General features: G+C 38.9%; 1 protein-coding gene across 1 annotated transcript; it reads right to left on the minus strand.

Moving 5' to 3' along the window:
• Nucleotides 1-35,505: 35,505 nt before the first annotated feature.
• Nucleotides 35,506-97,888, minus strand: ARMC3 (armadillo repeat containing 3). Its single transcript, XM_045857713.1, is given in 19 exon segments — nucleotides 35,506-35,643; nucleotides 35,646-35,719; nucleotides 35,722-35,767; nucleotides 39,762-39,911; nucleotides 39,913-39,925; nucleotides 41,804-42,004; nucleotides 45,108-45,177; nucleotides 45,180-45,246; nucleotides 50,554-50,803; nucleotides 65,820-65,924; nucleotides 66,022-66,140; nucleotides 66,143-66,185; nucleotides 75,685-75,772; nucleotides 75,775-75,862; nucleotides 79,277-79,471; nucleotides 81,893-81,918; nucleotides 81,921-82,058; nucleotides 82,285-82,338; nucleotides 97,786-97,888. Coding segments are annotated over 19 exon segments (1,968 nt in total).
• Nucleotides 97,889-144,179: the final 46,291 nt, after the last annotated feature.

Raw genomic sequence — 144,179 nt, forward strand, 5'->3', positions numbered from 1 at the left:
TTAAAAATTCTCCTTAATAGGAGTGTCCAAGGTTTGCTTATATGCAAACTGGAATTTTTGGAAATAAAGGAAAAATTTTCTACAGTAGTAAATTGGCATATACTAGAATTTTACTTAAGGGGGAATAAGAGAGGGATTTATGTATATGGAGCATATAAACAGCTAAATTTAGAAATCGCATGTAAGCATAGCTTGCAGAAAATTTGCTTATCTAATTATCATCCCAGTTCCATGTTTATGTTCATATAAACAATCTTATTTTTCACTGTTCAAGAGTGGTCTCAAAACCCTGTCTTTTGCTCAGATAAGGCTAAGAGACTCCAATTTGAGCTTCCTAAGTTCCCTGAGCTGTTCAGTACATTTTCTAGTCTAGAAAAGCATCTTGATCCCAAGTGAATGGCAGGATTTTTATGGTTTAGACTCTGAACTTGATCACCCTTAAAGTGAAACCCCACCTTCAAAGCTATACACACCATCACCAAGCTAGATGGTAGTCAATCCATTACAGGTTCATGAAATAATGTTTAATAAAGACCTTGAACACATAGTACAACAGGAGTTTATCCTTTCAAGACTACGCAAGTGTTGTGTTGAATATTAGAGTAGGAGGGTCCTTAGAAGTCATCAGATTCAAACTCTTCATTTTGATTTCAATCAAATGAGTGCAGAAAGGCTGATGTTTTCCCCACTGTCACATATCTAAAGAATCAGAAGCAGAGTGACAGCTTGTGTTTTCTGAGCTTTAGTGTAGATTCTTCATGCTTCACTTTGCAAATGAAAGATTAACTCATTCTTGTTCCCTTGTTTTATTAGAGGCAGATTTGTTTTTCAATAAGTTCAACCTGGTAGGAGGGCATGGTGGAATAGAAATGACTAAAATGATCATATATCTATTTTGTCTTGAATACATTGTTGCATTCCAACTTTCTTAATTCTTGGTTTATTGCCCTAAAGGCCTGTGTTTTAATTGAACATATTCATTTTTGTTATAATGACATTTACAGACATTTTATTTAAAATTATTCATTTTACTGCATATCTTAGCTGAATAAGCAGGTCATTACAGCCTGTTTTGATTACATTTTACCTCACTTCTCTATATTTACCCAGATCTGCCTGACTTTTGGATGACTGAATTCCAAACTAAAAAGCAGAACATCACACACCATTGCTCTGAAAGTCAAGCTTATGTAGATCTAGTAATTATCCACACGGGGTATCATCTATTTTTATACCTTTGTAAATAAATAATGTTCACTTGAATAAAAAACTACTTGCTTCTTGATTACTTCTCATTTATAATTTTACAGAACTCTATATGTTTAAATAATGAGTTAAAGAGGCATCAGATGAAAATTCTCAATACTATAACTGCTACCTCATTGAAGGATGTAATTGTAAGTAAACAAGTATTTAGTAAGCGCTTGTGACAGGTTATAAAATCACGGACAGGATGTTATTGTGATCTTCGTGTCTCTCACGAGTGGGCAGTCAAGATGTAAATTCTGATGAATGAAAGCCTGATTTTGGATAAGCTGGAAAGTCAGGCATAGTTTTACAGACGTGAGATTGAAAGTAGGTATGGAGAGAGTATTCGTGAAGCTAGAAGGAAGGAATCCACAGAAAAAGAAGCAGAGCAAGCAGAGAGTGCAAGCAGGTTAGGTGTGGGGACTACTCTAGGTGAGATAATTAATAAGAACCAATGACATCTAATAGTCCATGAATTCCAGGCACTGTACCCATCCCTGTACATACTTGCCCTTATTTAACTGCCCAGTGACGAGGCAGTGGTTGTTACATGACTTCAGTAGGAAATGGATAATTCCTGTCCCTCTTTCATAGGTGAATCAGTTCAAGTTCACAGAGGAAAGTGATTTGACACAGTTTCCATAGACAATAGTGATGGTGCTGATTGTGGTTACGATTTGATATTCCAGAGGCCTCAACCCATTTCACTTTTAAAAAAAATCCTCATTGTAGGATATACTATTGGTTTTAGAGAGAGAGGAAAGGAGGCAGAAAGAGAGGAAGAGAAACATTGATGTGAAAGAGAAACATCCATCACTGGCTTCTTATTCACACTCTGACTAGGAAACAAACTTGTAACCTAGACATGCGCCCTGACAGGGAGTTGAACCTGTGACCTTTCAGTTTATGAGATGACACCCCAACCACGTAAGTCACACCAGTAAGGGCCATTTCATATATTCTTAGCCACTCTGCTCTAATACTGCTTTGACAAGAATATTTTATCTATTTTTGTTAACTGTGGCGCCTATGGGACTGATTCTTATTTAAGATTTTGCAAACAGCGCTAACATGGTATACTTTCACCAGCCTTGTAAACTCAGCTGCAAAGGCTTATGCTCGTGTAATGTTACACTTCAGTTTCTATTCAGTGTGAAGTTTCTTAAATTCAGCCTCTCCCCAGGTTGTAGCTTTAAGTCTGGCCCCTGACCTATATTATTTTGAGATTATTACCTAGTTGTGAATAATTTTTTTCATTACCATGATTGTTATAGCTTCTAATTTTGAATTTCTTACTTCCATTTCCCAGGGGATGTGAGAGTTGAAACAGGTCTTGGAGAAGTAAAGTTGAAGAAGTGAATGAGCAGGAAGGAAAAGCCTCATCAAGCCCTGGGCATTGGATTTGTTGCATGAAAAATGCTTTTACTGGCATAAAATTACTGGTTCATCGTACATATTTATGTCTAGGTTAATGTGTGATGGTTGGGTGGTCAATCTCCTCACAGTCCAAGTTTAATGTGACTTTGGCAGAACCTACTGTTCTGTTTATTCCGTTCTGATAAAAAATAAAACCTGAGATGTGATCACATCTGAATTTCTACCTATCTTATGCAGGTGTATCACATTAAATATAAACAAAGAATACTGAACATTCAGATGAGATATCTGAGACTGATAAGATTCCCAAAGAAAAATGTTGCTGGGGTAACCAGTATTTAGTTAGTCTTTAAAGGCAATCAGTCGGTTAACACTTCAACTCACCAGTACTGTGGATATTTACTCATGGAACCAACATATTTCCAGCACTTATTATATGCAAAAGTAAGACATCCTTTTCTGTTGAAGTATCCATGTGGTTTGATAATCAGTCAGCAACATTTTTTGAGTGCCATGCTGTGCTGAGACAGATATTTATATTTAATAGTTGCCATAAATGCTTTCATTAGCTCTGGTTTGTTAGGCCATCCCTTCCAAGGAAAATTCTGTTATTCAGTTTCCTAACTGGATTTTAGTCATTGTCCAAACTATGTAAATTAAAGTCTTTGATACACTACATACACACGCACACACACATGCACACACGCACACCACTAATGAAAAGCTTCAGTCATGCTGCATATTAATTAGTTCCTCCCTGAGGAATGTTCCATCAATCCTAACATACTAATGCCTGACAAATCAAGCCAGCTGAGGTCCTTTAGGGGCCATGAGGTAATATTTTCCTGTGTTGTAAGGCAGGATGCATAAGCAGCTGTCTTCTGTAAGGCTAAGAGATAGTGTGGCTCACAAACAATGAGAGAGCAAACCATGGCTCACACAGTGATAAACAATGGGAATCTGGAAGGTCCCATGGACTCATGTGTTTCTTTTTCTTCTTCATAGTCAACCTTCTGGGAAGAGTGAAACAACATCCTAGTTCTTTTCCGGAGGACTTTAATTTTAGTCCAAGCACTAATGAAATCAACTGTGTTCCACAATAGGATTTAAGCAAACTGTCTTCCCTTTCTTAAACTTAATTCTCTCCTTTTCTCTAAAATAACTATTTATAGAAATGGGAATGCTTGCAAGAAGGGGAGACTGGTCTCTGATCGCTGGCTGAAGGCTTAACAAGTTGGAGTGATGACAGATTAACAAGCAATGAGTGATGAGAGAATTTTCAAGAATACTTGACTCAAATTCTCTGGAGTTTGGTGCATGCAAGCACATGGAAGCTGTTGCCAGTTTTGGTCTAGAGCATCCTGAAGGAGGAAGTCTAGTGCTGTTCTCGGCACCAGTAAGTTTTGAACCATGGTAGCCACCTGGGTGGGATATAGCTCCATCCCAACCAACTTCTCTGTGCTGCGTAAGAGAAGAAAAAAGTATCCTACTCACTTGAAGGAGTATGGAACCTAGAGAAAGGGTAAGAGCTGGGGACTTCCCAAAAGGCCACTGAGCCAAATGATGGGGTGCTCCGTCCTGAGAAATGGTCAGAACTGTGGACTTCTGGAGCAGCTAACAGGAGATAATTGTTCTGAGGAGTCTTCAGTGACCAAGAGGACTTGGATGAAGCTGAACAACATCCAATGAAAGGAATTAAACCACCCATGTGGCATCTACCACATCAGACTAGGTGACTAGTTTTAGACCAAACTACTTGCACTTGGATGAATATCCAGCTATGTTATTGCAAGATATTCAAACATCAGTTCCTGAAAACCATTTCATTATCATCACTGCTACTAATCAAATACTGTGAGCACAGTGCTGCAGTGGCAATTCCCTACCCTTCCTCAGCCTCCCCACCAACAGCAGCTAGACCCAGGAGTGGGGCCAGCAGTCCCCTCCATTCTTCCACCACATCCAACATCCTAGGATGGGAGGAAGAATGAACAAGCAAACCACACCTCAGACCCCAAGCCTTTGGCCCCCAAACCTAGCCTGTACTGGGGACAGAAAAAGCTTTGAATTTAGCTGACTATGTTCCTATGGCTGAAATTAATTGGAAATTATGGATTCTGCCTCAGATGTCATTAAGAGAAGGGAAAAATTCATTTGACACGGTACCACCGAAAATTGTGGTTGAGGGGGAAATAATACCTTTATATCCTCAAATAATTAAAATTCTCTGATAAATAATTTACATGTATAATTGATTTTAGAAAGATTGCCATCCAAGGTGGCTGATTTTTTTTCTAAGTGTGGGATTTTAAAGAGGCAGGTTCTCCTATCTAGAAAATTAATTTATGAGTTACCAACATTTTTTCAGATATGTGAAGTATTAGTATACTTCCTGTTTAATTTCTTGTCTTCAAGAACAGAGAAAACTTACTGGAATCTGAGATGAATATTGTCATAAATAGAAGAGATTTCTTACATGGAAGATATCTTGTCTCTTTATACACGAAGAAAGTGGCACATATAGTCACTTACGCTTGGTGTCTTGGGCAGCACTCTGTCCCAGATGCTGACCACAGGGATGAAATGCACTTTCGTATCTTCCAAACTTGAGCCATTGAGCCCCTCTCGCCTGGAGGCCCTGTGCCCACGTTCCACGAGAAGAGGAAGTAGAGCTGATGAAAAATGACAGAACAAGAAGTGGATGACCCATTCTTGTTTTGTCTCACCTGAGTTTGAGTGAAGAGATTTGATCATCTTAAGCAACACAGTCATCACCAGAGACCAAAGTAAAAGTAGACAACTTCCAGTAACATTTGCATGCCAGTTACAAGCCTGAGCCTCTGTGCTTGTTGGTCATTTGGTAAAACCTTGGTTTTGTAACACTTTTTTCATAATTTGCATATTTATCTTTGGTACTTGAGGATTTCAAATTAAAAACAAAGTTTCCTTATATGGAACCTTTTAAAGTAAACAATTGACTTTATCATTATGTGGCTGTAGGAACAAATGAATACCATTTTACTTTTTTAAACGAGTACAGGTAATGAAATTGTGCTCATTGTCAGTGCTCTGCTTCAAACTTTGCTGTGCGTGCAGAGCTTTGGAGATGGGTGGGTCATGCTGCGCCATAAAGGAGGGTGAGAAAGGACAGGTGCAGTGAGCTGGGCAAAAAAGTAGAAATTGTGACAAATGAACATATGAATGGGTTTTTCAGATTAATCTCTGACCTGCTGATCAAGAGATTGAACTTGAGAAAGGCTGTAATAAATTAGGAACTGCTCGCACTTACCGACTACTGAGCACAAGCCCCCCAAATGAATCAGCTGTGGGCTGGTTCTGAAGCCAGAGATGGAGAGTGCGCCCGCAGACTGCTGACACCCAGGAGGCTGTGCAAGAGGGCAGGCATGACCTTCATGGCAAGGAAGGTTAAAACCATGAAAACATAGTTTTAAATGGCTCTAACTTTGAACAGTACTTTGTAATCTTCTTTTACCTCATCTTTATTCTCATGCTGGCCGTGGAGTCTGTTTTACGACTTGTAAAAGGCAAGTGACTGACTGGAGATCATCTAACTAGAACCACGACTCCAACGCAGGTCTTTGGGCTCCAGCTCCAGCGTCTCTCCCTGATGGGTTAGTCTGGAAGGACGATGTTCACCTAACATGGCCAGGGTGTCTCCCATACACAGATATGTGCAGGAAAGTTCTTTCAACCCAAGAACTGGGAAAAGCTTTTCTTCGAATGAATTGTGGCTTTTCCCCACCCCACGAATAGCATACATTTTGCATTTCTCCTGCTCTTCTTTGCTGACAAGCACAGAGCCCAATTTCTGGCTTAATTTCCTTGGGAAATTGCATAAGATCTTCTGGTCACATCTTTCCATTCTACTAATATTAACCCTCATCTTGAGTTTTATTCACATTGTCTTATTTTAAAGTGGCATGCATGTTAAAAAGCTTCTTCAAATTATTTGTCAACAAAGTAGGATATAAATATATAAATAAAAAAAGGAAATATGTGACATTTGACAGCTTTAGGTTTCTGGAAGCAGAGTTATCATTCTGAGTCCTACGAACAACATCTAACTATCCATCTTTTTACTTGCGTTTGAATGACTAACCAGCTATAAATAGTGACGCTGCGAAACATTCAAGTGCCAGTGCCTGACAAACATCTCATTGTAACAACTGCTTTTCATCAAGTGCTGCAAGCACAGTGCTGCCATGGCTGAGGGATGGGCTCACGTTCTTCAGGTTCACACTGAGGAAATTCCCACTGGGAAGAGGTATAAGTCTGGACTTTCCAAATAATCACTCCATGTCGGGAAGGAACGCTCTTGTCTGCAGTTGTTTCATCTGTAGAGTCTCGTGCCCCTCCCGTTCTTCCGCCCAGTCTGTGCTCAGTGAGAATGCCGAGCTCCATTCGTTCCTCTCTTGGATCCTCACATTTCCTCTTTGCTCTTCCTCCCCTCAGCTCTGAAGTGCTGGGAACCCATACTTCATAATCTTATTAGACCATGGCATATACAGTCTTGAAACTCAAGGAAAATATGGCCATTATTGGTGAAAACCCAGCCTCGCCACAGCATATAAAGCACAGTACATATGTTAAGTATGTTGAACAACATGAAATTTAACTGTGAAATATCATGACAGAATTTTTAGAACACACGAGAACATATGCCCACAACTGAATTTGGATACGTTCATTCTGACGTTTAAAAACAAAACAAAACCCTGGCTGGTGTAGCTCAGTGGATTGAGCACGGGCTGGGAACCAAAGTGTCCCAGGTTCTATTCCCAGCCAGGGTACATTCCTGGGTTGCAGGCTATAAACCCCAGCAACTGCACATTGATGTTTCTCTCCCTCTCTCTCTCTCTCTCTCTCTCTCTCTCTCTCTCTCTCTCTCTCTCTCTCTCCCCCTCTCCCTCCCTCCCTTCCCTCTCTAAAAATAAATAAATAAAATCTTTAAAAAATTAAAAAACAAAACAAAACAAAACAATCCAATCATTAAGAATCCCACCCAGGCAGTCATAGAAGTGGCCCTTGGTATATTGTTGTCATCATTAACTATGACAATAGAAAGAAATCATTGAATGATCATGGATTGGGTCTAAGTTCTTTGCTGAGGGTGTCAAATCTTCAAAACCTTGGCTGCAGAGCTTATGGTTAAGGGGCTCTTCCTGATGCCAAGGACTCAGCTAAAGCTGCACCCTGCATGGATAACTGCACATTAATTACACATATAATTCCATATCATATGTAATTCCATAATGTCAGCCCACAAATCTGGTGGCCAGTGAGTGAGCAGAGAGTTGTTCTGATACAGAGATAGGTAGAAATTCTATCTCTTTTTTAATTTAAATATCCTATGCTAAAATGGACAATTTAGTATAATAAAGCTATCATATGCTTCTGAATCTTTTTACTTGCTTTTGAATTGTTGCATTTAGATCATAACTGTTTACTTTCATTCTTTGTCCCAGACATCTGAGAGACCTGCTGACTTTGAATATATTTAGTGTACAGAATAAGAGAAAAAAATAGTTGAATGTAGCTTTATTTGGCTTGAATGCCCTCATTGTGGTGAGGGCTGCCATTGTTTTAGTCTTTTCCTGGTTTCTGGTGATTATATCTCTAGGGCATGAAGAAAGCTAAAATGGAAATTCCATGGGTTATTAATGAAGAGATTTTAATTTAGAAATTGTCAAAACTGCACATTTCTTCATTTATAAGTCAAGATGGTAGTTAACTTTTCAGGAGTGATTAGTATCTGCTGTGTTTCTTGGTACATGAATATTGGGAAAGAGTCCAGCTAGACTAAGTGGGCGATTTCTTCAGGTTCTAGGTCAGTGGTTCTCGAAGGGTGGCTCCAGTCAGCAGAGTCACGACAACCTGAGAACTTATTACAAATGCAGATGCTCAGGTATTACCCCAGCTGTACCAAATCAGGAGTAGTGCCCAGCTATCACCAGAATACAGGTGCCTCTGATGCCCACTGAGGTTGGAGAACCACTGCTCTGTCAGTCTGGTGTGATGACAAGTGCCTTGCCTTAAACCGAGCTACGAATGCACTTTAGCTTCTTGTGCCAGAATATATCCAGGTTTAGCTAATGCAAGTAGTAATTAATGGGTGGAACATTAGGAATTACTTTTTTAAAAAAGTGGCTTGTGGTTTGGGGTGCATAACTGCTTTGCCTTAGTTAATGGTGTCAGTAATTACTAAACTGTTTATAATTAGACAATGGTGCCAACACATTGGGTGGCTAGTAGCCAGTCTTCTGGAGAGTTGCTTGAACATAGGCACAGCCCATAGCTGACTACTCTACCACAGCGAAGGGCACATCGCAGACAGACAACCAGACCTAGGAGGGCACATTGCTTTTTGAATAGCAATAGATTCAATACTGCAGACAGAAGTATTTTAATTCTTGAATCATCCAATCCCTCTCTCCTCTCAGTTTTCCCATGTGCTTGAAAAAGAGCCTCCATGACCCTCACTTTAAATATATGTCCATGTCTGAATTTTATACTGGTTTCTATGAAATTGTGACAAGAACTTTATGTAAAAATAAGTGCTGGCATCAACATTCTTAATGGGTCTTTCTGGGAATAGCCACGGTAGCATGTGTACCCAAACTGACCAGGAAGAGTCTTTCCCCCTTCTTGAGCTTCCTTCTGTCAATGACATGAGCAACTGCCAAGAAAAAGGTGGTGCCGGGTCATCACAGCCCCTGCCTCCTGCCCTCAGTTTCTCCCTGTGCCTGGAGTAGATGCCACTGCCATACCCCAGCAATGGCCGGTTCTTCCTCTGGGCCATGTGTGGGAATTGTTGTTCTTTTTGGGAAATGTTACCATTTCTCTTACTTTCTCTGTTGTCACTATGAGACCCAGAGACCTCAGATCAAACCAATTTGAACAAGGTAGGAGTTAGCATTTATCAAATCAGACAAAAGAATAATCACTGTCTGTGTGAACCTATTAAGGCACAGTCAGACTGGCCTCATATTTATGTCCTTCCATTTGTCAGGAATTTTTAAGCCTCTACTAATGTTACCTTAAAAATGTCTAAATGGACTGTTCCCAACCTACCCTGAACTTGAGCCTGCAGCTGAAGCAAGGCCTCCCCAGTCTGCCAGACGGTCATTAATGGAGATGCCCTCCCAGCTCGTGTGTGTACTTACATCTATTAAAACTGAGTTTGAACAGGACTGCATGTAAGATTGATGCAGGAACATATCGCTTGGGCCACATACAAGCATTTAAGATTTCATGATGATGTTTTCCAGAGTTCTAGGTTATGACGACTTGACTTTCAAAGTTACAAGTTAAAGCAATCTGCTTTCATCTCAAGCAGCTGTACAGGAGAGGTTTTCATCTGGAACAATCTGCCATTTAAAGACAACGGGGTCTTCAGCCGTGGAGGGAGCCTGATCTGCGGCTGGGACTCCTTCAGGGCCTCTGAGAGCAGCTGTGTAGCCCGACACACTAAGGCCCTTCAGAAGGAGGGTGTTATGCTCACAACAGAAATTTCCTTTCCAAGTGTAGGGTCTGTAGCTTTACTGCCTGGGGAGGGTGACTGTAGAGACACAGTGTGTACAGCAAATGCTGACCACCTGACTTGCATACCCTCCCAAAGAGCATTATTAATGCTCCAGAACTTACACTCATTGCTTTTGAACTTACATATACTTGAACTCACATTGAAGTGTAAACCAGCAAGCTCATAATGCCACAGGCAATGTGCAATGGCTCTTTGCTTAACGACTTTTTTTCCCTCTATCTACCTTCTTAGAAAAATATTTTCAGGGGTGAGGGAGCAAAACAGGTTTCTATGTTTTTTTTTTTGTTTTTGTTTTGTTTTGTTGGGGTTTTTTTTTGTATTATTAGAACACAACCATGATTTTTTCAACCTTTTTCCTCTTAACTAAAGACATTTATCTTGCCCTGTGGTTAAGATGATTGTGTTTGTGGGACTTGGCCCACTAGGGGGCGCCAGCACCTCAGACTCGCTGGCCTCTGAGCCAGGAGCAAGCTGCGGGCTCCGCGGCTGGAGGCTCTGGGGGTTGGGGAGGAGGAGGCCCTGGAACTGGTCCTGGTGGGGGCCTTCGTCTGTTGATTAATGGCCCTGACGGAGAGAAGCCTGTCCGCCCCCAGAACGGAAGGTGAGAATAAGGTTCAACAAAGAGGTAAGGGATTGAGAAAACTGGTGACAGGTGGGAGGATGAGAGGGAGGGAGGATGGGGAGGACTAGAGAAGGGAACAGGTGAAGGGGAGGGAAGGGACTGGCTTTTGTGGGGGCAGGGGCTCCGGACACACGAGAATATAGTGCTTTTGTGGACCATATGCTGTGGCATGGCAGGGGGACAGGGACGGAGACAGGTGTGCGCTTAGCTAGGAGACTGGGATGTCTCCTGGGTCTAGAAAGTCTCAGCCATCCTGTGGGCCGGGGTCTCCCCCAGTCCTCCCAGGTCCTGGTCACCCCGCACCTCTGTGAGTTCTCTCTGCCCCTGGAGGGGACAGTGGGTGACTCCTGACCACACACTCCTATGGGCTGGAATCAAGGCCCTGTAGCCGATTATCCTGGTAACCCTGGGCTTGGCAAGTTATCCAACTTTCCAGCCACAGGTTCCATCTCTAAAGGGGAGGTAATTGTTGCACCCTCACAGGATTATAGAGACAATTAAGTGAATGATGCACGTCAATGCTTAGAACAGTCCCTGGAATGTGAGTATTCAAAATGTTAGTATTTTGACCATTTACAGTGATTCTAGGCACCCTTTACACTCTCTGTAAGTTATAAGCACCTTTCTAAAAAAAGGTTTTTTCTTATTTTTAGAGGGAGGAGAAAGGAGGGAGGGAGGGAGGGGGGAATCGTGAGAGAAAGAGAGGGAGTGAAACATCGATGTGAATCAGAAACATTGATCATCCATCGGTTGTCTCTGGTATGTGCCCTGACCACGGGTTGAACCCACAGCATAGGCATGTGTGCAGACCAAGAATCAAACCTGTGATTCTTCACTTTGTGGGATGACACCCAACCAACTGAGCCACACCAGTCAAGGCCATGTGCCCCCCTTTGGCTTTAATATCTATAGGATGTTGGTATGTTTAATCTTAAATAATCAGACAATTCTGGAGACAAAGATAAAACCCATCTTGGTACAGTGTTCAATCCCAGAAGATCATGATGTCCATTCTGAACAGTATCATTGTTGGTTTCCTTTCTGTACCAAGGGTTTCTGATACAAGGGTCAGTGGACCTACTACCTGGGGTTAGAACAGAAATCCAGAGAACACATGGATCTGTGCCCAGAGATAAACGGCTGGGCCACGGTGCCAGCATAGTACGGCCTCACTGGGTACAAAAAAGGCCAGATGCCCACAGTTCTCTGTCACAGGCCCCCTCATGGGGCCCAGGGTCTCTGCAGATCAGTGACTTCCCAGATGCCATCTTGGGGAGATGTGGGATGGGGGGCAGTGTGTGTACAGGGAAGGGATCTGCCCCACCAAGCATTACCTGAAAGAAGATGGGTCATCCCAAAAGAAATATTAAACGACAAGTGGTACATCTGAGTTTTGTCCTTGTTACTCTGGTTATCATGGCACATGCCCTTAAGAAGTTTAAACCAATTCCTGGGCCTGGTTTATTCTTTCTTAGAACCTCATTTTGTGTAATATTCTTTCTCTGTTTCCTCCAAGTGATAACAAATATCCAGTTTTAGTTTGCAAAGAGAACCTTAGGTGCCATAACCCATCTAGCACTTCAGCACACATCTGCTCCCCACTGGCAGTGAGAATGTCTTTCTTCAGCTGTAGGCTGTCAGCAGCTCTTTGCAGGCTCATTCCAGTTGGCCAGGGACGACGGTAAGGAGGGCCATGTGCTATTATCCACATGCTATGTAACCAAAATTGTATTTTCACGGCAGAGAGAACAGAAGCAGGACTCCAAGTGGATTTCAGATCAGTCTCTGATTCTCAGGCCGATGTCCCATATCCAGTTTCCCCACCCTCGTTTTACATTTCAGCAAAAGGCAGCGCCTTGCAATCCCAGAGTTTGTTTGGCCAATGTCATTGGAGAATGCAACAGGGTGATTTGTGGTGGGAGAGATGTGTTAACTGGGCCAAACTGCTATCTAATATCCCCCACATAAACCACTTCCTGCAGGGTTGGAAAAGGAACTGAGCCCTTTGGCAAGTTTACCTTTCATTTTCTGAGGCCTTCCAATTTCTTGGTTGCAGCTGGACGTGCTCTCAGAGAAGAGGAGATATCCTGGGAAAGCAAAGAGGTGCCCCATCATTCAGCCCAGCTGGGGGCAGTGGGGCCTGGCTCCCAGATCTGGAGGCAGCACTCAAAGCCCAAAGATGGAAGAACCCTGGGCTGATTGGATTCTCTAAGAAGAACCTTGTACAACAAAATTACCTTTCAGCCTCTGTGTATTTTATCTTTCCAGCCAAACATCCTTTACCAAGTATTTATTAAGCACCTCCCACATGGCAGACACCATGCTCAGCACTAAGGATCCATCTGCCATTATTTCCTTGGAATTTGTTTTCCAGGCAAAATGAGATGTGGATGATTAGCAATCCTTACTTCTCTGTGCAGTGCTTCTTGTTGAACATGCCTGTAACTTTCCCACACATGCCCAGGGTTTTATCTGTGATGGGTAGAGTTCTTGTGATATATTCCAAATAAAGTTGAGGACTGAAGGGACTTGTGAGAAATATAGTTTCTACTTTTGAGGCTTTCCCTCAGTCATTGGGAAGGAGTTCTAATTGGCAAGCAAGAGTCCCAAAATGGGGAAAAATTAATGGGGGTGGCTGGGCCTAAGTCCTGGTGCCTTAGCATCCTGGGAGGCATTTAGTTGACTTACAGAAGGGAGACTGAGCAGCCATGGCATACTTGCAAATTTATCTCCCTGAACTATGGACTCCCATCTATTCTTACCTCTAATTATAAATGCAAAAAATAGCTAATTTGCAATGGCATCATAAAAAGAAATATAAGTGATTTAAGAGCTGCTATGTGCTGTATTGTTCACATTGTACACAATCCATCCCAGCAGAGAGAAGTTGCTCTCTCCCTATGTTAAGAGAGTTCCCTCACATTAGCCAGTTTCTGATTTGGCAGGACCGTGGGCGAGTTTCTATGAGGTTGCAAAGGCAGAGGGGGACAGGACCCTGCCCATGTGATTTTCTCCAGGAGAGGGGGCCAGCCACTGCCATCACTGTTCAAAGCAAGTAGTCTGCCATGATTTCTTAATTATTCAAACTTCTCTGGCATATATATATATATAATGTGCACACAGTACTGTGAGTCTAACTATGATCACTGTAAGTTATTTTCTTTTTAACTGCCAGTGATGAAATAAGGAGGATTTATCATGAATCATCCTAGTAAGAAGAGGTAGAAAGATATGTACATACACAAAGCCATAGGTTTGAATTCCTCTTCTTTACCTTCTCCTCCTTCCCTTGTCCCTCATCCTACTCTGTCTTCTGTCTTTCTGTGTGGAAGACCTTAGAAATCACCTGGAGTGGCAGCAGCCTGAAAGTGAAAAAAGAGCAAATTGTTTGCAGTCAGGGGCTCCCTCTAGATTCCTGTCATGCCCCTGGCACCCAGTAGTTATGTACAAACAGGGAAGGTGACAAGCTCTCCAAGCCTTATTTCTCTTAGGTGTGGGTGGAGATGAGAGACACCTGCTGTGTTTCCCAGGTCTTTGTAACCATCATGTGGATCCTGACTGGACAGTGCTTAGTAAACTAGAAAGCATTTGTGGGAGTGTGTGCTCTCTGATCCAGTCCTTTCATTTCCTAGGTGTGGAAACAAGGCCCCTACAGTGCTCAGATGAGAGCCTCACCCTTGCACTTGGTCCCAGAACTTACCTCCTCACTCGGGATGTATTAGACAGTTTTATGGCACCTAGGACTATGCTGGTTCCTGAGGAAAGGATCAAGTGATGGCAGAAGCTCTAGTGGAGGACACACAACAAAAAAGAAGACACATTCTTTGTTGTAGAGGACGTAGTTGGTCAGGTTTCACACCTACCTAAGAAGTGGAAAGACAACTTCTGTGAAAGTTCAGAGACCTGTACTCACAATCAGCATTGCCAGGAACTTCTTAAAAACTTTGGGCAAATCACTCTGCTTCCCTGGGCCTCGGCCTTTTCCTGCTGTAAAATAAGAAGTTTACACAAGACATTTCTAGAAATTCTTTAACCTCTAAAACTCCATTATTGACTTTTGGACAAGATGGAGGCACAGGTAAACATGGCTCACCTCCTCACAAAACCACATCAAAATTACAACTAAGCTATAGAACAACCATTATTCAGAACTGTCAGAAATCAAGCTGAATGGAAGTCCTACAATTACAGAATTAAAGAAGAAATCATACTGAGACTGGTGGACACAAAACAGGCTAGTCCCACACCCACATGTGGCAGATAAAATTCAGAAGGGATATCTGAGGAGCAAGGGTCCCAGCCCCACATAAGACCCCTCAGCCCAAGGCTCTAGCTCCAGGAAAAGATGTCATCATAAGTTCTGGCTGTAAAAACTATCGGGGATTGAGGCTGTGGAAGACAGAAATTGCTGGAATCTCAGGCAGTTCCTTTTAAAAGGTCCACACACAAACTTACTTGGACTCACTCTGACCTCCAGCATAGGGGCAGCAGACTGAAAGGCATCAGAGACATATAGGGAGGAACCAAATTGTCCAGCATCAGGACAAGAGTAGCATCGGGACAAGAATTGGGGGGCAGCTTTCTCCCAGACAGAAGTGCTGGTTGAGGTCATTGTTTCTTTCTGAGCCCTCTCCTCACAGAGCTACAGAGCCACAGAGCTGGCAGGAGGGCACCATATCTGAGACTCCATTAAACTGGCTAACACTGTTTGCCCCACCCTGGTGATTCCCTCAGGCCCTGTCCCACCCAACTTTTAATCCCACGGAAGCTATTTCCAGTGACTTTTCCATACAAATGGCTTCTCTTGGCTCATGCTTCAGATTTTCCTAAATTCTCTCCAACAGGCAGCATCTGGCTTCAGCAAGCCCCATACTTCTTATTAAGTTTCCCTAGTCCTGGCACCAGCAGCAGTCAGGCTTGGTTCACAGCTTGGACTCGCCTGGGTACCTCCAAGCCCAGCACAAGTAGCAGCAATCTGCAGATTGCTTTGTAGCTTATGCTGAATGACCTTAGATGGAACAGAGTTGGTGGCTGACCTTGGACATGAGAATAGTAATCAAGGCTCAACTACAACAGGAGGGTATGTACAGCCCACATGGTGGGTGTTCCTTGAGTACCCAGCTTGGGTAATAAAGGAAGTTGTGCCACTGGACCCTATAAGGACACCTACTACATTAGGTCACCCTACCAAGCCTGGGAGATGTAACAACTCTACCTAATATTTAGAAACAAACACAGGAAGGCTGCCAAAATGAGGAGAAAAAGAAACATGGCCCAAATGAAAGAGCAGAACAGAACTCCAGCAAAACAACTAAACAAAATAGACAAGCAACCTACTAGATGCAGAGTTCAAAACACTGGTTATAAGGATGCTCAAGGAACTTAGTGAGGACCTCAGTAGCATAAAAAATGTCCAGACAGAAACAACAGATACAATAATTGAAACAAAAAACAATTTTCAGGGAATCAGCAGTGGAGTAGATGAATTGGAGAATCAAATCAGCGATTTAGAATACAAAGAAATAAAAAACAACTGATTAAAACAGCAAGAAAAGACACAAAGAAAGAAAACTACATGCCAATATCTCTGATGAACATAGATGCTAAAATCCTCGATAAAATATTGGCAATCCAGATCCAGCAGTACATTAAAAAGATCATACACCATAATTAAATGGGATTTATCCCAAGGATGCAAGGATGGTACAATATTTGCAAATCAATAAATGTAATATACCACACAAAGAAAATGAAGGACAAAAATCACCTGATCATATCAACAGAAAGCGTTTGATAAAATCCAGCATCCATTAATGATAAAAACACTCAACAAAGTGGGAATAGAGGGAGCATACCTCAACATAATAAAGGCTGTATATGAGAAATCTCAATCAACATCATATTCAATAGGTAAAAACTAAAAGTTTCCCCCTTAAGATCAAGAACAAGACAAGGGTGTCCACTTTCAACAGTCTTATTCAACACAGTACTAGAAGTTCTAGCCACAGCAATCAGGCAAGAAAAAGAAATAAAAGGCATCTAAATCGGAAAGGAAGAAGTAAAACTATTATTATTTGCAGATAACATGATAGAGTGCATATCAAACCCTATAGTTTCTACCAAAAAAACTACTTGACCTAATAAGTGAATTTGGCAAAATAGCAGGATACAAAGTCAGTATTCAGAAATTGATGGAATTTTTGTACACCGACAATGAACTATCATAAAGAGAAACTAGGAAAAAAAATCGCATTTTATACAGCAACAAGAAAAATAAAGTACCTAGGAATAAATTTAACCAAGGAGGTAAAAGACCTGTACTCAGAAAACCATAGATCAGTGAAGAAAGAAATTGAGGAAGATACAAATAAATGGAAGTACTTGCCCTGTTCTTGGGTTGGAAGAATTTTTAACATCATTAAAATGTCTATACTACCCAAAGATTTGATGCCATCCCTATATGCATGACCCATGGACATGTACAATGGTATGGAGATTGCTTGAGGGAGTGAGGGGGAACTGGGCAGAGGGGAGCAAAGAGGAAAAAACTAGAACAACTGTGATAGCATAAACAATAAAATGTAATTAAAAACTTTACTATTATAACATTTTTCAATGTAATGAAGCATCAGCTTTTGTTTTATTAACTATAGATTTGAAACACTCATTTTCTCTGGGATCCTTTGGTTGCTTTAAACATATTATGACTCGTTATTTCCATCTTTAATGATTTTATATGTGTAATAAGGACAATAATACATAAAGTTCTTTCTGAAAAAGTAAAAACAAAATAATGGATAATTCATATAGGTAGGTTCTAAATAAGTTTTAAGTAGTAGTTACTTGGGAGATGCTAGAGAAAATTATTCTGAATTTGTTAAAAGGTAAGGAAGACTTTATTCAGGACTATTGCAATAGAGAAGAGAGATTGGACTTAACACCATATACAAAAAAGGCAGCTGGGGATTTGGAGCAGAGGAGCAAAATGAGGGGGTCACTGGGCAGAAAATCATTAGAGGAAACATCAAGGGTATGGGGTATTCTTATTAAACCCATTTAGTAGGATTCTTGGGGGAGGGAGGCCAGAGTAATCAGAAAGCAATGATAGAGGGTAAGGAATTTGATCTGATATTGAGAGTGATCAGATATCATTGAGGGAGTGGGGTCTCACTAAACTGACCTAGTAAGATTTTTGCTACAACTGGATGAGGCAGACCAAGGACAAAGCCCAAGACAAATCCCAAGGACAAGACCTAGTTGAAAAGAAGGCTGTCTAAAGCTAGGTCAAGGAAAGAATTCTTCTCAGTGAGAAGAAATAATCTACTTTCTGGGATAATATAATCCTTTTGAGGTGAATTTTTAGTAATCACTCAATAATTAGTTCTTCATAGTTGTTTTACAAATAAAGGACGGAGGACAAGAGGGGGTGAAGTGGAAGGCCAAGTTCCACTTAGGGTGATGAGACACAATCCTCAGCTCACCCACTTGGGGGTGGGGAGCTTGGAATCTTGGATTTCATGATACGGGGTAAAACATACCTGGGTCAGCTACCTAGACTAGGCTGGACTCTATGCTTCTATGAAAAATAGCTGCCACAACATAATGTTTACCAGGAAAAGGTAACTGCTAGAATGTTTCTTGTATTGCTCACAGATCCACCATTTTGTAACATGAAAAAAGTTTTAAGAATGCTTCCTACTACTAACTTGTGTTCAGAATGTACGAAGTAACTGTCACAGTGTAGACACATATCACAGCGTCTGCACAGCATGCTTCTATACCTTGCCCTCTTCCTTACCTCTCCCTCCTCACACACACTGAGGATCCTGGGTTCTGGAACTTCAACAATACTGTCTACAGAGCAGTTCAAAAAGGGGAACACATTTTCTTGGACCCTAATACACTATTTTAATTCAAGATTTGAAAGTACAAACAATTTTGAAAGAGAGACTTTGAACTAAGAGGACAACAAAGTAGGTACCTGTTAGTACCATCCAGGCCTTTGGCCGAAGGGACTCAGGAAGGGCTAGTTTAGATTCAGTAAAGATGAGAAAGCAGGTCCACTGGCCCGGCCTTCTAGGAGCTTCTGGTTAATATGGGGACACTGCCCTGAGCACACAGGTGTGGGAGAACATTCAGGACAGAAGGAAGGTTGGCACGCAGGGAAAAAGAAGTCAGAGCACAAGGGACCACCAGTCTGAAACAACAGAAGGAAAAAGTCCATTTCCACTTGGCTTCCTCAGACTTCCAAAACCTTCCAGAGGCAAAACAGAAAAATGGCAAAATAAAAGAAACAGTACCTATCTAAAAAGGGAAAAGGGAAAAATGTTGCCCACTCACCCTCAAATATAAAGAATACAGAAAATTAAGAAAACTAAAATGCTCTTACTGTCCATTTACATGCGTAAGCAAAAGTAGGTCCTTTTTCTTGTTGAGATTAGTGGAGGAAAGCAATTTTCAAATTATATTCATACATTGACTTTGCTGAATAGATGTAGCTTCATTTCATTCAATCAGAAAATAATTATTTTCAATTATTTGAACAGAACTTTTGGAGCTGTGATCAGGAGGTTCTTTGAGGCAGTTTATGGAATTTGAAGTTTGTCTTTTCTTTTGTTTAGGTGCATGTACTGCAGAACCTGAGTGAAAAGGCCTCCCTATTCATAAATGACAGGGGAAAAACAAAACAAACAAACAAACAATCAAAAACCCTCTTTGCTCTGCTCCACAATCAGAGCAACTCCAGGACAGCATTGTTTGGTTAATCTGGACCTGACTAACTCAGGTAGAGAGTGGCTTTAGATATGACTAAAAATAAGTTGTGTCCCAATTGCTTCCCTTAAACCAGCCTTAGTTCCCATTCATCTACTTGGGCAGCAAAGCACTGGGCTCCTAGAGTTCAGACCTGGCAGTTCTGTCACACCTTCTTCAACTGGAAGAACTTTCTGGGTAATTAGCATGTAAATGAGCATTTTGGCGCAAGAGCATAGACAAGCTCCACTCCCCTGCTGAGGGATTGATTTTGTTAGGGACTCGAGAAGCTATGTTTGTCATTTAGACGTGCTTCTGTGACTGAGCACAGAGGGTAAATTCCATCCAGGCGGTAATTGATAAGGAGCCTTATGAGAAATGAGACCTATCCCCACAGCCAGGAAACATATCTGTGCCCTGTGTTGGCGGAAAGATGAGTGTCTCAAGGAATGTTCATTTTGATCAATTCCTGCTTTTTATGTGTTTAAAATGTTGTTGTGAAGGAATTGTTTAAAGAGCTTCAGTGATTATTTGCAAAATAACTATTAGAGGACTGCAGTAAGTCACACCATCTCAGTTCATTTATCATTTCTAAGTGTGACTCCCATAGGAATGAGGAACTAGGCCCTTGTTGGGTCTTTTTCCCCTTCTGAGAAGGAGGCTCACTAGAAATGAGGTCTGTCAAGGTTTTCTCTGGTGATATTAGTAAGGAAGGCTTCCTTCTCTCTAGTTCTGTTTGGACCAGCTAAAATGCATATCTTTGAGACTAGATTTCCTGGGAGTTGGTTGTCTTTTTCTTTGGTGGGGGGATATTTTCGGTGCTTTGGTGCTAATAAATTTTTCCTGCCTGGGTTGATGTTTTGTGGCTGGGATGACACATCTTAACAGTATTTGAATAAACTAAGCAGGGAGAATTTAGCATTTTAGGCATCAAAGCAGCTAGAAGCTTCTAGGACCATTTTTAGCCAGGTACTGGTTGCTTGAAATTTGAGCTGCCTACCTTTTCAGCCAGGGAAAGCTGAACTGGCCCCACGGTGAGGGGAAGAGACATGAGCTTTGTCTTTGAATAGAGAGGGCATTGGGGGCAGAAGGTGAAGCGCACCACTTCATGGGATCCAGGGTTATGGCTACCATGTCTTTTTAAAAGTCTATAAGGGGACAGATGTTAACAGTGGTTAGTCATCTCTGTCATGGGACTATTTTAAAAACTCTCTACAATAAGGCTGCATTACTTGTAGAATCCTAGTGGACGAGGTCAGGAAGCATCATGGGACTGGTAATCACCAGAAGGCACTGAAGCAGGGGCACAGCCCCATTTAGGCTGGAACCCCACCCAAGGCTCCTCAAACCCCAGCATCAGTGGGAGACCTGCCTGTTGTTAGGGGGTGAGGGCACCAGTTGCATTACGACCAGGGTGAGGTTTCTGTACCCCACAAGGGGAATCTACCATTCTCTGCAAAGTGCTCGGAAGGCCACCTCTAATCCCCATCCTTACCTCACAGGACTGTGGGGCCTGCATTCCCTTAGCGCTGCCCTTGACTGGAGTACCAGCTCCTAGCATGTTGATTTATGGAGCTATTTGGTGTCAAGTAATTGCCCATCAATATCCTATTTATCACCCAGCTTGTCACGGGTTGTGGCTGCTATTCCACAAAGCCAAGGCTTTGGAGAAAGAGCCAGTGACTCAAAACACAGAAAAAGAACATAAGAGATGTAATGTCTCCAAGTTCTTTTCTCCTTATTTTCTTCTTACTGCTGGGTCTTTCCATGAACAAGGGGGAGGACAAGCCCTGTGTCCAAGGCAGGGAGCTGCAGCAGGGCCTCTGGACACCAGGAAGGCTCCCTCCGCCCCAGCATTTCTTTCCCCAACACCCTTCCTAAGTACTGTATTTTGCCGTGTATGATGTGCACCCACATTTTTGGCCCAAACTTTCAGGAAAATAAACCTTTCATTTTAATTTTTAATTCCATTATTTATTTATTTATATTTAGGTAGTTGGTTTTTGTATTATAACAGAATTTATCTAAGAGCATTTGTTTTTGAACATATTATGGTACAAGAAATTTTATGTAACAAATAATTACAAAACACAAGAACAAATACAAAGTATTTCAGGTGCTGCCCACATATAGGGTGCATCCTTATTTTTCCCTCAAAAATTTGGGCAAAAAAAGTGTGCATTATGCACAGCAAAATATGGTAAATTTGTTGGCAGTAGGAACAAAAAATTTGCATATTCAGTGAGTCATTAAGGTTTTTTTAATGTCTAAATTAATAGACTGGAAAGAAATCTATCAAAACATAAATACTCTATGGCAGATAGAAATCTTCTTTCTTCTTTGCTATATTTTTCAAATTGTCTCTAATGAGCACATATCTTTTAAAAGAAAATAATACATTTTTTGTTTACTGATACTTAAAATTCCACAATTAGAGTTATTTATTCAGCTTCCAGTTTTTCACACTTTTAAAATGCAGAACCTTTTGGAAAGTGTCTTTTACAGCCTCCAGCCAAAAGATCATCTTCTAGAAAGGTGGCTTTGGAAGATGGGACCCCAGAGATGGGGCTCTGGTGAGCCTGAGGGTGTGTGAGCCTGGTGGGGACTGGGCGCAGGGACTGAAAGGGCGGCAACAGGCCTGGGAAACCAGCTTCGCCCATCATGAGGTTTGCCAGGGGTGTCCCTGGCGACTCCGCACCCTGGGAGTCGCAGTGGAGGCAGAGGACCCTCCTCACCTTGCAGTGCTGGTGCCTCAGGAACCACAGACCTTTCTAGCCCCTGCCCCCCCCCCACCCCCCCGTGCTTGTCCTTCCGTTTCAAGGGCTCTGTCCAGAGGCCCGCGCTCTGTGGGGGGAGAAGAGGAGGCCTGAGTATCGGGGTTTCACCACAGAAGGTCTCCGCTGCTGACTCTGAGCGATTCAAAGTGGTTTTTCTTTTAAGAAAAAAGAAGACTTTTATCGTGCTCCTAGGGCTGTCAGAAACCAACTCGGCAGGTCTTCCTATCTTGTTTTTACCGGCAGAAGTGGAGGACACACCTGTCCTCGCCTGGTCTCACCACCCCGGTCTGGGTCTCGGTGAGAAGAGAGAGGAGGTGTCCGGTGCGGTCCGGTGAGGCCCCACAGCGGCCCGAGGACTGTTCCGTTCGGCCCAGCGGGCCCTCACGGCAGGGCAGGGGCTGTGCGTGGTTTCTGCCCGCAGATTCCGCTTTATGCGGATTACGTCTGAAAATCTGGGACCCAGGGCGGGAGCACGGCAGGAATGAGGTGAGGGGAGCCCGCATTCATTGGGTGCTTTCTCTGTGCCAGGCGGTATTTTAACTGCTTTATGTTAATTCATCCATTTAAGTCTCACAGCCCTGTGAGAGGGGAGCTGTCCTCATTTTCTGGGCGAAGAAACGGAGGACCAGAGAGTCACTTGCCTAAGACCCCTGCCTCAGTGAGGAGCAGAGCCAGGATACTGAAGCCACCTTCGTCTGAAAACTCAACACAGGTTGTCTGTTTGCAGGTGGTTATTTTAAGTTTTGGTTACATCTATGCATAGAAGTTCTACAAAGTAATGATAATGAAATACCTTTTCAGGCATTATGCTAATTATAGTGTGCTACACAATTCCTGGCTGTAATTAGAAAACTGGGATGAGTGTTTCTGTTGCTTGAAAAGTGAGAGCACCAATATTTGTCTTTGAGGAAACCACACACTCATGTTCCAAGAGTAAAAGTAGCATTCCAACGGGCACTGGTGCCCAGTGGAAGCCCACCATCTACATATTTTCAAGACCCCAGGATTTTAGTGATCACATGTTCCCATGGCATGAATTATAAAGACAAGACGGTGGGCCGAACAACTCAAGTCTGCCCCTGAACCTTCTGTGAAGAAGAGGAAGAAGTCTTTCCTCCTACCCTCCTAGGTTTTCTGGCTGGGCCCCTGAAAATTGAACTGGCAACATTCAGGTTAACAAGAGAAAATCATAAAATTTATTTACTATGAGTGTTATGTGACATGGGACCCACCATAAGGAAATGCAGACCCCAAGAAAGGAGAAACCTGAGGGTTTCTATACTAGGTCTGAGGAAGAGTGGGAAGTTGTAGGAGAAGATGACGGGACAAAGGGGTGCACGCTGACTGCGGTGAGCTGGGGAGACCTAGCAAGGCCCGTTCGCTCAGATCCCTCTGCACGGTCCCTCAGTCTTGAGAGACAAGATGCTCCTTTTCTCTGGGTGTAAGGAGGCCACCTCTCACGTGAGGACCCCATGATCTGCTTCAGGGGAGATGGAGGAGGTGAGGGAGACCTTTCTGTGTAAGCCATTCCTCAAGTGCCTCCAGCTAAAGTAGCCAGTATGCCAAGTGGCCGTATTTTGGAGGTCATGTTTTCAACCCTGTCATCAGCAAACAACAAAAGTGTGGAGCTGTTGGCACCTTACAACCAAGATGTTCAGTGCAACACAGGTCTCAACTTCCCTAGACAATTTATCTCGTGTGATTTTTGTCTTTTTATAGAAATGAATGCACTCATTTTAAAAAGTGAAAATTTGGTTCCAATTTTTTTAAACTTCAAAGAACAATGACTTACAAACCCTTACATTGACCAATGCCTTAATATCAGCCCTTAACTGCGGACATGGAAACCTGAGCTGAGGGAATACTTTGGAGCACTTGTCAAAGATCCACTCTGACCTCTCTGAAAATTTCTAATTCATAGCTGAACTCTGTGGGTTTTTCATTTTTTCTCCATAGCACCTTTGACAGAGATGACAGCTGTGCATGAAAAATGACAACAGAATGTGTCCTGAGGGGAGCCGCTCTCCCAGCATCCTCCCTGGGATCGCTGTGTGGACAAGCTCTGGAGCTTGTCTACGGACAGGCTGAACTCGAGGCCAGGCTTCTCTCCTGGAGTGATTCACATTAAGCCTCTGGGCCAGGTTCCCAGGCAGATGCCATCCTTTCCCCCTGCCTAGCCCAGGCCTTCAGGACTGTGCCAATAATGTGATAGTGACCCTAAAATTAAGCCTGAAAGGAATAAGATGGTTGCTATTAAGAGATTTACCAAGGCCTTCCTCATTTCTTCATTCCTTTCTGCAGGATTTTGTATTTGTGGACATAGTCTCTGATTGCAATGGTATAGCCATGTCAGACACAGCAGTTCTGGTTCTCATGGAGCTCGTTTTGTAAAGAACAAAGTGAGGGAGAGCTTTGGAGTTATTCTGTTCATGTTTTTAACTCACGATAATGTTTATGTCACTGGCAACCTGTCTCTGGGCATGGAGAGGGCTTTCCTGTTGCTAAATTTTGTGTGACTCCTTAAAGCCAGCTGGGATGGGTTCCATGTCATGGCCTCTGAGTGGAGGTCTGAAGTTCATTTCTGACCATCCTTAGCTGCCTTTTTATTTTTATCATATTATTATTGTCTTATTAGCAAGGGAAAATAACAACTGCATAAGTAAAATCTCCTCATCTCATTCAACAGTTAATTTTTTCCTATCATCTTAATTCTCAAAGGAGTAAATTATTGCATACAAAAGATACAAATCAAGCTTTCTATTCTGTAAGAGTCTAAGGAGCCAGCATATTTATCTGTCTGTCTGTCCTTCTCTCTATATTTATTTGTATTAATAAAATGAGGTTAAAAATGTTTTTCTGGGAAGCTAAATAAATGAAATCACATGGCTAGAAAATTGTATATACAGGACAATGACTATCAATGATTTTGCAGATAAATGACTTGATAATAGAGACATGAATGCATTCATCTGGGCTTTTCAAAGTTTTTCTAACAGTAAAGACTATGGAATGAAAAGATAGACACTCACAGATTTTTCAGAGAAAGGAAACTATAAATAAACTAATTGGACTATCACTTGATTTGTATGTCAGATATGTAAGTACTTAGAGAGAACACTGTTTGTTTCAGCTGTTCTCATCAGTATGATTAATGACTACTTAAAAGTGCTTGATTCCATTTGTATGCCAGCTGTTTTGGGTAAAACAAATGGGGACTTTCTCAAGATAATCAGTTGGACTGTGTGTAGGATTTGGGGGCTGATACCTATGAGCTGGGAAAAGATATTGATTGATGGCTCTGAGCTCATTGGTGTAAGATCAAACCACACTTGTGACTGAAATACAGTAGACCTTGAACAACACGGGTTTGAACTGCATGGGTTCATTTTTACGCAAATGTTTTTCAATAAATATTGTAAATGTATTTTCTCTTCCTTATGATTTTCTTAACATTTTCTTTTCTCTAGCTAACTTACTTTGAGAACACATTATATAATACATATACCACACAAAATGTGTGTTGACTGTTTATGCTTATGTTTATGTAAGGTTCCTAGTCAACAGTAGGCTATTAATATTAAGTTTTTAAGGAGTCAAAAGTTGTATGAAGATTTTCAACTGCACAAGAGGTCAGTGTCCTGAATCTGTGTTGTTCAAGAGTCAACTATGCTGACATCCATCCAGAAGGTATCCAGCCATGTAATATGAAAAATAGAGACGTTTATTAAAGAAGATACAATATACAAGAAACATTGTACACAGGACAATGATGCCTCAGTCCCCTTCCAGCTAGGCACCTTGGGACCTCACACAGTTCTCCCAGTTGCCCTCAGCTGCCCCATTGTATTTTCCTGAATCTCATCAATGGTCTGAAATCTTTTCCTTTTCAAAGGTGATTTTAGTTTTGGGAAATGCCAGAAGTCACAGGGCACTAATTCTGGGCTGTAGAAGGGAGTGAATCACCTGGGTGATTTGATGTTTTGCCAAAAAACTCTGCACTAGGTGTGATGCATGAGAGGGCATACTGTCGTAATGAAGCTGCCAATCACCAGTTGCTCATAGCTGCAGCCTTCTGAATCATCTGAATACTTTCCATGGAGGAATGTTCAAGCCTAATGCAAAACTTGATGCAGATTTGTTGCCCTACTTGCTCAGTCATTTTGAATGCCACAGCCACACAGTACACATGTTCACTCAACAGCATCTACTGCTCCCACTGACTAGTATAGTGAAGTCATCATTGTTTACACTTGCACATTCCAGTCCACTCTCCTTGGCTGCCAGGTTACACTGATCCTGTAGAAACCATTCTCGTTATAGTAACAATGGCAGGACTTTTTATGGACAGACCTTGTATATCTAAAGTAGATGCTGGTTACTGGGACTTGTGAAAACAAGAGCCTGCTCCTTTGCAGGTTTTGGTTGATGGGGAGATCTTAGCCAATGTAGAGCCTGATACATTGTTAGCAAGTTAACAAGAACCTAAGTAGTCTTAACCATACACACTAATGGTACTTTATAAGGTAAAAATGCAAGATGAGTCATTCAGATCACAGACAAGTTGGGCCAAGCAATAATACAAAATCACCAAACCATGGGAGTAATGCTATGTCCTCTCATAATGAAGCAGCCACCACAGGGTGTCCACCTGCACCCTGTGGGTAGACAAGGTGTTGGTGTCAGGGAAATGAACACATGCGTATGGGGGATGATTTCAGACATAAGCTCCAAAGATAGTGCTCATTTCTGCCTTTTCACTTCCTGTTGCACAAGTTCAAAAGTAGCTGTGCAATGGATGAAAGTGATTTTCTTTACCGCAAAACTACTTTCAAAAGTATCCAAACAAAAATGAAAACTAAGAAAAATTTCATTGTCATCTTTAAGGTCACTAATTTAAGGCATAAAGACAGTCGGCAAATGCTGCTCAAGACACCCTGTACCAGACCTGAAATAGCTCTCTGTCTCATTGGAGGAGATCAAGACAGAATAGCCAATGACTGTCAACTACTCACTGTGTTTTGCACTGTACTGAGCACATTATATGCACTATCTTTTTTATTCCTCAGAGCAACCTTATGAGGTGGCTACTATTACTATCACCCCATTTTAGGGACAAGGAAACCAAGACATTTTTTTGACATCCCACAGTTAAGAACAGCAGAAGCAGAACTGACTCCAAAGATCACACATGCTCTTAACCACTACATGCTCTGTCATATATGTGCACTAGGAACATGCCAATGCCAAGCAGTAAGCTTATGGGTAAATGCCAAAATGAGTGACAAAATACTGTTACAGAAGGTCATCAAAAGAGCAAAAAGCACCTGAAGAAGCTTAGGGAGATGAGGCTTGATTTAGATTCAGATTTGAGCTTGTAGACAAAAGATTCGTAGGATGATATTGAGGATATCGTCCTCACAAATACTGCCATGGTGCTCTCAGAGAAGAAAATTGGCCTCATGAGTCATTAAGCTGATTTACTGTGAACTTCCTTATATAATTGTATATATAATTTTATATGTGTATATAAAATTTTATTAAAATTTCTATAAATATATATCTTAAAGCATATATATGTATATACATTTATAGGAGTACTGGTTAAGGCAAGTTCACATAACCATGTATCAATCATCTCCATTATAGATGAGAAACTTCATAAAGCCTTGAGTACTGCAAGGATTGATGAAGGTATTGGGAGAGAATTCTCCAGGGGTCTACTTGTTTCTGCATGTCTTACAAACACAGGCTTCCTAATGGCACCTTGTCCTGGACTGTCTTCAAGTTTGTTGGCAGACTCCGAGGATATAATGTTTCCCCTCTGGTGAAAGGGCAGGCATGCTTACTCTCTATCATAAAAGATTGGGTTCTCCAAACTCAGGGCCCCTCTCCTGTATCATAGCCCACTGCACTTGTAGGCATCTATCTTGGCCTGTCCACATTGCCCCATGGGACTTGGGGGCAAGGAGAACTGACACAATAAGTGGTCACATGCTACTTGCTGTGCCCCAGCTGATAAAGTCCTTTGTCTCTGACCCAGGAATCTCATGTCTCTGGCAGCAGCCATGAAACTGTGGCAGTTCATTATGAGTAGGGTAAGACTTCAGTCCCTTCACACTTTAGAAGATTGGATAATTTATTAATTTTTTTAGATAGGTCCATTCTGTCCTCATCCTTATTGAAAAATAAGGCATCTGCTTTGGCATCCGTTGGATCTATATAAAGTAGATCCACCTTAGGTCTGGGAGAAACCAAGGAAGATGAAATGCCTGGGTCTCCCCTGAATGCTCAGACAGGGTGTCCAGGGACCAGGGTTAGTCAAGGGCAGCCCTTTCCATATCCATACCCTCAAGGTGCTCAACATCCAAAGCAAGGGTTGACAAGGTGGCCCCTGAGCCAAATCTGGCTCACCTCTGCTTTACTAAGCAAAGTTCAGTATCTATGGCTGCTTTTGTGCCACAATAGCAGAGTTGAGTGGATGCGATACATACTGTATGGCCAGCAAAGCCTAAAATATCAACTATTTGTTCCTTTAGGGAAAATATTTGCTGATTTCAGATCTAAAAGAAAAAACAGATACATGAAGAATAAAATATTCCTCCAAAGCATACTAAAGGCAGTGGTATGAACAGAACATTATGTGAGGATCAAACAGAAAGCCATAAACACACACACATGCACACACTAACATACACAGGTACCTCCCCCACCCCCTTGCACACATGCATCGGTCATTTACATGCATAATCTTATTTCATCCTCACAGCAGCTTTACTAGGCATATAGACTGGTTCAAATTTAAAGTGTTGCCACTTACTAGCTGAGTGATTTGGGGTAAATTATTACTTAACTTCTCTGTGCATCACTTGCTAAGCATGAGTAATGCTACCTTATACTCATAGGGTCCTGGAAGGATTCAGCGAAGGCGTAGACTAGCCTCTGACACACAGTAAGCAATATGTAAATACTTGTTACTCTTTACCCCCACTCCTTTCCAGAAGAGCAGACTGTGGAACAGAGAGGTGTAGTAATTTTGTCAAGGTCGCACAGGTAGAAAAAGGTAGATGCAGAACTTAATCTCAGCTCTAACTCCACACCTGGGCTTTTCACCACTGTTATGATATTGCTTCTCAATAATAAAGGCTTATTGAATTTATAAGTAAAATCACCACAGTAAAGTTTCTTTACTTCTTCCAAAAATTCTTGTTATTTTTTAAATTATGATTTGTGGTTTTTATTGGCAGATCCTATAGGTCTCCATGCTGGGTGAGTTCTAAAAGAGCCTTAGCTGAATTCACTATATTAATACAGTCACACCTAACACTTTGATAGATGTTCTTTGAAGTCACAACCACTTTTATTATTAAAATAATTAAAATTATAGCTTTAAAAGCAAAGCTTTTGTTAGTAATCTATATAATATTAAAGTAATTTTAAATAAAGAATAATGCTTTTGAATACTAAGCTCCAGGAAAATGATTTGATGCTATTGTATTCCTCTAAGAATACAGCAAAGTGAGTTTTCCATTTAGTTTTCATAGAGTCAGTTTATCCCACCCTCAGTATTCAGCGAGTTAAAATGAACAAGTACCATCAGTGTGTGGATTACAGCCTTCTTGTGAATGGCTCCAAGGGGAAAAGTACCATCTCCTGAGACACCTCCATCTTATCTCCATGTTACTGCCTTTGGCAGAGCAATACTATAGATATATCTTGCTGAAGAAAAAAAGTTACCATTTAAAGAATTCTATGTCAATAAGAAGAATAGGCAGTATCCATTTGGTTTTTCATAGGGTTTTGAGCTTCTAGAAAAGTATTTTTCATGGATGACAATGCTCTTTCTTTGACAATGAAATAATACTTTGGAAATCTGATATGTATTCACTAGAAGTGTGGTGCAAATTGACACCTACTCAAAGACTGGAGGCTTTGAAAAGAATTCTGTTTAACTGTTTATTTCTCCACTTCATTAATAGCTATTTTTGAAACTTAAATATTAATTTTAATTAAATATTTTCATCTCCAGAAGAGAAACCATGGCTTTTGATGCTGACAAACTAACAAGTAGCTTTAAATACATAGTTTTGAAATCTCACCACCTCAGCAGTTTCAGAGTTTCACAGTTTTTAAGTGACAGGGTTCTAACTCAGCTCTCCACAGCTGTAGACGTCACCCCACATTTCCTGGATCTGGTTATGACCAAATAACATGTTATTCCTGAAGGAGATCCTTAGCACGTTCTCTTCCCATTGCGGTGGCGGAGGTCACGTGTTTTGGGCAGCGCAGCACAAACGGAGGGGCTGCTGCTGGCCTGGGTCCTTTAGTGGCCGTGTGGAGCAGGACCCTCTCCACAGACCTGTGTGTGACAGGTAATGTGATAAGAGGCTTCTGTGTTAAGCTACTGAGATTCAAGGATTATTACCACTGCTCTGTTCAAATACAACTGTCTTTGCCTCTTCTCCAAGTGAATCATCTTCTCCATCCTGATCCATCTTGGAGAAGATGAACCATTTGGATCATCTTATTGGTTGGTAGAAGCTCTTTCTTTCTTAAGGATATGAACATTTTGTTTCTTACATATGCTACTAATTTTTCGCCCTGCCTATAATCTTGCTCACATTTTCTTTTGCTGAACAAACATAATTTTGCTTATCCTGCATTTTCTGAACAGGAATTTAAAAGTTTTATGTAGCCAAAGTTGTCAACCATGTTCTATGGCTTCTAGTTTGTTTGTTTTTTTTAATCATAAGTAGAAAGGAGCTCCGCTTGCCAAGATTACAATTTTCCAATTGTCATTCACTGAATAGGCTATCATTTCCCCATAGAGTAAAAGAAGCTATGTCTATGCCTGTTTCATACTAATTTATTTATTATTGCTTTTTAATATATATTCTTATATATGATGGAGCCAGCTCCTCTTTGTTTTTCCATTTCAAAATATTATTGGCATTTATATGCATTGATTCTTCCAGATAAATTTTATAATTTGTTAAGTTCCAGGAAAGAAAATGTGTTGGGGTTCTATATGAAATTATACTAAATGTATATTTTGATCAATAAAATGGTATCTTTGTTTATTTGGACCTCATCAAAATTTTGTGATTTTTAATTTGTAGATTTTTGCCAAATCTACTTTTAGGTATTTATAATTTTTGTTGCTATTGTGTGTATGTTTTATTTTTATATTAGATTGGATTATTATTAAATTTTATCACTCTGTACTTAACTGGTAACACAGAATAGATAAACTTCAAAGACCTGGGCATATAATTTAAACTCATTCCTGTTAACAATCACCCAGACTCTAGTTAAGATAGGTGGCATACATAGTGTCTCAAAGGTGAACAAACGTCTTTGGCAGCGCCAGACGGGAAAACGTGGCATCTGTCTACCTGGACCGTATCGCGGCGGCTCTGCATGGAGCCTCTCCCTCACTCCATCTCGATATTGGGCCCCACGAAAACTCTTTCCAAAACTTCCCAGGAGGCTGTTTTTCAGAGAGGTTACTTTCTGTATTGTATTTGTGGTCTGTATGAAGCTCCCAGAGAGGAATCCCCAGAGAGGAATTCTCTGGTCTTTGCTCCCCGTGAGAAACTGCTCTGTGCTTGCACCTAGCGGCCCGGACTGGGCAAACGGAACAGACTATTTCCTTCCACACAGGGTGCTGGAGAGCACGGTCTCAGATTTTCACTCACCTCTAAAACATGCATAAGATTTTCATGGATGCATTTGAATTCTAAGCTTATTCCTGGCCATGTTGAACTTTCTTTCCTACACTTATGCCTGTTTTTCATTTATTATTTATTTAATTTAATTTAATTTAATTTATTGGGATGATATTAGTTAACAGAGGTATACAATTCTACAATACATCATCTGTATACTATATTGTGTATTCACCACGCCAAGTCAAGTCTCCATCCATCACAATTTATCCTTCTTTACCTTTTTCTACCTACCCCTACTCCACCACCCTTCTCTCTGGTAATCGCCATACTGCTGTCTGTGGTCTGCATCCATGAGTCTTACTCTTTTTTTCTTTGCTTCATCTCTTCACCCTTCTCACCCAGCCTCTAGCCTCCTACCCACTGACAGCTGTCAGTCTGTTCTCTGTATCCATGAGTCTGTCTCCACTTCATTTATTTTGTTCTTTAGATGTCACATATAAGTGAAATTATACAATATTTATTATTTATTTCTTTATAGTGGGAGGATAACTTTTTAAGTATATTTTATTGATTATGCTATTAGAGTTGTCCAACGTTTTCTACCCTTTATCCCCCTCTACCCCGTACCCTCACTCCCTCCAGGCTTCCCTCCCCCCTTAGTTCATGTCCATGGGTCATCACAAAAGTTCTTTGGCTTCTCCATTTCCTACACTATTCTTAACTCTCCTTTGGCTATTTTGTACCTACCAATTATGCCCCTTATTCACTATATCTTTTTCCCTATTCTCCCCTCTCACCCTCTCTGCTGATAATCCTCTATGTGATCTCTATTTCGGTGATTCTGTTCCCGTTCTAGTTGTTTGCTTAGTTTGCTTTTGTGTTTTAGGTTCAGTTGTTGATAGTTGTGAGTTTGTTGTGGTTTTACTATTCATATTTTAATCATATTTTTTAGGTAAGTCCCTTTAATATTTCACATAATAATGACTTGGCGATGATATACTCCTTTAACTTGACCTTGTCTGGGAAGCACTTTATCTGCCCTTCCATTCTAATTGATAGCTTTGCTGAATAGAGTAACATAGGTTGTAGGACCTTGTTTTTCATGATTTTGAATACTTCTTTCCAGCCCCTTCTTGCCTACAAGGTTTCTTTTGAGAATTAGATAATAGTCTTATGGGAACTCCTTTATAGGTAATTGTCTCCTTTTCTCTTACTGCTTTTAAAATTCTCTCCTTAGCTCTGGATAGTGTGGTTTAAGTGCCTGCCTGTAAGCCAAAAGGTCACCAGTTTGATTCCCAGTCAGGGCACATGCCTGGGTTGCAGGACAGGTACCCAGTAGGGGGCATGTGAGAAACAACCACACATTGATGTTTCTTTCCCTCTCTTTCTCCCTCCCTTCCCCTCTCTCTAAAAATAAATTAAAAAAATATTTTTAAAAAGATTCTCTCCTTATCTATAATTTGGGTAACTTAGTTATGATATGCCTTGGTGTGTTTCTTCTTGAATCCTACTTCTCTGGGACTCTCTGAGCATCCTGGACTTGCATGCCTATATTCATTACCATTTGGGGGAAATTTTCCTTCATTATTTTTCAAACAAATTTTCAATTTCTTGCTCTTCCTCTTCCCCTTCTGGCACCCCTCTGATTCAGGTGTTGGAACGTTTACAGTTGTCTGAGAAGTTCCTAAACCCCTCCTCATTTTTCTAAACTCTTGTTTCTTCATTATATTCTGGTTGAATGTTTATTTCTCCCTTCTGTTCCAAATAACTCATTTGATTCCTTCCCTTCACTGTTGGTTCCCTGTATATTTCTCTTTATTTCACTTTGTATAGCCTTGACTTCTTACTTTATTTTGCGTTCATACTCAATCATTTTTGTGAGCATCCTGATTACCAGTGTTTTGAACTCTGCATCTGATAGGCTGGCTATCTCTTTATTGCTTAGTTTTGTTTTGTTTTAAGTTTTGCTCTTACATTTTGGCCCATTTTCTTTGTCTTAGCACACCAGTCTGGATGAATGTTTCTTCTGTCACTCCTTGGCCGTCGGAGTTCCACACAGTTCAATTTTATGGCAGTTTTGGTTGTTCTTTTTTGTTTGTTTTGTTTTTAAATTGGTTGTTCTCTTTCTTTTGGTTGTGCAAGTCAGCAAACCTACAACACCATCTTGTCTGGAAGCCCCCAGTATTCATTTTTTGTTACATCATTCATGTCTTTAAACTCTAAATACTTTCTAGATCGAAACAGACTTGAAAATGCTTAAATGATTTTGTATGCTCTGACAGGTGTCCAACCTTTTGGCATCTGTATTGGGCCACATTGGAAGAAGAAGAGTTGTCTTGGGCCACACATTAAATACACAAACACTAGTGAAAACTGATGAGCAAAACAAAGATCCATGCATAATTTACAATTTTGCATTAGACCACATTTATAGGCATCCCAGGCCACATGCAGTCTGTGGGCTGTGGGTTCGACATCCCTGCATCCCTGTGATAGTTCATGAAATTGCATGATAAATATAATTACCACACTATTTGATACACAGAACTTTATTTTGAAATAAAAAATTACACAGCCTTTGAAATCACAAACTGGTTCATACAGAATAATCTTGGCCCTAATTTCTAAAATCAAACTCACTTTTTAAAACCTTCTAATAAAATGGTAAACTTTTAAACTTTGAACAGGTAAACTTTAAAGTATGACCAAGAAGTAAATACTTCATGAGATTCATCATATTACTTATTTTTATCTCTCTTAGCATGTGAAATGTGAGTTTGCTCTGTTTTGTGCACAACTCCTCAGCAAAGACTTATTCTATTTCTATATTTCAAAGTTTCCCAGAAAAGCAGAACTTTTAAGTTGTTTAAGTTTAAAATAATGTTTTTGCCACTCAGCATTAAAATGTATAAAACCAAAACAGAATTGCTTTCAACTGAAGGTATATTTCCAAGCCACCTTAGATAGGACAAATACAATTTATGGTAATACTTTTTAGAAATATTTATAGCTTAGTGCAGTATCTTTAACATTGTTCTAAATCAATTTTTTAAATGTGAACCAAAAATTTTAGAATTTGTAATACTAGATATATAAATATTCAAACTATAAATAATTGTAACACTATGAAAGTGAGAAAGGTGACTGAAGACATTAAACACCATTGAGTTTATTTAACCAAGTGTTCCTGAGGTGTTCCAGGCATGACAGTGATGAGGCCACAGAGTTGTCTGGGATCAGCAGCTGAGTGTTGTTACAGCAGGAGTCCCAAAAGGCAGAGACGGTCCTTAGGAAACCCTGCAGTGGATTCATATTGACAATAATAAGCTTTCATGAGGGACAGGAAGCATATTATGATCTAATCAGGCTAAACTTTTGCCAAAGCCTGGATTTAGAAGCACAACCATGTCAGTCTAAGTTTCTTCATTTCGACACAGAGAAAAGCTTTCTAATACTTTTATTTAAATAAATAAGTTATAGGTGAACTTCATGGAAAACCTATAGAATAAATTTCTTGTTTGAGCCCATTTGTTTCATTTGATAGTTTTTGAGAAATTTGTAAAGATCTGCTTCTTCACATTTTAGTTTCATCAGTCCACCTGGATGGAACATGAGGTCAACAATGTACACTTCAGGAGTTCAGGTGGGAGACTCCCAGTCACTCCCTTCTGAGATTCATTTTTCAGCCTAACTTCATTCCACGCTCTTCCACACCCTTTCCAACCAAAGAGCAGCTGATGCCAATTTTATCGGCCAGAGCCTGTGGGTGAAAACACGAGATCAACCAAGAGTGAAGAGGGAGAGGGGTGGGGGAAATCCTTAGTTGTAAGACCCACCTTGGTTGGAGGTGAAGCACACAATTCTTGCAAAGAAGTGCTTAGATAGGAGGCTGAAAAAATGTGGAATATTGTGATAGGAGCTGATAAAATGTGGTGGGTTTTCTTGTTCCTCAAGATCCTGTAGATTTAAAACCTCTGTGTAGGTCCTGCTGGGAAGTGACATTTTTCAGGCAGTTCCACTGCACTGTATCAGCACAAGACTGATGATGTCTTTGGAGAAAAGCTATTCCACAGGCTTTCAGCACTGGTGCATCTATCAATCTTTCCATGCGCCTAGGCTGCTCTTTGGCTGTGGTACACAGTGAGATTGAATGGAGGGACCAAATGGGTGGGGACCTATTTCTAGCCAATTTATTCTGGGTGATGTACATAGACAGATGCTATCGAGCAGGAGAGAAATTGTGAGTGGTTGGTTCCTCCTGGGCTGCCTGCTGCCACCTTCTCAAGGGTTGCTTATGTTTTCAGGGAGTTGACTCTTCAATTTGTCTTGATGTAGGGGTTATTAAAAAAAGCAGCCTTAAAATAATCTGGAAACTTCTTAGCCACATTACAGTGGATAGGAGAGCTGGCTCAGACTGTCTGGGTTTGAATTTCAACTCAGCCACTCACTAGTTGTTGTCACCTTATGCAAATGACTCAGCCTCTGTGTGCTTCCATTTCTTCATCTGTGAAATGAGAACAGCAGTCTAACCACCATCCTCATGAGGGGTTTATAAAGATGAAGTGAATTAATACGTGTCAAGTAGTTACAGCATGAATGCTGTCACAGAGTGAGTACTCAGTAAACGTGCCTGGTACTAGAAGGCAAGAATTGTGTTATTTCAATAATCTCTATATTCATGTATTAATGTAATTTATCTGAATGTATAGCACTCAGTGATATTGTGATTTCTAATAAGAAATATCTTGGTCTTCATCAGGGTTTCCGGCACAGAACTCCTAAAATCCTTAGAATTTCCTAAGTGAGAGCCATAAGGGTATATCTTTTGTCATGCTAATGAGATGACTGTTGGACCTCACCTGAGGATGGGCCTGGTTGCCCAGAGAATCAACCACTTGATTAGAGGTTTGGAACTTTCAATCTTACTCCCTCCCACTGCCTCTGTGGAGAAAGGGAGGGCTGGAAGTTGAGTCAGTCAATGGCCAATGCCTATGTAATGAAGCCTCAACAGAAACCCTAAAGGACAGGGTTCCAGAGATTCTGGGTTGGTGAACAGGTAGAGATTTGGGGTAGTGAACCTCCCGAGGAGGGCATGGATGCTCCACACCCTTTCCCCACATCTTCACCTATATTCATCGCTCCACCTGGCTGTTCCAAAGTTACATTCTTCTATAATAAAATGGTAATCTAAGAGGTATGATGTTTCCCTGAGTTCTATGAGCAGCTCTTGTAAATTAATTAAACCCAAGGATGGGGTTGTTGGAACCTCTGACCTGTAGCTGGTCAGTCAGAAGAACAGGTGATGATAACGCAGGCTTGTGACTACCACCTGAAGTAGAGTAGGGGGCCATCTTGTAAGACTGAGCCCTTATTCTGTGGAATCTAATGCTATATCTGGCTAGATAGTGTCAGAATTAAGTTGAATTGTGGAAACCCAATTGTCAGAAAATTGCTTTGATGTATAGAACACTTTCCCTCTCAAGTTGGAATTAGTACTAGAATCATTTAACACTCATAGTTTAGTGTGGTAGAGAGAAAAAATAAACATACAGGGGTTTGCAAAAGTAGGTTTACAGTTGTTTGCATAGAAAATAATACAATAATTAATAAATAATAATACAAGAAGAAACTCTATATTTTGCATACTCACAACTATAAACCTACTTTTGCCCACCCCTGTATAATAATCTTTTCCAAAATAACTTTTCCAAAAAAACAGATCTCTTACTCCATGGCAAAGCACATTAAATAATCAAAACAACCCTGTGAAAGAGACACTATTGTATTTCCTGTTTTATAGAGAGTAAAACTGAGGTCAGGTAGTTTTCCCAAGGTCATAGTAGGTGGTGACTCAATGTGAGAGCTAGGGACTCTGTCTCAGGAGGTTGAGTTCTTAACCTCAGAATGATACTACCTCCAGCTGAGATGAATCTAAAAGTCCTTATTGTTTTTGTGAAGTGAGAAATCCCATCATCTGCTTAGAGAAGAGGTGAAAACTGAAAAGCTTAGAAAGAAGGGCTGATGTGGGGCATAGCTGCTGCGACTAGGAGCTGGGGAAAGGTAGCCAGGCTACCTGCAAGTGCACCTATGATGGACACCCTGAATCCGCTGTGACAATCCTCACTGTCATGTTCTGTAGCTGGAGTGTCATTAGTGGAAAGGACAGGCAATCAGACTGGTGGCCTGGCCAGGCAGAGGAGTAAAAGGATCGGGGGCGGGGGGGGGGGGCGAGAAATGAGAGAAATTAGAAAATTATAAGGTCTGTGGACAATTCATCTAGGCCACCAAGGAAGCAAAAACTAAAGCTAAAAAAGAGCCAAAAACTGGAAGAAAATGGGAGGGACAAAGAATATATATAGGATGAGTGAAAGATTTAGGAAGGGTGAAAGGATAAGGGACTTTATCAATGAATTAAGTTAGTCTTCAGGATTTCATTGGCGGGCAGGCCAGGCCTGGGTAATTAATTGCATGACTCAGTTGAAGTATGAGGGTAAAGAATGCAGCTTGGCATAATGTTACAGACTGGAAACTTGTCCCCTCCCCAAAATTCACATGTTGAAGCTCTACCTGAAATGTGATGGTATTTGGAGGTGGGGCCTTTAGAAGGTAATTAGGTCCAGATGTGATCACGAGTGTGGAGCTTCCATGGTGGCATTGGTGCCCTTATAAGAGGAGTTAGGACAGACTGACATCTGGATTATAAATAGAATTAGGGACTGGAGGCAACATACACATGGATGTAGTGAGGCTTATAGGTACTTGGGAGAGGATAAGAATTTTATACATTCAGTCTATAGTTTAGAAACCATTTTCTTAGCTCCTTTTATATTACTGACACTGGATACAATGGAGAAAAGCAAAGATTTCTTAAACCCCATCCTTCTCCAGTGTACTGCACTTTAGTGGATGATGCCACTGTTACCAGCTGCCCCTTCTAGAACTTAGAAATAGTTCTGTTCTTCTCCTGTTTTCTCTCACACCACACCTACGCACTTAGCAACTCCCCTCCGCTTTATCTCTTAAATTTCCCTCTAAATTCGCCCCACTTTCACATCCTCGACTATGCCTTCGGTAAAGGTCATCCATAGTTTTTGCTCCAGTAACCTTCCAACTGGTCTTCCTGTCGCCAGTCTTGCCCCTGCTCTAGTCTATCCCACATTCTGTTGCCTGAATGGTCTGTGAAAATAATGTTGCCCGCTCATTTCCCCTCAATAACTCTTGGTGGCTACTCACATGGTGCTTTATGATCTGGTCCTTTAGCCTCATCTAATTCTTCTCCTTTCTCCATCCAGACAGACTGTCCCACATTTCCCAAATGGCCCATTGACTCACACCTGTTATTTTGTATAAAGGTTTGCTTTGTTTAGAATACTCTTGCTTCCTTCCTTATCTGTTGAAATCCTATATCACCTCTAATATATCATTTTCTCTCCTGAAACTTTCCCTGACATTGCCTTAGAACCCACATGTCTGGCTTAGGTACTCCTTGTATGCAGGGGCAGTCACTTCAGTAGTTTTCTATTACCAGACCCCAGAAGAGGCCATGACCTCTGGTCGGTGTATGATAAATATTAAATGCATATGCTTTTAACAGCCTGTGAATATATATGTACTTCTGTGTATGTGTATACACATACATATATATCTCAAATCTAAGTGATAGGATATTATCCAGTTGGTGGCTGGCTCACTCTATTATGATAAAGAGAAAACATTTTTACCTAATGGCAAATGAGGCAAAACATCTTAAATACCTTGAAAAGCAAAGCTTGATGGTAGAATATCCCTTCTTTGATCTGTCCAATTGGCACAACATTGGATTTAAGTTGAAATTTTATTTCACTTATGTGAAGTTGCCAGACAAAATTCTGTAGTTTCTCTTTTGGAATTTTACTGCCCATTTTTTTCTGCCACATACCTGTGTCAATTAATTGTGATCAAATCACTCAAGTTTAATATCTCACTTTGGATGCTTTGAGTGTAATTATGTGTGTAATTATAAAAACTATATTCCCTCTGGTTTTTTTGTTTGCTATATTATTTAAAATGTACTTCCTGTAACTAGGTTAACATTAGGCTTACTGAATTCAAAACATCATATATAAACTGAAATTCTAACAATTTTATTCAATGAATGGAAAGAAATGCACGCTAATTTTCCCAGTAAGATACAAATCAATATCATTAAATTTTTTATCAATGGAGATTTAGAATTTTATCCTATTCTTGAAAAGTATTTGTAAATGCCTGTCTGAAATCCAAGGCACTGTACTAACATATGGTCCTTCTTTCAAAAAATTTAAACTCAGAGACAAGACAAACACATAAATTTTCCCATTAGACTTCCAAATATTTTTAAGTTTTATAACGTTTCTCTTTTAAATTTCATTATGCTTTAAATTTAGTGGGAGACATGACATTTACCTAACACTGAAGTCAGAGGACAGAGGAAGAAGCAAAAAGGATAAATAAGAAACAGCTGAGGAGGCAAGGTGGCCGTGGTACCCTTTCCTGCGGGCTTCTCCTAATACTAGGCTCTCCCTGAAGAAATCAGGAAACGCACCTGCAAAAATCCTCTGCAGACTAAGGCTACTGTGTCTTAGAGTAAAGTCAGAACTGCATATTTTAAAGAAAGAATTTCTCCTTGTTGCATGTGGAAGGGAGCAAAACAATCATGAAAAACAAGGGAAAGAGCTGAGGAGAAAGCTTCTGACCTGACCCACAGTCTTACCGCCCAGGGGCACTGTAATGAAGGCCAGCAGCCGAAAGCATGGAGACAAATCTCTGTGTCTCTGTCCTGCTGTAGGTTCGGGTAAAAAAACAATTATTTGTGAATGATGAAAAAATATTTCTGATAGGAACAAAGCATGAGGAAATTTGACAAATATTGAAATGAGCTAAACCAGAGTTCTGCTTAAGTCATCACTTCTCAAGGACACGAGGAAATCTTTGGTAGCCAAAAATGTTTTTGTTCAGTTTTGCCTGATAAGAAGTCAGTGATCTGGTGGCTGGACTTCTTGTAGTTGTCACATTCAGGTTTGATGACTGCAGCTCACTTCTGTCTGGAGTAGATACAAGTTCCCATGGAGGCCGCAGCTGTTGCGCAATCCAGTAGCTCACCTGCTGGTTGGTGTCAGTCAAGAGGGTATCCTCCGTTTTCAGTGATTCTTGTTCCCTTGCAGCTACCAAGTTAAGTTCTCAGCTTCTCTTAGTGGAATCAGATTAAACACTGAGCCTGCCTAAACACTTTGGTATACTCACTCTCCCACTTGAGAGCAATGTGAAACATATAAAAATGGGAGACGGTTGTTTGTATTAGTAAACAACTTGTGAGTTTATAAATAATTCACAATAGAATTTCTTTAAATCATGAACACCCTATATACCCAATGAATGATTTACCTTTCAAACTTTTGATTCATCAAACAATGTGATTCTTCAGGATCACATTGGAAGATGCTTCTCATGGTTTAGCAGGAGAAAATGACAGGCATCTTTGCCTGTTTTTATTTTTAAATGTATTTGTTTATTTTAGTAAATCATAGTTGGCATATGCACAGGCATTTTTCTTTAAGCAATTTCTAACTCCTGATTCTTGGCAGAAATCTGATCTCAAATAGAAACTGAGAAAAAACATTCAATTCATATGTTTCTGCTTCAGAGTCAGAGAAGTAGGGAGCATCAAAGTTCAATTTTATTATGGAGTAGTTGTCTAAAAATTGGCTAAAAATGTAAACCAGTAAAATAAAATATTTTTCAGAAATTGAAAATGTATATGTGTGTATAGGCAACTTACTTTGAAAGAGCTTCAACCTGTTCCTTTGTATTTGTTATGGGAAGTATTGATTTGGTCACTTCATACACACAAGCACAGAAGTCGGGATCAGAGGGAGGGTACCATTCTTTACAGGGGCCTGCTTCTGCAGCCCATTTTTGTGCTGCCATAACCTCTTCCTCCTCCTCCAGCTTTTCTTCCTCTTTCTTTCCTCGGCCTTTCCTTTAAGAGTAAACAACAGCAATCAAAATGAATAAACACTCACTGTGCTCTGAGTTAATCTGAAGAACACCTAGGAATACAGTGTTTATACCTCAACGACCACACCACATAGTTGTCAAATTTTCAGTGACATTGATACAGTTTTAGAGTTCCTATGTTTTGCAGTAGAAATTAATTTTCAAGAGAACACTATAAGATTGATATATATAATGAAAATCATCTATTTGTCTTTTGTACAATTGCATAGCAGGCTGCCTGGCCCATCACAAGTATGCAATAAATATACATTGAATTGGAAAAAAAATAGGTTGCTTTCTCAGGAAGGTTTCATATCATCTCTTGTTTCAGTTGACATCTTCTGAAGGGAGAATTTGTATCACAGTTTTTAACAAAAATTATCCAAAATGTAGAAAAAAGCAAAGCAAAACAAGGATGGCATGGAATTCACATCACACAGAGGCAAAGACTCACCAAAAGTTTATCTGGGGAAATGTACTTAGTTATCTTTTTATTTTTAATTTGTTGGAGTGACATTGGTTAATAAAACCATACAGGTTTCACGTGTACAACTCAATAAAACATCATCTGAACATTGCACTGTGTGCCCATCACCCAAAGTCTCTCTCCTTCGGTCCCCATTTATCCCTCCTTGGCTCACTTTCACCGCCCCACGCCCCCTTAAAATGTACTTAGTTCTCCACTTGGGAAAAATGGAATGTACTTAATAAACAGTAAAGATACTGTCTAATTAAAAGATACTATGAATTAAAAGTTCCTGACTTAGAGAATTTACTAGTTATTATATAGATTTTTGTTTAGTTAAGATGCAAATTATTTCTGCCCAGTGAAAAAGATACTTCCAAAGGTTATGGTGTATTGTTCTAGAGGATGGTTAACGTCCAACAGGATGGTTTTTTTATATGGTAATCCTTTTCTAACATTTCTAAATTAAATACCTAACTTCTCAAATGTTCTTTGAACCAGTACTGACATCTTACTAAGTGTCTCTAATTAATGAGCTGAACAAAAATAATGGTGTGGGTCTTTTGCCAGGTAACACGGAATAAGCACACTTTATCCTGTCTCTCCCACTTAATACAGTCATAAAACCTGGGCAGAATATATACAATAACTGTTTGAAGACTCTGAAAAGTAATCAGTAGCAGAGAGATCAGAGAAGACATTGAATTACTCCTGAACCGTTGGTGAGTTTAACTTGTTTTTGTCCACTGTTCTACAAGCTGAACTGAACATAGCCCCACATCTGAAAGTGGGCATCAGCACAGACAGCTGAGGCTCAAGGAGAAGCCTGTTGGAGAAATAAGAAAGAGAGAAATAGAGAAAAGCCCTCGTTGGTTTATTTTTCTCCATTCTCTTGTGCTCCAGCCCCTAAGGAATCCTGTGACAGTGGTTGCAGTAGTGGCATCAGGATCCCTAAGAGACTAAAACTGCCTTATACTCACTTAGTCCTCCTGCTGTTTGGCCATAGATATGGATGCAGTCATGGCAAGAGTGTATCGGAGCAGGTTTTGGCTTGAGGACTGAGAAGGAAGCCCCAACAAGCCAGAAAAAAACAAAGAAGATCATGGAGAGGAAGGAGCTCAGGAAAGTAACAATAAAAATTTGTTTATGGATTCCTAGGCTTACTCCCACACTGTGTGTGCATGGTTCTGACTCAGAAAAGCACTCATGCAGGTTTTGAGGATTGAACTATGGGATAGACCATTTCCCAAGTCCCAAACTGGACACTAGTTGGCACACATGTAGGACTGATCCAAACAGCACTGCAAAGCCTTTGAAAATGAGACTGACAGTGGAATGAAAACTCACAGAACACTGGTTGGAATCTGAAGACTGAAAACAACTGTGTCAATTTCCTTTTAAAACACACACATATATACAACAGAAAATTCTTCTTAGAATGTACATAAGACCCATAAATAAGAACTGCAGGACTCATAACATGATATTACAATCTAATTACTCAGCATACAAAGAACCAGGAAAACCTCAACTCATATGAGAAAAGACAATCAATAGATATCAATGCCCAGATGATGCAGATGTAAAATGCTGCAATTAGTAACAAACACTCTGGAAATAAATAGAAAGTCTTACAAAGAAATAGGAGATATAAAATAGAATTTTGGAGCTGAAAAACACAATACCAAAACTTAGCAAAATATAATTTTGAATGGATTTAAGAGAATAGAGGTAACAGAAGAAATAATCCATAAACCTGAAGATAGATCAATATGAATTATCCAATCTGAACAATACAAAGAACAAAGATTGAAGAAACAACTGACAGAGTCTCAGGGGTTTGTTGTGCAATAAACAAAGATCTAATATTGGTGTCATCAAACTCCCAGGAGAAGAGAAAGATGAAGTACAGAAAAAAATGAATCATTAGGAGATGGCTTCATCAATTTGGTTAAAGACATAAATCTACATAGTCAGGAATTTTAGAAATGTCAATAAAATAAACCCAAAGAATTTCACTCCTGGGAAATTTTGACACATCAAAATTAACTATCAAAACCCAAAGGCACTGCCCTGGCTGGCGTAGCTCAGTGGATTGAGCACGGGCTGCGAACCAAAGTGTTCGCAGGTTTGATTCCCAGTCAGGGCACATGCCTGGGTTGCAGGCCATGGCCCCCAGCAACCGCACATTGATGTTTCTCTCTCTCTCTCTCTCTCTCTCTCTCTCTCTCTCTCTCTCCCTCCCTTCCCTCTCTAAAAATAAATAAATAAAATCTTAAAAAAAAAAAAACAAAACCCAAAGGCAGCCCTGGCAGGTGTGGCTCAGTTGGTTGGAGCATTGTCCTGGGTTGTGGACTTGGTCCTGGTTGGGGTGTGTGTGGGACGCAGCAGATCGATGTTTCTCCTGCATCGGTGTTTCTCTCTATCTCTTCCCCTTCCTCTCTCTCTGGAATCAATGAGTATATCCTCAGGTGAAGATTAAAAAAAAACAACCCTAAAGGCAAAGCAGGTGACATGATTGTCTATGTAGAAAATCCCAAGAAATCTACCAAAAAATGAAGAAACCTCCTAGAGCTAACATGTGAGTTTATCAAGTTTTCAAGATATCAGATCAACATACAAATTGAACCTACACAGTTCAGTGGCCATCAGCTCATCACTGGCGCAGACCATTACAGCCCAGCTGGCTGCCTTCTGACCTTGGCATTCCTGGAGCGCAGGAGCTCTATGAGGGGCTCCAATGCCCCTGAATTTCTTAACTGAAAATAGAAACCAGCATTTGATGCATTAGGAGTCCTGTATATAAGCATCATAGCAAAAATCTCATTATTTGATTGTTTTAAAGGTTGTAACTATGTAAAAACATTTTAGGATGTGTCCATATTTAGATTTATTAAATTCAGGGGAAAGATCAATTCCAAACCCATTATTGACAGGAGCCAATTTTCTGCTCAAAGTCAGGAAGAAGCCACAGTAAAGTAACTGAGGGAGGTCACAGTGATTTTGCATAGGGCAGGGACTGGGGAAAAAGCCATCTCCTCATTGCCCACCAGTGGGATGCCCTGAACTTATTCACTCAGCTCCTCAACACTGAGCGTTCATTTGGCCCTGAGGTAGACAGAAGAATGGTTCCCCAAAGATGCCCTCGTTCCTGGAAGAGATTTTGCAAATGTGATTAAGTTAAGGAGTTCAGATGGGAAGGTTGTCCTGGATTATGGGGTGGGCCCAATGGAATCACAAGGGCACTTAAAAGAGGGAGACAAGAGTGCCAGGGCCAGAGAAAGGAGGCGCGAGGACGCAGAAGTTGGAGTGATGAAGGAAGGGCCCACAGCCGAGGAATGCAGGTGCTGGTAAAAGCTAAAAGGGGCAGGAAGTGGGTTTTCCCCTAAAGTCTCCAGAAAGAATATGGCTCTGCCAACACCTTGATTTTAGCCAATTTTCAGATTTCTGACCTCCCGAACTGTGAGACAGTGGATTCATATTGCTTCAAGAAATGAAGTTACAGTGGTTGGTTGTGGAAGCAATAGGAAACTAACACAGCCCCCACAGCAGGGTAGGGCCGTGGACACTGCCGCCAGGTCCACAGTGTGGCCGCAGCAATGCTGAGGCGATGACCTAAAAAGAGACCCGTTTCTGTTGTCCTTGTGTAGTGTCTTTTCATTTCTCCAAAAAGTAAAAAAAGAGAAGAAAAATAACAAAAGAACTGGACAGAATTACATTTATTACATTATTAAAAGAAATTACTTATGTATAAAATTATTACAACCAGAAAAAAATATTTGACTGAGCTATTGTTTCACTGTCTGAAGTGCAATGCTCTATCACCTGAGCCTGGGGGACAAAAAGCGTATTCTGCAGGTCTCTGTGTGCAGTATCCAAAGACGAGAGTCCTTGTGGAACATGATCCACTTTCAGTCACTTTCTCCTCAAACAAAGGGACTCTGGCAGACACTACACATCAGCATATGTGACTGGGCAGCTCAGAAAACTTTCCTGAAGCATCTTATGCTTAACAGGCCAAACTTCTGAACATCTTTATTTCTGAGTATAACATAAAATAAATAGCAACCTAGCTCCATGTGTTCTTTGGCAAAGATGTAATTATTTATTAATCCCTCCACTCCTTCCTTCATTCCTCCATTCATTCATTCATTCATTCATTCATTCATTTCATTTACTCATTTATTTAACAACTGTCTACTCATCGTGCACTATGTGCCAGGTGTGTATTAATGACGTGAACACAAGAAAGAAAACCCTCAGTTCCCTTCCCTAAAGGAGCTTATAGAATCTGTCATACAGGAACCATATAATGTAACACGAGGGCCAGGGAGGCCTGCACAGGGTGCAATGGGAGTGCGGAGGAGGATGCACCTGAGTTTCAGGACTGGAGAAAGGTCTCACAAAACAGGATGACTGAGCTGGGTTTTGAAGGAGAAAACAGGCATTTATCGGGATGACAAAAGTGAAACTAGCTCCCCAAGCAGAGGAAACAAGGAGCTGTAACTAAGAGAACAGGGCATGCTGGCAGAATCACAAACAGCACAGTATTCTGAGGTACAGGGCTCCACTTGGAAGAGACTTCAGGCTCAGGCAGGCAGGTGCGGATCACTGCGGCCCTCTCATAGCACTCTAAGCAGCTCACCTTTGACCATGGGGCAATGGCACCCCACCGGGGACTTGCAGGAATGTGGTGAGGTGCCATTGCATATTTGAGAGATCAGCCTGGAGGCAGTGTGGGGAGAAGGAGGTGACAGAGGTAGAGAGATCATTAAAGGGTCAGCTGCAGTGCTCCAGGAAATAGATGGACTACTCTGCAAGCTGCATAGAGGTGTAGCCAAGACACTTTTGTCTATCACTGTGTGCTCCATCCTTAACATAGTGTCTGGCACATAGTAGTTGGTAAAGAAATATTTGGTGGCTAACTTACTACTTTAATGGATAAATATAAATGAACTGAGTTAAAGGGCACAGAGAAGGGGGATAAAACAGAAATCTAAGAGACAGAAGAGGAAAGACATGGGAGCTGAGCATATAGCACAGTGTGAGAGCATGGACTCTGGGCTTGAGCTAACACTTACCACCTCAGCTTAGAGCCCAGTACTTCATTAAGCCTCACTGCCCTCATAGGTAAAATGGGAATTACAAACATACCTATTTCAAGTGGGGCTCAAATGAATGTCAAGTGCTTAATACAGTGCTTGGCACAAAGTAAGTACCCAATAAATGCTAGCTATTTTCATTTACATTGAGAAGAGAGGGACAGAGCACTAGGCTGTTTGAACGAGTGCCATGGTGACAAATGAATATAAGAAAAGCAAGAGATAAAGGGAGGTTTGTAGGATTATATTAAATCTTTCTAAAGATTTAACCACAAGTACCAAAGACACTTTCATGTGATAGACTTGTAAAAAATGCAATTCTATCTTTTCAAATTTTACAACATGAGAAGCAAAAGAATGTGTGACCCTTGTGCACAATTTCAAGAATCACAGTAAAAGGCACACCTGCTTGTTTACCACCAGCTTGAGAAATGGCACATTTCCCTTGTTCTAGGGGACATATCAGTGAAAATACTGCTGCATGGAGTATCTGAGGTTTTCCTCCCTATGTTCTTCTCTATGACTTTTATGGCGTTGCAACTTATATTTAAGTCTTTTATCCATCTTGAGTTTATTTTTGTATATGGTGTAAGTTGGTGCTTGAGTTTCATTTTTTTGCATGTAGCTGTCCAGTTCTCCCAACACCATTTGTTGAAGAGGCTATTTTTTACTCCATTTTATGCTTCTGCCCCCTTTGTTGAATATTAATTGACCACAGAGACACGGTTTAATTTCGGGCCTCTCTATTCTGTTCCATTGATCTCTGTGTCTGTTCTTATGCCAGTACCAGCCTGTTTTGATGACAGTGTCCTTGTAATATGGTTTGATATCATGAATTGTGATCTCTCCTACTTTGTTCTTCTTTTTCAGGATTGCTAAGGCTATTTGGCATCTTTTTGATTCCGTATAAATTTTTAGAGTATTTTTTCTAGATCTGTGAAATCTGTTATTGGTATTTTAATAAGGATTGCATTAAATCTATAGATTGCTTTGGGTAGTATGGACATTTTGATAATGTTAATCCTTCCAATCCATGAATATAGTATATGCTTCCACTTATTTGTGTCTTCCTTAATTTCTTTCTTCAGTGTTGCATAGTTTTCTGACTACAGGTCTTTTACCTCCTTGGTTAGATTTATTCCTAGGTACTTTATTTCTTGTTGCTATATGAAATGGGATTTTTTTTCCTGGTTTCTCTTTCTGATATTTCATCATTAAGCAAGGGTCATAGAGGAAAGAATAAACAAATGGGACCTCATCAAAATTAAAAGCTTCTGTATGGCTAAAGAAAACATCAGCAAAATGAAAAGAGAACCAACTGTATGGGAAAGTTATTTGCCAATGATACTTCAGGCAGGGATTTGATCTCTAAAATATATAAAGAACTCATACAACTCTACTCCAGGAAGACAAACAATCAAATTTAAAAATGGGCAAAGGAACTGAACAGACACTTCTCCAAGGAGGACATACAGATGACCCAGAGACATGTGAAAAGATGTTCAGCATCACTAGCCATCAGAAAGATGCAAATTAAAACCACAATGAGATACCACTTCATACCGGTCAGAATGACCATCAAAAACAAATCAACAAACAAGTGCTGGAGAGGATGCAGAGAAAAGGGAACCCTAGTGCACTGTTGGTGGGAATGCAGACTGGTGCTGCCACTGTGGAAAACAGTATGAAATTTCCTCAGAAAACTAAAAATGGATCTGCCTTTTGACCCAGGAATTCCACTGCTAGGATTATAGCCTAAGAATCCTGAAACACCAATTCAAAAGAACCTATGCACCCCAATGTTCATAGCAGTGTTATTTACAGTAGCCAAGTGTTGGAAACAGCCTAAGTGCCCATCAGTAAATAAGTGGATCAAAAAATTATGGTACATTTACACAATGGAATACTATGCAGCAGAAAGAAAGAAGGAACTCTCACCCTTAGCAACAGCATGGATGGAACTGGCGAACATTTTGCTGAGTGAAATAAGCCAGATGGTAAAAGACAAACACCATATGATCTCACCTATAGTGGAACCTAGTCAACAAAACAAACAAGCAAGCAAAATGTAACCAGAGACACTGAAATAAAGAACAAACTTACAGTAACCAGAGTGGAGGGGGGAGGGAGCTAATGGGGGGGAGAGAAGAGGAAGGGTCATCAGGAACATACATAAAAGACCCATGGACAAAGCCAAAGCAGGGAGGGATTGATTGTAGGAGGTAGGAGTGGATGAGGCAAGGGAAAGTGGTGGCAGGAAAATGGAGACAAGTGTACCTGAACAACAATAAGTAAGTAGGTAAATAAATAAATAAATAAAAAGAAATTGTACATTTCAATAACCTTGAACCATGGGTGCTCCTCTGAATCACACCCATACCCTTAATTCCCCAAGAGGAAGCCACTTTCTTGAACTTGGTGTTGATCATTCTCTCACTTTTCTTTATAGTTCTAACTTGTATGTGTGTATATATGCTTTAGCAACATATTTTTTAGCTTTGCATATTTCTGAATGGTATGTACATGGAATCGTAAGACACATTCTTCGCAACTGGCTTTTGCTGAGGATTGTTTGTTGAGATTCATCTCTGTTGATGTCTGTAGCAATAATTCATTCATTTTCACTGATGTGAGATCTCATTTTATGAATATACCATAATTTATTTATCCACTCTATTAACAGTTGGACAGTTGGTTTGTTTCCAGTTATTTAGACATTATAAACAATGCTCCCTGGAGAATAGAGGCAAGAGATTATTCTAGGAATATACACTTAGAAGCAGAATTGATGATTTACAAGTTATGCTCACCTTCTTAGTTAATGCCCTTTTGTTTCCAAAATATTACATCAGTTTTGAGAAACTTAACTAATGGATCTGTTCATACACTTGAAATTGTTTCAGATTAATCCACCCATAAGTATGAACCAGAAAAAAGAGAGCAAATGTTTTTTAAAACTCTCACCTCTGTCTGGGCCTCAACATCGCAGGCAGTTGCCGCGATGGCGAGAGCAGCTTTGCTCTGCACGACCGTGTTTGCAGACCGCAGCGGGACGATGAGCGCATGCGTGATGTCGTTGCTCTGAATGATATCGCGCAGGGCCGCCTGCGTTGCCATGTTCGTCAGCACAGTGGCAGCGTTGGCAATGGCTCCATCTCATTTACTAGACAGGAGGTTTATTAGTGGACTGATACCATCAGCTTCGGCAGCAGCACTGGGTAAATGAAGGCAAAATGAGTGTCATTCATCCAAGTCCAAGAAATTATCTTTGGAATGTACAATGAGCTATAAAACAAATAAGTACATAAATACAATTCTAGAAATAAATTAATTTACAATGTGATGAGCCCAGGATTGAGGCTTTAGCGATTTAAATGAAGTCTGGGGATATGTCATGTATGAATGAATTTAAATAATCCTTTTCCTACATCTGTAGCTTTTGGTTATAGAAAAATGTGTGACTACTTAGAAACGCTTCTATAGATATTCATTTTTTTTTATTTTAGTCTTAAAGATTTTATTTATTTTTAGAGAGAGAGAAAGGGAGGGAGAAAGAGAGGGAGACAAGTGTCAATGTGATAGAGAAGTATCTATTGGTTGCTTCTTGTACAAGCCCCATCAAGGAATCCACCTGCAACCCAGGCATGTGCCCTGACTGGAATTGAGCCAGCGACCTTTTGCTTTGCAGGACAACACTCAGCCAACTGAGCCATGCCAGTCAGGGCTACAGATGTTCGTTTTTAAAATCAGTGATACTCACAAGATCAGGCAATTCTATTCAAAGAAAGTCTATTAAAATATTCCTAACCAGCATGAAAACAAAGCTTTAAATAGGAGGAATGAGTGAGCATGAGAACTCTTGATTAAGTTCAAATTCTTTAGCTCATCTTTCCCTTTTTCAAATTACATTGCTAATTATTGGCAGAGGTTAGCACATTTGGAGGCAGCAACCAACCCGTTTTGCATGTGAATATTGCTTTTATAAATTAAACATCAAAAATCAAAGTCATGGCATTGACATAAGTAGGTAATTTCAGTAATGTAGGCATATTCAGTTGTTAAATTTCTGATTTCTCATATAAAAAGATTACAATATATTAACATTTTTAAATAATTAAACTAAATATCCTTTTAAGAACACTATACTTTCTGTAGTCCTTCATTTGTAAATACTTAAGAAGCTCATAAAATAGTAAATATAAAAAAGGGATCAGCCCTGGCTGGTGTGGCTCAGTGGATTGAGTACTGACCTGTGAGCCAGAAGGTTGATGGTTTGATTCCCTGTCAGGGCGCATGCCTGGGTTGCAGGCCTGTCCCCATTTGGGGGCAAACAAGAGGCAACTAGTCGATGGTTCTCTCACACATCCATGTTTCTCTCCCTTTCTTTCTCGCTCCCTTCTCTCTCTGAAAATAAAATCTTTTTTTTAAAAAAGGGATCATTTTAATGACTGGAAGACAATCAATGATGTGCTATAATGTTTGTGATGGCTTCAAATAAGAGATGTTCCAAGCAACAAGATATATAAAGCATCTGGTTTCAAAGGAAGATCCAAAATTATGTTAAAAATTCATTTAAATCATCATTGATTTTATCATAGGAATAAAGGTAATGAAGACAATAAAAGCATACTTGATACTCCAACAATATCCACAACTATTTTAAGTTTATATTTGGCACATTTTCCAAAATTTACAGCTATTTTAATAGCCCCCAAAACAAGCGAGCCTGTGTGATGCAGCCCACCTCCCCATACTCTGATGCACTGAGCTTAGCTGGCACTGTCACTTGCATTTCCTGATTGTAAAGGAGAATTGACAAATTTAAGGACAGAAGTTATCACTATTGCCCAGAAAATAAATCCTCGATAAGGAGACCGGTAGCTGTAGGTGAAAGGAAGCTACGGTAGTGACGCAAACCGGAAGGAGCCTGAACAGCAGAGGCTGGGGACAGAAGTGACAAGAGGTGGCAGCTCTGAAGAATAAGGTTGGGTTGGTGTTAACCTTGAAGGAGCTTCCCACCCTGGCTTATACATAAATCACCCAGAAAGCACACGGTGCTAACACCAAGGCAAAGTCAGCTCCTGACTCCACTTTTCCCTTATTTGCTACATATTTATCCCTTCTGTGGTGTCTCTGGACAGGCATCCTTAAAACTAAAATTTGGTTAGATGACATTTAACCCAAATGTATCAATATAAGAATATTGAGAGCAAGTTAATTTCCTTTCTTAGGGAATAAAAAATAAACACTTTTAAGATAATGTCACATTTAATTCTCTCTTCTATTATTAATTGACATGGTGGTGTTTTGATTTTATGAATATGGGAAAATTTGGGGGCTCTAATTTATTTATTTACCAGAAACTTATTATATTCAACTTACAGTTGACACTGAATTAAAAACTATAGCAAGAATTTTAAATAATTTTAAACAATTAATATATTCTAATTAATTAATATATTCTTAAATCTTTTCAAAAAGCATTTTTTCCTCTGACTTATTTTTCAGGCACTTAATACAATCAGTTCCTTTTTAGTTTTTCCCTTAATTCTTATAAACATACCTTGGTTAAAACGCACCAGTCCTTTGTCACTTAATGGTTTTCATTTGATGATATTCACTGTTAAAAACATCTTGGAGACTAAGAATGAGCACACAGTGGAGGTAAATCAGTGGCACCCATGACAGAAGCCAGAGTGTACCAGGTAAATCCACACCAATAAATTCTTACAGGCTTTGTCTTCTGTGTATCAGGAAGCTTTTGGAAAATTTAAGTGAGTACACAGGGTCATGCTGCATCGTTTTAATTTCTGTTGTTTATAAATCAGATGTGCCGCTGCTCACAGCCTTTCTGCTTGGGTTTTGTCTCTGTCTTTCTCCTGTACAAAGTCATATTTGGCTTTGGTTCATTTATAATCCACCTCTGCTCTCTTCTTCACCCTTCAGGGAGACAGTCAAGGGAAGTACATAAAAACATGGTTGTTTAAAACACCAGAGACTCTAGCACACAGTGGAATATGGCTTCCACTGAACTGAACACAACTGCCCGCACGGGAAGACAGGCCGCACACGCACAGCTGGGAAAGCTGTGTGCATGATGTGAACATGTCTGCCCATGACTATGTGCAGCTCTGTTCACGTGGGCAAAGCATCGCTGCAATTAATTTATTATGGTAAAAAGCCAAGCTATTATTCTTACCTAAAAACTAGCTTCAGTTATAAGAGTGTAGAATTTGTACTTATAAAAAAGAATTGTGTTAATTTTGTGTCTCTCAAACCCAAGGCATCTGTTTTGTTTCTCCCTGTCTTAAACACACAAGCAGAAGCCTGCCATATTTTAGAGCACATTTCAATCTCCTTGACAGCGCAGCACTATCCGAGGGAATGGGGCAGAAGTCACACTGCTTGGTTAGAACGTCCAGAATTACAGGGCCATACATCATCACGATAATCTAAAAATATTTTCTGATATTTACTACCATTAGTCTCCATCCAGGTGCAGTTCAATGAAATTTTTATATGTAAATTTATATGTAAATTTTTAGCTTGATTCAAGAATCAAGCTAAAATCAAACTAGGGAATGTACAAAAGCATCTGTTTATATCATTTGATACATGTAAAAAGAAGTCAAGTTTGACATGTCATGTGTATCCAACCTGTTACCCAGTCCTGGCTACGTTCCACCTCCATATTTCTCAAACCTCTCTTCTCTCCACCTCTGTCTGTCTCATGGAATCCGATCCACCATACTCTCTTGTGAATTAGTATAAATATTGTCCTGACTGGTCTCTCTTCATCTTCTCCAATTCTTTCTCCATCTTATGACTAAAGTAATCTTTAAAAATTTTTTTATTTTATTTTTTCCATTACCATTTAGTTCCTTTATACCACCCCCTCAATCACCACACTGTTGTCCATGTGATCTTTTAAAATAATCCATATAATTATGTTGCTCCCTGCTTAGAACTGTCATGGCTCCCCATCACTCAGATGAAGCTCCAATATCTCACGTGGCCTCCAGGCAATGAGTGAGCCGAGCCTGCCTCCCTCTCCTCCCATGTTCCCTGCCACCCCTCTGGTTGCTCAGCACTCTGGGCATCTCGGACTGGCCGGACTCTGTCTCACCTCAGGGCATTCCTGCATGCTGTTCCCATTTCCTGACACTCTTCCTTCTGGAATATTCCCATTCATCTGTCAAGGTTCCACACAAATGTCTCAAAGAAACATTTCTGACCTTAAAACTAGGTTAGGTCTCTTTTTCACATAAGCTCAGACATTTATTTGCTGAACAGGTATACATATATTTTTGTTTTAAAAAGATGTTTGGCACAAATGTGCACAATCAGAGAATAGCAGCAATTTTGAAATATTATTTACAGCACTTGTTACAGAAAGGAATTCAGCACAAAGTCTTTAATAAGTGCCCAAGCCCCACAATAAGAATGCACTTACAGCCCTGGCTGGTATGGCTCAGTGGATTGAGTGCCAGCCTGCAAATCAAAGGGTCCCCAGTTCATTCTCAGTCTAAGGCACGTGCCTGGGTTACAGGCCAGGTCCCTGGTGGGGGGTGCATGAGAGGCAACCACACATTGATGTTTCTCTCCCTCTCTTTCTCCCTCCCTTCCCCTCTCTCTAAAAATAAATTTTAAAAATCTTTTAAAAAAAAAAACACTTACAGCTTGCGCACTAAGAACATTAAAAATTCAATTACACAAATGGTGTCTATTTATAGTTCACTGAAAACTGTGTGATTTCATGTCTGCTTTGCATTCATGTTCCCTTTGTCTAAAACACCCTTCCCTACACCTCCTGCACCTCTGCCTGAGGCACTGGAGTTCTCCCTTCAAATCCTGCTCAACCACCCTTTCCTCTGTGAAGCCATCTGTGACAGTCACTCCCCCTCCTTGTTAATCACTCCCTCCTCTGTCCTCTGTCTGCCCCTGACACGTACTTCTTAGAGGCAGTGTTTGAGTCGTATTTACATTCCCAGTGCTCACAGGTCAATATATTTTAATTGACTTGGATCACCTCAAAGGGAGTGATGAAGAAAACCTCTGTGGGTGTTGAGAAGGGGTGAGGGAACAGTACTCAGCTCAACTTGGAGTTTGCAAGAAGGGAGAGGACCCAACAAAATTGGGATCCCCACTTGTATCATTTACAGCTGCTGTTGAAATAGGGGTATTTCCTCCCCACCCCTGATGTTTCTGCAATTATACCATGAAGTAACTTTTATTTTTTTTTAAGATTTGATTTTATTTTTCAGGAAAAGGTAAAGCAAAGGAGAATGAAAGTGAAAGAAACATCAGTCAATTGCCTTTTGCATGTTCCAAATTGGGGACCTGGCTCACAACCCAGGCATATGCCCCAACTGGGAATTGAAACTGCGACCTGTTGGTTCACAGGCTGGCACTCAATCCACTGAGCCACACCAGCCAGGGCTATATTATGATGTAACTTTAAAATGCAGTTTTATAAATTAAATCTTGCACTTTGGACACCTTTTAAGGGATCCTTCCATTTTATACACCAAGGGTGCCTTGTCTGTGCAGACACTGTTGACTCCGTTTATTTTGGTTGTGTCATCAGATGACACTGCTGGGTACCTCTCAGACTCTGATATTTGCTGCAGTTTTGAGGTTCCCATTTAACGCCTCGGCAAAGACTGGTTCCATGAATCAAGGGTGACCTTGGGCAGCACAGAAATCTGTTTAACAGAGCCCACATACACGGTGATGTGTGGGACCTGATGGAACAGATGGTAATACTGGCAGTCAGACCCTTGTTTGTTAACAGTGATTGCAACCATCCCCCACCCCAGCACGACTTTTCTTGTGGCAGCAGACACGCTGCAGGTGGTTGGAGAGGGGCATGTGTAGCAGCCCCTCGGGGTTGGCGTGTCTGAGCCTTGCCGGCTCCCAGTGTGTCTGTACAGGTGTGCGGGGGTGGGACACTGTCCATTATGAGAAACAGGTTTCCTGGTTATCATGGCCAGATTTGGAATGCTGTGAACAGGAATCCTGATTCTTGCTCCAGCCAGTTTTTCAACAAAGGTAATGATCCAAGATGTCTAGTGTGTTCCTTAAATTGATCGATTCCAGCGTCCAAAACCACTGTGACCCCACTGCAGCCCCACTGTGGCAGAAGACCCGTCTGCACCCCCGAACTCTGGCTGAACTCCAGGACTGATGAAAGCAGCCAGGAGGGTTTTCTCCTTTTTAAGAAATAGTGTTTAAAGAAGCTTATCAGGCCCTGACCAGTGTGGCTCAGTAGGCTGGGCATTGTCCTGCAAAGTGAAGGTCACAAGTTCTATTCCCATTCCTGGTCAGGGCACAAGCCTGGGTTGAGGGTTTCATCCCCGGTCAAGGCGTGTAGAAGAGGCAACTCATCAATGATCAACGTTTCTCTCTCACATTGATATTTCTCTCCCTCTCCTTCTCCCTCCCTTCTCCTCTCTCTAAAAATAAAGAAATAAAATCCTTTAAAAATAATTAAAAACTTATCAGAAATAAGGGAGAGAATCACAATTAGTTGCAGGCAGGTGCTTGAAATGAAGAGTTTTTAAGTGACATAATTATTAAGGTAAAACCCAGCCCAGAAATAAATGCACAAAGTTTTCCATCCTATAGCAAAATTTAAAATGCAAAAATTATTTAAAAGTATGTGAAACCAAATTGTTTCTCTCATATTGATTCATTTTGGTAGGTATGGTTTTGAGATGTTCAAAATGTGCTTTTCTGCTACAGTTGCTGTGATGTCGTGGTTTCTCAAGAGAAAAATGCTAGTTGCAAAGAGACTAGTACCTGCTAACCTCCACACACAGGATGCAGGTTTTTGTCTGGGGAAATCAAGTGTAATTTTCTTACAAGTGACATGGAATCCTCATTGACCTATCTGTTCAATCACAATACTTCACTGCTATACACGCCACCTTCTGTTTCAAAAGCTGGAATGCCTGCCAATAATTAACCAGCTGCCATCAGGAACGAACAACTGTCTTCGTTTTACATGGCTGGCTTTTCTCCTGATGGAATAGGAATAATGGTCAAGGTGTTATAAAATTCATAATAAATGGCTTTTGCAGTTACCACATGTTTCTCTTTAGCCTGGAAATCAGTCTATTTACATATCTGTGGATGACAAGGGACACAACCATATTGTTGGTTTTCTTACCTAAATCATTAGGACACTGAATGCTCGAGTGTGATAGCAAACGAAAACCCCCGGCACTTGCCAGGACGGGGTTACTGTCACCAGCTCTAACGTCACTTCTTCAGAGAGGCCTTCTTGGACGAGCTCTGTGCCACCCCTTGGACTCCCTTCGCAGCCCGGTGTCCTGTATGCCCTCTCTGTGACTCTGTGCTGCAGTATTTAATCTGTTCTGTTATCACTTCTGAAATTACCTTTTAAAATTTCTCAAGTATTGTTCGTCTCCCAGACTAAAATGTAAGTGTCCCAGAAGCAGTCGCATGGAACCTTTGTTGTGTATCCTACCACCTCCCTGCTGCCGAGAATGGGGACTAACACATAAGGAACGCCAAGCATTGATGACATGATTACAAAAGAAGCAAACAATCACAGGAGATAAGTTCTTTAGCTTTAGGGATTAAAGTGATAACAGTGGTAAAGTATGATCCCATTTAGTTCCTGGTAGAAGTTGAGTTCCAGACTCTGTGATACTGGGTAGAAGGTAACCACTCAGAGGCACAAAATATAATAGACAATCTAGATTCACTTTTTATTGTTGTTTTATAGTTAAGAAAGTTAAAATTTAGAGAAACTACAAACTTGTTCATGAAGCAATTCAGTCAACAGACACAGGGTCAAAGACGAGGTATTCTGACTATTAGTGCATTACCTTTTTTATAATCATCTATTTCTTAAGCTTTAAAGAGTAAAGTGTTTTCTAGGGAAAAAAGGCCAGAACCTACTTGGTTCACTTCATCATTCCTCAAGGAATGAGAAACAAGGCAGACCACTTGATTTATAGCATAATGGGACATTTTTACTAGCCATTGGATTTTTTTTTTTTTTGCCTTTTCTTACTCTTTATAAGAGGAAAGAGGAAGAAGAGGAAGAGAGGAGGGATGGTGGGAAGATGAACACAAGCAAAGAGTGGAATGAGGGTGTGAAGGAAAGGAGGTGACGAAAACTCAGTCCTCCAAAGGTGCTTGTTGGAGTTCAAGGAACCCTGGTCCTTCCAGACTAGAGGAATTCAAAGAGTTTGGGAAGCCAAAAGGAAACATTTTGGTGGGAAAGATTTGGAGAAGTTCAGAGTCAAGGAGACAGCGAGCAGAAGACAGAGCTAAAAGTTGCATGGGTGGAAATTAAGAGCTTCAACTCCTGCGAGCTCCCGATAGATGCACAGGGCAGATGGCCTCAGCGTGAGGGTCCACCCCACTCTGCGACCTCGAGCAAAGGCCATGCCTGTTTTCTTGTCTGCAAAATGGACGTGACCACAACATGCCCCGCCCCACAGGACTGTTTTTAGGATTTCATGATATATTCCATTTTGAGAACTTAGCTCGATGCCTGACACACATATGCCACTGTCGTCGTCGTCATCATCATCATCATCTGCTTATCCTCTGTGAGCCACAAGGGCATAGATTTCCCTATATGCTGTGACAATTTCTTGGGTCCTGGGAAAATATGATCATATTTCCAAATTTGCATGTGTGTGTAAATTTTCATTTTCAGACAGCTTCTCAGCCAGACAGCCAAATCCCCAACATCTGCAGGGCTAGAGCTGGGGCGATTTCCTCAGGAATCCCACCCAAGTGTTTCCATTCAGGTGTAGTCACTGAGCAATGAGGACCATTTCCAGAGGGAAGACAAACCTAGGGAAAGGCTAATATAAAAGGCCAAGGGTGAGCAAAAGTGGAATTTAGATAAGTTTTTGAAGTACTGCTTCAAATTGAGAGAATGAGAGAAAATTCACAAAATATAAAGATAGGCAAACTGTTTAATCACTTCCTCTGAAAATCAGCAATGTTGGAAATTACACCTAAAAGAGGTACTAGCAATCTGAAAATAACATTATGTAAATGTCAGCCTCTGCTCTGTAGGAAATAAAAGCACATGGATAATTTTCTAGTTGAGCATTTCATGAGATTCATCTAGCCTGACAAGACTGGCAGCTAATAAAGTTCAAACTGTGGTAGTCAGGCGGGCATCAGCTTACACAAAATGGGGATGTGGAGTCAACTGGTTTTATTGCAAAATATAGCTTTTCATTCTATATATTTCTTTAAATCCAGAATGATTTTCTCAATCCAGAATAGCTTATGCTATAACAACATTCCACCAGGCAGAGAAGGAAAAATGTCCATACAGTAAACTTGGATAGAAATAATACAGAAATAATTCTTAAGTCCACCATGATGATTGTGCCCATTTATTTTACCTATTCATTTCAGAAGCCTTTTTAAAGCAGTAAATAACACTTTATATAAGTTCTTTTTAAAAAAATATTTTATTGTATTTTTCCATGATCATTTAGTCCCCTAAATGGTAATGGAAGCAATCATCCTTGATACAAAAGTTTGAAACATCCTTAACATGAACCTGAGCTCCCTGAAATATTTTGAAACTAGCTCAGGTTATCTTGCAGGATGCTTGTATTGTGAACATTCTAATTCAGAGAATAAAGCATCTTTCAATAAAGTGAGATAAGTAAGAATTTTAAAACAAAAATAGTCTTCCCTATTATACAAAGTCAAGAGCAAAAAATCTACCTTTAGGGTAACTACAATAACAATAGCATCAGTCTTTGTTTTTCAAGTGTATTACATTTATCCTACATGGTTATAGAGCACAGCAGATACTCAGCCACAGAACAATGAAAGTATCAACACATTTTGAAGTGACTGAACCTTAAAAAATAACAAAGACAAACCCAAACATCTATTAACACACATTTAGCAGTAGAATACTATCTCTTTAAAAGCATCACAATTAAATGCTTTTCAAATCATTCTCTTTTAATAATGCTTTAAAATATTATTTTAGACACACTGGAGAGTGTTTCAAATTAAAGTAGTGTGTGGTTCACTAAAATACAGAGGAATTCTTCCATTACTTTTTTTGCCCCTCCCCCAACTTCTTCCCAAACTGCCACTAGGGGTCAGTATGAAGACACAGTTCCTCTCTGAAAACTCCTGTGAAGGGAGAATAGAACTGAAAACTCCTGTGAAAAACCCTCCACAACAAAGACAATAACTACACATCTATAGCATTATTAAATCCAACATACATCAAGACTATAACATGAGTTTGCACTTTTCATAAGACTTTTTTTAAATTGTTGTGGATTATTTCTATAGTGAATATTTCTTTAATAAAAACATATTCTAAGCGACAAAATTACTTAATTCAAAGTGAATCTGTGCCTATTGGCCAAGATGTATGATCTGAAAGAAACACTAAAATTTAATTTCAGGGTGGGGGATAGGTGGACGTGGGCAAGGTGAGACTTTTCTTGAGGCGATGGGTGCGCCATACAGTGCGCAGATGATGTTTCGAGTTGTACACTTGAAATCCGTATGGTTTCATGAACCAATGTCACCCCAATAATAAAAATTTTATTTTCAAAGAGTTATAGTGCACCTCTCTAGCCATCTAAAGTGTATGAGGTCTGTCCGGAAAGTATCCGGCCAAGAAATATGAAAAATAGAGACATTTATTGAAGAAGATACAGGAAATATTGTACATAGGACAATGATGCTTCAGTCCCCTTCAAAGCAGGCATCTTGGGGCCTCACACAGTTCTCCCAATTGCCATCAGCTGCCTTGTAATATTTTTTTGAACCTCATCAATAGTGTGAAATCTCTTCCCTCTCAAAGGTAATTTTAGCTTTGGGAAATGCCAGAAGTCATAGGGTGCCAAATCTGGGCTGTAGGGGGGCTGCGTTACCTGGGTATTTGATGTTTTGCCAAAAAACTCTGCACAAGACATGATGCATGAGTGGGCACATTGTTGTGATGAAGCTGCGAATCACCAGTTACCCACAGCTGTGACCTTCTGAATCATTCAAATAGTTTCTGCAGAGGAATGTTCAAGAGTAACTCAAAATTTAACGCAGATTCATTGCTCTCCTCACTCAGTCATTTTGAATGGCACAGCCACACAGTACACATACTCACTCAACAGTGTCTACCACCACCACTTCTAGTACATTGTAGTCATCATTGTTCACACATGCATATTCCAGTCCATTTTCCTTGGATCCCAGGATACACTGATGTCATACAAACCATTCTTGTTATATTAACAATGGTTGGACTTTTTCCAAAAAGACCTCATATTTGCTATCTCTTCCTCTAGAAGAGTGGAGGGGGAGTAAATCTTGTAGTATTTTGTCAACTTTAAGAGAGGTGCGTTTTTTTTCCTTCAAAATGACTACAAATTCACTACACCACAGCTTTAAGTACACAATAAAATATAGGTAATTCTAAGGAATAGCATTAGTCTATACTTAAAGCTACAGAATGAAAGAAATAAAAATAAACAGTAAAAATAAATAGACATATGACCTTCCCCTAACTCTATTAAATAGGGTAGGAATGAAAAACAAACAAGCACAAAACCCTTGAAAAGTGCTTTCTGTACACACTCGAGAGATGTAACCTTCTAAGATGTCACTTATGGTCAGCCCCATCTTGACAGTGCTGAGAGGTCTCACGGATCTGGGGTGCTGTGAGTAAATAAGTGCTGCCTTCTCTTGAAGTACTTACAGTGTGAAGTTCTGTATGTGCATGCCTTTTAAATACTTTCTCTACAAATTTCATGGCTTTCTTGGGCATGGTCTCCATGAATACTTCTAGCAGGTATTAAAATTACTCAGTTAAAGCTTTATTTTTGTTAGTGAAAAGAAATATTAATACTGATAATATAAAATGACAGGTTATCCATATATAATGAAGACATTCAAAAAAGTTCCCAAAGCTCACAAATGCATACCCATATAGTTTGGGGGTATTCTATCTCTTCCTGGGGTCCTTTTTGGATACACCTCTTACTCTCCCCCAACTGCCTTTGGTGTGGTCCTGACCACACATCACACAAGAGCAGGACAGTCCCTAGAGAAAGCTCTGTCTTTGCTGCCATGGAGGCCAGCAGGGGCCCAGCAGTCAATCACGTTTTTTTATGTAACCATCATATATGCTGCCATCAGAGCTCTATGGAGTCACTGTTGTTACAGAAGTCAAGAAGGGGCATAAAAATTTAAAATACAAGGAAACTGAGATAAGAAGACTCTCTCAGATTTAGGAAAATCATCAATTTTTTTCATGGACATAACATGGAATAAGGACAAAGAATAGGAGTTAGTATGATATGTATGTAAATAATAGACTTGATTATGTATTTTCTGTAGCAAAACTGCTTATCTATAAGTGTTAAAATAATTATAGTTATTATTTTTATATTTTTATTTTATTCATTGTGTTTTATTTCTTAAAGCACTATATCTTTTGAAAAACATTTAGTCAATAGCCATAATATTTTGTAATCTTTTCATAGTTTACCAATAGTCAAAATTTAGTTAGTGCTGGCAAAGGGAAATGAAAAACATTGACCCCTTTTTATTCTTGGGATTAACTTAAAAACTCTAATTCTGATTGGATCCAACAGATGGCAGTGATGTTATAAATTAATAGTTTAAAATATTAATATATAGGATCTGCTCCTGAGAAGAATATCAACCAAGAATAATTCTCTCAGTACTTGCATAAATATTGTAAAATTTTGATAAGACAAATTAGATAGAAGAGTACAGGTAAGTATAACATGAAATTTAGCTGAAAATATCATTCCTTTTAAAAATTAACTCTTTCCTTTCCAAAAGTATTACACATTGAGAATTGTCAAAAAGATTGGCAACAAATTAGGAAAAGATGGGCAAAGGTGTTCAAATTAACTGAGTGTATTATATTTTTATATAAAATTCATTACTGCTCTTGGTTTCTATTTTCACTTTCATCTATTTCTTTATGTGGGATTTGTTTTAATCTTCTCAATTTTTACTTATTCACTTAAAAATAATTTTATTTTTCTTTCTGCTGCTATAACTTTAAATAAATGAATCTGGTTGTTTTTGTCCTGTTTTCCTATGTCTTCAGTTAGCTGTTTTTATTTTTAGTCTTTGCTTTTTCACGTTTTTATCCATTTTAAGTGATCTTTACTTTGCAGATAACAAACCATAAAAAGTATAAATAGCAGAATAGTCAAGTGCTAGAAACAGTCTAAGTGCCCATCAGTAAATGAGTGGATCAAAAAACTGCGGTACATTTACACAGTGGAACACTACACAGCAGAAACAAAGAAGCAGCTTCTACCCTTTGTGACAGCATGGATGGAACTGGAGAGCATTATGCTAAGCGAAATAAGCCAGGCGATGAAAGACAAATACCATATGATCTCACCTAAAGGTGGAACCTAACAAAAAAACAAAGAAGCAAGCAAAATAGAATCAGAGACATGGAAACAAAGAACAGAAGGACAGTGACTACAGTGTGTATGGAGGGGGAGGCAGAAGGATAATGGGGGAAAGAAGGGGAAGAATCAAGTTAAAGAACAAGTATAAAGGACCCATGGACAAAGACAACAGGGAGGGGGGACTGAATTTGGGAGGTGGGGGTAGAGTAATGGGGGAAAATGGGGACATCTGTAATTGAACAAAAATTTAAATATTTGAAAAAAAAAAGACTACCTTGGTTCTCAGGCCTTTGGACTTAAATTGAATTACACTACCATCTTTCCTGGTTCCTCAGATTGCAGATGGCAGGTCCTGGGACTTCTCGACCTTCATAATCAAATGAGGCAAAATCTTCCTTTTTCTTTCTTTTCTTTTCTCCTTCCTTCCTTCCTTCCTTCCTTCCTTCCTTCCTTCCTTCCTTCCTTCCTTCCTTTCTTTCTTTCTTTCTCTTTCTCTCTTTTCCCTCCTTCCTTCCTTTCGTCCTCCTTCCTTTTTAGTCTATGTATCTCCTATTCACTTTGTTTCTCTATAGAATGCTGACTAACACATGTATCAACTAAGATAGATACAGGAAAGAAAAAGAATTATTTTATTGATTTATAAAAGTTGTCTTCAAGAAATCCTTGCTGTTTTATAAGGCAATCTTATCTTCTATAGAGGAAAGAACATAGACTTTGGAGTCCAACAGACTTAGGTTTAACTTCCAGCTCAGCTGTTTTAAGAAATACCTGTGCCCAGGAAAATTAGGTAACCTTGCAGAGCCCAACTTTCTTCATGAGTTGATGCATTATCTTGATAATTTCATTTTTCAATGAATATAGGTCACATACCACAGTGTTTGGAATACAGAGAGTACTCCTTTCCAACCTCTCTTCATAGTATTCACCCATAATGTGTTGCTTTAAATTGACTTTTTAAACATTTCTACATTTATCTAATATTTATGTCCATTTAAAATGGCTCTTGTAAAAAATGGATCTTGTAAGTTTTTTCTAAATTTATCAAATGGTGTTAAATGTTATCTTTAAGATTTCCATCATTACCCAGTTTTATTTGTACGGGAAGCTTCCACAAGAGTTAACCTGTTACCTGAATTAAATGACTTGCTCATTTTCCAAACAAGCCCAGAAATAGTTGAGATTTTGTAACAGTCATGTGTCACTTCATGAGGGGGATACATTCTGAGAAAAGTGTTAGGCGATTTATTTCATCACTGCACGAACACATCCACTTACGCAATATGGATGGTGTCGTCTGCTGCACAGCTGGGCTGTGCGGTCTAGCCTATTGCCGCTTCTAGGCTGCAAACCTGTATTAATGTTACTGTACTGAACACTGTAACCAAATGAAAATATTTGTGTATCTACATGGTATTTGTGTCTAAACACATCTAAACATAGAAAAGATGCAGTAAAAATATGGTATGCAGTACTTTTATATGACTGCCGTCACCTCATACGCGTGAGTAACATGTTGCTACTATGAATTTACAATGGCTACATTGTCACCAGGTGATAGGAATTTTTCCGCTCCATTGTAATCTGTGGGGACTTCAACATGGTCAGTCATCGACCAAAACATCCTTATGTGCCGCACGACTATATCTTTGGAAAACAGGCCTATCTGATGATTTGTTTTCATGAGGGTTTCTGAAGTTTCATAAAGGTTTTATCCCAAGACAGTCCATCTGAAAGAAAGTGTAAACTTGCTTGAAAGCCAAAATATTAGTGTCGAGTGAGCGTCTCTGCACTTACTTTGCATTAGCGGGACTGCAAGTGGTCAGATGAGCCAGGGCCAAGGATGCAGCTTCCTTAACCTCTTCATTGTCACTTTCTAGCAACTGAACCAACTGTGGAACCCTACAGAAAAAGGAAAGGTAAAACGTAACTTTATCAACATTCACAACACCTAGAATATGGTAACTTAAAAATGTACAAAACGGTTTTTCTGGTTTGCTTACCCTGATGACTTAAAAATTCTTTGCTGCCTGAATTCTCACACATTGCTGAGACAGTGTGGGAAGCAACAATTTCAGTCCCATTGCTTTCAGAGCCTTAAAGGACTACAGGGCATTTTTTTCAACCTCTTGTTCATGAAAAAGTTTTCTGTTTTCAGTGTTCACAAGCCAAAAGAAAAAAAAATTAGAATTTTGCTGCAAACACTGTCCAAAATATGATAGGAATTCAAACTATTTGCTAGCCTTAGTCACAGAGCCTAACTACACAAAAAAATATCTATTAACTTTTTAGTTCACAGTGGTTATGCAAAATGAGTCGGGGATATTGCTCTTCTTTCTGTTCCTTTATATGATATCAATACTATGGCAGAGAAAATTCTATAACAAGAATGAGCAGAATTTTAGGTTTAGCAAGAACTTATTTAACAACGGTCAGGGGCCTGGCCCGGGGCTGTGTCCACATGTGCCATCTTTTCACTGCAGACAAACACACACCTGTCCATCTGACATTTACTTTAAACACAAACCCATATTTGAAGAGTAGCTAAGATCTATCAACTGGTGACCTGGAGAAAGTAAAAATGAGTAATAAGCTGTGATTCCATAGTTTATGAGTTTATACAAAAATCATTATTATCTTTTATCTTAAGGTACAATAGATGGCGACATATCAAAAATTAAAATAATTATTTAATTGATAAATCACCACAAACATAATCTAAGCATATATGAATATGGTCTTTTTATTTGAAAACAAGTAAATTTATGACTTTAAGCACATGCCATAATAATTCACACCTCATTATAAAATACTAAATTAAAAACCAAAGTATTTTTAAGGTTCTTTTCATTCCCTAATGTTTTTCTCTTGATTTCAAAGATTTTACTTATTTTAATTTTAGACAGAGGGGAAGAGAAGGAGAAAGAGAGGGAGAGAAACATTGGTGAGAGAGAGAAACATCAATCCGTTGCCTCTCACTCCGACCAGGGAACGAACTCGCAACCCAGGCATGTGCCCAGCCAGGAAGTGAACCAGGGACCTTTCGCCCTGCAGTGCAATGCCCACCTCACTGAGCCACACTGGTGGGAGCTCATTTGATTTTTTAAATAAATGACAATCTCATATCTATGCTAAAACAAATTGCTTCAACTAAATTAGAATGTTAAAAACACTTTTTGTTTTGTGTTCCATAGTTAATTCTAAATAAGTTATGATTTATTAAAAATCACATACTAGAAAATATATATTAAACCAAATTCTGTTTTAATGCCATAAGAAGTACCAGAAACTGCTTTGAAAAAAAGGTTTCCTTCACTAAACTTTGTCATTGGTTTGATTCTCCATTAGCTTTTATGAAGTCAATTTACATGATTAAAATAGAAGAATGTGTGATATATGCTATTAGGATGTTGATATATGAGAAAAATATTCTGTTAAAATAAGAATCTGCAACAATACTGATAGTAATTGAGATTATAACATCTACATGTGGAACTAATTAATGAAATGTATTTTGATTAATATTGTTTTTCAGAAATACTTTTAGAAATGACTGCAACTAGACTTTCATTTTAAAGTTAATATATGATTTGTCTTCTTTCAACAATAACTTTTAAATTGCTCCTTTCACAGTTGTAGTATCACATTCAGATGCCACCATACTTGCAGATGCTCTTGGGCGTGGCTCACCTGACACATGCGTGTCTGCTGAGCAATCTGTCCACAACTGGCACGAGCTAAATTATTAACGCTTCTGTCCATTTGTCTTAAAACAATCAGGAACCATGTCCTATAATCCTATCATTTTAATCCCTTGCTCCTTTTATTTAAAATTAGAATTCAGGCCCTGACCAGTGTGGCTCAACTGGGTGTTGTCCCACAAGATGAAAGGTCACCAGTTCGATTCCCGATCAGGGCACATGCCTGGGTTGCCAATTCTGTGCTGGTTGGGGCATGTACAAGAGATAACTGATAGATGTTTCTCTCTCACATGGATGTTTCTTTCCCTCTCTTTCTTCCTCCCGTCCCCTTTCTTTAAAAAAATTAAATAAAATTTTAAAAAATTAAAATAAAATTAGAATTCAGGCAGGCCATAACAGTTTCATTAGAAAGCTGCAATTAATATATACTAAAATCTCAACTATGTGGCTTCTGAAATGTTTTAAAATATATGCAGTCCGTGTTAGTTTTTCTGAATAAACAAGATCTGAAATTTTCCCAGAGCCTCTGAACTAAATTGCTTAAATTTATAATTAAGACTTCCCTGATGGCTCTAAGTCAACCTAAACAGAGCACCCTGAGTGCAGATTCTATCGGGAAAATCAGCCAAAAGAATTCATTTGAAAAGCCTAAGTCTGCAGTATGTAATTGTTGCATTAAAAAATAGTACATATGCAATTATTGGGGAAAATTTAAAATAATTTAAATACTCTGGGCAATTAGTTCCTCAGTCCTGCTGACAGTGTTCTCAGAATCCAGCTGTGCTCATAGACCTCAAAGGTGCCGGCTGCAGCACAGCTACAACAGATTTAAAGGATGCATTAACATAGTAGCCAAGTACCTTCATCGAAGAATTGCTACACTGAGAAGTGAAGTATTTACATTTTAATTATACAGATAATAAAAATGACAAGGTAATTATGCTATTAATAGAGGTACATCCTTTTAAAATTGCATTTGTTCAGTATCACTGAAATAAAAAGCATAAGCTTTTGCAAGTGAAGATAAATCTGTATGTGATGAGCTTTTCTTCACCTCTTCTCAGAAGTTGCTATTGTGCCACCTCTGCTCCTGCTGAGATGTCAATGCCAGTTCAGTAACCTCCTGGCCAAGTGGTCATTAGCACCCTCCTCGTCCTCCTGAAGCCAAGTCAAAGGCATGTTGATTTGGGCTTTCCATGGTTAAAATGCATGGTAAAACTTTATTCGGCAAACAAAACTTAAAGAATGTGTGTTACATGTTAGTTTCAACTGTGTTTTTGGCATGCGACAAGAATGCATTACCAATCACACAAACATTTTTTTGATGATGAGTGGAAAGTAAAAATATGCTATAAATGAACACAGAGGGGTACAATGCTTTTAACAAAAGTATAAGGAGCAATATTTGTTAAAACCTAGTTAAGAATGGAATTTTCTAACTGTGGAAAATTATTTTAAAACTCTTCATGATTATTTACTTTCAATACAGAAATATGAGAAGATAACTTTGTTAATCTTTATGAGCTTTAGAGTTTATCATTGTTACTAATATCAAATAAGGCATGTCTAAAATAAAGTTAAGTCATCCCTGACCTGGCTGAGTCTGGCAAGAGAGGCCAAGGCAGGCCATGGCCGACATAAGTAAGGGACACAAGACACACAGGTGCAGTCTAGCATGGAGGCAGGAGGGTAGGGGTGGTCCTTGTGGCTGTGGCCGGGTAAACAGTGTTAACAGGTAAGTAAACCAACAAAAAGAGAAGAGAAGAATCAGGTAAATGAGGAGGATACCAGTCCATCCTGTCGCACTGGCCCTGGAGAGGAGAATTGGTTCTGTGCTAGCACTGCGTCCTGAGCAGAGAATGCAGCCCCGCCCACAAATGTGATGGCCAAGGCAGTTCAGAGTCCTTGGGGGCATTTTTGTTCTGCAGAAGCTGTGAATGAAGAGGCACTCTCAACCCTCCCTGCCAATCAATAGAGGGCCCATTCTTTGGGATTTGTGGACAGAAAGAAATCTTGAATCTTTGTAGAATCAGCTCTTTCTAGAGGTTCCAAGAATCAAGCTGCCAGACCAGACTATTACTAAACCTTCTGTGCACCCACTGGATTTACAGATTCATTGGACTCAATTTTCCATTGTTTGCACAGTAAGTCAACAAAGGTAGAAACAATTAAGAAAGGAAGGAAGCTATTCCAGAAAGGATAGAGAAAGGTTTCCAGCTGAGTGAACTGAGTCATAAAGTGTAAACTTTTACAGTAAACAGATGAAACCTGCAAGATGAAGGTGAAGGATCTCTACTGCAGAGCCTTGGGCAGTTGGTGGAGTGATGTTAGGGTAGCTGTAAATCTGGTCCTGTCTGGAAAATGGGGGTGCTGAGAAGCAATGAAAGTTAACTTTTGTCGTGTGCTTGGTTGGTATTCCAAAGCATCAGGTCAAACTACCTGAGGTCGTGCACAGGGCATTGCGCATAAACTAACGTGCACTACATACCCACTGCAGACGAGCTAGATGGAAGCTATGGTATGAGGAAGCTGACAGCATATTTAATGCATAGTGGGGTGCACTAAGGTAAAGCTTGAGAAAACACATTGTAAAGTTTCTTACAGGGAGATAGAGAAGCCAGTTATTTTACTGAAACCTTCAATAGCAGTGGAATTAGTAAATATGATGTTCCTTCTAAGCCTAGCCATTTGAAGAACATTGGTACCAATAGATCAAAACAAAATTTTCAAAATCAGAATCCAGACTAAGGACCTAAACCAATATTAAATAAAACAAATACAAAGTTATAAGAGAAAATGAACAGAAATAACAGTGGGAAACTTCTAACATACCACTCTTCATCTGTGATAGATCAAAATAAATAAAAAAATAAAGACAAAGGACTGTACAATATAATTTATAAAGTAAAGCTAAAAGATAAATAGCAAACTCTACATTCTATAGGAAATACACCTTTTAGTCTATCCAACAAGTATTCATTCACTTATGCCATTCATCGTTACTGTTATTTTCCAGAGTACTGTCTTGCATATAGCATGCATATAATAAATATTTGTTAAGTAGTAGGCAAAGAGTATACCTTTTCAAGGTTGCATAGAATATTTGGACACACTGATAATATATTTGGCCTCAATAAATATGTACAGCAAAACTTGTATTTTTCAAAACTACAAATCAAAAATTATTTAATTTAAAAATATGTCTCTGTGTCATGGTTGAGAAATGGAATCTGGGATTCACTGTAGGTCTTTCCCTCAAAACATTGGCCCAATATGCTGATATGGTCAAAAGTCTGACTAAAATACCCGTTTCATAGGACTAAAGTTGAACATAATATAAAGCCATCTTTGCATTATTTAATATTTATATCAATTGTGGTGCATATTTTTCAAATTTTGGCCATAATATGTCTAATTGCACTTGCGGAAGGGCATCATGAACACAAGAGAGTCCAGAAAAGGGAAGAAAGTGCTCATAGGATAACCTAAGAAAATGATTATTGGGAGAGACTGAGCAAGACAAGGATGCTTCAGTCTGCAAAAGAGATAGTTGAAGGGAACATGAAAAAATCACAAATGGCATAGATGAAATAAATTTCGATTTAGGGACAACTGTAATAAAACAACAATAAAAAATTCAAATTTAGTAATCATATTCTAAAATAATCAGGAGACATAATTAGGAAGTAGAATATAGTACATTCATAAAACATTAAGTGCCATGTAGGACTTAAAGATGATCTGGTCAAATTTTTATGTGTTACAAATAAAGAATGGAGCCCTGGCTGGTGTGGTTCAGTGGTTGAGTGCCAGCCTGCAAATCAAAGGGCTGCAGTTCAATTTCCAGTCTAGGGCACATGCTTGGGTTGTGGGCCAGGTCCCCAGTAGAGGGCATGCAAGGGGCAGCCACACATTGATGTTTCTCTCCATCTCTTTCTCCTTCCCTTTGCCTCTCTAAATAATAAATAAATAAAATCTTTTTTAAAAAGAATGCATTTCAACAACTGGTTCTGGGTATATTGGATATTCACATGCAAAAGAATGAAGTTGGATATCTACCTTACACCATATACAAAAACAACTCAAAATAGAACAAAAACTTAAATATAAAAGCTATAAAACTACTGGAAGAACACACAAGGGGAAAGCTTCATGTCATTGGATTTAATACCATTAATGATTTCTTGTATTTGACACCCAAAGCACAGGTGAAAAAGAAAAAATAAGATAAATTGGACCACATCAAAGTAAAAAACTTTTGTGCATCAAAGGCACAATCAACAGAGTGAAAAGTAACCTACAGAATGGGAGAAAATATTTGCAAATTATGTATCTGATAACAAGTTAATATCAGAATACATAAAGCTCTTCTGCAACTCAACAATAACAAAAATAGACCACTGGGTTAAAAAATAGGGAAAAGATGTGAATAGACATTTCTCCAAAGAAGATATACATATAGTCAATAAGCACAAAGAGAAGATGCTCAATATACTTGTCATTTTAGGGAAATACAAACTGAAACAGTGAAATAACTATTTCACCCCCATTAGAACGGCTCTATCAAGAAATTGGTGGGAGGAGGTTGAGGAGGTTATGGGGCGATAAATGGTGATGGAAGGAGACTTGACTTAGAGTAGTAAACACAATACAATACACAGATGGTATATTATAGAATTGTACACCTGAAAACTATATAATTTTATTAGCCAATGTCACTTCAATAAATTCAATAAAAAAGAAAATATTAAAAATAATTGTTGCCCTGGCTGGTGTAGCTCAGTGGATTGAGCGTGGGCTGTGAACAAACAGTTCGATTCCCATTCAGGGCACATGCCTGGGTTGCAGGCCAATCCCCAGTGGGGGCCATGTGAGAGGCAACCACACACTGATGTTTCTCTCCCTTGCTTTCTCCCTCCCTCCCCCTCTCTCTAAAAAAAATAAACAAAATCTTTAAAAAAATAAGTTTTGGTGAGAAGTGGACAAGCTGGAACCCATGTGCCCTGCTGATGGGAATGTAAAATAGTGTAGCCACTATGGAAAATAGTATGGCAATTCCTCAAAATTTAAACATAGAATTACCATATGATCTAGCAATTCCACTTCTGGACATATACCCCAAATAATGGAAAGCAGGGGCTTGAAGAGATATTTGTACATCCATATTCATAGTAGCATTATTCACAGTAGCCAGAAGGTGGAAGCAAACCAGACAGCCATGGATGGGTGAATGGATCAACAAAATGTGGTCTACACATGCAACAGAATGTGACTCAGCCTTAAAAACGAAGGAAATTCTGACACACGCCTCAACATGGTCACACCTTGAGAACATCATGCTAAGTAAAACAATCCAGTGAAAAAAGGAAAATTATTGTAGAATTCCACTTATATAAGTACTTAGAACAGTCAAAATCATAGAGAAAAGAGAATGGTAGTTGCCAGGGACTGCAGGGAGGGGAAAGTGGGACATTACTGTTCAGTATGCACGGAGTGTCAGTTTTGCAAGATGAAGAGAGTTCTGTGGATGAAAAGTGGTAATGATAGCACAGCAATGTGAATTTACTAAGTAATTAAGTGATTTACTTATTGGTTACTTAAATAATTAAGATGGTAAATTTCATATTATGTGTATTTTACCACAATTTAAAAAAATAATAAATCCTGGCTTGTGTGGCTTAGTGGGTTGGTCACATCTGTGGACCCAAAGGTTGCCAGTTTGATTCATGGTTGGGGCACATGCCTGGGTTGCAAGCCAGTTGGGGGTGTGCAGGAGGCAGCTGATGGATGTTTCTCTCATATATCAATATTTTTCTCCCTTTCTCCCCCCTTCCCCTCTCTGTAAAATATAATAAAACTAAATCTTTAAAAATAAAAGAATAAAATTCATTTTCTTTCCTTCAATCAGAACCTGCTTCTTTTCTTCAAGTTCCTATTTCTGTGAGTGGCATCGTTCTACTTCTTGTTTTCCAGGCCAGAAACCTGGCCTTGTCCTAGACATCATCTACTCCCTCCCCCAATGTATGTAGTCATTCAACAAACAATTATGGACCTTCCAGTGTGCCAAGTGCTGTGCTGGTGATTCGCCTTGCCTCTGAGTCCATCCAAAGCACCACATCTCTACTACAGGACACCCTCACCTCTCACCTAGGTCACCCCAGAATCCCCCTTCCTGTTTTTTTTTTGGCTGGTCCTATACAGTTCTAATCTCTTCTCCACTTTGAAACAAAAGTGTTCTTTCTTCAAAAAGTGAAAATCTTTAATGACCTCTCCTCTAAGTCAGTTCAAGGATCTTTGTTCCTACCAATATAAAGTTCAAAGTCTTTAACTTGGTTTACAGTACTCATTAACATTTGACTTTTCATTGCTTCTACAACCTTGACTCTCAGTTTTCTGCTGCATTCTACTCACTAACCATTCCAAAAACTTTCAGTTCTGCAACTCACCCTGCTCTGCCCCGTCTCTGGCCTCTACACACGCTGTTCCTGCACCTCAGAGCACTGCTGATCCTCCCCCATACCACCAGCAGCTCTCTTGCCCAGACACTTTCTCTTACTTACTCTGGGTTCTAGCCTGAACAGGTCCTTCCCACTTCAGGAAGGCTTATCTGATCCAAGTCTGCATTAGGTGACCCTCTTGAGCGACCTTGTTCTTCCATCATCACATTTAACATTGCATTGCGATTGCCTGTTCACTTGCTTGTTCTGGCCTTACTGACATCAAGGGGTGGCTCAATAATCATTAATAAATAAGTCAATAAATAGGCCCCAATAGGCTGGTATTCACTCATAGTAACACACTGAGGTCAGTGCAGTGCCAGCAGCAGAATTAGTAGTAGAATTAAAACACCAGGATAGGTAACAGACTCATGAAACTCACCACCCTAAGAGGGGCTGAAACAATCTTTGAACAGCCCAGCCACACCAATCCAAAGAGAAGTTGAGATACGTGAAAATTTTAGGAGTGACATTGTCCCTGTCTTCCCACTGCCCTGTCTGTGGCTCTCAAATGGCTACAGAATGTGACAGATAGAACACAGAACTGACCAGATATGATAAGGTCTAGCTCCGTTGGACAGAATACTGAATCAGCCAGCTTTTGCCAATATTATAAACTTTAATTGTATAGCCTATTTTTAGATATGGCACATATAATGTAACTCAAATAGCTACTCTATATCAGCTGTATACTGAACAGTGAAATTTGGCTTATTGTATTAAAACTTTGTCTTAAAGAGATCCAGTATGGGTTGAAAATGAAATGGTTCCCATAATATACACATAGACATGTATACAGCTATGAGTATACATGTTTAGAATATAAATCACTTAAACTACTCAAAGTTGTTATCATTTATATGAGGAGTGATGTGGAAAGGGGAAAATAAAGTCGCATCTTTTACTAAATCATATGCTCCAAATATACATAAATTAAAACTGTAATTTTATTGTTAGTGCTTGTGATATAATTAATCCTTCATATTTTACAGATTTATGTCAACCTAGCTTGCCACTGAAATGAAATTATGTCACGTACACAGTTGGAGCATGTTACTTCTCACAGCTCCATAACATGGCACTGACTCCAGCTGGAGTTTGAAATGACTATGTAGATATCATGCCAAATGTGGATTTATTGACACAATGTTTTCAGGATCATAAGTAATGTGCACATTCTGCATAATTCCAAAAATCAAGAGAAATAAAGGCTTAAAACTTCATTTAGGATTGAATCACTTGAAAAAGATAGTGTTATAATTAAATCATATTCAGTTTATTACATCCTTGACAAAACAATCTCTACTTTAACTCACTGGCATTGAGATGAATTTTGAGCTTACATAGTAAGTATAGCACTATTCTCAAATGATCATTTAAAAACAAATACTCTCATGTTTGCTAGAACTAATCAAAATCAAGAATACAGTATGCTTAGTCTATATAAATTGAGACATGCGATCACAAGCTGCTTTAGTAATTGCTTTTGCTGCATTCTTCTGAATGTCAGGAACTGTAGAGTTTTCTGCAATTGCTAAGAGCTCCTTAAGAACCCTATCTGTTGAATCAGCACCATAGTATCCATATCCATAAGGCAATTGGCTATCACTGAGAGTGCTTCTGTATGAAGGTCATTCAATTCCTAATAATAAAAGGAAACACAGCTTTAGAAAGTTGTACTAAAAGAAATTTATACATTCCAAATTTACACACAGACTAAGGTCATTCAGTAGATAATGTAATCCATTTTGTTAGGACAGAAGCCCAAGGAAACAGTTCTGTTTATTAACATAATGTCACTCTCCATAACCATTTGCCCCATCTTTTCTCATTTCCCCTAGTCCAAAGTGTTTTACAGATAAAAATAATTACTGAAAACTTCCAGCAATGGTATGCAAGTGAAGGTGCTTATACAACCTCCCATGGACAACAATTTTAAAATCTGAAGAAAATGTTTTTGGGAAAAGCAGACAGAAGAAAGTATAATTTCCTTAAAATCTCCAACTGGTAGAGGGAAGTATTGTGAGTGTGTGACTTTCTTGCCTGTGGAATCTCCCAAATCCCCATAGCAGTGGAAAACTGCAGCCTTGAAATTTAAGGTGGGGATACTTAAAGTGAGAGAAATGTAGGAAGGTCATGCTACCATCATGGTATTCCACACAGCACTGCTTCTGGTCAAGTTCACTTCACAGCAAAAGAAGTGTGGCAGTGGGCCCATACTCATGGAGTTCACTGGCCTTACCCTGGCCCCCATCATCCTAAAGCAGCTGGCTTGATAGAATGGCCTTTTTACGATTCAGTTATAGGGCCAACTAGGTGGCAATATCTTGTAGGTCTGGGGCCAGCTTCTATAGGTTCTGAATCAGCATCTAATATATGACACTGTTTCTCCAACAGCCAAGGTTCATGGGTCCAGGAATCAAGGAGTGGAAACGGGAGTGACACCACCTTATTATTTTTTCTAGTGACACACTAACACAATTTTGCTTCCTGTCTCAGTGACCTTATGCTCTGGTGATCTAGAAGTCTTAGTTCTAAAGAGAAAAATGCTTCTACCAGGAGACACGGAAATAAAAGATTGTCACCTGGCCACTTTGGGCTCCTTATGCCTCCAAATCAACAGGCAAAGGGAGTTTCTGTGCTGGCTGGGTGATTGATTCCTACCACCAAGGGGAGTTGAACTGCTACTGCACAGTAGAGGTAAGAAAGAGTTTATCTAGAAAACAGGAGATCCCTTAGGGTGTCTCCTAGTACTATCATGCCTTGTGATGAAAGTAGATGGAAAGCTACAGTAACCCAACCCAGGCAGACTACTAATGACCAGACCCTTCAGGAATGACATGTGGCCACTCCACCAGGCAAAGAACTAAGATGAGCTGAGGTACTTGCTGAGGGCAAAGGGAATATGGGAGGAGTATTGGAAGAAGGTAGTTCTCAATACCAACTATGACCACATGACCAGTTGTAGAAAAGAGGCTGTAGTTGTCATGAATATTTCTTATTTTGTTATGTATATGTGTGTATATGCAATATCTTTAATTTCTTCCTTTTCTTATTCCCTTACATAACATAAGAGGTATGACTTTATGAGCTAGTATTTAAGTATTGTTAATTTTACATCATAGTATTTAAGTTAGAGGACATCAAGAAGACTAATCATCCAAGGACTTTGTACCCTATCCTGGGGAAAGTGCCGGCACATTTTCATTTGTACACAAGATGTCCGCATCATATAAGGCAGCAGCAGACCCTGCTATTGTCTGTTTGGAGATGAAGTACGATTTAAGGAGATGTGTGTCGTTGCCAAACCGACAGGAGTGCACCTGTGAGGGTTAATTTGTGTTTTAACTTGATGAGGCTACAGTATACAGATGTTTGACCAAACATTATTTTAGATCTAAAAAATTTAATTATCTAGGTGAAATTAATATTTAAATCAGTAGACTGAGTAAAGCAAGATTACCCTCCATAATGTGGGATACATTATTCTTCTTGATTTACCCTAGAGAAAACTATGGCAGACCAAGATTAAAAGACTAATTCCAGCCATTTCAGGAATTCATGAAGATCATAAAGAATAATTTAAAAACCTTAAGCCTTCTAAACCAAAAGATTTTAATTAAGGTATATTTGACATAGTAACATTTTTACATTAATTGCAAGTGTATTACAAGTATCACCCACAGTAAGTCTAGTTAACATTCATTGTCTTATACCATTACAAAATATTTTTTCTTGTGATATCTTTTAAGATTTATTCTGTTAGCCACTTTCAAATATGCAATACAGTATTATTAACTATAGTCACCATGCTATATATTACATTCCCCTAATGTATTAATTTTATAACTGGAAATTTGTATCTTTTGAACCCCTTCATCCATATTGCCCAACCCCCACCTCTGGCAACTGCCATTCTGTTTTCTGTATGAGCTTGGTTTTCTTGTTGTTTTTTATAGAGTCCTAGTATAAGTGAGATTATATGTACTTGTCTTTATCTGTCTGACTTATTTCAAACAGCATAATACCCTCCAGGTCCAATCATGTTGTTGCAAAAGATAATATTTCATTATTATTTTATGGATGAATAATATTCCATAGCATATATAAATATAATTACATATGTATATATAAAATTAACATAGGTATATGTACATCTTTTTGAGTTAGTGTTTTCATTTTCTTTAGATAAATACCTGATGCAGACTCTGGCCAGCAGTGTCCATGGTGTTGTGGATGCAATGAACAAATTCACATGGACTACTAAAGTCCTGTGGAGAAAAAGGGATAGCACAGCCACTCTCTGAGAGAGAGCACGCCTCAACCCTTGCTTGGACAAGCTTTTATTGCTTTCTAATAGCATTCATCAAAGAAGGTGTTCATTCATTTTGCTCAGGTTTGCTTTAGGTGATTACTTTTTACAGGTAACAAAGGAAAGGATGTTACTGATTACTTCTTACAGATTAACAAGGAAAAAATGTTGCAAATGCAAGGGAACAATAAGAGTCATTCGTCTGGTTACTTCCATCCTCGGGAGAATTAACAGACTTTAGGAAGTTACTTTAAAGATATACAGTAAACATTTGCTGCTTCAACTCAGGGTGAGAGAGTTTTAGCAAAAGCAAGTCTCAAAGTAACCTAGGTATAATGCAGGCCTGGTCTCCCATGGGAAAGCCAATCCATGGGTTTGGCTCCTGTGTGCCAACTGGTACTTGTTGGGTTTCTCATAAGGCTGGGCTACATTTGCCACACCAAGTGGATTGGTTCCCTATAAATACTCAGAAGTGGAACTGCTGAGTCACATGGTAGTTTTACTTTTAATTTTTTGAGAAACTTTCCAGAAAATTTAAAAAATTATTTTATAATGGCCTTTATCATTAGTCTGATTTAGTCATGCTGATAAACTATGTACGGCAAGCAAATTAGTCCTCTATACTTAGTACCATGCTTAAATATAATAAAATTTCATTTAAAAATATGATACAATTCACATTGTATAACAACATTTAAGAGAGATACATTTTCCCATAGACAGCTGAATAAATGTTATAAATACCATAGTTTCCAGGTTCTTAATAAGGTGGTCCATTCTTTGATTGTCTCTTAGCATCACTTGTGAGCCCTTGTCATTTGTAATAACATCTAAGGTTTTGAGAGCCAACAACTGAATCACTGGGTATTCTGACTTCAAGAGCTCTAATATAGAAGAGATTGCATTCAGTTCTTGAAGTGTAGCTCAACACTGAAAATCCTGTCATGAAATATAAATGACCAAATAAGCAATTTTTAAAGCAAAATAGTCTCAAGAATGGAGAACTATTTTCTAACAAAGAATACCCTAAATTATAATTTTCAAATCTTTTATTCCAGAGTCCTTTCCAAAATAACTCACAAATTAAGGTAAGCAAACTCTCAATTGACAACACCAAAATATTCATTTTAACTATGCAGACATAGTCAATAATAAGAAATAAACATGATCTATGACATTTGCAATATCTATTGTTTCTTTATTATACAGCAGATTCTTATTACTATAAATGCTGTTACAACAAAAGCTATGTATAATGAAATTCTTTTCACACTCTCTGTCCTATTTCAAATAGTCTTTGATAAAATGAATTGATGGCATCAGTTCCTTATTATCTTCATTCAGAAGATAATAAGGAAATGCTTCTATGTTTAGGAAATGCTTCTATGCATGCAGTGCTATTAGCAGACCCTGTGCATGGAAATGTACATCAGGCTCAGTTCAGACACATGACCTTTATCTAAGACATTTACAACATCAAGGGGTCATTAGAGGCTAGACAAATTGCTCTGCAGTGTGTGTCTGCAATTTCACATGTGTGAGTTGTGGGGGGGCGGGGGTGGTTGAACTGAGCAATGGAGAAAACAAGACAAAAAGCCATGGTAATCTCCCAAAATCTGACATTTTAAATGAAAACATGGTAAATGTAAAATAGTATTGAAGGTGGAAAAGGTCCCATTTCCATTAACTTTCCTCTATCCATCCTTCAACTGCTAGTATTCAGCTTCCTTCAGACATAAAAATTTTAGGTGTCTTTGTTTTGGGTTGAATTATATCTTCCCAAAATGTAGGTTGAAGTCCAAACCCAGTGCCTCAAAATGTGACTTTATTTGGAAACAGGGTCATTGAAGATGTAATTAAGGTCACAGTGGAGTAGGGTAGGTACTCAGTGGTGTCCTTATAAAATTGGTATCTTCATAAAAACAGAGAAATGACAGGGGGAGACATTGCTGTGCTGCAGCTGCAAACCAAATGATCCCAAGGAGTGACGGCCACCGTCAGAGGTTGAGAAGAGGCAAGGAACGGTTCTACTCAGAGTCCCAGAGGGAGAACGGCCCTGCCGACGCCCTGATGTCAGACTTCCAGCCTCCACAGCAGTTAGCAAATACATTCCTGTGTTTGAAGCCACCTAGTTTGTGGTCCTAGGAAATTAGTGCACTGTTATCAACTAGTACTTCTGTTGTGGAGAATAGTGGGGGTAAAGTCTTTTCATTTCTCTTTGAGAAAAAAAAGTAGGGAAAAAGAGCTATAAAGAGTTTTGGGATGTAAAACACAAACGTGCTTGGAGGATTATTTTGGCTTATTGGATAAGGGTAAGTAAGCCTTAAGTAACCAGAGAAGAGAAACAAAGCTGAGCTGCTTCTTGAGGATGACTTTTGTATGGAGGAGTAAAGGTAAAATCAGTCAGTGCCCAGCCAAGTGGTGAGGACTGCTAAGGCCAGGAATGTATGCTTTTGCTGCCTTTCATATAAGCCTATCGGGCTCTTCTCTGTATTGTTTGTCTAGATAGTTTACCTCTTAATGTACCCTGTCCCACCTTCACTTCACTATCTCTTCCTTTCACACTCGACTGCTGGCTACTTACATGGTGTTTTTGTATTTTCAAATGACCTAAAGTTGATCAAATGTGCATGGAAATTGTTCAGGAACCTGAGTAGAAAAAGAGGCAGAGATGCCAGTCCATTGTGTCAGGGAGCTGACCTGCTGTGGGTGTGAGGGTGCAAATGTTGGGTTGGGAGGTGGGGTAGTGGTGGGGAACCAGGAAAGACAACACTGATTGAGGAGGAGAAGGTGGTCAGTTTCCATCAAAAAAGAAAGCAGCAGAGTGAGGTCACATGTTGCAATTGTGAACAATGAGTTCTGTTCAGCATACTCAGCTCACTAGGCTTTCCCCAATACATAAGCCTGTTCCAAAATCTTGGTACACAGACCAGGGCATATATTATATCCAATGTGCTTAGCTCACAAGGTTAGATCAATATATAATTGCCCAGGTTAACCCTAGTTCAATGTGAATATTAGATTTCCTGTTTCACAAGAAATATATTTTATCTAGAATAATCCCACTTTGATTTGTAAACCACTCTATTCTTTTAAATTTTAAATACATTTCTAAAATGCCCTTTCATGGAAGACAAATACTTACAAACTGTGAAAACTGAAAAAAAAACTTACACTAAACTTCCTTTATTTTATAAGATAAGATCACTACTAGAGATCACTACTAAACAGTACCAAAAAGAACTGATTAATCAAAGCTGGTGAGTTTTAAGCTTTTTATTTTTGTTTTTTGTTTTTTAGTGGGAAAGCAAATTCTATAATCAACTTTGGTCAGAACACATTTTCAGGAATTAATCTTACCTGGACCAAGTTGTGAATGCACTCACAGAATTCTTCTACACATCAGGGTCTGGGCTGCTCAGCAGTCTGATGAGAGGCTTTAACCCACTGTGTTCAAGTATTTGCACTTTGCTGGTGTATTCTGCAGACATGCAAAGTCTAGCAAACTTGTGGATAACTACTTCTTCTGCATATCAAAAATAAATAACACAACTATTCAACCATTACTTTGAAGCATGTTTTGAAACCCAAAGCTCTACAAATCTACCTTAGTTGGAGCCCATCTTGTTTGGAGAGATTTTAATGACAATTCACAATTAGTATTCCATAAACTATTTTCAATAAGTAGTGCAATGAAATGCAAAAAATGCACCAGTCCCATTTTTAAAAATACATATAGGATGCCAATTTACCTTCTGGAGCAAGATGAGCAATAACAGAATTCATGGCATCTAATTCTCTTAACAATTTTTAACATCATCTACAACAAAAGAAACAAAATATTAATGTTTATTAGTAATAATAATAATGGCCATGCCTGTTGACTAGTCCCATATGAGATATGTGCCCTTATTATTTAATTTTACAGATAAGGAAATTGAGGCTCAAAACCCCACTTTGAGCAAACAGTGGGCCAAGTGGCACACCAGGTCTGATGTCAGGCAGACTCCAGCCCCTGCTTTGTGATCACTGAACTGTTACACTACCTTCTGAAACACTAGAAAAAAAATGAGTATAAAACTACAAAATGTGCCTAGAACACATCAAAAATTTGAGTTATTGTGCCCTACACTTGTTTATTATATAATAGTAATTCTTTTCTGTTTTGTTGGGACAATGTTTTTATATCTTGATTTCAAGAAAACACAGAATACACATAAAAATGATCCTCAGCCTTGTTTGGATTGACACATCTTGTTGGTTTTTTTTTTAAGATTTCATTTATTTACTTTTTTAGAGAGAGGGGAAGGGAAGGATAAAGAGAGGGAGAGAAACATTGATGTGAGAAGGAAACATAGGCCAGTTGCCCCTTTTACACCCCCTACCAGGGACCAAACCTGCAACCCACTTAATGTGCCCTGACTGGGAATCAAACTGATGACCTTTCTCTTTGTGGGACAATGCCCAACCAACTGAGCCACACCAGTCAGGGCAAGACATCTTGTCTTCATTTTATTTTATTATCAAATATGCCAAAAATGCTTCAAGACAAGTACTTTGATTTTTTAAATTCACTTTTGTATTCTTTATATGAGCCTAGTTAAAGATAGACAGGTATTCCCCTGCTTCCTTTTTGCCATCTTCAACCCCACTTTTCTGAGAAATAAAACATAGCTTCTATTTTAGTTTTGCAATTTTTCTTCTTGGTCAATTATCTTTGTCCATAAGCCAAAATTAGCATTATCAGAATTTTGGAAAATTTCACTTTGCAGCAGCTGAAGCAGATGGTTGATGGATGAATTCTTCCTTATTAATTGCTGGATATTCTTGCCTTTAATTAGACACCTTTTCCCATGGGATTCAGGAACATGGCCATTCTTCAGCTTAGCTGTTTCTGTTCAAAATGGCTAAACTAGAACCATCAAAATGATAGCCAGCTGTATGGATGTGAATTGGCTTGAAGTACAAAAGAATAATCGATCTTCTGAGAAGTGTTGTGTCCCAAGGTGGAGGACATTATTTTATAGTTGAAACTCATTTATAATAAGTGCATTACCTCCACAGGTTAAGAAATAATGGCCTTTCACAATACTCAGATCCTTGCAAGTGCCCCAGTGGACCGTAGAAATGTGCACCCTGTGGAAGAATCTCTCAGTATTCTCTTCTCTTGTGAGTCCACTGTGTATTGCTTGGAATGACTTTTGTGAAGGCCAAACTAAAGTCTCCTCTTTTTACATGCTGGAAGAAAAATATCTCTGGGCTTTTAGATCTCCTAGTACATTCCCCACTTAGCACACAAAATAACCTTCTGTGTACTTCAAAGTTTCTGCTGCACCACTGACCACGAGGTGAAGATTGACACTCTGTGCACCTACTCTCTGCTCCTCTTACTTCTCTGCAGGGAAAATCTTTCCCCTGCCCCAGGGAGAGCTCACCTTGTGGCATTGTGTGTGACACCATGCCTTGGTCTGCTTCAATTAGTTGAAAGTTGTCATTAGAGGATTCTCCGTGCCATGAAATTTCCTTTTAGATATGAATTTGGCCCAAATCTGTTCAATGACAGATCTTGTAGATCCATCCACTAAACCATTTCCTTATGGCTCAATGGACAATTCTGATTCACTGGCAGCACTTGTAAGTTGACGGCATCATCGATCCACTTCCTACTCTTCTTTTTGACATCAGATTATTCAAAGAACCTTTCTTTTCTTGAGGTTAATTCAGTAAAAATAATGGATAAGCTACTGCTTCCACCACTTTAAATATGATGTTGATCTCTGTCCCCTTCTTTCTCCATAGAGAACTCTCAGATATGGCAGCTGAATAGAAAATCCCACTCATAGTTGGGTCACAGGAACATGTTCTAGCTAAACAGTGTGACACCTTCAATTTTAAGTCATTGCACAACTGCCAGCACCTTACTTCCTGGAGTAATGGGTTGGCCAAAAAGTCCATTTAGTTTTTTCCATAAAATAAAAGACACATTTTTCATTTTCACCAAAAACTTTATTGATTTGGATATTTTGAGCACATTGGTTATAGCATCCTATTATAGGCTTCTAGTGGGTACAGGCCAGGGGAGCTGCTAAATATCTCCCAATGCATAAGACAGCCTCACAGCAAAGAGTTATTTGCCAAAATGTCAATAGTACCAACAAACTTTGCAAGCCACTTTTAACACATTCGATCAGTCACAGCACCTTCTCTGTACACTGTGCAAATCTTTTATTGCATTTCAGTTTCATCTTTACCTTTCTTGAAACAATAAAGTATAATACTCTGAAGTTGTTGCATGTATTCTTCCATGTTCAATGTTAGAATGGCTACACAAAAATACACCAGTTTTGATGTTTTTTTAAATACACACTGATATGACAGCTGTCACAATACAATCTAACAAAATTGTTTCAAATAAAGTTCAAGACAACTAAGCCCTACTAGAGCCATTTTATGAAAAAAAAAATGAATTTTTTGGCCAATAACAACTTCATGCAATCTATTTTAACTGCATTCTTATTTACAATTTTTTGGTTGTATAACATTGACCATCTAATTTATCCTAGACCTTGCATACTCTTTTACATCACCCTTTTCCTAAGATGGCAAGATCTTCAGATTGCCTTAACTGAAGTCTTGGCTTCAAAAGTTACTTCTCCTCACAAGGATCCCTATGAAATCTCTCTTTAACTGACTTTAAATGAGACTCTGTTATATGACCTCATCAAGCTAAATACAATTGGCAGGCAAAAGAAGACAATAGCTCCATTTTGATAAAAATGTTTAACAAAGTAATTTAAGGGCCTGTCTCAAATGACCCAGGCTTAGCATAGACACATAGCTCAACCACTCTAGAACAACAAAAAGAAGAAGGAGGAGGAGGAGAAGGAGAAGAAGAAGAAAGAATTTGTTTGCAACTGCCAAAGGGAAAGATGGGTCTCATAGCAATCCTTTTAGAACCTGGAAGTCTATTGGAGCATTCTGTTGGTTCATCCACTATGAATGTAGTGATATTATGAGCAACAATAAAAATTTAAAAAAGAAAAAATGAATATAGTGATATTATTAAATGTGTGAAAACCATATGAAGATACAAATTTCTGAAGCAGCAGCAATTTTTTTTTTAAGAATGACCAAAGATGTCCTGGCTGGTGTGGCTCTCTGGGTTGACCGCTGGCTTATAAACCAAAGGGTCACCAGTTTGATTCCCAGTCAGGGCACATGCCTGGGTTGCAGGCCAGGTCCTCAGTTGGGGACATACAAAAGGCAGCCAATTGATGTTTCTCTCACACATCAATGCTTCACTCCCTCTCTTTCTCCCTCCCTTCTCCTTTCTCTAGTAATAAAATAATAATAATAATAATAATAATAATAATACATTTTGAAAAGAATGACCAAAGATGATAAATTAACTGTGTTGTTTTGGAGATGCATTTACTTACAGATTATTCTGTAAACATGACTTTTCACTTAGATCAAATGATTAGCTGCTCAACCTTTGTTCCAAGTTCCCATGGGCATGTGTGAAAAGAGCAGCAATAGATGTTAATAGGTTGGCCCTCTTAACAAAAAAGGAACTTCACAAGCAGTTGAGGATACCATGTGTTTTATCCATGTCCTCAGTTCAAACAGAAAGTCAGTTCAGTTAATCCCAAAACTGTTTTGGGGGAGGTTTATTTTTTAACCCAAATCATTGAATCAAAAGAAAGCTCTTAGGAGTTCATCGAGCATACCTACGACTCAAGCACTCAGTGGAGACCTTGAAGGCAGCAAAGTTCTCTCCTCGCACTGGTCACAGCCAGCCCAGCAGCTCAGAGTATGGTTTGGCAGGTATAAGAAGGTTATCTCATTTAATACCCAAATGTAACAATAATTCTTTATTTTTTGAGGCCAGAGACTTCTTTAAAAATTTATGAAATTCCCCTGGCTGGTGTAGCTCAGTGGATTGAGCGCAGGCTGTGAACCAAAGTGTCACAGGTTCGATTCCCAGTCAGGGCACATGCCTAGGTTGCAGGCAATGACCCCCAGCAACCGCACATTGATGTTTCTCTCTCTCTCTCTCTCTCTCTTTCTCTCTCCCTTCCCTCTCTAAAAATAAATAAAGTATATTTTTTAAAAAGTTGTATAATCTTAGTAACTTTTGTAAATGGAAAAAAACTTATGAAATTCAATTTATAAATCTGCTCAGGAAAAAAAATGCAACCAATTTGGAGGACTTCACAGATTATAAACTCCTCATACAGTAGAAGATAAGAATACAAAATAAAATGAATAATGGAAGAACAAAGTAAGCTGGAAAAAATCATAGAGACCTAGACATTAAATTAGAAATATAAGTATAAAAAGAAAATTATAATTCTCCTTTCCAAATGGGATGCTTTCTCCCCAATATCATTTAGAAGGAGAACCTGACTTAGAATGCACACTAATGTTAAGGATCATGAAAGATTTGGTGAATAGAAAGTTTACTCAACTATGATTCAGAGAGTACAGTTCTAATTCTCGCTCTAATCTAAATTCTGCCAATAACCACCTGCATGACTTTGGGCGAGGAACCTGATCCTTTAGGGATAATAACTACTTTTATTTTTATTATTATTATTAATAGTTTATTTTTATTGTATTTTTCCATTACCATTTATTTCCCTTATACCTTCTCCATCTCCACTAACCACCTTCCCCCTCACAATCATCACACTGTTGTCTGTGTCTGAGTCCTTTTTCTTTTTTCTCAATCCTTCCACCCCTAACCACCTCCCCACCAGAGCTATTAACCTGTTCTCCATGACTTTATCTCTATTCTGCTTGTTAGTTCAGTTTGTTCAATAAAGTCCACATATGAGTGAAATCATATGTTATTTGTCTTTCTCTTACTGCTTATTTCACTTAGTATAATGTTCTTCAGGTCCATCCATGCTGTCACAAAGGGTAAAATTTAAAATGACCAGTTTGCTTTTTAAGTAATTTAAATAAGAAAAATACTTTATATGTTACTATTTCTAGTACTCTACCTTTATTCTTTGTGTAGATCCACAATTTCATCTGCCATCATTTTGCTTTTCCCTAACTACCTACTATACCACAATCAGCAGTGTGGCCTTGCCTGCAATGAACTGCTTCAGCTTTTGAATGTCTAAAAAGGATTTTATTTCAGGTTTTTGAAACATATTTTTGTTGAGTTTCTATTTTTCTAGGTTGAAAGTTTTTATTTTTCTTTTGGTACTTTAAAGATGTTACTATACTGATTTCTTGACTATATCATTAGTGGTGATAAATCTGTCATCCTTATCTTAGTTCCTCTGAATGTAACATTTGTTTTCTGGCTGGTTTTTTATCCTCACCCAAGGACATGCTCATTGATTTTAGAGAGAAGGAAAGTAAGGGAGATAGAGAGAAACATTAATGTGGGAGAGAAACATCAATCAGCTGCCCCCCATATGCACCCCAACCAGGGCTGAACCCACAACCTAGAAATGTGCCCTGACCGAGAATCAAAATCTGCAGCCCTGAAGTTCATGGGACAGCGCTCCAGCCAACAGAGCCACACCAGCTGGGGCTGTTTTCTGGCTGCTTTTAAGATTTTCTCTTTATCACTGGTTTCAAGCAATTTGATTGCAATGTGAGTTGGTGTAGTTTTCTTCACATTCATTGTGCTAAGTTTTGATGAGATTCTTGGATCTGTGGGCTGGAGTTTTCATCAAATTGTGGGTACTTCTGGCCATTATATTTTAAAATACTTTTTATGTCCTTTGCCTTTTTCAGATACTTCAGTCACATATATATGCAGTCACTTTTGATTTATTTATTGATTTATATTCTCATTATGGGGTTTTCTCCTGTTTCTTTTTGATGCCTGTTAATTTTTTTTATTGAACACCAGAGATTGTGTATTTTACCTACCTAGGTAATGGATATTTTTGTATTTTAGAAATTTGTTCTGGGACACAGTTATCTGGAAAAAAATTGATCCTTTCAGATCTTTCAGAACAGTGCTCAATCTAGGGCTAATTATTTATAATTATGAGGCAAGACCCCTGTGTATTCTGCTCAAAGGTCCACACATCTTGAGGTTTTTCAGTCTGGCTGGGAGAACAAGCACTACTTCCAGCCCCATGTGAGCTCCAGGCACTATTGCCACTCATCCTGTCGGAGTCTTTGTTTGACTTCAAGTGCTTCCCTCACATACGTGCTGATCAGTACGCAGGGCAAGCGAATACTTGAGTGGGATCCTTTGCAGATCTCAAGTTCTCTCTCGGTGCAACTCTTTCCTCTTTGCTACTCTATCCTGGAAACTCTTGCTGTCTTGTCCCCTTGGACTCTCAGTTCTGCCTTTGCAATTCACAGAGTCCAGCAGGCTCCGCGCAAGCTACCCCTACTTGTGCTGAGGTCCGGAAACTCTCTGAAATCAAGAAGCTCGGGAAGTCAAGGGCTTATTTCCTTTGTTTCCTGCCTCTCAATGGTCACTGTCCTTCATTGTCTAGTAGTGTTTTGCCAACTACTACTTCATATATTTTGTCTATTTTATTTGCTGTTTCAGTTGGGGCGGGGTGGCAAATCTGGCCCCTTACTCCATCTTGGCCAGAAAGCAAAGTCCCATCATTTATCTTGAAAAATTATTTCAGAAAATACTGCTAGTATAAAACACCTGACTTATAATAACTTTTGTATTGATTAAACATAAAATACATGTCTACTTATTTATTTATTGCATGTCATGTGAAAGGTGATATATAATTACGTACATAAGATAGCGAGATGACTTATGATGGCTCTGTAAACATGAATGAGACTTATGCTACTACAGATGCATAATCCAATGTTTCCCTGAAATTGACCCAGAATTCTACATAATCTACTCATGAACTATACCTTCCAGAACCACTCTGGTTTTTGTCCAGATTCCCACTGGTGACAAGAGTGACACAGAGTATTTCACCATTTGCTAACCAAATATTTTGTTGTTCTTTCATACAAGTCCCAACCAATGCTGTATTATCACTTCTTTAAAATCAAATTGCTCCTTAGTTTAAAAGGTCTTGTTAAAAATACCAAGTTACACTAAACTCTTCAAATAGCCCCAATTAAAATGTTATGCAGTATAATAAAAATCTAATTTTATCACCATTTGGAATGAACCAAATGAACCATCTTTTATATTTGTAAATCTTCTATGAATGAATCAATGGAATCTAATTGGTAACATTTACCATGTTTTAACAAACTTTGCTTTTTACAACAGTTTTAGTACAAAAATAATATAAGGAGTTTCCACATAATTCACACCAAGTTTCCCCAGTTAAAATATTTTACATTAGTAGGTAATTTGTTATGGTTAATGAGCCATTGTTGATATGTTATTATTAATTAAAATCAATAGTTCATCCAAAATCCCTAGTTTGAGCCTAATGTTCTCTTCCTGCTCCAGGGCCCAGTGCAGGGTCCCTCAGGACTTCCTGTCGTCACTGCCCTCAGCCCCACTCGGCTGCAGGAAATTCCCAGACTTGCCTTATTTTGGTGGCTGTGCCGGTGTTGAGGGGCACTGGTTAGGGGAAAATGTCCCTGAATGGAAATTTGATTTTTTAAATCATAATTAGACGGGTGTTACAAGTTTGGCAATGTGGGAATAACAAAGACATGCCATTTTCCTTATATTATGTCAAGGCCATTGACTTAATTACAAGATTACCAACATGGCTTAGCACTGTTGATTGATTTTGACCACCTGTCTGAAGTGGTCCTGTCAGGTTTCTCCACTATAAACTTATTCATTTTTCCCTGTTTCCATGTTGTACTCTTTGGAAATAAGTCACTGTGCCAGCCCACACCTAAAACAGTTATACTTTGCCTTCTGGAGGGCAGAGTATCTACATAAGTTATTAGGAATTCTTCTGCATGGGAAATCTGTCTTTCCTCTCCCATTTATTTACTTATTTATTTATTTAAGTATAGACTCATGGATATAATTTTCTACTTTGGGTTATAATCCAACACTACTATATTTTGTTGCTGTAATTGTTCTGGTTTTGATGACTGGGAGCTCTTTCAGCTACTGTATCATTTACAATTTTTTAAACTACAATAAAATCTTCAAAATGACTCTTCTACCTAGTGACAAAATTACTCCTTCAAATTAAGTTAGGTACTTAGGGAGAGATACTCTCTTCAGGTAATGCATTAAATGATATCTGGTTGTCTGAAAGAATTCATCTGACTGGAAGTAAGTTAAAGACTGGGGATGAATAAAAAGGCTGGGGAGAGAATTGTCCCTTACAGAGTAAATATTTTAAGTAGCTAATGAAATAGAAAGATAAAGTTAGAAATTCAAACCTATTAAAGAGAATTTATAAATGGCTTCACATGCTTTGGCCTATATTTCTTCTTCTGGAGAATTAAGCATTAATAACACAGTTGCTACATTTTTGCTTTCAGTTGTTAATGGAGAAAACTGAGATACAGAGAGAAAAATATCAAGTTCGCTTTTGAGCTTTAAAAGCACATAAAAAATGAATGGTGTATTAAGACTTCAAAAGTAACAGAATCTTCCAAAAGGACATGGTCACTGCCAATTAAGTGCATTGTAAAGTTTTATTTAAAAAAACATTTCTAATACAGAGATAGCTATCAACACCACAGCTCTGGAATGGAAAGGGCAAAGCGTTTTGGGATCTGACAGACTTGGTCTCTCAATTTAGCCAGGTGGAATCAGGCAAGTTAGTTAAGCCACCAGTTTCAGTCTCCTTTTCTGTAATGTGTATAATAATGCCCTTCTCAAAGGATTAAGGAGAGAATTAGAGATCATGTATGTAAAGCACTGAGCACATTGTCTGGCACATAATAGATACTCACTGGATGACATATGTTAGTATAATTCTTAATCAATACACAAGAATCCTATTGGATGCTCTGACAGTCTCAATACTCAGTACCTGCTTTCTGACCACTACATTCTTTCTGGGAAAACAGCAATTATGTATGTAAAACAATTTAAAGTAATAGAAAACAACATATAAAAATGTAAAATTGAATAAAATCTGGAACAGATGAAATGGTAATACAGTATGAAGACAAGTATAAGGCCCTGGTCTGGTGGCTCAGTTGGTTGGAGCATCATCCCATACACCAAAATGTTGTGGGTTCGATCCCCAGTCTGGACACATACCTAGGTTTCAGGTTTGATCCACAGTCGGGATGTGTACAGAAGGTAACTGATTAATGTTTCTCTCTTTCCCCCTCCCCCTCTCTTTAAAATCAATAAACATATCCTTGGGTGAAATTTTTTTTTAAATTAGTAAAGATTAAAAAAGAAAAAAGAAGAAAATAAGACTCTAAGGAGACCTGCCCCTTGCTGTGAGACCTTGAGAACTCGAGTGCAGCTGAGTTGAACAGTAATGCACTCATGACACCTGCAGACTCTCTCTATCAAGGAGAAAGTAAATTATTACACTATTTTTCTTCCATTTCCAGAGACTGGTGCAGGAGGGAGTTCTGCTTGTTAAAGAAAAACATTGAATTTCAAAGCTTTAGCTGGTCCTTTGTGTTGGCTCTTCCTAAATGGGCAGCTTATTGTGTTCTGGGATACAACAAAAATTGGTGCTCGGTTATAGGTAGAGGATGGGGAGACAGATCACTCTGAAGAAGGAAGCATAATTGTGTGAAGCTGGAAGAGTGAAGAAGACAGAGAAGACAGCAGTAAGCAATGACCTGAAAGGACATGGCTGGGATAAAAATTCCTCCTGGAGGGGAAATAGCTGTTGGATTTTAGGGCAGCATTACCTAACATCCAAATTAAAGCTGTTGTTCATGTACGTCTAACTTTATACTAGAATCTGTAGGAATTACGTTAGTCATGTTGTTCATTCTCAAGTCTCTTAGACTCTTTTTGGAGAGACAAATCCTCAGTCAAAGTCTGCCCTACACACCAGGCTGGAGGCACTTGTAGGTTTCCAGTGACATGTCCAGTGAGGAAAACTACGGCTTCCAGCACAGCCCAGAGCCCAGAGTGATGGCTAGGACTCTGCCTGCAACATTGATCAGCAGAGCATGAGAACTTTTAAGGGAGAACTTCTGGAAGTATTTGGGGATTGAGGCATGAGAACTATTTTATCTAGGTGTTAAAGGGTAGCCCCGAATGCCAGAAGACTTGGGGTCATCTGGGTTACAAATGTGGCTTACTGACCACCCCTTTTTTAATCTGAAAAGTTAGGGAGTTGGGTTATGTCTCTTAGATCTCTTCCAGATATAAAATTCTAGAATTCTACGAATTACAAAAACATATGGCAGAGATAATAAATGTTGTGATGAGCAAGGGGAATTAATATGAATTGGGGTAAATGAAGAAAGGTCCATGGAGGTGGTAGAATTTTAGATATGATTTGAAAAATGGATAAAATAGAGTAGGTTGAGATATGGAGAAAGGATATTTAATAGGGAAAACAATACTGGAAAGGTTTAAAATAGGAATGAATGTATTTATGGTGATAAAATAGGAGCTTGACTAAATAGAAAACATACACTAGAAAGCAGAAATAAAATTGAATAATAAGGAAAGATGAAGTCTCAGAAAATTACCTAAACCCTCCCTTCAACCAACTTTCTATTAAGGATAATCAACAATTTTCAGGGGGAAAAGGATTATGACACTAGAGATTATATTCACAGACTCAACAGGTGTATCAACTGTATGCTCAAGTTACTTAGCAAATACTCTAGCCAGAACTGGGGGGACAAAAGATAAAAACAATAGGGGTAGACTGATGCAGTAAAATATATATTGTAGTTAAACTGAATGATAATGATGTTGTGAATCATAATGTAATTCTTAAAAAAGGATTCCTGAAGTAATAATAACACATTATAAGAAAAAAAAAGCTAGGTTCTAGGTTTGTTCAACGGAACTCAGGTAAGGTAATTTTTGGCAAAGAGAGTAGGATGTTGCCTGGTTATTACTTATTTTTTATATTAATAGAAAAACATAGGTTTAGATATGTGTATTTAAAGGCTTCCGATGAGTAGTAGAAGTTCCAAATTATAAAACAAAGGGTTAACAAAAAGTTGCTCAACTCAGATAAAAAAAATACAAAAAATACACCATAAAATATAGCAAAGAAAAACAAAAAACTTATTGTAAAACAATAGTAATAAAATCAAAGGTATCAATAATCAAAATGAACATCAAGAGGGTAAATAAACTTTATTAAGATTGTCAGATTGGGACCATTCACACTTCTGGCCAAGATGAAGGCATAGGTAGATACACTCTGTCTCCACACACAACCTAAAGAAGGACAACAAATTTCAAAATGAAAACAACCAGAAGTGCCAGAAAATTGAACTGTGTGGAAGTCTGACAACCAAGGAGTTAAATAAGAAACATTCATCCAGACCAGTAGGAGGGGCAGAGATCGGCAGCCACAGTGGAAAGGACCTGCAGCAAAGCGGTAGCTGGAGGACCAGGCAAAGCAGCAGCTGATAGAGCAGGTGGTCCCACATTTGTGCGTGAATAAACCGAAAAGAACATCTGAAGAGTGAAACAGACCATGCAATCCAGGGCTCCAGCATGGGAAAATAAAGCCTCAAAACCTCTGACTGGAAAAACCTGTGGGCATTGAGGCAGCAGGAGAAACTCCCAGCCTCACAGGAAAGTCCACTGGAGAGACCCACAGGGTCCTAGAACCTACACAAATCCACTCACCTGGGAATCAGCACCAGAAGTAGCAGAGGAACCAGCTCTTGTGAGTAGCAGAGGAAATGACTGAAAGCCAGTTGACAGTGGAGCAAGTAGCATTGTTCCCTCTCAGACATCTCCCCCACATTTAGTGCCACAATGCAGCCAGTAGGTTGCCCCACCCTGGTGAATACTTAAGTCTCCACCCCTTATGTAACAGGCATGCTGAGACAAAATATCTATCTATCTATCTATCTATCTATCTATCTATCTATATATATATATCCCAAATGAAAAAACAGCTCAAAGCACCAGGTAAAGTATAACTAAGTGATGAAGAGATAGCCAACCTATCAGATACACAATTCAAAAAACACTGGTAATCAGGATGTTCACAGAAATGGTTGAGTATGGACACAAAATAGAGGAAAAAGTGAAAGCTATGATAAGTGGAATAAAGGAAAATGTATAGGGAACCAACAGTGAAGGGAAGGAAACTAGGACTCAAATCAAGGGATTGGACCAGTAGAAAGAAATAAACATTCAACCAGAACAGAATGAAGAAACAAGAATTCAAAAAATGAGGAGAGGCTTAGGAACCTCTGGGACAACTTTAAATGTCCCAATGTCCAAATCATAGGCATGCCAGAAGGAGAAGAGGAAAAGCTAGAAATCGAAAACAATGAAGGAGAACTTCCCTAAACTGGCAAAGGAAATAGACTTCTAGGAAGTCCAGGAAGTGTTGGGAACCGCCCTGACTGGTATCAGAAACTGAGACCCCCGCCTAGGCTAAGGCTAAGGGAACGCCCTTGGAACCGTGAGCCGGCAAGGAGACAAAAGCTTATCTCCCTGGCAGGAATGCTGTTTCTGCAACTGAACCCCAAAAAGCTTGGTCGGTTAGCCAAAGACGGGTAAGATTCCCCACGGGGGGAACAACCCAAGCCAGGCACGATCACTTTGGGAGGCCCCCCAAAAGAAGGACTTGGGGGGGGCTGCAGCAAAAGGGGGGTGATGGACCCTCACTCCTCGGCTTTGACAAAGTCTGAGTTCTCAGCGTCTGGAAGAAAATCTCCTTATCTCTCGGTGGCCTTAGTTCCCGCGCTCCACCTAAGCCTGAAACAATGACGGGGTAGTACAGCTTGGTACTGGGAAGTGCGGATTTCCCGGGGTGATCAGGCCTAAGAAAGAACATGTAAATTACTGTGAAACCTTCTTTGTTCAAGAATGCTCTCAGTTGAATGAGGAGGGTCTTAGGAGGAAGCTAGTTTGTTCCTCAGCCTTACAGCTCTTTGACCCCCAACTCAATAGACCGGCAGAGCTCTTTGTTTTCTATATTCCTTACTTCCCCTAATGAGTATTGTACGTTACCTGAGTTATTATGCAAAATGAGCCCAATAAAAGCAGGTATGGACTGTAAATCGGCGCGCTCCCCACTAGGGGGGGTGGCCATTCTGTCCCTACTTCCCCACAGAAACTGGTTTGTCTCTGTGCATGTTGTTATTTCTCGCGTGTTTATTGTCGAGCCATCCACAGTGTGCCGTGGTCACTGCTAGCCGGTGACCCACGCGCAACAAGGAAGTTCAGAGAATCCCCAAAAAGTTGGACTCAGGAAAGCACACACCCAGGCACATCATAATTACATTACCCAAGATTAAAGATAAGGAGATAATCTTAAAAGCAGCAAGAGAAAAGGAGATAGTTACCTACAAAGGAGTTCCCAGAAGACTATCAGTTGATTTCTCAAAAGAAAGCTGCAGGCAAAAAGGAGCTGGAAAGAAGTATTCAAGTCATGAAAACCAAGGTCCTACAACCTACGTCACTACATCCAGCAAAGCTATCATTTAGAATGGAAGGGCAGATAAAATGCTTCCCAGATTAGGTCAAGTTAAAGGAGTTCATCTTCAGCAAGCTCTTATTATATGAAATGTTAAAGGGACTTATCTAAAAATAAGAAGATTATCAAAAATACGAACAGTAAAATGACAACAAACTCACAACTATCAACAATCAAACCTAAAAAGAACAAAAATCAAAACAAAAAAGAACTAAGCAAACAACTAGAACAGGAACAGATTCACAGAACTAGAGATCACATGGAGGGTTATCAGTGTAGAGGGAGAGGGGGAAGAATGAGGAAAAGGTACAGGGAATAAGAAGCTACAAAATAGACAGGGGGAGGTTAAGGATAGTATGGGAAATGGAGGAGCCAAAGAACTTATATGTATGACCCATGGACATGGACTAAGGTGGGGGAATGCTGGTGGGAGGGGGTACAGAGCAAAGGGGAATAAAGGGAGAAAAAATGGGACAACTATAACAGCATAATCAATATAATATATTTTTTAAATCTTTCAGATTGGGTTAAAAAGCAAAATCTACTCTTTTTAAAAAATATTGGCTGATATTTCCTCACCTGGATCTTTCAGAATACAATACCTCCCTGACCAAGATACAGAACATTTCTATCACCCCTGAATATTTCCTCACATTCCTTCCCCAAAACCCTCCCAGAAAGATAAATACTATTTTGACTTTTAAAATCAGCACTTAGTTTTTCGTGTTCTTGGAATCACACAACATTCATTCTTTCACATCCGCCTTCTGTAGATCAGCACACTGTCTTTGAGATCCACCCATATTTTGGTTTTACTAAGTCATACTTTTTATGGCTGTATGGTATTCCATTGTATATCTGCAATGTATATACAATTCCATTGTATATAGCTGCAATGAATATCTTTTATTCATGTCTTTTTGTGGATATATGTCTTCATTTTTCTTGGGCATACACTGAGGAATAAAATTGATGAGTCATAAGGTAAACATATATTTACCTTTCATAGTTACAGTTGAACAGTTTTCTAAAGTGTTTTTATCAAGTTACATTCCCATCAGCTATGAATAAGAGTTCCACATTCTTACCAATGCTTGGTACTATCAGTCTTTTTAATTTGCCTTTCTATGGCTCTTTTGTGATATTTTAAATCCATCTGCTTTTCATAGTTGTCATAGTGAGGAAATGCTCTACTGCTACCCACCACTAGTATATCCTGCTCAGAAGCAGAGAGGTTCCAATTACTTTTTAAAGTTCTCTTCTGCCTCTTCTACTTGATTCTGACTCAGTAGCATCCACCTATCACTTACCTTTGTCTTCTGCTACTATGCTTGACATTCCACCAATTTTTCTTTGCCTACTCACTTTGTCTTCTTAGCCCACTCTGCCTTCTTAGCGGACACAATGTTCAGACTTTAAGGGTTTCTTGGCAGCCAACCAGCACATGCTGAAAGATACAGTTTCATCATTCAGCTACTCCCACCACAGCTATCCTTCAGTTCCACTGAGATCCCCATCCATTTACTCCCTCTACTTTCTCGTCATCAGCTTTCTCATTGTTTCATTTCTTATGCTACTCAGGTTTTATTACCTACTATTTTAATAACACTCCTGCCAAACCCTAACTCTCCTTGTTTCTCTATCTTTTCATCAAATCTATTTTACAAAACCCAAGCCATAAATGAACACTAGTATTTGCTTTCTTTGCATTTTGCCCAATCATCCCTTTCAGAGTCAAAAATCTTATAAACTATTTACTTTTCTTCATTTTCCCACTCCAGCCTCCTGGTGAACATGTGACTTTCACCCTCATCAAGTCACCAAAGTAGTTCTCATTAAGGTCATCATCAGCGATCCCCATGCCGCCTACCACATCTTGATAGTTTTATTTTATTTCTAGAGAATTAAAGTAATAAAATAATGCTTAAAATTATAGAAGCATATTATGGTTTATTTAATAGCCAAATCTCCATCTTTCTGGATATGTTCTCTATTACTTTTTATTCATGATAGTTTGGGTATTAAAAGCCTTTGAGCTTTCTTTTCTTTCCCACAGCTACATTCCTCAGGATATCTATATAATAGCACTAACACACTGCACTGTCTCTTAGTTTTACATGTTCACTTCAGTATGTTTTACCATAATTTAGTCAGTTGTTCAGTCCAAGAACCTTGAAACATGTCAGCTCCTCTCTTTCTCACACCCCACATATAATCCATCAGCAAATTCCATCAAATCTACCTTCAGCCTATGTCCTCACTCTGGCCACTTCTCAGCTTGTCCACAGTTACCCCTGGTCCTAGCTTTCCGTCTGTAATAGCCTCCAAATTGCTCTTCCAGTTTTCACTCTTCTTTCACATTGTAGCTAGAATGGTCTTTTTGTTGTTGTTCTTTTAATGTAATTTTATTTTTTTCCCATTACCATTTATTTCCCCATGACCCCTCCTCCCCCCAATTACCACACTGTTGTCCATGATCACGAGTTCTTTCTGTTTTTCTTTTTTGCTCAGCCCCTCCACCACCTCAACCTCTACCCTCAGGGCTGTCAGCCTGCTCTATATCTATGAGTCTGTCTCTATTTCACTTGTTATTCAGTTTGTTCATTTTAAAAAAAGAACTTATAAAACTTAACACCAAAAAAAATAAGCAATCTAATTTAAAAATGGGCAAAAGACCTGAATAGACACTTTTCTAAATACGACATACAGATGGCCAATAGACATATGAAAAGATGCTCATGTCACTAATCATCAGAGAAATGCAAATGAAAACCACAACAAGATATCACCACATACCTGTCAGAATGGCTACCATCAATAAATCAATAAACAATGTTGGTGAAGATGCAGAGAAAAGGGAACCCTTGTGCACCATTGGTGGGAATGCAGATCAGTGTAATCACAATGGAAAACAGTTTGGAGTTACCTCAAAAAATTAAAAATGGAACTGCCTTTTGACCCAGGGATTCCACTTTTTGGAATTTACCCAAAGAAATCCAAAACACTAATTCTAGAGAATATGTGCACTTCTATGTTTATTGCAGCATTATTTACAATAGCTAAGATGTAGAAGCAGCCCAAGTGTCCATCAATAGATGAGTGGATAAAACAACTATGGGACATTTACACAATGGAATACTACTTGGCCATAAAAAAGAAAATTTTACCCTTTGAGACAGCATGGATGGACCTGAAAACATTATGCTAAATGAATTAAGCCAGTCAGAGAAAACACAAGTACCATATGATTTGGCTCATAAGTAGAATCTATTTTTTGTTTTAAATATAACTTAGTTATTGCTACTCTTTTACTTGTAACCTTCCAGTGGATACCCCTTTTTGCACATTAGGGGAAAAAATCCAACCTCCATAACATAGCCTAAAAGGTCCTATATAACCCTACCACCCCACCACCTTGGTGACCCACCTCCCAATACCTTGCTTACTAGTCACCAGGCACACCAACCTCCTTGGCCTTCCTCAAGCACATGAAATCAAACTTTAGTTATTGCTCTCCACTGGGACACTGTCAGCCAGATATTGGTATAGCAGATTCCTGCATTCCATTTAAGTCTTTCTCAAATGTGACCCTCCTGGGAAGGCTTGCCCTAAAGTAGATCCTTTGGATAGCAATGCAGATCCTATTACTCTCCATCCTGCCTCCTACTTTTTCTGGATGGATCTTATCACTACCTGAATTATATTATTATTTGTTAATTGATTGTTTCCCCAACTAGAATGGGTGCTGCCTTGAAGCCTGAACTTCATTTTGTTCTCATGTATATGCCCAAGATGTAAAACAATATTGGTCCAACAAATGAATGAATTTTTTCAGGCAAAGAACTATGTTTTTCTCTTTCTCCATTACCTAGAATAAATCTTGGGCATGGAAACCCAACAAACATCCATAAAGTGCCTCTGGAAACTTGTTTTTTATGTTTCTGACCTAAAATACCTTAGCTGTGTGTTGTCTGTTGGTGTAAGGAGAGAAGTTTCTCAAGATTCACTGAACCATCAGTGGGCTGCTCTAGGAATACATTCTCCCACTGAAATTGGATGCAAAACTTTTCGTGTGCATATTTGTGGGGAGAGGGTCCATAGTTCCCATCCTACCCTCGTAAGGCCCCTTGCCCCTGTGTCAGACCCCTGAGAATCACAGCCTTGGGTCAACTTTACTGCTTAAGATAATTTCCCTAGCAGTCTGGCAGATTATCTTCTCCATCAATCCCCATTCACAACAAATTTCCCTTTCATTTTAGAACTCTCACTTCAGAGTCCACTGACATTTCAATACTTTTATAGCTGATTTGAGAAGGATGGAAATAAATCTGCTATGTTGAAACATGGATATGTCATGACCTCCACAGAATGACTACAATTCTCAAAGCAGTAGAGTACATGAAAATACACTTAAACAACAACTATAGCATGTACTTTTCATCCTTCTTCAAGGGTTTAGAAAACACTTCAGTATTTTGCCATCCTCGTTAAAGAAAAGGTAATCTGGTGTCTGAGAAGCTGGAAGCGAAGACTGAGACTGCAAGTGTTTGCACTGAAGAGCTGTTGAAGGAGGAGGAACACCGATGTCTGGCAGAAAGGGGAAGCTTGGCATGACATTTGTTTCTCCTGCAGAGCCTACAGCATCATAGTAATTTTTTATTTAAAAAGGCGCTGAGAATAAAATGATAGCTCTAACACAACTAAATAAATAATACTGCATTGTAATTACACATCCCATCTGCTTTCCTGTGAGAAACAATCAGTCACCAACAAGCTGGCTGTGAAATTATAATTTCACGCTCTGAGCAAAATAAATGATGAACCAAAATTATTTACAAAGAGAAAAGGAGAAAGGGCAACCATTTTGGTTAAGTTGTGAACTTCAAGCTCAGTCAATTAGAGAGGCCACAGGCTTACAGGGATGCTTTTATATGTCTGCGGGAAAACAAGGTTGTCTAGAACAGTGCTGTCCAACAGAACTCCGGTGGTGGAAACGCTGAGTCTGCGTTCTCCAGCGGCAATCACAGCCACAGGTGACACCTGAGCACTTGAAGTGTAACTAATGTGATGAAGGAACTGATTTTTTATTTTTCAATTAATTTTAATTAACATAAGTTTAATTATTATAAATTTAAATTTAAACAATCACATGTGGCTAGTTGCTGCATTAGCACAAGTCTAAAGAACACAAAGTTACAAAGTTGAACAAAGTGACAAGTACATAAATCATGACAGCTAAATGATTTTTACAGTGCTGGTAAGTCCAAATAAAAGGCTTTTTAAAATTTTTATTGGAAGGTATGGACCATATCACTGATCTCAGATCATAAGGAACCAATTACACAGGAAAAGAGGAACAGATACAGAAGGAAGTAGACTGTACCACTCTAGCAAGAACTTTTAGTAGAGACTACATAGCAGTTAAAATATGCTAAAATATTTCTTTTTAGACAAAGGGGAGGGGTGGGAGAAAGAGAGGGAGAGAAACACCAATGTGGTTGCCTCACACACCCCCCCAAGGGGACCTGGCCTGCAACCCAGGCATGTGCCCCAACTGGGAATCAAAGTAGCAACCCTTTGGTTCACAGGCCAGAGCTCAATCCACTGAGCCACACCAGCCAGGGATTTAGTATATTTCTTATCCATGGTGGATTATCTGTGATGAAGGAGAAAGATTGGAAAATAAGTCCCTATGATGCTTCCTTTCTAGAAAAAGTCTGTGGCATTTTCGGCAGTCTCTGACAAAGAGTTAAAGGCTGTGTTGTGAGGCTAATGAAATGGTTCTGGAAAAACAAGCCCCAGGAGACATCCCAGTCTTCTAAAGAACTGGGTTTAGTTGCCCAGGTGAGGGAGCAGGTTTTACTGTTGTGTGTTGCTCTGATCCAGTGAGTACCAGGCTTAGATTCCCATAAGCACTTAACTAGGGAGAGAAGTTGCTGACCCATTAACATAAATGTTCAGTTGATACTTAATCATTGATATTTCAGAGCCAGGTCATAGTCTCTTGTGAGGTTAGACACTGTGATTTATCCACTGAAGCTCAATTGCCTCTGAAATACTAAGAGAATAAAATTGCCATGCTCATAAACTCAGAGACCTGACCATGAATCATGACAGTTACACACTAGGCCTCCAGGAATTTCAGTGGATCACCTGCTGCCTCCTACAATTCTGCAGAATGATGGACAGAACCTTAACTATGTCATTGATGATAACAGCACTAAGTTCTTAACTGGTGCCAGGCACTGTCCTAAGCTTCCTGTATTGATCTAACCTCCCCTCACCTCTATGAGGGGTATTAAGTGGGTATCCTGTGAAGCACACAGCCTTACATCCTCACCAGGTATACAGAGGTTAAGAAATTTGCCTCAGATCATGGATGGTGGGTGATAGATGGAGTGAGAATTCAGACTCTGGCAGTTAACTCCAGAGCCTTACTCTTAGTGGCTGAATATCTTGCCTTATACGAAATAAAACCTTCTAAGGTCATTTCTGCTAGTAATTTTTAATGCAATCATTCCACAGGAAGTTTGCCTTGTGTTATAGCATCACAAACAGCCTGTCACTCAGACATGGAAATAATTGGGGCAGGCAGAATATAGTTGTATTGGTTGTTTAAGCCATATCTTCCTATAGCCATCTTTTTAGCTAGTGTTCCCTTTTATGAGAAGGAAGGGAGATCAGTAAACCATATATGCACGTATTATTGTATGTTTTGAAAAGAAGGATATTAAGAAAAACAAAGAGAGCTTTTTGTTTTAACCATATCACCAAACATCCTTCTCTCTGTCCCTGTTATTACCCATTTTAGCCAGCAGACAAAAGACTAATGAAAATAAAAATTTCTGACATCCACTAAAATGTTCATGGCTGCACAATTTATAATATCCCAAATGGGAAACCACTCAAAATGCCTGTCAGTGCTAGAATGGACAGGTAAATTGAGGTATTTTCATACATGGAAATGTTATACAGCAATAAAAAGTCTAATTATACACAACAGTATGGCTAAATCTCAAAAATGCGCTGTTGAACAGAAGTCAGGCAAAAGAGAGCACAACTTACAGTTCCATTTACACGTTTCAGGTACCGGCCCCACCACATGATGATGGTGGAGTCCTTGGGGGTCCGGAGGGGTTGCTGGAAAACTGCTCGTGTCTTGTTTTTTGATCTGGGTGCTGGTTACATGGGTGTGTTCATTGTGCAAAAACTAAGTGAGCTGTATCTTTTTGTGCACTTTTCTGTATGTGTATTACACTTCAATAAAAAGTTTATAAATGGGAGAAATAAAAATCTTTAGAAGCACTGTTTTCAGGAAATACGTAAGTACAAAACTACCATTAGTTGATACAGAAAAATTTATTTCTCAAGCACTTATGTATCCCCTTTTTAAATCTAGTTTTCATTTATACTTTGTACATCAAACCTTGCCTAGACTTTGAAGATGTATACCTTGTAAAATATTCCGACTTCAGATGCCTTAAATTGTAGCATACTGTTTTAAAGTACCAGAATTTACAAGATAGAAAAGTGATTAGGTATTTTAATACTACTCTGTCAACTTTTTAGCATAAAGTCAGAATGGGGGAAAGGTGGAGAGACCCTTGGGAGAAGTAGTAGCCTGGGGCCATTGGTAACTGCTACACTGCCTTTGGCTGCCCACAGGCTGCTGTGAACTGAGGAGGCGGAGCTAGACTTTTTTAAAGTTAGGATTGGAACGGTGTCTCAAGTCTCCATGTGTCTCCCCAAGGATCAGGATACAGAGGACAATAGCAGTGAGGCATGATAAAATTACAAAAAGTCTCTTAGACAAATATATCCATTGATTAATAGTCTCTTAATTCTAATTTTAACCAGAAAGTATTTGTCATCAAGTACTGTGTGTGCTCATGAGTCCACTTTCTGGTAATAAGATGTCAATAATGCTCTTTTGCACCAAAGACAGGTAACGCAAACCTAGAATGCACTAAAAAATAAATAAAAGAATTTGTAATGTTTTAAAATTATGTCAAAAGGAGAGCAGCCAAACCGATAAAATACATCAGGATACCACAATGACCATCTCTGCAAAGCTTTCTTAGACCTGGGCAGACAGGTGCTTCTAACTGCATTGAAGTGTCATATGTAAGTAGTTACTGTGTGTGTGTGTGTGTGTGTGTGTAGCAGAGTCTAAAGGATTCCCATGGTTTAAATCTTAGTTACTGAGTGTTAGCTATGTGCTAGGCACCAAGAACTTTATTATGTTTTATTTCATTTTACAACAACTCATACAACAACTGAAATGAGTTGGACATTACAATTCCCATTAAAGAGATGAAGAAAAAATGAAATAATTTGTCCAAATTTGGCAACTTCATAAAAAAAACCCAGTTTGCAGGAGGCAGGGCTGCACTGGAGCTGGCATCTGTAACCACGATGCCCCAGTGCATCGTGGCGGGAGCTTCCTGCGCTCAGCTCAGTGTCCTTCAAACCATCAAGTCCTGTGAGTTGACTACGTGGTACTTGTTTTTTTTTCATTCATGTTTGATTTGAAGAAAATCACAGCATGTGTCTTTCAAAACAACTTTCTAAACTGAAATTTGTCCGTGGTCATTTTTTATTTTAAACACAATGTTTCAGTAATTCAAAAAATGTAAAGAGAGAAGATAGAAACATGCTTTTAAAAGAGAGCAATAGGGCTTTGTATTGCAAGGAATGCATTACTTCAGCATTTGGAACAGAAAATGATGATGAGCCCAGACTTCTCTCTCCACAGAACTGGAGAACACATCTGATGTCCAGAGGGTTACCTTCCGACCACCTTGTGTGCCTGTCTGACAACCACAGCACGACTTCCAATTAACTTGGAAAATGCACTTGGGTGATTAACATTAATGATAGACTGACAGATGTAAAGTATTTAAAAGAACAAACCAAAACTATGTATTCATTAACTTGGCTTATAAACATGCCATCCACATACTAGAAAAGCTAATAATCACTCTCTAATTGTGCTAATTATGTAACGACAATGTTGTAAATGTTTGTTTATATAAGGTTAGATTTCTCTGACTCATCTTATCATTAGTCAGACTTTGGACTTCTGCCACTGTGTACTCATGTATATACTGGTACATGGTAAACTGTTTGAACAATTTATTTTTAAAACTGGTTGTTAATGTGCTACTAGTACTCAAATCAGAAACTTACCACATCCTTAGGAGGATGTTCTGCTTTCTTCTTCATCTTTTTACCCATTCTGGGAAAAGATGCAATAAATGGTTAAAGTGTCATTTATATATTATATATCTACACATTCCTCAGTTACTTATGTCCTTAGGAATTTTATTTCCTTTAAATTTTACCTAAAAAAGACTATGTGGTATGTGCAGAAATTACTGCACATATACAAATATGTTACCTACCTCCCTATCCAAACCATGATTTTAATGTAACTGATTGATAAGATTGTTGGGCATTAGTCCTGGCTTCCAGTTTGGAAAGGAAGAGAATACATTAGTGATGTAACTTTTACTTTTTCATTTACCATGCTGATAGCTCACTTATGTGGGGCTTGGGAAATGAAGTCCAAGTTACTTTTGAGAGATGCAAGAATGTTTTGCCACAAAAAGAGGGAGTTTTTGTCTGCTTTCTTGCATTGAGCTATCCCAAGCACCTAGAAGAGTGTCTGGTGCATAGTAGACATTCAGCATTCATAAAACTAATTAACTCTGCTTTTCCTGGGAGTCAGGATTTTGTGAATTATACCTAAGATCTACAAACCCCAGATGAACATTTGTGTCATTTTCCCAGATAATAAAGTTTTCTCTAACATAATCTATAGCTTAATAAAAAGTAATTAAGATTACCAAGAAATGCACTCTTGGGAAATCACAATTACCCCTTACAAGACCCTTTTCTACCTGCCCTCGTGTGTCCATGCCTGTGTGGAAAAAACTCAAAGAGATAGTAGACACAGTTGACATAGCACAGAGGAATAACTCCACGTGGGTACAGAAAACATTCCAAGATGTTGGTGACTGTTCGAATAACCTTAGAAATCTTCCAAATTTCCTCCAGAGAGAACATGTGAAATTACATTTGGTATTAGGCAATCTCTGCCGTTACTTTCTAGCTTCAAGGAAATTACTATAGTCTCAAGACAAATCCCGAGAAAGTGAAAATCCCTAGAGAGAATCTACAGTGCCAAGGCCAGTTCAGATGACTTGTCAAGGGAGAAGAGCAACTCCTGGCATTAGAGACACTGACCAGAACTTATCACTTATGTTAAAAAGCCACATGTTCACAGAAACCCACAGGGACTTCTGAAAGACATCTACTCCAGGTCCCTAACTTCAGGTCACATAACTTTTGAGATCTTTGATGGCCTGGGCAAGCTTCACTCTGTGATGCACTACCTCACAGTGTATCCAATGTATTAAAAAGTCAAAATGTATCCATATCCCCCATTATATATAATTTTCATAATAAGTGGTTTTAAAACATTGTAGTTGAAACCTCTCAGGCATCAGTTTGTACATCTGGAAACTCTTGCAAAATGAGAAAGTGATTTTTAAATGTAATCAAATTTTAATATTAATGTAAACAATTTAACATTAATTTTCCTGTCTTCATATTTTAGAGTCATTTTTTTCGAGCCTCATACATCTTTAATGGGTGCTTAAAAAGCACACCAGCCATAGACATTGTGCCCATAATATATCAAGCAAACAGAAACTATTTTGGAAAATACAACTGATGTCCAAAGACAAATGAAAGTCTATCCTATGATTAACCCCTAGAAAAGGGAGATTTCATAGCTTTTAATAACCAATTCTGAATGCAGCATTCTTAAATTTAACAAAAGAACTCCTTATGGATATTTGGGAAGCAATTAAATTACACTGGCATCAAATTGCTTCAAGTCACCTGATTTTCATTCAGGAAACTGTTTATACTATTTCAGCACAGTGGTTTTGAGTAACTGCATACTGAAGAGTGCAGAGGCTGGAAGGGTCTAAACATACAGGATCACAGTGATACAGCTGGTCCTAGGCTCTGCTGTGAAGCAGGAAGTGTTCAGTTTGTGTCTTTATCACCATTCAGGTGTGATTGTTAACGGGGGAGGAAGTATACAGCTGGCACAGGCCAGGGACAAGGAGCCTTAAAGGTGACCCTAATGTTTAAAAAAATTGTAAACTCATTTCACTTAAAATGAACATGAGACAATTAAATTACCTTATATTAATTTACTCTTTGAAAATTTTCCTTTAAAGCTACAGAGATGTTGAATTAAGAAGATAAATCCCTTTGACTTTCTGAAGCAAATGACACCTGTTTCCCTTGACTATTTTACCACTTGTCCATTGATTTCTTTTATTGCACTAAAATATACATAAAATTTACCATTTTAACCATTTTTAAGTATACCACTTTATAAAGGTAATACACTTCACTATAGAGAATTTGTAAAACTCAAGAAGGGCATACGGAATAAAACAAAAATCACTCAGAAATAAGCTCTGGGAGAAAACAGTATTTTGATACAGTTCACTTTTTGTGTGTGTTTTCTACAGTGATTTTACCATCCTCCCTGGATTTCTATTCCCTATTCTCAACTTCCCTTCCTGGGACCATTTTCCTAATAAAGTCCTAAATTAATGAACAGGTTTTAAAATTTCAGTCTCCATTTATTGTTCCAATCATCTCCAATGGATCGGCATATCATGTCATTTAAAACAATATTTAAAGGTCCATTGTGTATCCAGCCAGTTTCCAATTGTTAAGCACTTGTTTCCTGTTTTATGGAATAATGGACAAGGCAGCAAGCAACTTTAGACATAAATGAGTGAATTCTTAGGCATAAAATCTTCATCTGCATTCTCAACTCTTTTTTTAAGATAAATCCCTAGCTGCAGAATAACTAAATGAAAAGCTATGAACCTCATTGTATTGGGTATGAAAACAAATCAGCTTTAGACTTGCAGCTTCTCGACTATTGAAGAGGAACCACATTTTTTTTTCATGAGTTTATTGATTACTCGTATTTCTCCTTCGTGAACTTTCTGCCTCGGCGATCTTAAATATTTGCTAACGGGGAGATTTATTTTAAGAAGACGTACAGGGGAGGAGGAGAGCTAAAGCAGACCCACTTCCCGAGTCAAGGAATCTGAACCCCTCACCTCTCTTCTCGGGGTCTCAGTCGTGCTGCAGGTGACTCGGGAGCTGACCCGGCAGCTTACGAACCCCACCCCTCCCCCAGCCTAACAGAGGTGACCCTTTGCTGCCCCTGATGTCCCCACCCGCGTAGCACCTCTTCCGTCCCAAGTTTAGCTGGGACTTCTGCCCTGGGCTTCTCCACCCCTCGGGGCAGCGGTGCAGCCGTGCAGCCGCCCACCTGCCTTTCCCAGCCGGGAGATCCAGCCGAGCTGCGGCTCCGCAGACCTAACGAACGGTCACCGCTGCAGAGGCCGGAGCCCGCACGCCTCTCCTCGTCCCGCCGCGGTCCTGGGTTGCTAGGCGACACGGCCGCGCCCGCGCTGCGGGAACGCGCCTCGGCCCGGGGAGCGCGCACCCGGTGTCCAGACCGCCCACAGTCCCACCGGGATCGCGGTCGCTACCCGCGTTATCCTTAGGTTACCAAGAGTCCCTTGAATTGGGGCAGGGTAGACACTGGAATCCTCTTGCGAGCCGCGGAGGTCCAGCCCTGGTGAAAACTGGTGACCAGGAGGCGGTGCAGCTCGGATTCCAGCCGGAGCGCTGGCTCTGGACGCGCAGACGCCGACAGGCTCGGCGCGCTCCCCGTGGCGGACCGGGTCAGGGTCTCGGCGCAGACAGCTCCCAACCCCCCGCTGCCCGGACTTCGCTCAGCTGCAGACCTGCGTTGCCCACCTTTCCTGGATACTAGGGTATCCAGTCTTTTCCCACGGAATCTATCTCTTCCGTTACAAACATCCTCTTCTTCCCTCGTTTCTTTCCTTTTTCTGCCATTTCTCCCAAGCCCCTTGAACCTCAGTTTCCCTTCCTCCTCCAGCTACTCCAATCAGCGCTTAAGTCAGTTGGTCATCAGTATTTTGTCCTCTATTTTGCCCCCTGTGATATATACTTTGTCACCCCAATCCAGGGCCTCCTAACTAACGACTGCGATTTCTCTCTCCTTCCAGTTCTTTCTACAGACCACGGACAGATCAACCGTCCAGAAATCCTTGCTCTAGTGTGTCACTTCCCTACTCAGACTTCACTGGCTTCCTAAAATAGGGTCTAAACTCATTATCCTGGCGTTCAAAGCTGCCTGCCCATCCCTATTCTTTCTGTGCGGCCTTATTTCCCACCACACAAGCCCCAAACTTACTGTCCCCCCAGATTTTTCCATATTTTGTCCTCTCAATGTCTGCTCACTCTGTTCCCGCATCATCTATTCAACAAATATTTATTAAGCGGTTACTATTTGCAGGTCATGTGTAACTCTTGGGATATTCTTTCATTTCTACTTAATTAAGCTCAGATCAAGGGCGTAAGCTTCATAAAATATTCTTTGATTGACTTTTGCAAAAAATCTCTTCCTCCCCCAAATCCCTCTGACACACTCCATCTCCCACCTGCTCCTTTTGGTCCTCCAGCCCTAAGAGTGATGATTTTACAGCTGCTACTTTCACATCCCTTTATGTCTCCTCTTGCCTTTTAATTAAACTACCTGATAAGTAGCTTTGTATATACTTAGCAATTGTTTGTATTAAATTTTCTACAGTCAGATAACATGTAATTTCTGTCTCCTGATTGGACCTTGAATATTGCACGCCTGGATCTCAACTTCTCCCCCTCTCTCCCAGGCCTTTCCCCTTCAGTGTACGTGAAGTCTCTACTATGCCAAGTGCAAAACAAAACAACAAACAAATAACGAAATAAACCTTCTTTGGTCCTGTATTTCTTCCTAGCTATCATTGTTTTTCTTTTTCTCTTCTTGACCATGACTTTCCAAAAAAGTAACCTGCATTTGATACTTCCACATTTTTAACCTCTCACTCACTCTTCCAACTATAGTCATCTGGTCTGTTCCCATCACTAACATTACCAAAATCCATTGGCTGTTACTTAGTCTTCATCTTCCTTGACATCGCTGCTGCATATAACACTCTGGGTGATACCTCGTTTTTGAAACACCGTCCTCGCTTTCTTGATTCTACTTGCCCTAGACCTCCTACTTTCCTGAATATCATTTAAGGTATTTTTTTATACCGTCTTAATTGATATTCCCCAGAGATCTGTCCCCAGCTCTCTTTTCATACTATTAGCTTTTCCATAGTGATCTTTTTCACATTTGTGATTTCTCTGCCATATATTCAGCTCCAAATCAGACTCCAATACTGAGCTCTAGGCTTATATATCCATCCTCTTACTGGACACCTCCACCGGGATGTTCACAGGCACCTCAAATATCAACATTACCTGCTTAAACTCATCATTTTTTCCATGTAAACATGTGTTCTATAAATCGAGGAGTACATAGATACCTAAACATGAAGTCTGACACCCATTCTAGAACCATTCTCCTTCATATACACTCAATTATTTGATTCCCCAAAAGTCTCTTGAATTTATTCTGACCTTTCCATTCCCATAGCCCTAACATAGAATGTCACTATCTCTTACCTAAATTCATCTAACAAGCCTTCTGACAGGTCTCCCATCTTCTAGCTTTATCCAAACTTCAGTCTATCTTCTCTAGGATGATCAGTTATCTTTCTAATGTCTCTTTCTTTGCTGGCTTCCAACTGCTTCACCACATACATAATGAGATGCAACAAGATTCTTTTTTTATTATTGATTTTAGAGAAAGAGGGGGAGGAAGGAAGAGAGAGAAAGAGAAACATTGATTTGTTGTTACACTTATTTATGCACCCATTGGTTGCCCCTTATATGTGCCCCAACAGGGGATGAAACCCAAAGCCTTGGCATATTAGGGTGATGCTCTAACCAGCTGAGCTGTCTAGCTAGGGCCACAACAAGATTCTTAAATTGGCATTCAAGACCTTGTTTTGGCTTACTCCACACTACTGCAATAGCTTCTCTAATCACTAAAATAAATTAGCGAATAGCTCATAATTCTCCAAGTACACCATGAAATTTTCTGCCCTTTACTCTCCTAATGGGTCTAAGAACTACCTATTGGTCTTTCAAATTTTATTTTAGTCATGATTTTCTCCAGAAAGTTTTCACTGGCTTCTTTAGATGTAGGGAAACATTTCTCATTTCATGCCATCACTGTATGTTACACATGCTCTATTTCTGCTGTTTTCACATGATATTGTAATTTATTTATATGTGTCTCCCCAATTAAGTTTCTAAATGTTCTTCAAATAATTAACATTTATTGAATTGTCTTTATGAACCAGGCAAATATGAAGTGGTTAAAGTGCATCATTAAATCCCCCATAGCCTTACACGGAATGAATGAAATAATTGACATAGGTCACCTACTAATAACTGGCAGAGGCAGGACTTGAACCAAGGTCAGCTTGACTCATAGCCATGTTCTGACCCAATACATTGTACAAACCCATCCTGAAAACAGTGTTGTAACAAATTGTAAAGAGCTTTCATGAAATCATTAAAACTGCTGTTTTGACTTTTTTTCACAGCAAGTTCTGTTTATTTTTTTGGTCTGGTATTTTTACCATGCACAGTTGGATGACTTTTGACAAACGTTTAGAGTTGTGTGACCACTACCACAATGAATGTACAGAACATTCCCATCATGCCCCTTTGAAGTCAAACCTCTCCCTCTACCCCACTTCCCTGGGAACAACTAATCTGTTTTGTTCTGTTTTGTTTTTTACTTAATTTTGCCTTTTGTAGAATGCCTTGTACACAGAACCACACAATATGCTGCTGCCTTTTGTGTTGCTTCTTTAATTTAGCGTGATGCTTGTGAGATTTCCCCATGGTGTTGCTTGTCTCTTGATTGTGAGTAGTATTGCACTACATGGATGTATATCTGTTTGCTGGTTGATGGACATTTGGGTTCTTTCCAATTTTGGACTGTTACAAATAAATCTGCCCTAAACATTTATACACAGGTTTTTGTGTGAACATATGTTTCTCCCTCCTTGGGAAAATACCCAAAATTGGAATTTCTGTGTCTTATGCCATGTGTATATTTAATGTTTTGAGAACTTGCCAAACTGTTTTCCAAAGGAACTATACTATATTTGCATTCCCATCAGCAATAAGTGAGAGAGGGAGATGCAATTGCTTCATATGCTCTACAACACTTGATATTGTCAGTCCTTTTCATTCTAGTGGGTGTGTAGTGGTATCTCCATCTGGTTTTAACTTCCATTTCCTTCACGACTAATGATGAGCTCATTCTCTGTACTTGTAAACCATTTCTATATTTACTTTTGTGAACGTGTGTTCAAATATCTTTTTTACTTTGAATTGAATTGTTTGTCTTGCTACTACTGAGTTGTAAGAGTTCTCTAAATATTCTGGGTATAGATCATTTATCATATATATATATAATATATATATATATATTATATATATATATGTAATTTGGAAATATTTTCTGCAGTATGTGCCTTATTTTATTTCCTAAAATTGTCTTCAAAGACCAGAAGCTTTCAATTTTCATGAAGTCCAATCCATTCTATTCTTCAAAAGTGAGATTTTTGTGTTGGTTTTGCCATAAGAAATCTTTGACTAACTCCCCCTCCTCCACAAAAAAAAAAATTAAAATAAAGAGCTTTTCTTGCCCACTCAGTGTGGCTTATTTGGTTGGGCATCATCCCATGGACCGAAGGGTCATCCAGTTGGATTCCCCATAGGGGTGCATGTTGGCTTTCAGGTTTGGTCCCTCTCTCACATAGATGTTTCTCTCCCTCTCTTCCTCTCTCTCTTCCCCTCTTTCCAAAATAAAACAAGAGCTTCCCTTATGTTTTGTTTTAGAAGTCTTATCATTTTGACTCTTACATTTAGGTCTGTGATCTATTTCAAGTTGATTTTTGTAAATGGTATTAGATAGGGATAGAGTGTTATATATTTGTTTATAGATGCTCAAATGTTTCAATACCACTTGAAGAAAATTTTTTGAATTACTTCGGCATCTTTGTCAAAAATAAATTAACTCTTTATATACAGGTCTATGTCTGGACTCTATTCTATTCTCTTGATAAATATATCTATCCATATACTAATACCATAATCCCTTGATTATTGTGACTTCACAATGAGTTTTGGAATCAGGCAACATGAGTCCCTTAAATATTTTCTTTTTTCAATTTGTATTGAGCATTTTAAGTCCTTTGCAGGTTTTAAAATTAGCTTAGCATTTGCTACTAAAAAATCCTTTGGAATTTGGGGGTTTTATTTAATCTATAGATAAATTTGGAGAGAATTGACAGCTTTAATAATATTGAGTCTTCCCATTCATGCATATAATATATATCTCCATCTATTTGGATATTTAAAAATTTCTCTCTGCATGTATAGGTCTTACACTTATGTTTTTGAAAGACCTGTATCTGAGTATTTTATGGGTTTTTGATGCTATTGTAAAAAAGTATTTTTAAATGTCAATTTCTTTTTTTTAAAGATTTTATTTGTTTGTTTGTTTGTTTGTTTGTTAGAGAGGGGAAGGGAGGGAGAAAGAGAGAGAGAGTAACATCTATGTGTGGTTGCTGCTCATGTGGACCCCACTGGGGACCTGGCCTGCAACCCAGGAATGTGCCCTGACTAGGAATAGAACCTGCGATGCTTTGGTTCGCAGCCCGTGCTCAATGCACTGAGCTATGCCAACCAGGGCCTAAATGTCAATTTCTAAATCATCATTTCTCATATAAATAAATACATGTGATTTTTACATATACTGTGACTTTGTTGGGCTCACTTTTTAGTTCCAGTAAGGTTTTTTTGTAGATTCATTAGCACTTTTGAAATAGATGTTCATGTAATCTAAAAATGAAGAGATTTTTATTTCATCCTTTCCAGTCGGAATGTCCTTCTTTTTTTTTTCTTGCCCCATTTCACTAGATAAAACCTCCAGTACAATGTTGAATAGAAGTGGTATAAGCAGACATTTTTGCCTGGTGCCAAATCTTAGGGAGAAATCACTGTCTTTACCATGAACTGTAAGGTTTTTTTGTAAATGCCCTTTATCAAGTCAAGAATGTTTCCTGTTACTCCTAGTTTTGCTGGTGGGTTTTTTCATGAATAAGGTTTAATTCTGTCATTTTTCTCACATTATTTAGATGATCATATGGTTCTTCTTTTTCAGTCTATTAATATGTAGCATTGCATGAAATTATTTTTAAATGTTGAACCAACCTTGCATTCTTGGAATATACTCTACTTGGTCATTATGTATTATCAGTCCACATAAAACTGAATTTGATTTGGTGATATCCCTTAAGGATTTTGCATCTATATCTGTCAGGGGCATTGGTCTGTAAATTTTTTATTATAATATCTTTGTCCCATCTTGGTAAGTGGATAATGCTCATTTTATAAAATAAATTGAGAAGAGTTTCTTCTCTTTCAATTTTCTGGAAGTGTTTATGTAGAATTGGTAAGACTACTCCCTTATAATTTATGACTGAAGCTATCTAAGCCAGGAATATTTTCTGTGGGAAGGTTTTTAAGTATAAACTTTTTAAAAAATAATTTTATTTATTTATTTTTAGAGAAGGGAAGGGTGGGAGAAAAAGGGCAAGGGAAACATCAATGTGTGGTTGCCTACTGTGTGCCCTCCACTGGGGACTTGGCCCATAACCCAGGCATGTGCCCTGACTGGGAATCAAACTGGCAACCCTTTGGTTCTCAGGCCAGCACTCAATCTGCTGAGCTACACCAGCCAAGGCTAAGTATAAATTTTTTAAAAGTAGATACACAGCTATTCGGATTATTTCTTTTGAGTGACCTTTGGTAGTATTTGTAGTTAAAGGATTTGCCCACTATAAATAACTTGCTAAATTTATTAATATAATTTTTTCATAATATTTCTTATTGTTTTAACTTCTGTAGTATCTATATTGATGTTCTGTCATTCTTGATGTTGCTACTTTGAAAATTGATTTAAAATGATACATTTACACAAAAACCTGCACGTGCAAGTTTATAGCAGTTTTATTTGTAATCTTGGAAGCAACCAAGAAGTCTTTCAATAGATGATTGAAAATTTTATTTTTTGCATTAAAAATAAAAAATAGCCTTATCATGGAATATTATTAAGGGATAAAAGGAATGGGCTATTAATTCACATAAAAAATTGATGAATCTTAAATTTATTGTGCTAAGTCAAAGAAGATAAACCAAAAAGACTAGAAATCTGATCTCATTTATTACAGAATCTGGAAAAGGTAAAACTGTAGGGATAAAAACAGATTAGTGGTTGACGGGGCTTTTTGGAGGGGAGAGCACGATGGAACTAATATGGTACTGTAGTGGCACATACATGATGCCATGCATTTGTCAAAACCCATAAAACTTAACAGCACAAAGGGTTCACTTTAATGTATGCAGATTAAACAAAACTAATCAGGAGGTTGGACTGTCCTCGGATTTCATGCAGACTATAATAAAAGAATTTAATTGTATTAAAAATATATGTCATAACCTCTCTGAAAGGGATGAGGGGAAATGGAGCTGACCTAAATAACTTTAGGCAATGGTGCTTTGATTGAAAACAAAAGAACTATCCATAGAGTTGTTTCCCATAGGAGTTTATAAAGTTTAATAATTCTAAAATAGCAGTACATTTATTTGGTGGTTAAGCAAATAAAAAGGAAAGGCAGATACACTACCAATAAGTAAGATTTTAAAAGATCAAAGATCAAATTATCTGATAAAGGGCAAGAAAGCAGGCTTCATTCATTAAAGAAAAAGTGATAATCTGCTATTTGCCCCTCTATTTATGTAAATGCAATTTCTGACCAAGGTAACAATGAAGAATATGAAAGGCTTTTGATCAGAAATTACATTTGAGAGTTTTGAGCCTAAATCAGCAGCATGTGTGTGTGTGTAAAATATTCACAGAAGCAAATTCAACTTTTTTAATAAAAAATGTGAGACTAATTCATTTGTAAATGTTTTACATTTTCTTTTTTCTTTATCATAAATATGGACTATAAAGAAAAATGTTATAATTTTTTCACTTAGTCCCATTCTGACTCCCCCAAATCTCCTTCAGTTCACTCAGTGTGACTTACAAATATTATCACTTTCTGAATGTGCCATATGTGGACAAGTTTGAAAACTCCTCATCTAAAGTTTTGTTTATGTGTTGGATCTGCAGGATTTGTCCCCAACAGTCAGTCCCATCCAGTAACTTGACATTTTTCATACATGGATATCATCAAATGTCTATTAAACAATTTATGAGAGCTATTTCCACTCCCCCTAAATCAATGCACTTCTTTTCCTGGTATTACGGTACCAGAGCAGCAAAGTAGCTATCTCAGTACTGTCCATGAATATGAACCAGGACTAGGAGATTGAGAAATCGGATGGATTTTTCTACCCCACCATAGACAACACTCCTTTTGCATCTGGATTATTACTGACCTTCAGACTCAGCATTTCTCCCCTGGACTCTGCTCCAGTCTACATAGCTATTTCCTTGGCTAGGAGACATTTTGTCTCCTACACGATGTATGTTATAAAATCAGTGTCCTTTGGTACCACCCACAAGTACTGTGGTTTTGGAAGCTAATTAAACCTCATAACACGATCAGCTCTCCCATGTTAACAACTTAAGAGTCTTTAGCATAACCAACTTCATTTGATTCAGTAAATATACTCCCCAAAATACATTTTTGAAAAGAGTTTTTGAAATTTAATTATACTTTATGAACACTTAGAGAAATGTGAGGATGAATCATTTTATATATATATAAAAAGGAAAGAGATGCTCTGGCTGATGTGGCTCAGTGGATTGAGTGCCAGCCTGCAGACCTGAGGACCAAATGGTCACCAAGTCAATTCCCAGTCAGGGCACAGGCCTGGTTGCAGGCTGGGTGCCCAGTTTGGGGCGTGCAAGAGGCAATTGATCAATGTTTCTCTCACAATCCATGTTCTCTCCTTCCATTCCCCTCTCTCTAAAAATAAATAAATTAAATCTTGAAAAAGAGCCCTGGCTGATGTAGCTCAGTGCAATGAGCATGGGCCTTCAAACCAAAGGGCTGCCAGCGTGACTCCCAGTCAGGGCACAGGCCTGGGTTGTGGGCCAAATCCCCAGTAGGTGGCACTCGAGAGGCAACACACATTCATGTTTCTCTCTTTTTCTTTTTCCCTTCCCTCTCTCTAAAAATAAATAAATAAAATCTTTAAAAAGAAAAGAGTACTTGAGTAAAAGAAAACAATTATCTATTATTTATCTATTTTATTAATCTAAATTTGCTTCAAGTGAGGAGGTACATTTGTATAATAGTTGGTGATTTATCATAATATGTTCCTTGTAATGTGTGCTTTGAATACATTTTTATTCAATTTGAATTAGTCATGTGATTGTCATAAATCAATTAAAATCGGTGCAGATAAAGAATAAAAATCCAAGACTTCTGTTTAGAGCATTTAATACAGCCTTAGCAATGTATGAAAACCCATAAGTACTATGGTGAACTCTCACCCTTTCTAGAGCTGAAGCATACATGGTTCGCCGACAGGTACTGTAAATAGTTGCTCTTTTTCTCAACAGCGGATCGCCACAAGGCAGTTTCTTCTACCACATGGTGTTATTTAAAATTTATCTGCTTTTTTGGCTGTCGTTCAAGGGAGTTCTTTGCCTGTAAATCCTCTTTATCTCATGCTATGTTTGAAGCAAAATCTTGGCATAGTTTCAGTGCATTTGTCTTGTACCAGGGGAGAAAAAATTAAGGGTCCCAGAGACTGTCACTTTCTGCAAATGGTCATGGAACAGTGGGGAGCCCTGTAGACTATTCAAAAGGGTAATACTACTAAGCACCCACTGTGAAAAATAGGATAACCTTACATGAAAGGCAGCCACATTATAAAAAAGATCATTTACCAGCCTAAAAGACAGAGTTTCAAAATAAACGATGCTCATTGTGTACTTGACTCCAGGCCTTTAAAATGAGCTTAACTTAGTGGACTGGGTCCATGAGTAGCTGTCATTTAGTGTTTAGTCTGAGTTTTACATTTCTTTGACTCTGACTCAGCTTCTGTAATTGCTCTATGGAGATATCCTCTAGTTTGTTAGAAGGCATGAGGTGTAAGAGAAGTCGGGATGCACCCCACTTAAGAAAAAGAGTGATAACAGATGTCGGAGACAACATATGCCTTCTCCCAAATCAGAGGGTGACTCCTTCAGACTGGTGAAAGGTGAGATATCTGTGGATCTTAGATCAACAAAGACCCAGGCTGTGCTCCCTGTCAGTGCCCCAGGAAGCTGCAAGAACCAGAAAGGAGTGGCTGAATTGTTTATTTAGGAGAAAAGACTACAGGCTCCAAGTTTTCAATCTTGTTCATGTCAAAACAGAATTAGATGTGCCAGAGACTTATTGGGGAAATGCTTGTGAGTGATAAAGTGGAGAGAAAACAGGAGTAGGTGGACCACCATGCAGGACTGAACTGGGCAAGAATAGAGGGATTGGGTAAGAAGAGGCTCAGACTGCAATGCAGCCCAAAAAAGTCTCTGAGAAAGTCTCCAGCAGGCTAAAAGGGATCCCCAAAGCAAACACTGTCCATTAGAAGAGACCCACAGTGGGCGGTGATGGCCTGGCTCAATATCTCCACTGTCACCCCATCAAAGGCCAAGAGCGGCCAAGGACAGCATGAAAGCAGCAGTCGCTTACCTTCTCACCGCAGGGTCTCCTGAGAGGAAATCAGAGCAGTATATCTTCGCAACCCCCACAATGATTCTAAATTGTTAACTACTGCAAAATAAACAAGAAGAGTGAGGAGAATTTCAAAGAAAATAGTGAAAGGGGATTAACCTTATTGTTATTTTTTTTTGGTTATTTATTGAAGTACAAATCACATAGAGTAAAATACAGCAAAGTGTAATCTGATGAATTTTTATAATATATGCCTATGTAACAACCACCCAGATGAAGACATGGAACATTTCTAGCACTGCAGAAGGCTCCCCCGTACTCCTCCCAGTCAACACCTTTGAAAGGATTCCTTATTTTGACCTATAACACATGAACAATTCTGCCTGTTGTTTGAACTTCATGTAAATGGCATCATACACCATGTACTGTTTTATGTGTAACTTTTTTCACTCAACATCATGTCTGTGAGATTCATCCATGTTGTTTATAGTAGTAGTTTGGTCCTTTTCATTGATATAATTATCCCATTTTATGTATTCCTTCTATTGTTGATAAATATTTGGGTAGTTTCTAGTATGAGACCATTATGAATAAACATTTCTATTGTAATATATGTATTAAGAGCACCCTGCTTTAACTATATCCTACAAGTTTTGATATATCATTCAATTAAAACTATTTTCCAATATTTTCTGTGATTTCTTCTTTAAACTATGGGTTACTTAAAGGCGTCTTGCTTAATTTCCAAAGATTTTCAAACAATATATTATTGTTGATTTCTAATTTATTTTCACTTTGATCAAAGAATATACTCTTTGTACTTTCAGTCTTTTGAAATTTGATGACTTGCTTTTATGACCTAGATTATGTTCTATGTTGATAAATATCCATGTACACTTACTCTGAAAATGTATATGTGTATTCAGCAGTTGTTGGGTACATTTCATACATATCATATATATGTACATGTGGAAAATTTGTTAACTGCACTATTCACATCTTTTATCCTTGCTGATATTTTGCCTACTTAGAAAGGTCTGTGAAATATCTAACTATAATGGTAATTTGTTCATTTTTTCTATTAGTACTTTCAAAACTGTTTTATATATTTTCAAACTATGATATTACACACATACAAACTTAGGATGTTTATGTTTTCCTGTCAAATTGATCTTTTTATCATTATGAAACATTCCTCCTCAAATTGACCTCTTTTATTAATATATAATTTAGTCTTTTTTGATGATTGCAAGGTATATCTTCAGCTATTTATTTATTTGTTTTACTTTCACTATTTTAGTTGCCTTCTCCTCTGTGGGTCTGTGTTTCTGCCCTCACATGGCATTCTTTTCACTGTGTATTTGTGGCCAAACTTTCTTCTTTTTATAAGGACACTGGCCATTGGATTAGGCCATTTACATTTCTATGTAAATATCCCTTAGTAGACTCTCAGCTTCTTGAGAGCAGGAGCTTTATCCTTACATCTGAGAGTCTAACATAGCATCTGAATTATATTTGGGTACTCGGTAAATGTGTATAGAAGGTAAATGAAGTGAATTAGAACAATGTTTGCATTGCTAAATATCAACTTGGGAAGATGTAGGAGAAAAAAATAGAGTACTATAAACATTTCAGTTTTGGGCTGTGAATCCAACTCTGTATATAGTGCACACAAATTTTGCATGTAAGCAACAGAAAAATCCAACTCACACTGTCTTAAACTAAAAAGGAAATGTATTGGTTCATGTACCTAAAAGTCTAGTGGTACAGGTGATTTTTCATGTGACTCATTAGCTTAATGATAGAACCAAGAGAAAATGTAGAATATTCCTTCTTTCAGGCATGACAAACTGACTAGTACTCAACTAGCCATAAACAACTAGAAAATTGAACGAAAATATATGAAACAAGTGTTCTTAGACATTGTAAATAGTCAGGACTACAATACAAATGAAATGAAACAAATAAGGTGAAATTAATGACCAATCACCAGAGGAAGGCAGAAGATGGATTTCCAGATTGTAGCTCAGAGAGGGAGAACCAAGCAGACCACGGTGGTACTGCTGAGCTAGAGAGACAGAAATCTGAGTTTGGGAATGCCAAGGTGAATGGAATTGCAAGGCTGAATACTGAGGAAAATAAAACTGAGCAGAACTAGAGCTCCAGGAATCTGAACTTTTGGCTGAATGCTGAGCTGTACGTGTGCAGTGCAGGAGAGCTTCACGAGGCATTGCAAAGGAGCTATAAGCTGAAAAATCCCCAGAACTCGCTCAGGACTGAAAGATGTTTGATTGTCTAACTAGCTGGAGTGGGGAGATAAAGTTGAAAAAATGAAGCATAGGCTAGAGACAACAGAAATGTTGCAACTTAGTAATAATGCTAAAGTAGCCTCGAGTTAAGGCTACTGTGAACCCTCCCTAACAAAGCTCATAAATAAGCATCAGGGTGGTTGACAAATAAGTTACCCACTACTCATGACAAAATTCAACACTCTTTTAAAAAAGTTTTTTAACTCTGCCCTGGCTGGCGTAGCTCAGTGGATTGAGTGTGGGCTGAGAACCAAAGTGTCGCAGATTCAATTCCCAGTCAGGGTACATGCCTGGGTTGCAGGCCATGACTCCCAGCAACCGCACATTGATGTTTCCTCTCTCTCTCTTTCTCCCTTCCTTCCCTCTCTAAAAATAAATAAATAAAATCTTTAAAAAAAGTCAACAACATAATAATCATAACATTGAGGTTCAACTGAAAATTACTAGATAGGCAAAAAGAATACTGTGATCCATATCCAATCATCTATTAAAGAATATTTCAGTTGTTTCTACAGCTTTTCCTGAATCAAGCAGAATCTTAGCAACATTTTGTTTCTTTCTTTCCCTCTACTCCTACCTGCCTTACTCCTGCTGTTTCAAATATTGCATTATTCTAAAATATTATTTCTAATTTTTTATTATTTTTGAATTTTTTTAATTAACACATTTAAACCTAATAAGCTGTTTCACTGATTTCTTTATTTTGTGTCTTGTATGCCACTGCTTCCATTTAAATACATTTTTCTTCTTCCTGGATGTGATGCTTTGAAATGTGCCAATTTGAGTGGGCTGAACTACATTTCCCAGAATTCCCTTTCTTGTATGTTTCTAGTTAGGATGCTCACACTTGCTGTTACTGATTGGCTGATGCATTGCCTAGGCATGCAGCTATTGTTCTACCTTCGTGTGGATCATCCTTCCACTTCTCTGACCCCTGAACCAGGTGTGTGTGTTTAGCTCTGAAACACAGAGCCCAGCTTCTGCAGAATACCCTTGTCACCAATGTCAGAAGGAACCAGGATGGGCACAAGTTTTAGTCTCTCCTCATGTGGTCCTAGATGATGTTCATGGGTTCCATCCTGCTCATGATCTTTCCATGCTGACTGCCTACCCCATGGACTTCAAGCTTCATTATCAAATGCAGACAATAGTTTTACAGAGACTGCTTAACTACATAGCTCCCACAATTGTGTAAGTGGGTAAGCCAATTCCCTGTAACAAGTTTCTCTGTACATAGGGATATATATGTATATACCTCCATCTTCTGCTGGTTCTGCTCCTCTGCTTCTCCAACTGATACACTAGAATCCATCTATTAATTCACGAAAGGTGTTTTACTGCAGCTCTTCTTACATTTTCAGCTATGATTTTTAAAATTTGAACCTGTCTGCTTTCCATATTTTTAGAAGTGCCTCATAGTTCTTGGCCTTCAGTTGCTCCCCTTATTTTCTAGAGCAGGTATAGATTTTCCAGTTTATTTTATTTATTTTCTCTTATTTCTAGGGTTTGTGAGCTCCATCTGCTATCATGACCCTGATTTAGTTCCTTTAGTTTTTCTTTTTTTTCTTTTTAAATAAAGTACCTGGAACCACTTTTTAAAAAGGCTAAGAAAGTATTATCACTATAGCTAAGCCTCCTTAGTTTAATGAGTATGAATTTGTAAAAAGTTTAAATACAACCCTGGCTGCAATTGTTCTACCTTCCTATGGATCATCCTGCTACTACAGTGGATTGAGTGTAGGCCTGCAAACCAAAAGGTCACCAGTTCAATTCCCAGTCCGGTCAAATGCCTGGATTTCAGACCAGGATCCCAGTTGGGGGTATGAAAGGCAAGTTATCAATGTATCCCTCAAACATTGATGTTTCTCTCCCTCTCCTTCTCCCTCCCTTCTCCTCTCTCTAAAAGTAAAAAATAAAATCTTAAGAAAAAAAATTTACAAAAACTTTAAAGGAACAAATGGTGAGGGCATAATTTTCTGCATCTGAAAACTCCTGATAGGTAGGTTGATATACTTAGTAGAAGTAAAACAACTGGTACACATTCTCAAAAATAGACATGAAAGCATTTCTACTAACCTAGGGGAAAGGGGGTCAATATTCTGCTTAAATGGCAAATAACTTCCTTCCAAGAAGAAAAGTCCTTCAATCTGCTTTACTTTAATTTTTTCTTGTCACACTAACTTAGGTTTGATTATAGAGAAAAAGAAAACTACTGTCTATCACATTTTAAATTTTCAGGAGTTACTCAGTTTTCCTGGGTCTTCCCCAATTATATCAGAGGTATGTTAATTTGTTTTTATCCTGCTAAAATTTTTTTCAAACTTCCAGATTAACAAAATATCTTCAACTATATTAACAAAGGATTGCCACATACCAGATTTCCTAGAAGAATCTAAATTAGCATATCAGTTGTCATGCAAATGATGCTTCTGCAGTGCTGGAAAAATGAATTGTAGTAAAACCTAATTCTTGAATGGAAAAGTTGAATAATCTTCTTACTATGTTGTCATTCAATTGTTAAATTATTTACTCTTTTTTACATTATGACTAACAATCCAAGGAATAAGGTATATGAAGCACTTTAAACTATGAAACACCAGAATAAGGTAAGGTAAAGTTGTCATAATCTTTGGTTTAACTAAGCGCTACTACTACAGTAGTCATTATTTAGGAGTGTCATCTCTCACTTCTGTGTCTGGTAATAGTAAATCTTCCCAGTCTATACCATGAAGTTTAAATAGCTGAAGACAAAAAAGAAAAAGAAAAGTGTGTGTTGATGGTATTTGAAGACTAAAACCTCTCTAAGCCCTAAGTTGTTTTTTCTTGGGTTTTGACCTTAAATATATACTTAGAGAAATGTATGCAGTCTGTCTGTCCTGGACACCAACCTGCCAGTTCTAAGATGCTGTGTAGTGATGAATTCTCTTTACTCAAAGAGAGGTCTGGCCTTTGTCCCTGCTCCTGGGAGTGAACTTTATAGCTTTGGGATGTCCCAAGTAATAGGAATGTGTTATTAGTCACAGTGGACCCCTTACACCACACCTAATAGTTTATATTAATGAAAGGACTCATGATGGACACCTGATAGGTTATGCTAAGAGATGGCTCAGTGTGGGGTCCCTGCCTGCAGGAAAAGACTTAAGGGGAGGACTGGCCACACCAGAAAAATTAATCAAATGATAAGAGGGTTGGAACTTTGAGCCACACGATACCAGTTTGATCTCCAAGAATGGGAGAAGGCTAGAAATTGAATGTAATAACTCAGTTAACCATGCCTGCTCAATGAAGCCTCAGTAAAATCTCTGGATAACAAAGTTCCAATGAGCTTCTTAGGTTGGCGACACTCCTCCATGTGTGTGTTGCCACACAGACGCCAGGAGAATAATGCATCCCTGAGTACATGGAAATTTTAAGATTGGAACCCTCTTAGTGCCAGATTCTGCCCTGTGCATCTCTTCCTTTGGCTGGTTCTCATTTGTGTCCTTTGTTATAATGCAATTGTAAATATATACCTTCCTGAGTAGTGAGTCATTTTCCCAAATTATCAAACGTGAGGGAGTCCCTGGGGACGTCTAAATTTGTAGTCAGCTTGCCTGAAGTCAAGATGGCTCTGGAAATCCCCATATTTGTGGATGGTGTCAGAAGTCTGGGAAGGCTTGGTAGTCTGAAGGACTGTGCCCTTCACCTTAAGCTGAAGTGGACAGATCTGATAATCAGGAGCTAGAATCAATAGGATTTGATGATTGACTAGAAGTTAGAGTAGTGATGTGGGAGGTGTCGTGGATGACTCTCAGGAGACAGATTGGGGCAACCAGGGACATGGTGGTCCCATGCACTGAGACAGAGAACATTGGAAGAGGACAGGTTTGTCAGGGAAACATCCCAAGTTCAGTTGGACTTGCTGAATTTGACACACCTACAGTTTACAACCATGTGTTCAAAGATGTCTGTGATGAAGCTCTATCCATAGGTCTAGATCTCAGAAGAGAGGTCTGTACTATATATGTAGATCTAGGAATTTTTGGGACATGGATTTGATATGAATTCATGAGACTGATCAATTTACCTAAAGAGAATGTACAGAAAGAGAAGCTGTGGTACAACTTCAGCCATGTAGTCTGCTCAAATGCATTTGTTGTTCAGAGCTTTATCAGGGATTAATGGCTGGGGCACAGGGTAGGTGGAGGAGCCAAAGAAAGGAGAACTTCATTATTTTCATGTGTGGTCACCATCTTTCTCTCCTTTTCCTCCTTCCTCCTCAAGCAAGAATTTAGGGATGGTTGTAATGGACATGGGTGGGTTTTAGGCCTTGTCTGGGGATTATCTGGATATCAAACTTCTGTTGCTGTTGAAAAATGCTTTCACAGAGCTAGATCTGCACTCCTTTTACTAAATACAAGCAGTAGCTCTGTAGCTGGACTGCTTTTCTGTGAGGTGATAGATGTGTTAACTAGATGAAAGGAATCCTTTCACAGGTGTGCATATCAAGTCATCAGGAAGTTCACTTCCAATACCTTCAATTTTACATGTCACTTACACTTTAAATAAATCTGAAATTTTAAAAAAAGTAAATTCAGAATTCCCCTTGCTTTGTTTTGTTGTTGTTGTTTTTTATTAGGGGGCATGGGGATCTGTTTTGCATTAATATTATATTTAACATTAATATTATTCTAACTTCTTTTATACTTGAATGTTTTAATGGTATTATTGGACTGGGCAGAGAGTTTCCCAGAGGTACTCAATCAAACAATAATCTTTCCAAAAGTCTAGTGGGGGATTAGAAGAGTTTAATTTTCTTGATCATCTACTGTTGCCAGCTTATTTTCTGACCAAGCCCTGAGACCCCACGGTGATATGGCTTTTCATCACATTCAGATACATCAGGGGTTAAGTTATAGTCTTTGAAATAGAACAAATGATGTATCATGGAATCTTTAGCCTCATTCCTTCAACACCAATATTATAAAATGATTTCACTCTCTTCAGAATAGGTTATGTCATAATAGCCACTAAGCTACAGAAAGACTTGGTTTTAACCAGTATCATTTTCTATCTTTAACCACTTTAAATAGCTATGTGGCTGACCAGCTCTCATTATGACTTTCATTTGTCAGGTGCTTGGAAATAGCCTGGACACTTTTCCCCAAAGAAAGGTACCCTGCAGGGAAGGATGAGCCAGAAAGAGAGAGAGAGCCATCAGGCTCACAGCAGGAACAAGGTGTTCTATTTCCTGGGAGAGCCATTTTGATTTGTGCTGCTGATGAGACTGCTCTCTGCTTTGGAAGGGACTTTAGACCTGCAGCTCCTACAGGAGAGGGCAAGGGTGCATATTTTAATCTTGAGGTTGTCGAAGTTGCTTCCCTGCACTCGTCCTTACCTTCACTCTGACCCTTTATTCACCCCCTACTACCCAACCTGGCTTTGCAAAGAGTGTACATCTATAAAACTCACTTCCACACTTTTTTTCCAGAAAAATACATAAAATGTTTGGCTGCTTGCTGTACCTCTCATGCTCCTAGTTATGAAAAGTGTTTCTAGACTACATGTTGAATACCCAGTTCTTATGTCAAGAGAAAATTTTGCGCAATCAAAAATGTTTGTTGTCTTCACATCTGATGGTAGTTTATATAACTGAGAGTTATTTTCTCAACATAAGTCTATTCTCATATTTAATGATCACATGAAGAAAGAAATCAGGTTAAGCTATTTGAATCTAAGTCACCCTATATTTTAAACTAAATGAGACCCAGGACAAACACAGATACACCCAATTTTTTCAAAAGTCAGGGATGTCCTTCTTCTTCAAGCCTCCTTTCCTGGCATGTGTCCGTGAATGTTTCTTCATATTTGTGAGGGCCCATGATCCAGGCTCATAGTCACGGATGAAAATTCCCTGAGCACCAAAAGATTGGCTTTCAGTGTGTCAGCAATATCTTCTCCCTGGTTACATCAGTAGATCCACTTCAGAAAGGGTGGGTGGGTATGGAAAACAAGGCCTTGATAGTTGTGATAATAAAAGCTGTGCTGTCCAATATGGTATCCTCTAGACACATGTGGCTATGGAGCACTTGAAATGTGGCTGGTCTACATTGAGTTGTGTTGGAAGTATAACATACACACTAGGTTGTAAAGAGATAGTATGAAAAATGTAAATATTATAATTAATAATTTTATCCTGATTACATGTTGAAATCAAGTATTTTAAATATCTTGGGCTAAATACAATATATTATTAAAATTAACCTCACTTTTTTTTTCCTTTCTACATGGCTACTAGGGAATTAAAAATTACATATGTGGCTCTCACTATATTCTTTTGGACAGTATATTTCTGTGTCCTGCTGAATATTTTTTCAGGAATAATAGTCAAGCTATGACAAATGTTTTTCCATCAGCAGAATCAGGCACAAGAGCAGGCTCTTCAGACAGCAACATTGGCATTTTTAATATTCACTCTGTGACTTGAATGACTTGTTAAGTGGTTTTCAGTTGAAAAGCTAGATGAGCTGACTTTCTATTATATGATTTTTTAAAATGCTCATAGGCAAGCATTTCCTTAAGACTTACAATACATGGCCCTGGCCCAGTGGCTCAGTTTATTGGAACGTTGTTCTATACATCAAAAGGTTGTTGGTTCAGTTCCTGGTCAGGACACAAACCTAGGTTGCCGGTACAATCCTGTTACAGAATCCCAAACACATGAAGGTCTGAAACATTTTTGAGGGGTCCGATTGTCTGCTGCCAAGATGTGTGACTCCCAATGCCAGACTATGGTGAAAAGGAAAGGGATTGTTTGTTTATTTAAAAGTTATACAGATTTAGAATGATGGCAGAATTCTGTTGTTAGGTCCCACTCCCTTTAAAATACCCACAAATACACAGTCCTGCCTCCTTGCCAAATCAGGCCAGTTTCAGAATATACCAATCAGGGATACTGTCTTTCAGAAACACAGAAGTACACAGCTCAGCATTCCAGGTCACAGTTCAACATCCGGCTTCTCCCAGTAATCTGTGCTTGCTTAGCTGGGCAAGTTCCACAATTCACAGCACCATCGCTCATGTTGCTGTGTTTTTCAGCCCTTAAGCCAAAATTGCATGGCACCTCCTTACACACCAGCCTCATGGCTGGCTGATGGGGGCCCTCCTGAACCCTTTCAAACAACATGGCAGATAGAGCACTTCATGGCTGGCATACCTAGCTTAAATCCTGGCCTGGAGATTCTGGCCTGACCTCATTTCCAACTCCTCCCACAAAGGGTTATATGTGCCCATTCTTTGTAGAGCTGCCATTCTTTCCACTGCCGCTATCAGTCTGGGTGGACATGGCCCAGTGACACAGGGTAAACTGACTTCCTGCCTCCAACACAGGTGTTGTAACAGGGGAACTGCCTGTCTGCTTCACAAAGGTGCTGTAAACTTCCTCCGCAACCCCGAACTCCCCTTCCCCGACCCCCTCCCATACACACATACACACACATCAGGAGTCAAAGCCAAGGCCATCTTCCTGGCCCCAAAGCTAGCAGCACAGCTTTTTAATATAACTATTAAGATAGCCATAGATATGAAGAGTACATCTTAACTCTGCTTCCTCCATCTCCCAAGCCAGGGTCCCTGGGAGATATTTTTCTATATTCCTGGGTATCTTCATTCTGAACCCCACTACAGTCCCCAGTTGGGGCACATAAGAGAGGCAACCAATTGATATTTTTCTCTCTCTTTAAAATAATTTTTAAATAGAATAATAATAATAAATAATACACAAGTAATCATTTAAAAAATAAATAAACATGTAAAAAACATATACTTAGGTGAGGATTAAAAAAGGAATTACAATATTCAGTGGGCCAAGTAATCAGTACATTATCAAAATGTATGCTCTTTCGATTATCATAGTAATCTAAAAATTACTAATTATATAATAGCATTCTAACTACAAACATAATTATAGGTAATGTATTATTTGATGTGCATTACCATTATTGGCAAATTCCAAAACTATTCACAAATTATATCTAGGAAAATCAAAATTTGTCCCAAAAGTGTTAGACTCAGGGAAGACAAGAAGTGCTTAAGTAGGCTTAGGAAATTACAATTTTCTTCCATGGCAGTGACTGGGGAATCATCTTTTAAGGAAAGTTTGAGGAAATTGGGTACAGTAAGCAAGACTGCTTCTGTTAGCATAAATTCTAATCCCCAACCTTAAAACTGATTATTCCATTGTAAAGAGCTTACAGTTAGAACACTTGTTCTTTTTATGTATAATACTAACCATTTTTAATTTAATTGCCATTGGAAAAATAAAAAACTCAATATGTACAGGAGAAACATTTTTTGAAAGCAGTAACACTATCAAGTTTTATTTGATATTATACTTAAAGATTGTTCCACCTGTGTTATTGTAAATAAGATATTTAGAACAAAAAGAGTAGGGGAAATGAGGGAGGAAAAAGGGGACAAAAGAAGCTTACAAGTGGGGTACAGAGGAGGAAGAATGGTACATCTTTTTCTGGAAGTCATGAAAATCATCAATTTGAGTTTATCTCATATTTGATCTAAATGGTATCAAGTATAAGCCTATCCAAATTCCTTGAACATTTTCCTGGCTGTAAAGAGCAAATAGGTCAATAGTTTTGTCACAGCTAAGTAATGCTAAGTTATTAGTCTTTAAAGCCTCTTGGACTGAGAATTTAAAATTTATTGTCCATACAGCAATCCAGAAACCATCTCTTTCAGTACCCCAGCATCAGTTCCTTCTCACCACCATTTTAACAGGACCCCCAACTTTTCCAATAGCAGGGTTTAGATGTGACTAACCCTGCCCCAGGTCCAGGAAGAGCCTCAAGTGGCTTTAATCTATCAAGATATCCAGTTTTCCAGGCCAGAGTATTGAGTGGGCATGTGATTCAATTAGATCAGTGAGGCACTGGAAGAGATGTTCGGGGCTCTCTGTGGAAGGAGAATTATGGGAGCTCTTGCTCCGCTCTGGGAGCATTTGTACTGTCCCCTGATAGACATGATGAAGCTGGTAGTCCCAGCTGTGCTTGGTAGATGCCTTGAGACACCTTTTTATTTCCCCTTTTGTGACTTTAGAAATGTTCCTGCATCTTTCAAGCTTGTATGCTTTCCAATAGGAAGTCAGCGATTATTCTTTTTTTTCCCTGTGTTTAATATGTCCTCTCATCGAGTCCCAATCAAGAGGAACCCAAAGAGGCCCACCTCAAGACACATCATAATTAAAATGGCAAAATTTCAAGACAAAGAGAGAATATTAAAGGCAGCAAGGGAAAAACAGGAAGTAACATACAAGGGAGCCCCAATAAGGCTAACAGCTGACTTCTCAATGGAAACACTCCAAGCCAAAAGAGAATGGCAAGAAATATTCCAAGTAATCAGAACCAGAGGTCTGCAACCAAGGCTACTTTACCCAGCAAGACTCTCAATCAAGATAGAAGGCCAAATAAGTAGCTTCCCAGACAAAAGAAGTCTAAAAGAATACACCTCCACCAAACCAGCTCTGGAAGACATGCTAAAGGGACTGCTTTAAGGAAAGGAAGGAAAAGAGAGAGAGAGAAACATATGTACATAAAAGGCAATGAATAAGTACCTATCAGTAATAGCCTTAAATGTAAATGGATTAAATGCTCCAATCAAAAGACATAGAATAGCTGAATGGATAAGAAAACATGACCCACACATATGCTGCCCACAAGAGACCCACCTCAGGATAAAAGACCTGCACAGGCTGAAAGTGAAGGGCTGGAAACAAATTTTCCAAACAAATGGACAGGAAAAAAAAGCTGGGGTAGCAATACTCATATCAGACAAAATAGACTTCCAAAAAAGGGCCATAAAGAGAGACTCAGAAGGTCATTTCATAATACTCAAGGGAAGAATCCACCAAGAAGATATAAATATTGTAACTATATATGCACCCAACATAGGAGCACCCAAATACATAAAGAAAGTCTGACAGGACTTCAAGAAAGATATTGACAGCAACACAATTATAGTGGGGGATTTTAACACCCCACTGTCAAAAATGGACAGATCTTCCAAACAAAATATCAACAAAGATATTGTGGCATTAAACAATACCCTAGATGAAATGGACTTTACTGATATATACAGAGCCCTCCATCACAAAGCTAAATACACATTCTTTTCAAATGTGCACGGAACATTTTCAAAGATAGACCACATGATAGGACACAAAACAAGCCTCAACAATTTCAAGAAAATTGAAATCATATCAAGTATTTTCTAGGATCACAAGGGACTGAAGCTAGAAACCAACCCCAAGGGAAAAAAAAACCCAAAACACCTAAAATCATGGATATTAAATAGCATGCTATTAAACAATGAATGGGTCAAGAATGAAATTAGGGAAGAAATCAAAAGGTTTCTGGAAAGAAATGAAAACAAACTCACAACAACCCAAAACTTATGGGACACAGCCAAGGCAGTTCTGAGAGGGAAGTTCATAGTGATACAGGCCCACCTAAAAAAGTTAGAAACATTTCAAACAAACAACCTAAACCTACGTCTACAAGAACTCGAGGAACAACAACAAAGACAGCCCAGAGCAAGCAGAAGGAAGGAAATAACCAAGATCAGAGCAGAATTAAATGACATAGAGACTAAAAGCACAATTCTAAGGATCAATGAATCCAAGAGCTGGTTCTTTGAAAAGATAAACAAAATCAACAAGCCTTTAAGCAGACTCATCAAGGAAAAAAGAGAGAAGACCCCAATAAACACAATCAGAAATAAAAGAGGAGAGATTACAATAGATACCACAGAAATACAAAGGATTGTAAGAAATTACTACAAAGAACTGTATGCCAAGAAATTTGAAAACCTAGGTGAAATGGACAAATTTCTAGAAAAATATAATCTTCCAAAACTCAATGAAAAAGAAGCAGAAAGCTGGAACAAACCAATAACAGCAAAAGAAATTGAAGCAGTAATCAAAAAACTCCCAACACACAAAAGCCCTGGACCAGATGTTTTCACAGGAGAATTCTACAAAGCATTTAAGGAAGAGCTAACCCCTACCCTTCACAGACTATTTCAAAAAATCCAAAAAGATGGAAGACTCCCAAACTCTTTTTATGAGGCCAACATCATCCTAATTCCAAAACCAGATAAAGACACAACAAAGAAAGAAAACTTCAGGCCAATATTGCTGATGAACATTGACGCTAAAATCCTCAACAAAATACTGGTAAACTGCATCCAACAACGCATTAAAAAGATTATACACCATGACCAAGTGGGATTCATTCCAGGGATGCAAGGATGGTACAATATTCACAAATCAGTAAGTGTAATACATCACATAAACAAAAGCAAAGGCAAAAACCACATGATCATATCAATAGATGTGGAAAAAGCATTTGATAAGGTACAGCACCCATTTATGATAAAAACACACAGCAAAGTGGGAATAGAGGGAGCATTCCTCAACATAATAAAGGCCATATATGAGAGACCTACAGCCAACATCATACTCAATGGGCAAAAATTAAAATCTTTTCCACTAAGATCAGGAACAAGACAAGGCTGTCCACTTTCAGCACTTCTATTCAATATAGTACTGGAAGTTTTAGCCACAGCGATCAGACAAGAAAAAGAAATAAAAGGCATCCAAATCGGAAAGGAGGAAACAAAACTGTCACTGTTTGCAGATGACATGATAGTATACATAGAAAATCCTATAGACTCCACCAAAACACTGCTTGACCTAATAAATGAATTTGGCAAAACAGCGGGATACAAAGTCAATATCCAGAAATCAAAGGCATTTCTGTACACCAACAATGAAACAGCAGAAGCAGAAATCAAGAAAAAAATCCCATTTGAAATAGCAAAAGAAAAATAAAATACCTAGGAACAAACCTAACCAAAGAGGTAAAAGACCTGTATTCAGAAAACTATATAACACTGAGAAAAGAAATCAAGGAAGACACAAACAAATGGAAACATATACTGTGTTCATGGATTAGAAGAATTAATATCATCAAAATGTCCATACTACCCAAAGCAATTTACACATTCAGTGCAATACCTATTAAAGTACCAATGGCTTATTTCACAGACATAGAACAAACACTTCAAAAATTTATATGGAACCATAAATGACCCCAAATAGCTGCTGCAATTTTGCGAAAGAAGAGTAAAGTAGGAGGGATCACAATACCTGACACTAAACTATACTATGAGGCCACTGTAATCAAAACAGCCTGCTACTGGCATAAAAACAGGCACATGGACCAATGGAACAGAACAGAGAGCTCAGAAATAAACCCAAGTCTCTACAGTCAATTAATATTTGACAAAGGAGGCAGCAACATAAAGTGGAGTAAAAATAGCCTCTTCAACAAATGGTGTTGGGAGAACTGCACAGCTATGTGCAAAAAAATGAAACTCAAGCACCAACTTACACCTTACACAAAAATAAATTCAAGGTGGATAAAAGACTTAAATATAAACCATGATAGCATTAAAGTCTTAGAGGAGAACATAGGTAGGAAAATATTAAGATATTTCACACAGAAACTTTTTTACTGACATGTCCCCTAGAGCAAGGGACATAAAGGAAAGAATAAACAAATGGGACCTCATCAAAATTAAAAGCTTCTGCACAGCTAAAGAAAATGGTACCAAAATAAAAAGAGAACCAACTGTATGGGAAAACATATTTGCCAATGATACTTCAGACAAGGGTTTAATCTCCAAAATATATAAAGAACTTACACGACTCCACTCTAAGACAAGCAACCCAATTAAAAAATGGGCAAAGGACGTAAACAGACACTTCTCCAAGGAGGACATACAGAAGATCCAAAGACACATGAAATGATGTTCAATATTGCTAGCTATCAGAGAGATGCAAATTAAAATCACAATGAGATACCACTTGACACCAGTCAGAATGGCCATCATAAACAAAGCAACAAACAACAAGTGTTGGAGAGGTTGTGGAGGAAAGGGGACCCTAGTGCACTGTTGGTGGGAATGCAGACTGGTACAACCAGTATGGAAAGCAGTATGAAACTTCCTCAGAAAACTAAAAATGGATCTGCCTTTTGACTCAGCAATTCCACTGCTGGGACTATATCCTAGGAACACTAAACACCAACACAAAAGAACCTTTGCACCCGATGTTCATAGCAGCACAATTTACAATAGCCAAGTGCTGGAAGCAACCTAGATGCCCATCAGTAAATGAATGGGCCAAAAAACTATGTTACATTTACACAATGGAATTCTATGCAGCAGAAAGAAAAAAGGAGCTCCTACCCTTTGCAACAGCTTGGATAGAGCTGGAAAGCATTATGCTAAGCTGAAACAAGCCAGGCAGTGAAAGACAAATACCATATGATCTCACCTTTAACAGGAACCTAAACAACAAAACAAAGAAACAAGCAAAATATAACCAAAGACACTGAAATAGAGGACAGGCTGACAGTGTACTGAGGGGAGAGAAGAGGGAATTTCAGGGGAGAATGGGAAGGGTTTACAGGAACAAATTTAAAGGACACATGGACAAAAACTAGGGGGAGGGTGTTAATGGGAGGGAAGTGGGGAGGGTTGGGTGGGTGGACTGGACTGGGAGTAAAAGGGAGAATACTGTACTTGAACAATGATTAAAATTTTAAAAAATGTCTTCTCATCTCTTCTCTCCATACGGCTTTTAAGATTATACAGTTATCACTGTTTCGTAATAATTTGGTTATGAATTTTTTTCATTTGATTTAGAAAATTTGTGGCTATTATTTCTTCAAACACTTTTTTCTTCCAACGACTTTTGATTTCTTCTGTCTCCTCTCCTTCTGCACTCTTATTACACATACCTGGACCGCTGTTATTATTGTCCCACAGGGTCCCAAGGCTCTGTTCATTTTTCCATTCTTTCATTCCTCTTTTACTTCAGCTTGAGTGGTGTCTTTTGCAATGTTTTTAATGCTTTTTAAACCTCACCCACTGCTTTTAGAGAGAGGGGAAAAGAGAGAGAGGGAGAGAGGTGGAGAGAGAGAGAGAAGATGCTCCAGCCAGTTGGGCCACACTGGCCAGGGTGCAATGTTTTTTAAGTTCACTGATCTTTTTCCCCCCTTGCATGACTTGTCTGCTGCTAATCCCACTCAGTGAAATTTTTATTTCAGATATTATATTTTTTACCTTTAGAAAGTTTCATTTTGTTCTTTGTTGGTATTTTTTTCTCCATTATGTTCTTGTTTTGCATTAGATACTTGAACATATTTATAATAGTTTTAAAGGCTCTTTCTGCAGATTCCATCATTGCTGTCATTTCTGGATCTTTTATTTATTTTTCCTATGTAGACTTTTTTATTGGATGCTGGACATTGTGAATATTACATTGTTGAGTATCTGAACTTTTTTTCTTCCTGTAAATGGTGTTGAATTTTGTTTTGGCTGACATGCAGTTGTTATCTGCAAGTCAATTTGACCCTTTTGAAGCCAGTTTACAAGTTTTTTTCAGGTATTTCTAGAGCAGTCTTTAATCAAGGAGTAATTTTATCCTACTACTAAGATGTGTTAAGTATTTGACTTCCCTGAGTACTTAGGTTCTCTGTGTTCTGGCCAATCATAGTTTAACTATCTCCTAGCCCTGCATGATCCTTAGAAATTGCTCAGCTTATCAAATGAACAGATTCTCACATTTTTGGAACTCTATCCCTACTGACCTCCTGCCTGATTTTATCCTGCCTACAGCATGGTTTGAAAGAGCCTGCTAGCTCCAAAACATGCCACCTCCACTTCGCTGAGGAGCTTGCATCACAGCTACCAGTTTCTGAACCATGCCATCTTTACCGCTATCCCAGCAAATGGATGCCTCACTCTTGCCTCTCTCCCCAGTTAAGTCAGTTCCAGTTAAGTCTTGTGTTGTTGGAACCTAAACCATACCAGGGACCCTAACTGGAAGAGACTCTAGTTTTTAGCTTTGCAGTTTTTAAGCGAGGAAGGTACACCAGAAGGAGATTGGTATGGATTCTTAAGCCAATACATATTTACCATACAAAATATTTTAAACCGCCATAAAAACACAGAGTGAAATTCATTTTACTCTCATCCATGAGCAAACCATCCAGCATAATCTTAAATAAAACTTCTGTGTTTGGGGATTTTTGACTAAATTATTAATTTTACCAAGTTCTTAAATGGATCAATTTGTTTTATATTACATTGTTTTACCCAACTTTTTTTTTCAGCTAAATTACCTACAGCCCCTAAAACAATTATGTCAAATTAGGTGTTCTAGTCTCTTCTGTTTATCTTAGTAATGATTACAGCCTTCTTACATTTTGTTTTTTGTGTGTGTGTGCTTTCTGTTCCCTTCTATCTGAACACATCCCTATGAAAATGTAAAGGGCCCCTTGAAGGAATTCATCTTAAAATTTCTGGGTACATAATTTAATGTGGGTATTCAATAAGTATTTAACTGAATTGCACAAAAAAAACCTATTTAGACTCCTTCACAGATTTAATTCCCTTCCCAGAGTAACTTTTATTTTGAATTTTCATTTATTTTATTTTATGTGTAAGGAAAATTTCATATATCAAGAATATAAAATATATAAGTGTGACTAGTATCTCCAATGCCAGATTTTCCATTATTTCTTATCAAAAATATATTTGTGCATGTGTATAACCCATGTGGTGGACACTTTCTTTTGGTCTCGTGGTGTGACTCCCTAACTCTCCTCTGAGAGGAGGAAATTTGTGAGAAAGACCTTTTAATTTCTCCAGCTATGCCATTTCTCTCAGGTACATGTGCTCCACTGCCCACAGACCACCAGGGGTTTGCTGCCTGTGCCCATTTTTGACTGAGGTGAATGAGGATGTCCCTCCTCCACGGGCCCAGATATCATCTTCCTGGACCTGCTGTGACGTGAATATGTACAGGATTCCATGAAGTTTGAAGCGGTTCTTTACTTCAGGGGTCTGACTGCCCATGGAGTTGGGATATACTGGGACAGGTGTCTGGGAGGGTGCCTTTCACTCTGAGCTGGTAGGTTTACCTGCCAGAATATCTAATATCAAACAATTCTCACCATCCAACAGAATCCATTTCTTTCTGAACCTGTCCTACACATGAAAAATTCCTTTTTATCATGAACATCATTTTGACTTTATGTCTTAAAATGAATGCCCCTACTTTATTATGCACGGAGAGCATTCACAACTCCCCTGATCAGAGTTACTTTATAATGAAGAACCTCAAATCACAATTACTTTTCCAGTTCTGAGAGAAAGAGGAAGATGGGTCAATGATATGGGAAGAAAAACCTCAGTGCACAAACATTTCAAAAAATACATCAACAACCTACACAAGAGTATTATTCAAGACTATACTGAAGATTTTCCCACTATGTGAATAACTCCCTTCTTTTCTTTACTTCTCTTCCAAGATAATTCTATAAAACATACTGTGTAAAGTGACACAGTGTATAATATAGCACACTTCTGTCAATAGGAAACTTATAAAATGGTTGTGCTGAACAAAAATGGAGATATGATTCCAACTATCTCATTTTTCTTTTACTTTTTCTTATTTGGTGACACACTTATATCTCTGCTTATCTGGTTTCTCTGTGGAAGAAACCGAGATTGTGCTCTAGAATGATTTTCTCTATGTTTCTTTTTACCTTTATCTTTGTAAGGGGCAACGGTCTATCTACAGAAATGTGTTGCCCCACTGTTCGAGTTTAGGACCAAGACCTACTATCTAATATGCATCATGTCTGTCAGAGCTGCTCTATTCCTACAAGGAAAGAAAAATAGCTGACCTATGCCCCTGACTAGCTTACAAAACCTTAAATGATTTTCCTTTTTTTAATTTAAAAGATGACAAAATGATTTTTCTTTTTGTAATTTAAAGGAAGGCGATTTATCTGGGAAGAACTGTCAACAAATAAATTATCACAGACCATCTACAATCCACTTGCCTGAGAGTCAGGGTAATAAATGGGAAAAGTATGCAGACTGTAGAAAGAGAAGACACTAAGGATTGGATCTTGGCTCATAAACTAAATAGATGTGTACTTTTGGCCAGAGCATTTTACCTCATGGAGCCTGTGTCCTAATCTCTAAAAACAGGTAATAATGTCTAACTCACAGATTTGTAAAGATCGTATAAGTTTTAGGTACACTTGTCACATAGTATTCATTCATTCTATGTTACCTTCTATTAGTTACCTTTCTCAAAGCATAAATAATTTTGAAGAATAACCTTATACTAATGCTTAAAATGATTCATTATTATCCTTTGAGGAAATGAAGTTGGTGAAAAAAATTTCAACAGAAATACTTGCAATAGAATTTCTAATATGGGAAAGATTGCCCTTGTGTTAAATGAAAAAGCAAAGTGTAAAACAGTGTAGAGTACAAAACTTTTAGTGTAAGAAGGGAAAAGATAGAGGGGACCAAATAGAACTAGGTAGTTCCCAAGTTTTCTGCCATGCACTTTGGTATTCAAGTCAGGGTTCACTTCAGTGGCAAAGGACCATACTGTGGGCCCAATCTTCCATGGAATGGCAGGAGAGCAGAGTGGACAGGTCCAGGCTTGGAAATCAGGTAGCTCTGGTTTGGAACACTACCACAACTGTTTTCCAGTTAGGTGAGTTAGAGCAAGTAATTTAATTCTCTGCACTCTTAAATTTCTTCTGTGAAATGGGAATAATCATGCCCCCCATGAGGTAGTGGTAAGGAATTAAATGAGATACTATATATAAAGCATTCAGTGTAATGCCTAACACAGAGTGACATTTCAATAAACAATAGTAATTGTATTTAGTATTTGGGAAATTTTATATTATGTTTGTTAGTGCTGATGTTTTTAGGCTGGTTCAACTCTTCATGAGGTCAGGATATTTTGTGACTCAGTGGGCACCCCAGTTTTCAATTTTCTCATTAGACCTGAAGGGGTCTGTAGTTGAAGAAATCATTCCAAATTTCACCAAACAGTGGGGTTAGGCTATTGTTCATCTCCAGGTTTTGTTGGAGAAGGTCAGGACTGGGTCCTGCCAAGAGATGCTACAGGAGGCCATTCCTCACAACATCTTCATTTCTTCTTCCTTTAGCCTACATTCCATTTAACCTGCGAACCATCAACACAGAAAATGACCTTTAGTTAATATAACAAAACTGCATTAGACTAGGTAGTTGAGCAGATGAAATATTTTTTATATGTTGCCACTTTTTCTCATCAAAATGTTGAAGATTTATTTTATATTAGTTAAGAGTTTTTATAAATTCTATAGAGAAAATGTCAAGCCATGATAGTCCTGTGATGCTACGACATCCTTCTGAGCATGGTACATTAGACTGCCTAATGTATAAAAGGCTATTTATTAACAGGAATGAGTAGTACCCACAATAATCATTAGTACAAACAATAGATTTCTTTGCCTGGTCACGATAATTCTGCATGTATTGTAATAGTTGAACAAAGGATCAGATTGACATGTTTAATTCAGTCTAACTTTTCTTAAACTGTCTTATTTATTTTTAACATGTGTTTTATCCAGAAATACTTGCTCGCATATGCTTTTTCTGTTAATAATCAGACTGTTTGAAGCTAATAGAATCCAGGCCAGTGATTCTCACCGATTTGCTATTATAGGGAACTCTTGGAGCTGCATGCTCACACTTCCAAACATGTTGTCCAGATCTGAGAGAGGTGGGTGAAATCAAGACTTCCTCTTACAATCACTTATAAAAACTGATGAGTGTTATTTAAATAAAATCCACAGGGTTTCCCTTTTTCTACAAAAACATCTTTATTTATAATTCCAAATTGATTTTTTATTATTTTTACTTTTAAATCAATTAGTTAAAGTTTCTAATTAGAAAGAGGAAAAAGCTTAATTAAGATTAAATTACTTTGGCTTCCTGTCAAGATGACAGCATAGGTAAGCACAGCTCACCTCCTTGCACAACTATATCAAACTTACAACTAAAGTACAGATCAAGCATCATTCAGAACCACCAGAAATCTAGCTGAGTGGAAGTCCTACAACTAAGGTTATAAAGAAGTAGCCACATTGACACTGGTAGGAGGGGCAGAAACATGGAGCAGGCCAGCCCCATACTCACATGTGGCAGACAAAACTTGGGAGGACTATCTGAGGAGCTAGGGGCCCCACCCCCACACAAGGACCCCAGCTGAAGGTTCTATTGCCAAAAAGATAAGTCCCCATACCTCTTGCTATAAAAACCAGCAGGGATCAAAGCTGTGGAAAACAGAAACTCCTGGAGTCCCAGACAGTCCCCCTTAAAGGGCCCATGCACAGATTTACTTGGACTTAGTCCTTCTGAGCTCTAGGGTAGGGGCAGCAGATTTAAAGGCCCCAGAGACATACAGGGAGGAGCTGACTTGTCCGGCATCAGTGTGAGAGCTAGGAGGCAACTTTTTCCAAGACAGAAGTGTCGGTCAAGGACATTGTTCCTTTTCTGAGCCCTCTCCACACAGAGCAGGCAGGCGGGTGCCATTATCTGAATCTCCATCAACCTGGCTCTCACTCTTTGCCCCATCCTGGTGATTCCCTGAGGCCCACTCAAATTTTGAGCCCATCCAAACTACTTCCAGTGGCTTCCCACACAAATGGACATGCCAAGAGCAGTCAAGGCTCAAGTACAACAGGAGGGTGTACACAACCCACACAGTGGACACACCTCAAGCACCCAACTTGCGTGGTAGAGGAGGCTGTACAACTGAACCCTACAGGACACCACCTACATTAGGTGACTCTACAAACCCTGGGAGGCATAGCAGCTATATCTAATACATAGAAACAAACACAAGGAGGCAGCCAAAATGAGGAGACAAAGAAACATGGCTGAAATGAAAGAACAGAACAAAACTCCAGAAAAAAAAACTAATGGAGACAAGAAATCTACTAGATGCAGAGTTGAAAACACTGGTTATAAGGATGCTCAATTAACTTAGTAAGAACCTCAATAGCATAAAAATTATCCAGTCAGAAATAAAGTATACACTAATTGAAATAAAGGGCTATTTACAGGGAATCAACAATAGAGTGGATGAAGTTGAGAATCAAATCAGCAATCTGAAATATAAGGAAGCAAAAAACATACAATCAAATCAGCAAGAAGAAAACAAGAATTTAAAAAAATGAGTATTGCATAAGAAGCCTCTGGAACAACTTCAAGCATACCAACATTTGCATCATGGGGTTATCAAAAGGAGAAGAGAAAGAGCAAGAAATTGGAAATTTATTTGAAAAAACAATGACAGAAAACTTCCCTAACTTGGTGAAAAAAATAGATATACAAGTCCAGGACCCAGAGAGAGTCCCAAACAAGATGGACCAAAAGAGGCCCAATTATGATGTGTTAATTATAACACATTATAATTAAAATGCCAAAGGTTAAATACAAAGAATCTTAAATGCAGCAAGAGAAAAGCAGTTAGTTACCTACAAGGGAGCCTCCATAAAACTGTGAACTGATTTCTTAAAAGAAACTTTGCATGCTAGAAGAGATTAGCAAGAAATATTCAAAATGATGAAAAGCAAGGACCTACAACCAAGATTACTCAGCAATGCTATCATTTAGAATCAGAGGAGACATAAAGAACTTCCCAGACACAAAAAAAAAACTAAAAGAATTCATCATCACCAAATCAATATTATATGAAATGTTAAAGCATCTTATTTAAGAAGAAAAAGATCAAAACTATGAACAATAAAATGACAATAAATATATACCTATCAACAATTAAATCTGAAAGACAAAATGAACGAACAAGCAGAACAGAAACAGAATCATAGATACAGAGAATGTTTGATGGCTGCCAGATAGGAAGCATTTGGCAGATGGGCAAAAAAGGTGAAGGGATTAAGAAGTACAAATTTGTAGTTACAGAATAGTCATGGGGATATAAAGTAGAGCATAGGGCATATAGTAACCAAAGAACATATATGCATGATCCGTGGATATGGACAATGTTGTGGAGATTGCCTGAGAAGGCATGGGGGTGGTCTGGGTGGAGGTGTCAAAAGGAGAAAAATCAAGACAACTGTAATAGCATAACCAAAAAATATAATTTAAAAAATTAAATTACTTTACCAAAAAATAAAATCTAACTCAGAACTGAATTCTCCTAAACTGTATGTGTCCTTTCATTGTTCACACAGTCAACAAATATTCTTTGAGCACTGACTATGCTAGACATTACATGAGATACTGTGTATGAAATAAAGTTAAATTAAACACCATCCCTTTCCTCAGCAGGCCTATAGTTTCCAAGGGGAAACAAGATTTAGATGCAAATTTTGTACCAGCACTTACAAAGGGATCATAAGGATGAAAGGAAATGAAGAGAGACAAAGTAGCATCCATCATAACTTAGACCAGGAAGAGATTAATGTTTCCTGGAGGAGAGTTTGCACATGATGCTGTGTGTCCTTTCCAGCATTCTCTATTTACATTCACTCTTTCTTTCAAGCATTACTTAATGATGCCCTTGCTCTGTGCAATGGTTCAGTTAAAAAGTCAAACCAGACATCTCACAAGCTTACATACTCCTGGGGGGCGAAACAGGCCTGAGATATACAATATATACAAGAACTTAAAAAGAAAACTAATTCTGGTGCTGATTTTGATCCTAAAAAATTAAATTCTTGTTGTCTGTGCATGTTAACTTAGAAATAACCCCCTTTGACATAAATGTTTACAAAAGTTTGACCTATGTCTTGAAACATGAGGAATTTAATTCTCTGAACATTGACAAAGGCCAGAAGGAAGATAATGAAGTCACGACCTACACAGAAAGTGCCCCCAGCACAGAGAAGAACAGAGTAGCAGATAGAAATGCAGGCCGAAAATGTTTGCAAACAGATCCCCTAGAACACAAAGTTGGCAAGAACACTTGGAGCATGTTAGTCACTTCCTCACTGGCAGAGTGGGAAGGCCAGTATGAGCCTGCTGATGGAAAGCAAGATTTAAAATAACCTTACTAAGTTAGGAAAGTGGTCAGAAAGCTTTTTAAAGTTCACTGAAGGTAAACAATGCACGTAGTATCTTCAGAAGGGGGAAATGAAGTAGGCATGTAGAAGATGAAACTTGACTGGCTACAGGCGAAGATGTCTAAACAGTAGTCTGCAATTAAAATAGATAAGCTGGAGTCAGTCATAACACCAGCTTTTTAAAAATTGCACAGTGTTAGGACTTACAAACATGTGCCTGGAATAACAATAAGATCACCCTCTCTTTATCCTTGTAATTAGCCAAACTCTTCCTGAAGGACTGTGTCCACTCCTCAGTTTCACAGTTAAAAGGATGCCAAGAATTTGAGGAACATTCTATTCCTAAATTCAGTCAGGATTAAAAAATAAGACCTTAAATATTTACATAATTGTCTCAAGTGGGGTTCAAGCCCTAATGTAGACAAATTCTCTAAATTGAAAGTCTCCTTTGCTTTGGGGGATCAGAGACCTACTGAAGGGGTCCTGTTCTTCCTGATTTTAATTAGATTAACATTGGTTGTGATTAATAACCAACGGTTTCTTTCCCTTGTGATTTATAAAGCACTTTTCGTCTTCCTTGTCTACCATTTGTAGTGTTCTGTTTCCTATCTGTGTTTGTAACAATAAAGCTCTATACTCCCAGGCCCTAATCTAGTGCTCTGCCACTCACCTGCCTTCCTCTCTGCCATCAAAGTCTCCCAATCCATGTACTCTCCCTTCACTCACCTTGCCATGACTGAAACCCACCTCTCCCCCCCCAAGAAGACTTCCCCCCATTGTCCTCACATTTCTCCCCTCTTCTCCACATACTTCAGTGCCAGGAGGTAGGACTGCTGTCCCCCTTACCCCTTACTTCTACTTCCATCCGCTACTACTGTTTCCTCTGGGGGAAAAAACTCCATATTTTTGAGCATCATGGTTTTCAGCTCTACCTCCCCATCTTGTCATTGTCTTCGACCAAATTCTTGGTCATTCTCTTTCCTATTATTTATCAAAGTCTTAGCATCTGCCCTACAAGCCCTGCCATAATCATCCCTACTAACTTTCATGTACATGCAACA

This window comes from Phyllostomus hastatus, unplaced genomic scaffold (genome assembly GCF_019186645.2).
Source record: "Phyllostomus hastatus isolate PE091 unplaced genomic scaffold, TTU_PhHast_1.1 phas_scaffold_1674, whole genome shotgun sequence".
NCBI lineage: Eukaryota > Metazoa > Chordata > Mammalia > Chiroptera > Phyllostomidae > Phyllostomus > Phyllostomus hastatus.